This window comes from Ochlerotatus camptorhynchus, unplaced genomic scaffold, assembly GCF_037179485.1.
Source record: "Ochlerotatus camptorhynchus isolate MF236.1 unplaced genomic scaffold, CSIRO-AGI_Acam_v1.1 ptg000277l, whole genome shotgun sequence".
NCBI classification, from domain to species: domain Eukaryota; kingdom Metazoa; phylum Arthropoda; class Insecta; order Diptera; family Culicidae; genus Ochlerotatus; species Ochlerotatus camptorhynchus.
The window spans coordinates 3,877,029-4,021,207 of NW_027040766.1; the positions used below are offsets into that span (position 1 = coordinate 3,877,029).

Sequence of the window (144,179 nt, forward strand, 5' to 3'; positions counted from 1 at the left end):
ATCGAGCTAGCCATCAAAAGAGGTCATTGAATGACCCACCCTCATTGGTAGGCCGTTGCTTAACCAAGCCCGCCGAGGTGTTTGTCCTGGTAGCCCTCCAGGTACCCCACCCTAACAGTAACAACGTCGATGCCGAAGAACGTCCCCTCAACGCACCGAGTAGACCGTTATCAACGAGCACGCCGATACGCATGTCAAGTTGGCCAAATAAAGGTATTCCACCATCCCGATACCCTGAAACCAGCAGTTTGGCAAGCCAAGAAACGTTCGAGCCGAGAACACTAGCAGAAGCGCTAGCAAGTCCAGAACTGAAACATTGGAAAATCGCGATGGATGAAAAATATGATGCCCTGCAAGAAAACTCCACCTGGGATATCGTCAGTCTCCCCTCCAACAGCAAACCAGTAGGATGTCGGTGGATTTTCAAAAAGAAACTGGATGATACAAGGCCCGACTCGTCGCACAGGGATGCAGCCAGAAAATTGGTACCGACTACTACGATGTCTACGCGCCGGTTGCAAAGCACACTACGTTCAGGGCACTCTTGTCGGTAGCAGCACGTCGGAAGATGCATGTGAAGCATGTCGACATCAAAACGGCATATTTGCATGGAGACATTTCGGAGACCATCTATATGCGTCAGCCGCCTAAGTACGAATCCAGAAATTCGGCATACGTTTCCCTTTTGAGGAGGAGCTTGTATGGCTTGAAGCAAGCAGGCAAGGTCTGGAACCGGACCATCACCGACGTTCTGAAACAGCTGGGGGTACGAAGCTCCGGATGCAGACAGCTGTCTTTTCGTGAAGACCGATGAGGGATTGTCCTTCATTCTACGTAGATGACATATTGATTGTCATCAAGGGCATCAAAGAGTATGAACAAGTACGAAAGCACCTGGAGAAGAAACCCCAATTTTTTAGCGAAGTTTGGGATGGAGCACGCGAAGCCATTATCGATCCCAAAAATCTCACTGCAGAGCAAAAGAAGGAGGTGTTGGTCACCGCGAAGAAGTATGTACACGGCCTGACAATTACGGCATCCATCATTGGCCGTAAAGTCAGCAAACCTACCAATAGCGACTGGATGGAAGCGACTGGACGGAAGCGAAACGAGCATTGCGGTATTTGAAGGGCACCGCTGGACTGAAGTTTAAACTAGGCGGAAATGGTAGTCTGGGTGGCTTCGCTGATGCTTATTGGACAGGCGATCGCGTGAACAGGAAGTCCAATTCCAGATTTCTGTTAAAGCTTGGCGAAGGAACAATTAGTTGGACAGCCCGGAAGCAGGAATGTGTAACCTTGTCTTCGACCGAAGCGGAATATGTTGCACTCGCTGAAGCAAGCAAAGAGCTACTCCGGCTACTCCATTCAAGAGGACAACTAGAGCTGTATCAGTATGCTGAGCGTTTTTTTTCTCCATGATTTGTTTTCCGTCGATCTTGGTTTCCGTGCTGAGCACCAATGCTACCGACGCCAGGGAGGCAGTTCCCAAACCTGGGACCCTGCCTATCGACCCATCAACGAAAGAAGGCGTGATCAGAGATTTTATGCCGCAGAACATCCCGGCGGTGCCGACTGGGATTGAACCCAGGCCTGCTGGGGTGAGAGGTAATCACGCTTACCACTACACCACCGGCGCCGTTTATGCTGAGCGTTGAAGGTGATAAATACCAGACGAACGAAGCACATCGATAGCAGGTAGAAATTTGGTCCGGGATTTTGCCAGGTCAGGAGTTCTTCATGTTAGGTATTGTCCGACGGAGCGTATGTTGGCGGACGTACTGACAAAACCACTTGGTCAGATCAAACTAACAAAGATGACGGAGATGATTGGCCTGCAGAACATCGACCTTGAGGAGGAGTGTTGGAAGTAGGAAAACAAGAACAATGAATAGCATGCCATGATTATATTGATGTAGATGTTTAAATAGAAATACAAATCTCGATTACATTTTCGAAGGGACGTATCAGCTTTTGTAAACAATGCATTTGATCGTCGATTTGGCGTAACACGCATACTAACACCACTATCAGGTAGGGTAAAGTTTCTCCTATCTGAATGTATTGTTAGTATGCGTGGACGAGCTACCAGTTACGCCAAATTGACGATCAAATGCATTGTTTACAAAAGCTGATACGTCCCTTCGAAAAAGTAATCGAGAAATATCGTTAATAGCGGTGCCGGTGGTGTAGTGCTAAGTGTGATTACCTTTCATTCCAGCAGGCCTGGGTTCAATCCCAGTCGGCGCCACCGGGATGTTCTGAGGCATAACATCTCTGATCACGCCTTCCTTCGGAAGGGAAGTAAAGCCATTGGTCCCCGGTTCATGATTTGATAGGTCGATAGGTAGTGTCCAGGTGTGGGAGTCAGTGACGAACATGTGTAGATTTTTATATTTACTAAATTTGTAACGAAAATAAACGACTTGAGAAACACAATTTCATGGAGCCGTTAAAGTGAACTAGCATCTACGCCCTGAACTATTTGTATAGCAATAATGTACGATAACAGAATGTACTAAATTTCACTTATTGTTAACAGGTGAATCTTTGTCATTGACAAAAAAAATGAATGAGATTCTAACGAATGTTTTTTGAGGATCAAGTCTGTTAGTGACTATGTGACGAACAATTTTGTCAATATCGCGCCTAAGTCTGTCAATGATAATGATAAATCTCAGCACTGGTTGCAAAATAATTTGAATTAAGGGTACTAAAGTTCTGTCCAGTTAGATCCGGAATCACTTATTGTGTTGCAGCGGCACGGAAAGTGACCGCACGGAAGGTAACTCTAAGACTAGTAGGTCCCGAAGAAACGTGCTCAACTCTTTGGCTCAGCTCGGGTACTATCTTCGGTCCCAAGCTAATCGATTCACCCCTCGAAAAATAGGAAAAACCAATAACCCCTCATTTTATCTGTCAAACTTTCATAGCGAATCAAAACAAACATTGCGTAGTACTAGAATTTCGACTAGAATGGGATACGTTAATCGTTTGCTTGGGACCAATAGGCTAGTCAAGTTTCGTATTGATTGTTGGTTTAAGTTTGCTTTTATGGACAAATTTGCCAAAAAAAACTGATGATTTGGCAAGGGATATGCAGCTACGGAGCAAAGACCAAAGTGTTCGTGACGAATAAGACAATGGACTCGAAGCTGTACAAGGAAAAATGCCTCAAAAACTGCGTACTACCTTTCATTAAAGCCCATAAAGGTCTCGTGAAGTTTTGGCGAGTTGCCACTACATCCGGGAAGTCATCCAGTGGTACCGCGATAATAACGTAGATTTCATCGATAAAAACATAAATCCACCCAACTGCCCGCAGTTCCGGCCCATCGAGAGATTTTGGGCAATAATGAAGTGGAAGCATAAGAAAGGTGGAAAAACGGCTCAGGACGCGATTCAGATGACCAAAATGTGGAACAAATGTGCCAAGGAAGTTGACTCCGGAGGTGTGAAGCGTTTGATGGGAGGAATAAAGAAGAAAGTTACCGAGATACAGATGATTTTATTATTCCGGATTCTAAATGGACATAGCTTTAATGCGGTCTGATTACCTGCCTCTTTCTCTTGAACCCACTCCAGAACCTACATTTCGTATTTAGAACTATATATGAACCGAGAAGTGAACTGCTGGTCTGAGCTCCTCTCAATTAGAGGATGTTCCTGAATATACAGTCAAACAGCACGTAATGTTGTGAAAAATATCAGTATTGTCTCAGATGTCATTTCGATTAGATGAATTTGGTATGATCCATCCATTTAATAACAATAAATTTATGTACTATAACATAAAATGCATTTATAAATGCAACAATATTCAAACTCTAAATACGTCAGGGCATCTTGTGCTGACTGTTGCCGCGGGTCTTATGGGTTTCCCAAGTACCCGGTTCAAGCTTCAATTGGCTGCGGTGGCTCTTCTTTTCCTAATATCCTTGAATAGATAGTGCGAATAAGTGCGTCTATGTGATGTGTTGCTGCAATTGTTGTGGTCAAAAGTTATCCTTTTTAAAGTACTGACCTTAACAACATAAAGGGCACCATTACGGAGCATTAAATTTAATCAAATTATTCACAGTTCTATTTGTCCAGCTCTCCAAGCTGGGTGAGGGGTAGAGAATGACATACACACCACATACACACGGCGGAGATAGAGAATAGGAAAAATGTCACAGCCCATTATTTTTCAAACAGTTTATAATAATTAAATTTAAGCTGCTAACTTGCGTGTGACAGTAAATTATCAACTCCCTTTTACACGCATAATTATAACAGCTATGCTTATGAGTGATTAGTATTCATTCGTATCTTTTAATTCCATTCAATAACTATCAAATAAATGTAGTAATTAGCCAGAAATCAGCAACTTACCTACATTTATGTCACGCGCCCCACTGGTCTTGTCTGTTTCTTCGTGCGAAAATGTTCTGTCACTGGGACAAAACAGTTCAGATATTTCAAGACATTATTGCCGCTTGCAAGGTTGCAAATACTCATTTCAGCTAAAATAATGTTTTTCGGAATAATAAAACCAAAAGATGGCATGAAGGCATGTTTTGCTTGTAACTGACAAGAAGAGGTTACAAAGTATGCGTTTGAAACTAGGGGGGTCTCACTTTTGGAATGCCCATTGAATATGCATTTAATTTAAATCAAATGCATTTAATTTCCATCGTTTGGATCAACCATTCAGTGGGATGTGAACATCAAAACAAAGCATGCGCTTTTCCGGTGATAGCTATACATACATAGGGGAAATGACGGCTTCGGCATGACAGACTATTTTCGGCAACCCAAATTGAAACACTATTTTCAATGGATTTTCTTACGAAAACACTTCGCTGAATGCATGCAAACGATTCTTTATGCTTTCAGCTTCAATTTGACTATATTTTTACCACTGAGAAAAAGCAATCTAGCAAGGTTTTCTTAAAATGCTGATTGTAGCTGATTTCGAGTTGCCGATAATAGAACAGCAGATTTACATGCAGTTCAAATGGAACGGTTGCCGAAGAAAAACTGATTGCCGACAATACTCGCTCTCACTAGAGAAGATTGGAGCTTTGTAAAAGCGTTTCAAAACAGTTTTTGACAATTATTTTGACTGAAATTGTTAGAGCAGCTGGCAGCAAAAGATTGTAAACAAACCAATACTGCATATGTGTGCGTTCCTTAGAGAAAAAGGCTATTGAAAGAACGTCGCTGCTTAGGTTGCCGAGAATACGTAAATTCCCCTACATGCATCGAGGCGAAGATAAATAAACACAACAGGAAAAGATAACTCGGAGTAGAGAATTTACGAAAATCACCCTGCAACCTTCTCCGGCAGCAAATAAAATCTCCAACGAAGTCGTGCAGAAACTCCCTCCGGAATTTCCACTGCTAACATCAATATTACGTGAAACCTGCTCAGCCGAGAATGCGAGACAACTCCATCGAAATTCCATAGAACATGGTAGACCCTCCATTGACAGCATCGGAAATCTCCACCGGAATCATGCGGTAGCTCCTCCATCTAAAAAACCCGAGAAAATACCGTACAGATTTCCTCAAACTTCCATTGGCAGCACCGAAAATCACCACCGTAAATGCTAGAAAACTCCGACGAATCTGGCAGAATCAGAAACCTCCACAAAAATTGTGCAGAATCTCTTCCACTGAGAACGCGTGAGAACTCCGTTAAAGTTTCCTTAAACCTCCGCTGACAGCATCATAAATCTCCACCGAAATCGAATGGGACCATGGGACCTCATCCATCAAGATCGCAAGAAAACGCCATCGAAATTTCGCATCTTTTAATGGCCATACTTTATGTAATTGTAATTTATTTGTTTGCCAACATCAACAGACTCAATGTAGCCCCAAAGTAATGTATGTAGTCAAACGTAATCCTGGTGGAACCCTTTATCAACAAGACATAGTTCCTAGAACCTTCGTTGGCAGTCTTCGAAATCATGCAGAACCTCCTCCACCTAGAAGGCAAGAAAAATCCGTTTGAACTTCCAGAAATTCCCGCTGGCAGCTTCCAAAATCACTGAAATCACGCAGAACCTCGTCCATCGATAACGTAAGAAAACGCCGAACTTTCGTCTGCAGCATCCAATCTCTTCACTGATATCGTGCAAAACCTGTTTCACCGATAATGCGTGGAAACTTCGTCGAAAGTCTCTGAGCATCTAAATTTTCGAGGGGAATTTTTTTTTCGGGAACTTCGATAGCTTGTTGGTTTTGAAAATTTCAGCCACCTTCCCTTTTCCTGATGCGGTATAAAACTCCTGTCCCGGAAGCTGCTTGAAATCCGCCTTCACATAAGTTTCGTCGTCCATGACGACACAGTCGAACTTTGTGAGCAGATTCGTATACAGCTTTCAGGATCGCTGCTTTGCCGACGTGTTTTGTTTGTAATCTCGGTTCGCCATCTTCACCTTCTTAAACGTCAACAACCCGGCTTGTTTCTTGGCCCGCAGCACAGTATTATGGGAGACATTGAGCTTGCCAGTGACGTCCCGGATGGTGAGGTTAGGATTCTGGTTATATTTCAGCGCCACCTTCTTCATCGTCGCTGCCACGTACGGATTACGATTGCCGCCACTTCCAGGCTTCCTGGCGGTCGAAAGACGCTCCACGAACACTTTTAAAACGTTTGTCACGGTCGATTTGGCCACATCCAGCAATTTTGCCAACTTGGCGTGTGAGAACGTCGGATTCTCTTGCAGCGCGATCAAAATTTTGACACGCTGCTCCTCTTGCTTGGACGTCATTTTGAAAACCGGAGAGCAAACGATGAAAACTCATCATAGCAACTATTGTATATACATTCAACTTCCAAATGCAGCATTTCAGGTTTTTTATGCCTTTTTTTACAGAAATACACCAATTTGAAGTTGACCGATTTTTGTGCGTTCCAGACTTTAACGTTTAGGTCCCAACTTTATTCGTGTGCAAAAATCTGGCAATGGCAAATGGTTGTGACAAATCTAGTACTCTTTGCGTGACGCTTATACACAGACTCTACATGTGGCTCCCAGTTAGTGTCATGACCTACAGTGAATGAATACATTTTAAAAACCATACAGGCCGACATTACCGAATGTGGAAAGCTGGAATCAGTGCTGAGATTAGTCAATGTCATTGACAGACTTTCGCGCGATATTGACAATATAGTTTTTCACATATTCACTGACAGACTTGATCCTCAAAAAAACCTTCGTCAAAATCTCCTGCATTTTTTCGTGGTAGCAAGAAGTGTAATTTCGTGCATTCTGTGTTACATTTTTGATATCCAATCAGTTGAAGTGTGAGATAAGATGCGTCATAAGATGCTCGATCACTTCAACGGCTCCATGAAATTGGTTTGCTTAAGTCATTTAATTTCGTTAAAATTTAGTTAATAAAAAATCTACACATGTTTGTCACTGACAGCATTGTCACTGACAATTGAAATGGTTTGCCTTGACGAGGACTATTAGCTTAAATTAGTGATGCGCAAAACTGTGAATATCACCGTGTATTGTCAAGATTTTGCAGCACTGGCTGGAGGTACTTAATGACATCACGAACAGAAACACTTTTAACAATTGCATACCGAATACTATTCTTTTCTTCATTTCTCATGAGAACATAATCACCTAAAAATCAAATTTCACCAACGTTGGTAGAAGGTTTACAATGGTTTATTAACATGGTAATTTTTTTACCCTCCCACGAATTCTCATTTTTGCTTCCGACGCAATACTGTTTTTTTTTTTGAAACAATAGAACTTCATCCAGGGCAAAAAAAAACAAAACCGGCTTGAAATGGCTCGCAATTACTCCTTCAGATGTATTACTTTTTTACGACTTCTAAACTGGGAACAAATTAATTTCATCATTCAAAGAATACACTTACATTTCCGAGAAAGAATGACTTTGAAGCCCGGGGGTTATTTGTTCGTCTTGATTAAATTTTCTCTCACGAAGAACGTCTCCTTCCAAGCGGCATTAGCTCCAGAAGGGACCGGATCGCGTTAGAAAGCATATTTTTAAAAATCCGCGGCCGAAACCGTTTTTCGCACCTCCTTAATAGAGGAACGAACGAACGTCTCATCACATTAATTACCTTTTAATCAGCAAAAGTGTCATAAAATTAAAATTTTAATTACAATCGCCCACAGGAGACACTTTTCAGTGCACATTTCTTCGTGAAACCGCGATATCCACCAAGTGTTCAAAGTTGACGTGAGCGAGGCGGGGAGGTTAAATTTTATATTTATTTATTCAGAAACTTTCCCGAGAAGAAGACTTTTCCGAGAGGTCTTGAAGGCAGTGGAGGCTCACTCAAATTACAAACATGGTTTGCCCTTTGCTGAAATAAAAAGACGCAGTAGGCCACGACGACACGATCAGGGGTGGGAGGCGAAGGCCACTTTAATTTAACGAGCTGGCAAACAATCGCGGCTCTTACTGCTGCTGCTGCTGCGGCCGTCAGTTACTCCACAAGGCTTCGTTCTCATATAATCATTAGTTATGCATTAAAAATTTGTCGCATCGGGAGAAAGGTGGCTGACTTTTTCTTCGGCAGCCAGCGCCGACGAGGGGCACGCGAATACAATTTAAAATAATCACCAAACACAACGGCTACTATGGCGAACGCGTTGGAATGTTGACGCCAATACGAAGGGCAGCGGCCTGTCAAATCTCAAAGGAGAATTGTTTTTTATTGGCCGTATCGTTCAAACTTCTATCGGAGCAGGGAAATAGTAGATACAACAGTCCAGACAGCGTAGTCCAGTGTCGGGTATAGGAATATAAGATTTATAATTTTTAAATTGGATTACAGATGAGAAAAAATGAGAACATACCGGAGAACGAGAATGAAAAAAAAAAAACAATAAAATATGATCTCTTCATAAGGTTGGATTCGTACAAATTTGATACTATGCGGAACTGGAGAGCTTGAAGGAGGGTTTATAGTCTGAAAATGAGGGTGGAGTTTGAGGTTACGTCTTCATTATGCAACATCCTCCATCGCGGATTGCTAGGCTCATTTGCTACTGCAAGGCACGGTGGGTCGGCGCCGGTGGTGTAGTGGTAAGCGTGACTGCTTTCTCACCTCAATGGGTCTTGAACCCAGCCGAGGTCGGTGGATTTTTCTGAGGCATAAAAATCTCTTCCTTCGGAAGGGAAGTAAAGCCGTTGGTCCCAGCCCATGTGTGTAGAATGGGTGCTATATCCTACGCAGGTGCCCTCAATGGACTCAAATTACAAACACACAAACACGGCAATCGATGTCCGTCGGTGATTGGCACTAGATTTCGGAACAGAGACCGACGTTAAATAAAGGAAAGAAGAAGAAGAAGGCACGGTGTATAGTAACAGGGTCGGGAATGATTTTTTAAAGTTCACTGAAAATAAGTTGGATGAAGTAGATCTCACAAACTTGCAAATTACATGACTGTTCAACTATTTTATAAAACATGCGATTCAAGACAAATAAAAGCAGATCACCATCCCAACATCTTCATGACATCATATCCATCCATTCCGTATGATTCAACCTCATCAATCCTAGCGTGTAATGTAGATGGAAAATGGTAATGAAAATGATTTCCCACTCTCCAACAATAACCACCACCACCACCACCATTGCTTCCTCGTGGTTTTCCCAAACTTATCTTCCCGTTCGCACACGTAATCCAACCATACAAACATACCTTCGCATCCGTGTACGCCTTCACGAAGGCATCCCAACTCATCACGATCCGGGTGACTCCCGGTGGACCGACTTATCATAAAAACCAAGGATGGATACGGAGCTCCGGTGGACCCGCTTCAAGGTGTGGTAAACAAACGCATTCACCAGTACATTTTATGGATTAACGGCAAACTTTCCGACTCCGACCGGATGCGGAGGGTCTCGTCCGCCAACTTTTCACCACGCCAAAGTAACGCAAAGTAAGGATTTCGCAAGACGCTCCGTTGTCCTGCTGCTTCCCTCCGTCATACGTCACGAAGTTACGACATACGCGGTGCTGAAATATGCTCGAGGGGTGCAAATATTTCCATCCCTCATCTCGCTTGCCACCGCAGTCAGGCAACCAGATCGAGTACATGTTGACTTAATCAACCAAACAGGTCAAGTGAGACTTCACATAATTTTTCATCGCTTCGAGGCGATTCTTTTTCACGTTCGCCAGTTGTTAGATGAGAATTGCCGTTTTTTAAAAATTGTATCACAAAACTGCCCCCCTCCCATTTGGATTTCTCATGTGGAGAGGAATTGAATGGGATTGGATTAAACGGTCGTTATGGACATCAATTTATCAACTTTAACTTTTGACGTTTTGGGAGTTAGAGGGAAGCAGTATTTTAGGTTTTCTGCAGCAAAGCAGGCCAATCACCGGAACTGACAGTTGAGAAGACAGGTTTTTAAAATTAGAGAACGTCCGTAAATTGGTCCCTTGTCAATTATGATTGACTGGAGATGTGCAAAATAAATGGAATGTTTAAAGATTTATTTAATAAACTGCAAATTAAGAGCTGCTCCTTCTCATAAAGTGGATCCCTAAAAAAAATAAAGCAAACATATGAAAATGGCACGCCGTTATGCCAAAATAAATCAATTGAACATCGGACCGAGTATAGCATTGAAATTTGTTCTTCTAAAATTCATATATTTATGGAAGGCCTAGCCTAGAGTTCTAAAACAAATCAACCATCATTTTCCTTGATTTGTTTTCCGTGCTGAGCACCAATGCTACCGACGCCAGGGAGGCAGCTCTCACACTTGGACCCTACCTATCAACCCATCAACTCATGAACCGGGGACCAACGGATTTACTTTCCATCCGAAGAAAGGCGTGATCAGAGATGTTATGCCACAGAACATCCCGGCGGCACCGCGTTCATCTAAATAAAATTGATAAATAGCTAATTTTTAGCGAAGGGCCCAATCTTAGATCCATAGGCCTACCGCTAGTACAGCTCCTGAATAATAAAAGTCTAGAAGCTTCAGATCAAGGTTACGTGTTACGTCTACCGGGTGGAGACCTTAGCTCCCTCGGATCCGGACTGGAATACTGACTGCAAGCACTCCAGATTTACATCGCACAGATAGTACCGTCAGTGGCACGCGCTGTTTGTTTGAACAAATTCGTGCTTCTCGAAGTCCTTGTTGGACATGTGGATGCAGTTGACCTGCCGGGACAGGATCCAGCCGTTGATGATCCAGAGCCGTAGAGTAACGATAAAAGTATTTTATAAACTTCAAAGTGGAGCGTGATAAACTTACTATGCCCTGCAGCACGTCCTACTGCTTCTCTTCGGTGAAGCTCAAAAGCGCAAACTTAGTCCGTTCCTCAGTTTATTGTAGACGAACCGATAGCGCATAATGTTTCATTCCTGGGTGTTGTACGCGCACAGGACAAACCACAGAGTACCGTTTGGGGAGTCTTGCTTCTGGCCAGCCTTGAGTTTCTCGAACTCCCTCGTGTTTTCTATATGGGGGTACACTTTGTGAAAACCGAAAATGGAACAAGTAACAAAATTATGAAATATTTTGAACGTTAATAATTCAGCTGCCCCTAGACCAATTTCAATAATTTTATCACCAATCGATCAGATATATTTCTACGCATCTGTTAAATATAAGACTTTATCATTTTTCAAAATGTCACTATTGAAAATTGCACGAATGTGCAATTGTTGCTTTGATAATTAAAATTATCGATTACCGATTGCCTACGATTTCCCTCACACAGATTTCAAAGTTGAATTTCATGCAGTCTCAATCACCGCATCGTGAATGGTGGTGTTCACAACGAAAGGCTCCCCGCGCAAGCCTCAACCGCTGATCGGATTCAGTTCCAATCACCGTGTGTGGTGGTGTCTGGTCGTCGGCTTCAGCTGCAGCAGCAGCAGTTCTTTCGGCGCGATGCGTTGAACATTGTTCTCCAGTACACAACGAAAGGCAGCCTGCAAGCAGTGAGCTGCAGTCCACATGAGCATCCATAGAAGGAGGAAGAAGCCGCACCGCTATTGATCGGAATCAGTAACTCTTCGTGAGTCGCTGTGGGCCATCTATGCCAAGTGCGTCACCCTCATTCCAAACAACATATAGATCACCAGCCTCATCTGTGTTTAACACCCTAATAGCTCAGCATTACTCTACCATCACGACAAAACGGTCCTTTTCAGGACCACCATAACTTTGTGAAAGAGTATTTTATATCAAGATAGAGCTGGAATTAGGGCGTAACACCTTTTGTAAACAATGACTTATTTCGATGATGTCTTGAAAGTCAAAGCTCGCCCACGCAAATCAAAATCACCATCAGGAAGGGTAAGACTTTCCCTACCCGACGGTAGTGTTGGTTTGTGTGGGCGTGCCTTGAATTTCTAAAAATCATCGAGAGAAGTCATTGTTTACAAAAGCTGTTACGCCTAATTCTAGCTCTATCTAGATACGTTTAAATCTAATATACTATAAGGCAACCAAATAAACCAAAGTCGGTTGTGACATGCTAGTGGTCTGATTTTGATCCAGAGATGATGGATTTTAATTCTTAATACGCCAATCGATAGGAATTTTATTCTACGAATCTGTTAAAATTAAAACTTTATCATTGTTCAAAATGTCACTTTTGGAAATTGCAGGAATGTGTAATTGTTGCTATGATAATTAATCATTTTTTCAAGCTTCTGCATTAATGTTCCATCAGATATCAGTGCTGTTGTTTGCGGTGTCTCACAATCTGTTTCCGTTATTTATTCACAGAGGACACTGCAGTGCAAAACATGTTTGGTACCTATATATGCATTTAGATTAAGATTCGAAGTTTTTTTTTTACACATTCTGCACACGAGATACCTCACCCCTCACAGAATTTCCCGCCGATTTTTATTAATGGGGCGGGGCAGAAAGTATCTTTTGTGCAGAATATGTAAAAAAAAGAGGGACTTCAAACGTTAATCTAAATGCATATATAGAGGTACCAGAAATGTTTTGTAGTGTTAGGTACTCTATTTTGTAATCTGTGTGTTGAAATTGAGGTCATGGGAGCAAATTTTCTATCTCAAATTTGAATTTTGGGCTCTCTGGGGACTAGTAGTAAGGCAGGTAAAACTGTATGAGGAAAACTCATTTTTATTTAATTGTAGCTTGATTAACAATAATTTCCGGGAAAAAACTGAACGACAGAGTCCCTGACTAATTTATTTAGGTTGTCGTTCACTTTTTTGGATCTGAATATGTACCGAAAGTGCTCCCCCCTCTCAATTTCTATATGAGGATTTTTATCACTTCCTACCAGCGGAACAGCGCCATCTCTGTGGAAAATGACCAGACGATATGATTAATTAAAACTATCACCGATTGCCTGCGAAAAGTGATTTCCCTAACACAGATTTCAAAGTTGAATTCCATCCGGTCTCACCAAACAGTTCACTCACCGTGTGGTGAGGCCTGGGTGGTGTTCTCCAGTACACAACGAAAGGCTGTCTGCAAACAGCGAGCTGCAGCCCACATGAGCATCCATAGAAGAAGGAAGAAGCCGCACCGCTATTAATCGGAATCAGTAGCTCATCGTGAGTTGTTGTGGGCCATCTATGTCAAGCGTGTCATACTAAAGAGAAAACCCGCTCAAATTCCTATTCATACACAAAACACAAGCTTCTGCTGCAGGTAAAAAATAAGATTTATTGTGTAAGACCACGTAGTCCTACGTCACCATTGCGTACAACCTAATAAGGGTTGTAGTTTTTTTTTCTTTTCGGGGTATTGGGTTTTGGGTTTCAGCTAGCAAAACAAAACATACGAGGTGTCAAAATACCGGGTTTGCCAAACATGTAACTATTCACAAACATACAACGTCACCCCAATGACTTGCACTGTCGGCACTGCTGCTACAGAACGGCACACTTGAGGCACACTGAGTAAAAAGTTGGCGCAAAATCAAGACTTGGCTTTGTCTACCGAGAATGATCTTGAAACAAGGAAAAAATGAGTTAGTTGTCTTCATCTATGTGATTCCTAATCTTCTATTCGTTGTTCCCTAGTTTGAAGTGGTTAAGACTAGGGTTCTGATGCATGGTCATTATCGGTGTCATACCTTAATTTTGTTGCTAAGGAATCCAATTTTGACTGACAAAGGGGCGCGCCTTTGGAGGGTGTTACAACACTCCGAAGGGTATAAATAGCGGGACCTTTCAATTATAATCGATTCCTTGCGATGAAGGCAAGCATGACAACTGTATCAAAACCTAATACTTCATCATTTCTCAATAGTGATGGAGTAATACAACATGGACCAAACTATGGACACGGGATATACTACAATAGATCAATTTACTGGTCGCAGTAGTGTTAGGTCCCGAACAGAGGAAAAAAAATTGAATTGGCACCACTGCTTTCATCCATTGAATTTGATTAGTTCTGCTTTTGGAAGCAAATCCGGAGAACTACGAGATTAGGGTGTAATTGCTTTTGTTAACAAACACTTCATTTGACGATTTCTTGCGAATTTAAGATCAATCTCAAAAACTAACTCAATAGCATTTGCTTGCAGTATGAACAAGACAAAATATTTATTAAAATCCATATTCAGCAAACATGAAATCCAAAGATAAATTAGTTAATTTTAAAGTGATAGATTTTTAATACCAGTATGCTAGACATTTCGAGATCAAATCACGGCAAATCCAATACAATCAAAAATGAAGTGATTTGTCGTTGATTTCATCGTGCTTCGATATAATCTCTTCCAAGGGATTTGCACATCGATTTGCAATGTTTGGCAAGTAGTGCAAATTCAACGGCAAATCACTTCACATGAACATGATGTTTTTTAACCGTGCAACAATCAGCCAAATTGGTTAAGTTTTAGGGGTACCACAATGACGATGTCTACACTTGTATGAGCTAATATGAGCATGAGCATTATTTGTATAATAATTATGACCACTATACACAAACAATACAAGTGTGACCATGGATGTACTTATAATTTATTATACTAATAATGCTCATGCTCATAGTTTGTCATCCAAATGTGTCCGCGGCATATGTTCAAAAATTTCTACAAAAAACATCTAACCACACAACGAGTTCAATCTTCGTACACATACATTCTCACATACATTGTTATGAACATTTTTACCGAAAACGATCCGATCCTTTAATTTAAATAAAATTGTCATTACCAGGAAATAACCATCCGAAAAGCAAACACCAACCAACTCAGCCAGACATTTTCCATCAGCCATTCGTCGCCAATCAAAATGAGCCCACGTTGGACATCTGGGGACCCCACCATCATCGAGCAAGGACGTATACGAACGAGAAACGAACGTTTACTTTCCGAGATTGCTTTAATCGTTTCGACTTGTAAGCTGACTTGTATGAAAAAAAAAACTCAATCCTTCCGGGGATGGTTTCTTCGTTCCGAGAGCATTGGCGAGCTGATTGCAATTTACTTCCACGTCGTCGGTTAGATGAACTCACTCACTCACACGCTTCCTTGAACAAATCGTCTTGCCCGTTAGCAGCGTTGTTGCTACTGGTCGAAATCTCTGGAGAAAGGTTTCTCAGCTATCGCTAGAAATGGTGACTATTTCCAAAGCTGGAGCCGGACAAACCCGGAATAGCCATCTCCGTTCAGTCTGGTTAGTGGCAGGAATGTCATTTAATTTCCTTCCCCACAAGTGTGACCTTCCGACATGCAATCCCTTACGAGTGCTATTTTCAGATGGAGAAATGTGAACACACAAATTCCAAAAATACAATTTATTATAAACATCAGTGGGGAAGTTTTGGATGGCCTTTCGACAGCGATAGCGGAGCCAAATGTCCGAAGACCAAAGATAGACAAACAAGTTAATTTTATCTATGAATGATTTTCGTGTGGGCAAATTTGGAACATCTCGGCGTGCGTTGGAAGATGATGGGATGATATGGTTGACCTTCCGTATCGAATCGAAAAAAGAAGCCTATTTTGGTGGGTCGCTCCCTGGGGGGGCAGGACAGGACAGACCAAAAGAGTTTTTAGTCAAACCATCGAGCCCATCAGTAGCAACGTAAATAAGTATGGGAATGAGTGTGTGGGATACATTTACATCCTCCACTCTGGAGCACGTGTGGACCTATAAACGGATTCACTAAATTAAGATTTATGGGTGCCCTTTTCTTGTCACTCCCGTACACCGTAGAAGGAGTTTTTGTGGCGGACCAAAAAAGGATATAAAATTATTTATTATCCTTATTACTTTTATATGTCCACATGAGCAGCGAGGCACACACATATGGTCGGTCAAATTCTCCCACATGCTCGATACGGGTTCCCCGTCCAAGGCAAGTGGAATATGTTGTTTTATTTTAAAATACATCTAATGTTAAAGGGTTGTTCATTTCCCCCTTTCCAGAACTGGCTGACACGAGAAAATAAGGTCTGCTTTTTCTCCTAAATGTTCGGCAACTCTTCCTTAGATGAAGGCCGTTTATCGGGATGGGAGTGATGCCGTAAATGTATGTTATCTTCCCCTCAGTTGCAAATGGAGGATGTCGTGCTTTGTGGCATGGTAGCAATGAACCAGTTTTTATTGATGTGGTATATGACGGCCATTAACCTTTTCAAAATTAGCTCATTAGCTTATCAGACATGTTTTCGAAAAAAAGCCAGTCATCTTTCGCTATATTTGTATATTTTGTACAAAGAAAGTGGCACGGTACTGATGCCCGAATGTTATCTGAGAAAATATAATACTATAGGTAGGGGTATTCTGATAATACTGAAAGATGATTGTTTAATGGCTGAGCTATTGAATAATGGGCTTTTCGTCACATCCACTCGTTATTTTACGATAGCTAATGCATTCCAGTATATTTTACTTGTCACGGGAGCTGATAAATCTTAAAATATTAAAAAAAAAATTGAGCATTATTTCCTCTAGCGGCAAAGTGATGTAAATTTTAGTGTGCAATACCAAATATTGTAAAACACCAATACAGTAAAATGCTTGCAATATTGTTTAATATCCTTATCCTGGTTCATGTCGTGATTGATTATTGGAATAGGTAATTAATTTTTCATTTTTACGTTTGCAAATAGAGCTGTATTCGTAAATAGTTTACCAATGTGGATTGGGACAAGACGAACAATGCTAATAATATTCATAAGAAACACATTTTAATATACACATTTATGAGCATTTCCAGGCCTCAAAGCTAAAAAAATGTTTCAGAATGGACATCTTCATGATTTTACTCACACCGCCTTTTTGAATTTATTCAATATGCGTAATGTCCCACTTTCGTTAATTGTTTTAGATAAATATGTGGATGGAAGATAACTTTTACATATTACGTGAAATTTTCAAGAGTCAAGAGTTAACATTCACGAAATGTTTTAAATATCAGGCATAACATTTGATAACGGCACAAAATTTTTTGTAACAAACTTTTTAAGGCCCTAATCGAAGTACACTCACGCAAACCACACTGAAAATAAAATTTCATTTATTAAACGAATGCATTCGTTTGTTTGACGAATTCATTCGTTGTTATCTGCAACGAAATAGATTCGTAATATCTATGAAGCAGGTTTCGTTCAAATTCCCAAAATCATTTACTGCGTAATATTCTTATATTTTACGAAGCACTGCTACACGCGCTACGAATGTTTCATAAAATAAATACACTCAGGTCTTTTTTTACACGGGGGATACGGTCCGTGTAAAAAAAAACCGTGTAAAAAAAACCTACGAGATTTTGATTTTTCGCATGCTTAAATGTTTTTAAAAAATTGGATTTTGATGCCATTTGTAATTAAAGTATGATATGGTCCATATAGACATATTTTAAAAATTTCTGTATTTACACCAAAAATTGTGATTTTTTTTTTAATTATGCCATTCGATTACAAATAGCTTGAAACGGATAATGTGATTGGAATCAAGTCGATAGGTTGTATCGTTGTCGAGAAATCGTTAAAAACGTAACGTGTAAATCGTGGAAAACCGTGTAAAAAACCGTGTAAAAAAAACCGCGTGAAAAAAAAACCGTGTAAAAAAAGACTTCAGTGTACAAATTATTCGTGAGAAAACATCGATCGATTGAAAATAATAGGAAACATTCGTATACTCATAAAACAACGTGTATAGATTGTACGAAAATTTCGTTCATAAATAAAATAATCTTTTTTTGGAAATCAAAATGTATTTATAATTGTAAACTACATTCTCATATGCACTGATATTTATTTATTTATTTCTACTTGTCAACAGATAAAATAGTTACCCTAATGACAATTTTCTATATCTAAACATCAAAACTGCTTCAAACACAAAATTAACGCAAACATCTCTTAAAGCTACGCTTATTTTTCTCGCAGGACACATTAAAATCGAACACATAATAAAAACTATTGAAAACGCGGCACATACTCAACATTGGTTCGTGTACGCCATAGTTGGTCCTCGAACTCCGGTTGTTGAAGAACGCATGCAGCCGGAGGTCCCGTCGTTGAGTGTTGATGTCAAGAAGACTGAGAAGTGTGGAGCAGTCGACGTTCCCTTGCAGAAGATCCGCAACGAAACAAGCCTTCGCCACATTACGCCTTCCTTCCAAGAGCTCCAGGTCGATGAGGTTACAGCGACTTTCATAGCTCGGCAAGTTACGCGGGTCGCGCCAACGAAGGTGTCGCAACGCAAAGCGAATAAATTTTCGCTGAACAGCTTCAATTCTATGGATGGCATTCTGATAGACCAAACAACGGCAGAGTATTCCAGTATACGTCGAACCAGGTAACAGTATAAAGCCTTCAGGCAATACACGTCCTTGAAGCTTTTGGCGAAACGGAATAAAAATCCTAGCTGCGATGAAGCTTTAGATACAACATAAGCAATGTGATCCTTGAACGTTAATTTGGAATCGAGCATGACTCCCAAGCAAGGTTGCAAATACTCATTTCAGCTAAAATAATGTTTTTCGGAATAATAAAACCAAAAGATGGTATGATGGTAGATTTTACTTGTAACTTACAAGAAGAGGCTACAAAGTATGCGTTTGAAATATAAAACCTGTAAATTTTGCTTTCTATGAGGCACAATCAGCGATTTTCTGATCGCTGAGTGAGTGAGTGAGTGAGTTAGTGAGTTTGTGAAAAATCGCTGATTGTGATTCTCATGAAGTGAAATAAGCAGGTTTAATATGTCAAACACATTATTTGCAACCTCCTCTTGTATCCTACCAATTCAAAATATGATCATGACATCTAATTATTTCATAATTTAAAAAAACATTGTTTTATCTGAAATGAGTATTTGCAACCTTGCTCCCAAGTCCTTGACAGTCGATTCGCGTTTCAAGCTTATTCCTCTTAAGGTGTGATCGTGGAAATGCATCGCCCGTTTACGGCCAAAGGAGATGACCGAGCACTTGGACACATTTAAAGACATCCTGTTTATCCGGCACCAATCATCAAAGACTTCAAGTTCTTGGTGGAGGAAATGAGCATCTTGAGGCCCTTTTATTACGTAGTAGAGCTTCATGTCGTCGGCGTACGAGAGTTTAAGGCATTTGAGGATCAAGTTCACGTCGTTCATATACAACAGGAAAAGCAATGGCCCCAGGTGGCTGCCTTGAGGAACACCAGATGTAACAATGAAGGGTGGAGAAGCGTAGTCACCGATCTTAACAGACATAGATCTGCCAGTCAGATAGGAGCGAAGCCAGGTAAGTAGACTCCCATGAACACCCATTTTGTCATATTTAGAGATGGTAATTTCATGGTTTACTCTATCGAAAGCTGCAGAGAGGTCGGTGTATATGGCGTCAACTTGATGGCCACGTTCAATCTCACGAATAATGAACGATGTAAAAACAGTTAGATTAGTCGTCGTCGAGCGCTTAGGCATGAAGCCGTGTTGATCCTGAGAAATACTGTACGAGCAGTCTTGAACCAACTTTTCCAGGACAATTAGCTCGAATAGTTTGGAGATAGCACTCAATGCAGCTATTCCGCGGTAATTGGCGACAGTCTGCTTGCATCGTTTTTTGTGAACAGGGAAAACAAACGAATCCTTCCAACATTCTGGAAAAACTCCGGAGGTCATTGACAAGTTGAAGACCTTAGCTAAGGGCTCTGAAAGAGTGTCTAAGCAACGTTTCAGTACTAATGAGGGAATGCCATCTGGACCAGATCCTGTTGATGTTTTCATCTGTTTCCCGGCTGAAATCACCATGTCGCTGTGGATGGTGAATGGAGAACCAAACACCGACGTACGAGGGACATTACTCGTGGCAGCAGCAATTTCCTGAGCATCAAGCACTTCGTCTGAAAAAACGCTGCTGAATTGTGTGCGAAACATATTGGCGATATCTGCGACGGAGTTGGCATCAGTAACGCCATCAGTCATATTGGACGGCAATCCTGTTTCTTTCCGTTGCTCGTTCACATATCGCCAGAATTCCTTAGGATTAGCTTTGAGACGACTCTGCAAGTGAGACTGATGTGCGTTGTACAAGCTTGCATTGAGATCTCTGTACTCGTTGTTGGCGCGGACGTAATTAGCCTTCGTAGAATCTGTGTGATATTTACTGTGTTTCCTCAGTGCAGCCCTTTTCACCTTTTTCAGATGCTTAAGATCAGAGTTCGACCAGGCGGGTTTGGCAGGTTTACACCGTAGTTTTTTAGGCACAAACTGATCGATAGCGTAGAATATGATACCACACATGGCCGAGGCAGCCAGATTCGCATTCCCGGAGTCTAGTGTCGCATTCCAATCCACATTAGCGAAAAAGTTATTCATTCGCTCGAAGTCTCCTTTGTGAAAGTTGTAGAAGACGGTTTCGGCGTGGTCTTGGAAGCGTTTCTCAGGATCGATTGCAAGCGTCAACAGTAGAGGTGAATGATGTCTGCAGTTTTTGACGAGCGGTGCCGGAGCATGGGTAACAGAGCAGCTTTGTCCCAAATCCTCCCCGACAAAGCACAGATCGAGCAAACGGTTGTTTGCATTCAGAACGCCATTCACTTGCTGAAGCCTTGCGGTTGAATACGCGTCAAGCAAGGAGAGAGAAGCCGGTCTGAACGATGAACGGGAATTGTCATCTGAAAACAGCAGCGTAAATCAAAACCCATATCGAGCCCACCGATGAACAAGACCCACTTTGGTCGAGATACCTTGAACCTCTAGAAGAAAGTCGACCGGAAGCTCCTCGGCCGCAGACACGTCCTTGAAAAGTATCCCAAACCGATGACGCCGATGTAGGTTGACCTAGGCTCAAAATTCCGTCCAGGTTGGAGTCCGGGTATTCACTTCATAAAACACGCACCAAATCGGCCACCTTTTCATTTGGGAAGAAATCGCCATGCTGTGTATAAAATAAAATAAAATATTAGTTCCATAACGAATTTCAAAACGGAAGTTAATTACTTACCAACTCCTAGGACCGTAAACTACTCGTTCCTGCTATAGTTCTTGAACTCTTGGATGGCAACATAGTAGTAGTAGAACGCATCCGTCATGTCTCCAGCAAGTAAAACAAACCGTAGTCAGCGCCGCGGCCGATATCGTCAGCTCGTATACGACAAGATTCTCAGGTTGATGAATGTCTGCTCCTCCATGTTACGTATTTCCTTGTTGATTGGAAATCTGTTTATTTGGTAGCAGTTGCAGAGTATTATGGGCACTTGGACACTGGGAATCGGTCCAATAATATCAAACACCACACCGCCACAGTTCCACATGCTAATGCCAAACGAATCGAGTAACTTATCTCACTCTTCACTCACAAATATTATGTTTTATTCTGGCTGTCATTGTACGTAAACATTCACACCACAAACGAATACAATTAGTACAAGAACGAATGATTTCGTAATTGTCACGAATGACATGCGTGCATACTAGCTATGTGTACGAATGGTTTTCGTAGGTAAACGAATGGTTTCGTAATGTTCACGAATTCACGGATGATCCTCGTGTTTACTTCTATACGAAATTCAGTTCATGTATTTCACGAATAATGCGTTGTGATAGCATTGTACCTGACGCAATGTAATACGAATAATTCGCACAATTAGCGAAAAATATGTTTTATATACGAAACCCATTTTTACGAAAGGAGCGTGAGAAAATAAATGAAAAAATATTTTCAGTGCAACGACATCATCGGATAGGGGCAACTATCACCTTTCCGAAAGTGGTATTGGTTTGCGTTCGCGTGTAAAGGGCCTTAAAAAGTTTGTTTACAAATGCGTTTGTGCCGTTATCAAATGTTACGCCTGATATATTATTATTTCAATCTCCATCACATAGGTCATGAAAGGTCGGTTAATGTGTCTCAACAAAGACGAACTTACGAACTTAAATGAAACACGAATTATACTGTAAACTATCACTTTTTATTAAAAAACTTTGAATATTTTTTCAAACCACATGTTTGATACACATTCAAATACCTTTCAATAATTTCGAGTACAGGTATTTGGTGGTTTCGTAATGGATTGATTTAGTTTTTAAATTGCAAGTTATGTCTATTTTTGAATGCACATTTCCTATTTTGAGGTGAAGATTACCACGTCGGTTTTTAATACAATGTAATACAACACTTTCCCGTTTCTGCAGCACGTGCAGTGCACCAAAATGAATACCACAAGCACCAAAGCATTGTATTTTTTCATAGATTGCAATTTTGGATTCGCTCTACTAGTTCCGAAGATATAGAGCCATAACCCATCATGTGAAAATTAAAATCACATATCGATTGACAAACAACATCTGTCACTGGTTGCCTAAATATATCGTGTTTGCCTTGAGTAACTAGGTTGACCTTGAATCTAACCTTTAAAATATACGACGCAGCTTCAGTTCCATTGTTCGGTGTCGGTTTTCATTGCCTCGTAGTTCGGATGCTACACTTTCGGCGTGCAGTTCTATTGAGAGATCGGTCCGGTTAGTGAATTATTCCGGGAGTGTGTTGATAGTGTGTCCGTCGCGAGTTTTGGTGGTGATTTGGTGATCGACATTGCCTTGAATCAGCAAGTTTTCCGCTTGCAAAAGTGCTTGGCTGCTGGTCTTTCGCCGGTGTCGGCAATATGAAAGATGCCTCGCTAGATACGCCCAAAACTGGACGGGTGACAGTTAGTGGCCGCGAACTGTTCCTGGGGAAAGCACTAGACGCGAACCTCTTCCCAGATGATAATGGCAATGCAAGAAAAAATGTGTTCGTTAAAGGAAGTATTACGACAAAGGTGCGTCACGAAATGAGATGGATTTGGAGGATCAAATTAACATGGTGAGACCAGTCCAAATACATTTTACAATTAAAAAAAAAAACAAACTAAATACGTGCCAGGTTTGAAAAGAATATTTTTGAACCTGGAAGCGTGAATGTAATTACCAATATCCATTTGATAACATGAGGAGCTTATTGTATGTAAAAGTTACCTCGGAATGGGCGTGACTCTCCAGACGTTCGTAAATGGGATGCTGGATCTGTAATAGAGCTATTATTTTCTAACTCCCAGACTAAAGCTGTCTACAATGACCATAAATGCGACATTGTAGAGAGAGTTCTTCCATAATAACACTGCCGGCCAGTGGAGGTTAGATGGTATACACACACAAGTGTGCCAGATTATGGCCCTAGAAGTCCTTTAATTGGGCCTATCTTACATTTAACAGTTTTTCATTCTTTACACAATATTATAACTGGCACACTTTTTCTATCCCGGATATTATTTTATCAAGGTTAAATATTTCAAATTTATTGGTCTAGAGATAGAAAGTACATACCGTCAACTCTCCTTTAGGGATCATCCGTAAATAACGTTGCATATATTCGACCAATCTTAAAACCCACTCGCCCTCTTAACGTATTTTGCTTTACCAAATACATGGCCGATCTCAACTTCTGAAAGAAAACAATACCCCTCCAAAAGCTACGTCATGTATAAATGTTTATTTACTCGATATTCAGTAATAATTAGAGAGTTATCAAGCTCCAGAACATCAGAAAAAATCACAATTATTATCTTCAATAATAAATATATAATTGTCATTTTAGCTACGAGTTTGCTGTGAAATTGGAAATTATATTCAACGTTTTATTCGTTAAGTAAAATAAATCTACTCATGATTTTATCCTAAGCTCAATGTTGAATCTTAATGATCAATTGCACTACAACGGCTATGTTTAAAATCATCAAAAAAAATGCAAAATCAATTTAGGGAGGTTCGAATTCACGGAAAAATAATCAAAACGCATCGAGTTAAGGAGGTATCGATTTAGGTAGAAGGCATTGATTGTAGAAATGAAGGGATTTTGAATTTGATTAAGTTTGGGAAAATATCAAGTAAGGGAGAGTTGACTGACCTTAAAAAACAAAACCCTAAAAATCGAATTTTAAACAAACTGTATGAATTAGGATGTATTCCATTTTAAGTACACCCAACCCCATGTAAAAAAAAGCTTTCTCTACTGCTCTCCCATGCTTCGGAATATGAATAGACTAAAAGCAAATAAAAAGTGCTCGTTTCCTCTCATACTCGATTTCGTATGCTTTTTCTGCTGAACGGAGATTGGAGAGAATCGTGGCAAATGTATGCGTCGTTCGTCGTTCTAAAATGTTATAAAAATGCTTGCTCGTATAGTCGTATACTATAAAAAAACATTACATCGTCTGCAAGGTCAACTTATATCATTCGCTGCGGAGGATGAAAGGAAATGCAACTAACATTCCATGTTGTACATTTTTAGTTTGCGTGTAGGACTGTGGAACAACTGTGCTTCACTGACCAATTTTACTGTCCATAGCAATAGCATGATTATTCACCAGTTGCCCATCCCACTTCTCACTGGCTTTTACAATAATTGAAGGACAGAGTTCATAAACTATGATCTCTCGGAAGATATCTACTAATTCATCATGGAAAAGTCGTTAAAAGGCGTCAAGTCACTAAATTTTCCGCTGTCTAAAGGGTGTCACATTCTACGACTAAATTGCGTGCTTCAAATTCTGGCGGCATTTTCCTCGCTTAACATTCATTCCATTTCTCATAGTCGTCGCCGTGCAATTCTCGCCGCGCGCAATGAATGGCATTTTATGGTTTGTTTAACCCACCGTTGATTGATGAACTGATGGTATCAATTTATGTAAATTTTATTACGCCACATTATCACGTGCCTGCTGACACCATCGTTGCCAAGGCTCAGGTGAAAAATGAGGCGAATGACGACATCATCTGCATATATAAAGGTGTGACATTTCAATGTTTCCGTTTCTTAACACGAAAATGTTCCATCTAATGATTCAACACGTACGCTCTTGATGTTCAAAGCACAAATCCCTAATATTTGCCCTTTAATAAGTTGATTACTCCCCAGGAAAACCACTCAGTCGATAAATCGACCCACTGCATCTGACCGAAAATCCGACAACCCATCAGATTTAATTCGTAAATAATTAATCGAGTGATATGAATCCCAAATTAAGTGCAGAGCTGGCTGATTCCATCCCACCCCAAAAAACCCTACTCCTGCAGTAGCCAGTCTATTTATCTTTCCGTGAAAACTCACTCTCCTCCTCCGTCTAGAACTAGAGTTCCTCTCAAACCACGTGCATCATCATCATAATCGTAAACTTTGTCCGTCGGACCTGTGATGTTTGCCCGCCTCCCACCAGCAACCAACGAAAGAGCTTCATTAATCTCATACGGCATCCAAACATCGGGGTCATACAAATGAAACCCTCCGCCAACCACTTCTCCGTCCGTTCGGCCTCGGAGAGCCGCTAGAACCGGTGTGTGATGATAAATTATGAAATGAATTATATGCTGCTCAGTAGTACATGGTGAACGGTGGAAAACATACACGGTTAAATTGGTACGCACACGGCATAACTTCTTGGACGTGCTTCTGGAGCAGAAAACTCTTGGGGCTCGAACAGCGCGGATAAGAACGCAAAAAGTTCGTTTCTAGCTAACTTTCTTCGGGCTCCTAGACGAATCCGTAAGCGAAACCACGAAGACTTTGCCCCGAGAGCAGTTTGGCGAGGTTAGCGATGCGATGGGTGTAGGTTCCCCGTGGATACAGCACCGTACTCAGCAGGTGGCGAATGCGGCATTCGCGACCCAAAAATTCCTGAGGGACGGATAAATTGCTCGAATGTTCAAAGTTACAAAATTGCCTTATCTTTACTTCTTTAAAATTTTCTCAACTATTATGAAGATACATCAGTTCCATATTTATTTTTTTCCAAGTTACATCAATTCGACCAAAATCGCAGAACATCCATGTCCAACCATGTCCCAGAACCTTCTCTAAACTTCAGGAAAAACCTTGAACTTTTCTACGATTTTTTTCTAAACATCTAAATGCAACAAAGTTTCCAAGTATGGACAATTATCTGCGACCCCCCTGCTTAGACAATTGTCCAAGAATTCAAATGAACAGTCTCTAAGAAGCATGATGAACTTTTACAATACTCTCTGAGCTTCTAAAATTTCTGCTCCTATGCAGTTTCTCAAACTTTAAAAACAATATCAGCACTACTATGAAGTTTAACGCGTAATTTGCTTGATTTCTACAAAGTTCTCAGAATTTCTATGAAGTCCGCTGCACTTCTACAAAGTTTCCTAAACTTTTAAGAATTTTGTTAATATTCTACGATGTTCCCTGAAGTTCTACAAAGATTCCGCAATTTCTTCGGTATTGTATGATCTATTTTAAGTCCATTAAACTTTAGCGAAGGGCCCTGAAGCTACAAGAAGAACTTTTATTAAATTTCTTAAAATAAAACAAAGTTCGATTAGCTTCAACGAAGCTTCCCAAACTTGCATTAAGCTTTGAATTCTACGTCGTTTTCCTAATTTTTTACAAATCTTTCAGACATTCGGCTTCGAAATTCTCTGAAGCTCTACAAAGTTCCCCAAAATTTCCTAAATTTCTACGATGTCCCTGAACATCTACAAATTCCCTGAAGTTTTAAAAAGTCTAATGAAATTTAAGTAGCATCCTCGAGTTTCAACGAAGTTCTTGGAATTTACACAAAATTCACTAAATTTCTCTAAAGTTCGCTAATTTTCAGCAATATTTGATAAAGGTTCTCTGAACCTTTATAAAACTAGGTTAGCGCATGTCGTATTACTCCATCACTATTGAAAAATGATGAAGTATTCGGCTTTGATACAGTTGTCATTCTAGCCTTCATTGCAAGGAATCGATTCTAATTGAAAGGTTCCGCTATTTATACCTTTCGAAGAATGAGAGCACCCCCCAAAGGCGTGCCCTTTGTCAGTCAAAATTGGATTCTGTAGCATCAACATTAAGTAATGACACCGATAATATTCATGCGTCAGTACCCTAGTCTAAACCACTTCAAACTAGGGAACAACAAGTAGAAGACTAAGAAATTTGTGTGATTCTACTGAGACTAACTAAAAGTTTTCCTTGATCACCGCGGTGTACAAAGCCGAGTCTTGTCACTATCAACAAGGCATAAAAAGTAAGAAGGACAAAGATGTGTTCCTTTGATTACTGAAAAATCCTGAAGTAGTCACGACTAGGAATCGGTGGTAGATCTTACATCCCGTAACGTACCACGAAAAGGTGATCTACCCACGTTACGGGGTGGCTGCTGAAGTTCTTAAAAAAATCTCTGAAGTTCTATAAAGTTCATTGAGCTTCTACAAAGATTGTTAAATTTTAAGAACGTTAGCTGAACTTCTATAAAATTTTCTGAACTTCTACAAAGTTTCCAGAACTTCTACACATTTCAATGAAAGTTTTGTCTAGATGTCTAGAAAGTTTTCGAAATTTCCACGATGAATCTTGAAGATCTATGAAGTTCTTAGAAATTCTACAACGTTCTCTTTACTTTTAAGAAGCGAATAATGTTCTCTTAACTTTTACAAATTGCCCTTGACTTCTACGAAGGTCCCTGAACTTCTGGGAAGGCTCTGTTTTATAAATATGAAATATTGAACAACTTCTCTCGCTCACAAATTTTAAAAGTAGCGGTGAATAGACCTTGTCGATCTCGTTCAAGATTTTTTTTAAATACACCTGGTATTTCTGAGCTAAATAACACCCACTTCAAGTCAGAGGAAACAGGTATAATAGGCGAAATGGCTCTAATGTTGGCCTATGGATCTAAGATTGGGCCCATCGCTAAAAATCTGCTATTTATCAATTTTATCTAGATGAACGTGGGGACGGAACCAAGGGATATTTTTGGTCGCTATAGAAAATTTAGTCGATTGCTGAATTTATGTATGGGCCCAAATTAGGAGCATTCAGGCCGACATTACATCCATGGATTTTTTCTCTTTCTCTTTTACGCTACCCTTATGGAATGTTATTAGGGCATCGCTAAAGTGGACGAACCAGAAGGAGGGGCACAAAACTGAGAGTTCACCACCTAAACAGTAATCCTGAGTATGGCTCTGAGTGGATGTATCTCAAATCCTTGGATATCTGATGAGTAAGTAGAGTATTTCAAAAGCTATAAGTTTGGTGATCTTATCATATTTTTATCCACTTATAATTTAAAATCAATTAATCCTCATTGAGAGCTCATATACTGACAACAATTGCTAAACAACACAGCATTTACACACCAGCTGACGAATCGATCAGACGCAACATTTTATGATTTCCATGAAATTTTGAAAACTCCATGCTCAAATTTGACGATTGAGCAAATCCACGCCAAACAGCGAAAAAATAAAACGAAATTCAGAATTCACCTATCAAAATTCCATGCAGCATTGCATAATTGTTGGCTAGCGACAATAAATCGAATTTGTGCGGGAATTTGGCCATTTCGACTCGCGCCTAATTTTTAAAAATGGCACATTCGTTATTTATGACTAATCGAAATGACGTCTGAGACAATGTTCTAGAAAACTCGATTGCCTTTTCAGAAAAAAAAATTTTTTTGCGTAGAATATTTAATAAAAAACTGTTGAAAGCTTTATTAGCAAAAAAGCTCATTTTCAAGATTTTCACAAATGCTAACGTTTCTGATATTGAAAAATACACAGCGCATTGAAATTTGGATGGAATTTTTTGAACTTTGTACTTTGTCCAAAACCGTAAAACATCAACTTTTAAAAAAATGTTTGATTTTTTTTTTTTTGACGTAGGACTACGTCTGTAAATTCTATATAGAGGTACACTTTGTGAAAACCGAAAATAGAAACATGTAACAAAATTATGAAAGATTTTGAACGTTAATAACTCAGCAGCCCCTGGACCTATTTCAATAATTTTATCACCAATCGATCAGAAATATTCCTACGCATTTTTTATTTCAAGACTTTATTATTTTTCAAATGTCAATATTGTTGCTATCATAATTAAAATTATCACCAATTGCCTGCGAAAAGCGATTTCTCTAACACAGATTTCAAAGTTGAATTCTATTCGGTCTTATCGAACGGTGTTTATTCAATCAACGCGTGGTGAGTGGTGGTGTTCTCCAGTATACAACGAAAGGCTCCCCGCAAGCAGCTAGCTATCACGGCTGGTCTCAACTGCTGATCGGAGTCAGTTCCAATCACCGTGTGTGGTGATGTCCGGTCGTCGGTATCTTCAGCAGAAGCAGCAGCAGTGCTTTCGGCACGTGTCGTTGAACATTGTTCTCCAGTAAACAACGAAAGGCTACCTGCAAGCAGCGAGCTGCAGCCCACATGATCATCCATAGAAGGAGGAAGAAGCCGCACCGCTATTGATCGGAATCAGTAGCTCTTCGTGAGTCGCTGTGTGCCATGTATGTTAAGCGCGTCATACTAAAGAGTATAAACAGAGAGAACTCCGCTCAAATTCCTATTCCTACATAAAACACAAGCTCCTGCTGCAGTTAACAAATAAGATTTATTATATAAGACCACGTAGTCCAACGTCACCATTGCGTACAACCGGGTAGGGCTGTCCCTTGTAGTGTTTTTTTTCCCGAATTAATGTTAAGTATTATATTGAGAAAAAAATCTTAAGTGCAAAAAATTGTTTTCTAAGCACAAATTACATAAATTCTGTGCTAAAAAAACTTAAAATTTTGCCAAATTATGATGTTTTACGATTTTGGCTAATTCAAAAGTGTCCATATTGTGTCCAATATCAGAACCGCTGGCATAAAATAAAATAGCAAATAAACATCATTTCATAAATGTCAAAATGCACTATTTTTGCTAATGAAGATTTTAACAGTTATTTTTAATGTTTTGACCAAAATTTCCTATTTTTCTACAAGTGTGTATTTTTTATACTGAAAAAGTAATACAGTTTCCAACAATGTTGTATTAAACATCATTTCGATTAGATGCGCCGTTTTCGTGAGATGAATTATTAGAAAATAACGAATACGTCATTTTGAAAAATTAGGGGAGAGTCAAAACGGCCTAATTCTTACACAAACTTGATTTAGGTTACTTGGTGAATTTCCACTTAAATTCGACAGATGGAAATTTTTCCAATAAACCTGCTTTTGTACCAGACACATTTTGAAAAAAAAAAACCTTTTTCGAAAATCGGAAGAACAACAACAAAGGGATTTTCAATCATTATAATTTATTTTCTGTGTATCAAATTCAAGTAAAAATTCGCCAAATGGAACACAGCCTTAATACCCATAGCGAAAAATTATCGACCATGCACTTATTACGTAAGAATTTAAAAATACATTTTCTTACGTTTTCTTACAAGGGAGACAGGGAATCTCAGAAATACTTTACGAAATCATGAGGAATACAGAACATCTAAATGTTTGATGTTAGAGCTTACTAAGGGGCAGCTTGGATAGAAAAATCCCAAGAACAATCTTTCCGTAATAAGTGCAAAGCTATGCAAAGCTTCATGGCATTCGAAGAGGGTAAAGTTTTATCAATTCGTCAGTTTGCGTGGATTTGCTCTATTACTCTGTTGTCATGGATACAAAAATTTGTGGAATTAACCTTTTGTTTTTGCTGTTTCAAGGCATTCCACTAACAATTCAATTTCAATACTTCATTATCTGTTGAGCAGATTCAGGCCAAATACCAAAACAAAATTAATTTAAGACTCGACCTCCTCTGTGATCAGAGATCTCCAAATTCTTCTCAGGATGTTCTCATGTCTACAGGTTGATTTAGTATAATTCTGAAGTTCTCAACAATTGCGATACGAGGCTGCTCAGAGATTGTTTCAAATACCATCAGGTGATCAGTGATCTCCATAAAATAATCTCTATAAATAATCACACTTTCCTTACATTCTTTGACACCAGAATCGTCCGGGACCTCTTCTGGTGGTTCGAACTCTCATTACCTGATAATGGATTACGAATCACCGAATCAAACACAATTTTCATACGCACACATCTGTAGGGATGAATACCAAATACCGCTTAAAACTGTGCGTTCCACTGATCGTGTTGCAGATTCATTTTTTGACAGTTTCAAATTTTAGAACTGTCGTGTAGTTTAAAACAATTTAGAAATTCAGCATTGCAAACGTCCTTAGGTATGCTAAATTTTGCATTTTTCATAAGTTTTTTTTTAATAAAAAATAAAGAGGGAAAAATTGTATTTTAAACGTCAAAAAGTAATCTTACCTCGGAAGTCTATCTTACCCCATCTTACCATACCTTATAACTTTGTTTTTCCTTTTAATTCTACTACTATTGTATGACTTTCACTTTCACTAGTTCACTATTCACTTTCTCTATTCACTTTCACTATTTAGTGTCACTGTCACTTAAAAAAGAACTAAAACAGATACATATTTCGTTTACCTCTTACAAAGTTCTTCAGTGTCTAGTCATAGACTAGAAAAAGTTTGGAAGTAGTAAACGAGATACGTATCTGTTATAGTTTTTTTTAAATGTAATAGTGAAAGTAAATAGTGAAAATAAATAGTGAAAGAGAATAGTGCCGCTCATCGGAAGTCGGTCCCATTTGCGTTTTTTGTCAAAACTGATTTTTTCAATAGATATGTTAGCTAATCAAGTAAAGTTGGAAGGGTTGCCCGTATTGACATCCAACGACTTGGCCTTGTTGACGTTGATGGTGAGATCAGAGAGCCGTTGTGCTAGTAGAGCAACATCATCAGCCATATCGAAGTCGTTGAGATGCTCCATGGTGATAGGCTGCCAAAGTAGCCCACGATTCGGTCACCAATTGCGAGTGTACCCCATTAGGCATAAATACGTTAGGCATACGGACGATAGGCATACGGACGTTAGGCATAATGGACGATAGGCATAAATTCATTGGAATCCATTCCCAAGTAACATTTCAAGATTTATCGAGGTTTTAAAGCATGCTACAAGTCTAAATCATGGTCTCCAGAACCACCATAAAACCAAAATTGTTTCTTGGGATTATTTATTATATCATAAGTGACGTACCTACATATTTACTTAGATCCAAGATTAGTAGCGATAGCGGTTAAGTAATCTAGCAATGAAAACTCAGCATAGTTTTGAACTATATCTTGAAATCAATTGCATCTAGAAATAAAAAAAAATCACACATTTGTTGTAATATATTCTTACACACATATTGCAATTGTCAAAGATGAAAAGGTTTTCCTCAAAGAACAGCTCATGGAATAACAAATGGTGAATTCTGTGATCAATCGCATCAATAACAAACAAACAGCTAAGGTTAAATATAATATGATTCCAAAGAACAGCTTATGAAATGGAGAATGGTGAATTATGTGGTTTTTCATTCAATAACAAAAAAAAACATACCTGCTGCTTCCGCACTGTGACAAACGTACCATCTGTAACCCAATACTTTGCCTGACTTTGCAAGGTTTCATAAGTTTCAAAAATTAAGGCTCTTTCATTATTGTCACCGAGGTCAGCAATCAATAAACGGTCCCCATTATCATCCTTCTGGAATTCATCGGGTAGATTATGCCTAACGTCCATTATGCCTATCGTCCTTTATGCCCAACGTCCATTATGCCTATCGTACATTATGCCTAACGTCCGTATGCCAAACGACCGTATGCCTAACGTCGTGTACCCTGTTCGAAGTGCTCAAACCAGCGTTTCAGCTGGTCAGTGGGGTTGGTAAGCAACTGTCCAGTCGTGTCCTTCACTCGCATTCTCACGTTCATCCTTCCGCAGCTCGAGTCTCAAGTTCTTCAACAAAAGACCTTTTTACCGCTGGATCTTCATGTCGGCGTGTGTTGAACCACCGCCTGATTTTCTTGCCTGGCGGATCTCGTCAATTAGAAGGTGATGGTGTTTATTCCGGACATCAAGCAGGCCAAGAGGTCCATTTTTGGCTGATGCAGATGTGGTCGATCTGATTTTTGGTATGTCCATCACGGGATGGGGCCGATGGGGGAAGAGCAAACCTCCGATCACCATGTCGTTATTGCCACAAAATTCCGCAAACAGCTCACCGTTTTCGCTCATTTCGCCGAGACCATGGCGTCCCATGACACGCTCATAGTCCGTGTTGTCGGAGCCGATCTTTGCATTGAAGTTGCCAGTTTAGATCTTGATGTCACTCTTTGGTACCTTATTCACGACGGCATTCAGTTTACTGTAAAAATTCTCATTGTCCTGTAGCTCGGCAGCATCGGTTGGCGCATAACATTGGATTATGGTAAGGCTACGAACCCGCCCAAGTAACATTGCAAGCTTTATAGAGGTTTTATAACATTCTACAAGTCTAAATCATGTAGTAGCACAGCAAACAAGGAGTAGCAATTTCAAATTTGTATGTTTTGTGGAAGCTGTCATTTGTGCCTTTAAAGTTTCACGCTAAGGCTTCCTTAGAGTATCACCTTAATAGGCTCCCACTTGATGAACGCAGCACTTGCCTGGACGCTAAGTAGGAGACCAACTCCACAATGGCGGGTAGCGTTTTCACCTCGAATACCAGAGTATAGTAGTACCTGTCCCGATGGCAGTTTGTGTTCTCCAAAGTTTGGCCAACGAACTTCACTCAGTCCCAGGATTTCTAGCTTTATGAGTCGCGCCTCGTTGGTGAGTTGTGCTAGTTTACACTGCTGGGCTAACGTCAATACATTCCATGGTCCAATTCGTGTCCGTTGTTTTGCGGTAAAAGTCGTTGCCATTGAATTAGTTCGATGTCTTTCTCTGTTGGTTTCTTGAACAATTATAAAGGTTTCATAGACAGTAGGTGGTTGGCCTAAGGTCTCCTATCGGCCGTGATGGGGGCTGCCATCTTAGGTGTAGCTTCCGGGGAAAAGCATTTCTTATTCAGAAGCTGTTTGAGTCGCACCTCCATGGTGAAAAGACGCTCGGGCTGGCGAAGCATTTCCTCTATCGCCGTGCTATGGTTACCGCGCCAGTGTTCGGGACGCACCGCCTCACTCTGCTATTGTCGGATTGACAACATTGCCCAGCCCAAGTAACATTGCAAGTTTTATGGAGGTTTTAAAGCATACTACAAGACTGAATCATGGTATACAAAACCCTTATAAAACTGAAATTGTTACTTGGGAGGCTACGCCAACCAGTGAGGACCGGAGCTAGGTACATCGCTCCTTCCAGATTGTCACTCACCATTTTATAGCCCAATGTGAATCATTGCTCATTACAAACCATTATGCAAAGTTTCATGCAAATCGGAGAAGGTCGACTGCTTTATGGAACCTTTATAATATTTTATCAACAAAAAAGTGGTTCATAATTTAAATTAATTTCTCCATCGCAACTTTTATATTTATTGATTATTCTATTAGCTCCACCGGTGGTAAACAATTCTATCGCAATTTTTCAATAAATTAATTTGTTACCCTATTCAATAAATTTGTTACCCCTCAGCAAGCAGCTCTTTCGGTATTTTCTTTACTGGAATTACAGCCTTCCTTTAGTTTAGTCCATCGATTCCAGTTTTTTTTGAGAATTTAATGAATGTTGACTCTACGCAAGATAAAACTGACCAGACTGAATGTGCTATAAGACTATCTTGATGCGATTTTTCTTGCTGATTTTACTATAACATGCTATAAGTCTAAATTCAGCGCAAAACATAAGAGAAAGATACGGTTTTTACGAAAGTATTACATCCATAGGTTTCCAACTAGAAAGCAGCCAAAAAGTTGTATTGCGGTAACCTATGTTATCCAATCTAACATCACTTTATTGAATACAACATTTTGGAATATTTGACGTACTGTAATGGCAACGTGCAAAACATCCCCCGCTAAATTCACCCCTGCCCGAACATCACCTCCTCCTTCATATTCCACTCTTCCATATTCACAAATTCGCATGAAAAACTTATAATTAAGTTAGAGTGTCAGAATATGCCCCCGGAAAACTTATTGTGCTCACCTCTTACGATGCCACTACAAGTAGGTATGCCGAAACCTAATTGAATAAGCTTGTTTTCCGATTCCCATAACTTCCTTGCGGACGAGGGCCAACCATATCGTTTCATCTCGTGTAAATATGAATATGAGAAACCGTGCGCACACATTCCTCCGGACTCGAAAATCTTGTTGCAAAAGTGCTGCGGCTATTTGAATTTCTTCCCCCCAGCTTCCTTCGCAGTTACCTTTGTAAAGCTGAGTGTTTAAGTGTTAGACTGGCGGTCCACGTCGTCTCTTCCTGGCTATCACTGAAGTGCGGGCGCAAGAGGTTTGTTAGTTTGAGTCAGCTAACAACTACCAATAGTTTTACCGATAATTCTCCGGATGGATGTACCCATTAGCCGGGACATAGGAAGGGTGAGTAAAGTTGGACTTTGTAGTTGCGGAAGACCTGAGCTGGGATAAGATCTATTTAGTGTTTCAATTACAGTCAGTCTGGTGAAATTCGACTATGTGGCTATCAAGTACAGTTAAAATCTTTTCAATTATGCACACACTTTTGAGTTGTTAGTTTTGATTCAAGCTCTACATTTCAAATCAATTTACCTTCATTACCTTATACTTCTTCTTTGGCTTTATTTCATACCTACTGAGATTTTACGACGGGTATCAAATTTGAGTTCTAGATGCACTTTCATAGTTGTTGATTGAGAGATGTCTGAGCCTGTTCCATTTTTGCGTTAGTATAATTGTGTGGTAAGTAGTGATGCACCGAATATTCGGCCGCCGTAGTATTCATCAGTCATATCAAGTTATTGACTCTAGAAATTTTGCTGAAACACGTTGTCGGCCACTTTTTTGCTGAAAAAGGCCACCTGATCGAATAGCACTATTTTTGGTGCATCACTAGTGGCAAGTACAATCATACTCTATGACCAGGGAATTCGAGAAATTTTTCAAACCGATAAATTCCTAGACCGGTCCGGAAATCGAACCCAGCCTTCTCCAGCATGGTCTTGCTTTATAGCTGCGTCTTTACCAACTGAGCTAAGGGAGATTATTGCGGAGAGGTGCTGGTGGAAGCAGACATAGTCATTGAGTTAGCTACAAAGCTATAATAATACATTTATTAGCTTATACAAACATTATTCATTATTACCCTGTGCATTGGCATAACCTTGAGGTTTGCTTAACTGCAACCAGGTCCCAGAGCTTATCTGGATCTTTACATTTTTAAAGATGCACACTAGTGATGCCAGTTGTGTGAAACGGACCAAAAATTTGTTGGAATTTAACTGCTGGCCAAAATAAAATAATTGTGTAGTTTAGAATAATGGTTTTAACTATGAAATGTTTTTCTAAATAATTAAGTCTAACGACTGCAATTTTATTTTATTATTATTTGGTTCAAAACTTTTGGAATGCGACATCACACAGGTACTACATTTGAATATGGCTTGATCGATTGGTGATTTTCTTTTCTTTAGATCAAGGCGATGAAGTTTCGAAGGAGACAACGATATTAACTACCTGCACGCTGGATCAACATATAGCCATGATAGAGGGATATTATTTTTCATAAAAAACAGAACCATCATAACAAATTATCAGGAAAACCAGCGCAAGGCACGATGTAGAAGGAAGCAGTCGATCGGCGGATTATTGGCAAGTTTAAAACAGCCACAACAAGATGGTTCACTGAAATGGTGAAATCAGAATACGAAGACTCGGAAGATACTCTCAGTGATTCAAGTAGCGATGTTCAACTGAACAGCCCGGATTTCAAAGGTTTCTCTAACGACGAGGAAGATGCTTTCCCAGGATCCATCTAAACAGCATTATAATCATATACCATCGCGCCACTGTCAAACTCTGTGATGGTAAAATCAACGAACAACTTCCCTTACTTTCCACCAATATCGGTCATTATGAACAGGTAAATAGTAATTTTATTCAATTAGTATATTATATGTATACCATCATCAGTGTTTGTACTATCATTGCAACTAATTCATTTAGGCATATTCTATTGACCTGCATTGGGTTATTATGTTGCCTGCACTGATATGGGAAAAGGGGGGACTCACGATTCAGCATGGAGAGTATAAGGGAGCCGTTCTAGGGGTTGTGGTTGTGGTTCATTTTAGACACTATAGTTTGACGTGAGTACCATGATCCACTCACGTTCTGGAATGTGGCATCGAGACTTGAGATTTGGTCTTTATAAGACCTGTCTCGCAAAATCAAAATCAAAATCAAACAAACATTATACATTATAACTTACAAATTCGGTAAATCGTTATCGGAAAACAATTGATTCCAACCGACACGTCTTCACTGGAAAACCTTCACGATCGAACTCAGTATTTATTATAATATTTGGCGTTTAACAGATATTAGTGATGATGATTTTTTAAGTTGCTGAAATCTAAGAAGCGCAAATTTACGCAATAGAGGCCCCATTACTGTATAACAAGTATTTCATTGAGTTAATGTTGTTCCATCATATGATTTCACGTAAAAAAGAGTGTGAAAATTCAAACATGTAAAACATTGGTTCCAGAAAAATATCATATTTCTGAATAAACATAGGATATAGAGAAGCACCTTACAAATCTTCTAACAAACCTTTTCTGCTCAGCTTCTACCGTATTTCGGCATCCTACCCAAACGCAAAAATAAAATCCTTTTCTATAAACGAACCTCCAGTATATTTTAGCTTACAAGCAGCAATCTCTCGAGAACGCCTCTTCTTCTCCTTCCCCCCGCTAGTCTCTTTCCTTTTTTTCCCCCAATTCATTACTTCCCCTCAAAGCACTGAAACCTTCCAACGACCTGCAGCAGTGCTCTGAAGGTCTTCTTGGCATGGAGGCGCCCCAGCCAAGGAAACGAGCAGCCAGCCAGCAGTAGCATCAAAGCGACAGCGTGGACACAGAGCATGTATAAATAAGTAAAACGATGGGGCGTATTTCGGGAGCTCCTCCCACATTTCAACGCCCTGTGAGCGAGTCGTTTGCCCGGGCGATATATATGTAGCCACATTGTGGCAGAGTTGCATGTACCTACCCATCTAAAGCTGGCAGCCGGCTGTTGCTTTTACTACTGGTTTTATTTCTAAGAAGAAAAGATTTGAGCAGACTGGGCACAAGCTGGAAAAGTTTTCCAAGAATAATCGGAAAAATTGTCTTTGAAATCGGTGGAGCGTTATTGGCAACAGTATAATAAATGTACAAATCTATATCTATAAAAATGAATTTCTGTCTATCTGTCTGATCCTTATAGACTCGGAAACTACTGAACCGATCGGCGTGAAAATTTGTATGCAGGGTTTTTTAAGACCGGGAAAGGTTCTTATGATGGCTCGAGACCCCTACCCCCTCTGTAATAGAGAGGCTCCCATACAATAAAACAGAAAAATACAGCATGCTTTTTTGAATTGGCGCATAAACTCAAGCTAAATTGAATCCCGAGCAAGGCCGGACACACTCAGCTAGTATACATATAAATACCTATCATTGCAGGTTTTTAAATTTTCAGACTTGAATTTCAATATCACATATACTAATTTGAAATATTTAGTACCCTTTGGTTAACACAGATTGTTTCAATAAAGCAACATTAGGTCCATTGTAATAAAATATGGTAATTAATATTGTACAAATACTACTCAAAACAGTACTGAATTGCAACGAGAAAAGCGCCAGAGGTGGGGCCTATTTGCAACATGTTATCTTAGTTTCAAAAACTTCACAATAAAATTTGAAATTCGGTTTAGAAAAAATACTTGTTTTAAGTTAACTGAACATCATCATTATATATTTAACGTGTTTTAAATAAATACATAAAGACTGTACCCGAATAAATGTGAGACACATAAAAATGATCGCCAAAAATTTATTTTAAGTCGGATTTTCGGATTAGATATATGGTCACTTAAAATATGATAATTTTTGCACCAAATTATTAACAGATTTACATCTGGGATTTACATCTGGGATCGCCATGATCTCTCAGTCATGAATATTTCAACTTTATTAAAATATGAGTTACTTTTCCATTTTTTTTTTATTATAGTCACTTTAACACTCTTGGGTCATTTGTGACTTGTCCGGGGTGAGATTTGAACTCGTGACTTTGGCCTGAGAGGTATGGATGTTAACCACTACAGATGCTTATCATGTAATTCTACTAAACTCACACAAAAAACCCATAGAACTTTTTCGTATCTTGGAATTCTTTTCGAAATTTCTTTGAAACAGCCCATAAACGAACAATAACCCAAATAGTCGAACTTTTCCACAAAAGGTTTGGATGATACCCAAAACACGTCGTTAAGAAAAATAACCATAACAATTTTATTAGGGTTGATACTTTCCTTGGAACCCTCCATAGAATTTCCATCCGGAAATGAACCCGAGGGGGACGACTCTATCCACGATGCAGGAAAGATTATATTTTGCTGTGGCTAGCTGCGCGCATGCTGAGTAGATAAAATGAAGAATGATGGCGATTCTGAAGATTTCCTGCAAAAAGATGATGCACGATGCAAGTAGATGCGAGAAATTAAAGAAAAATTTTCGTAGATTGATTCACTAGTGTGAGATTTTTCGAGCATTTAGAATTGCGATTCAGCTGTCCCCTTCGAATGAACCAGCGTCTGGCGGAAAATCTTCTTAATAAAAACAACCAACCAACCAACCTTCATAGAATTCCTTTAACATTATCCTGAGATTTCAATATTAACAGAGTAGGGGGTGACCCTGGCGTAGTGGTTAGCATCCATACCTCTCACGCCAAAGTCACGAGTTCAAATCTCATCCCCGGACAAGTCACGAATGGCCCAAGAGCGTTAAAGTGACTTTAATATTTAAAGAAATGTAACGGTGATAGATCGATTTAAAGGTTTGGAAAATCCACCAGTCAACAAGTAAAGAATTTTGAAATATTTTATACTGGGAAATCCGGGAATACAAATTTCGACCATCTGAACACCCCCCAAATCGCGATTAGAGCCATATTTACGGAGATAAATCGATTTAAAGGTTTGGGAAATCCACCAGCCGACAAGTAAAGAATTTTGAAATATTTTATACTGGGAAATCCGGGAATACAAATTTCGACCATCTGAACACCCCTCCAAATCGCGATAAGAGCCATATTTACGGAGATAAATCAATTTAAAGGTTTGGGAATTCCACCAGCCGACAAGTAAAGAATTTTGAAATATTTTGTACTGGGAAATCCGGGAATAAAAATTTCGACCATCTGAACACCCCCCAAATCGCGATTAGAGCCATATTTACGGAGATAAATCGATTTAAAGGTTAGGAAAATCCACCAGCCGATAAGTAAAGAATTTTAAAATATTTTACACTGGGGAATCCGGGAGTAAAAATTTCGACCATCTGAACACCCCCCAAATTGCGATTAGAGCCATATTTACGGAGATAAATCGATTTAAAGGTTGGGGAATTCCACCAGCCGACAAGTAAAGAATTTTGATATATTTTATACTGGGAAATCCAGGAATAAAAAATTTCGACCATCTGAACACCCCCCAAATCGCGATTAGAGCCATATTTACGGAGATAAATCGATTTAAAGGTTTGGGAAATCCACCAGCCGACCAGTGAAGAATTTTGAAATATTTTATACTGGGAAATCCGGGAATAAAAATTTCGACCATCTGAACACCCCCCAAATCGCGATTAGAGCCATATTTACGGAGATAAATCGATTTAATGGTTTGGGAATTTTGAAATCTTTTATACTTTCCGGGAAATCCGGGAATAAAAATTTCGACCATCTGAACACCCCCCAAATCGCGATTAGAGCCATATTTACGGAGATAAATCGATTTAAAGGTTTGGGAAATCCACCAACCGACAAGTAAAGAATTTTGAAGTATTTTATACTGGGAAATCCGGGAATAAAAATTTCGACCATCTGAACACCCCCCAAATCGCGATTAGAGCCATATTTACGGAGATAAATCGATGTAAAGGTTTGGGAATTCCACCAGCCGATAAGTGAAGAATTTTGAAATATTTTATACTGGGAAATCCGGGAATAAAAATTTCGACCATCTGAACACCCCCCAAATCGCGATTAGAGCCATATTTACGGAGATAAATCGATTTAAAGATTTGGGAAATCCACCAACCGACAAGTAAAGAATTTTGAAGTATTTTATACTGGGAAATACGGGAATAAAAATTTCGACCATCTGAACGCCCCCCAAATCGCGATTAGAGCCATATTTACGGAGATAAAACGATTTGAAGGTTTGAGAAATCCACCAGCCGACAAGTGAAGAATTTTGAAATATTTTATACTGGGAAATCCGGGAATAAAAATTTCGACCTTCTGAACACCCCCCAAATCCCGATTAGAGCCATATTTACGGAGATAAATCGATTTAAAGGTTTGGGAAATCCACCAGCCGACAAGTAAAGAATTTTGAAATATTTTATATTGGAAAATCCGGGAATAAAAATTTCGACCTTCTGAACACCCCCCAAATCCCGATTAGAGCCATATTTACGGAGATAAGACGATTTAAAGGTTTGGGAAATCCACCAGCCGACAAGTGAAGAATTTTGAAATATTTTATACTGGGAAATCCGGGAATAAAAATTTCGACCATCTGAACACCCCCCAAATCGCGATTAGAGCCATATTTACGGAGATAAATCGATTTAAAGGTTTGGGAAATCCACCAGCCGATAAGTGAAGAATTTTGAAATATTTTATACTGGTAAATCCGGGAATAAAAATTTTTACCATCTGAACACCCCCCAATTCGCGATTAGAGCCATATTTACGGAGATAAATCGATTTAAAGGTTTGGGAAATCCACCAACCGACAAGTAAAGAATTTTGAAATATTTTATACTGGGAAATCCGGGAATAAAAATTTCGACCATCTGAACACCCCCCAAATCGCGATTAGAGCCATATTTCCGGAGATAAATCGATTTAAAGGTTTGGGAAATCCACCAGCCGATAAGTAAAGAATTTTGAAATATTTTGTACTGGGAAATCCGGGAATAAAAATTTCGACCATCTGAACACCCCCCAAATCGCGATTAGAGCCATATTTACGGAGATAAATCGATTTAAAGGTTTGGGAAATCCACCAGCAGACAAGTTAAGAATTTTAAAATGTGTTGTACTGGGAAATAATAAAAATTTCGACCATCTGAACACCCCCCAAATCGCGATTAGAGCCATATTTACGGAGATAAATCGATTTAAAGGTTTGGGAAATCCACCAGCCGATAAGTAAAGAATTTTGAAATATTTTGTACTGGGAAATCCGGGAATAAAAATTTCGACCATCTGAACACCCCCCAAATCGCGATTGGAGCCATATTTACGGAGATAAATCGATTTGAAGGTTTGGGAAATCCACCAGCCGATAAGTAAAGAACTTTGAAATATTTTGTACTGGGAAATCCGGGAATAAAAATTTCGACCATCTGAACACCCCCCAAATCGCGATTAGAGCCATATTTACGGAGATAAATCGATTTAAAGGTTTGGGAAATCCACCAGCCGACAAGTAAAGTATTTCGAAATATTTTATACTGGGAAATCCGAGAATGAAAATTTCGACCATCTGAACACCCCCCAAATCGCGATTAGAGCCATATTTACGGAGATAAATCGATTTAAAGGTTTGGAAAATCCACCAGCCGAAAAGTTAAAAAAGTTGAAATATGTTATACTGGGAAGTCCGGATATAAAAATTTCGACCATCTGAACACCCCCCAAATCGCGATTAGAGCCATATTTACGGAGATAAATCGATTTATAGGTTTGGGAAATCCACCAGCCGACAAGTAAAGTATTTCGAAATATTTTATACTGGGAAATCCGAGAATAAAAATTTCGACCATCTTAACACCCCCCAAATCGCGATTAGAGCCATATATAAGAAGATAAATCGATTTAAAGGTTTGGGAAATCCACCCGCCAACAAGTAAAGAATTTTGAAATATTTTATACTGGGAAATCCGGGAATAAAAATTTCGACCATCTGAGCACCCCCAAAATCGCGATTAGAGCTATATTTACGGAGATAAATCGATTTAAAGGTTTGGGAAATCCACCAGCCGACAAATGAAGAATTTTGAAACATTTTATACTGGGAAATCCGGGAATAAAAATTTCGACCTTCTGAACACCCCCCAAATCGCGATTAGAGCCATATTTACGGAGATAAATCGATTTAAAGGTTTGGGAAATCCACCAGCCGACAAGGGAAGAATTTTGAAATTTTTCTATACTGGGAAATCCGAGAACAAAAATTTCGACCATCTGCCCACCCTCCAAATCGCGATTAGAGCCATATTTACGGAGATAAATCGATTTAAAGGTTTGGGAAATCCACCAGCCGACAAGTAAAGAATTTTGAAATTTTTTTATACTGGGAAATCCGGGAATAAAAATTTCGACCTTCTGAACACCCCCCAAATCGCGATTAGAGCCATATTTACGGAGATAAATCGATTTAAAGGTTTGGGAAATCCACCAGCCGACAAGTAAAGAATTTTGAAATATTTTATAGTTGGAAATCCGGGAATAAAAATTTCGACCATCTGAACACCCCCCAAATCGCGATTAGAGCCATATTTACGGAGATAAATCGATTTAAAGGTTTAGGAAATCCACCAGCCGATAAGTAAAGAATTTTGAAATATTTTATACTGGGAAATCCGGGAATAAAAATTTCGACCATCTGAACACCCCCCAAATCGCAATTAGAGCCATATTTACGGAGATAAATCGATTTAAAGGTTTGAGAAATCCACCAGCCGATAAGTAAAGAATTTTGAAATATTTTACACTGGGAAATCCGGGAATAAAAATTTCGACCATCTGAACACCCCCCAAATCGCGATTAGAGCCATATTTTCGGAGATAAATCGATTTAAACGTTTGGGAATTCCACCAGCCGACAAGTAAAGAATTTTGAAATATTTTATACTGGGAAATCCGGGAATAAAAATTTCGACCATCTGAGCACCCCCCAAATCGTGATTAGAGCCATATTTACGGAGATAAATCGATTTAAAGGTTTGGGAAATCCACCAGCCGACAAGTAAAGAATTTTGAAATATTTTATACTGGGAAATCCAGGAATAAAAATTTCGACCTTCTGAACACCCCCCAAATCGCGATTAGAGCCATATTTATGGAGATAAATCGATTTAAAGGTTCGGGAATTCGACCAGCCGACAAGTAAAGAATTTTGAAATATTTTATACTGGGAAATCCGGGAATAAAAATTTCGACCATCTGAGCACCCCCCAAATCGTGATTAGAGCCATATTTACGGAGATAAATCGATTTAAAGGTTTGAGAAATCCACCAGCCAACAAGTAAAGAATTTTGAAATATTTTATACTGGGAAATCCAGGAATAAAAATTTCGACCATCTGAACAGCCCCCAAATCACGATTAGAGCCATATTTACGGAGATAAATCGATTTAAAGGTTTGGGAAATCCACCAGCCGACAAGTAAAGAATTTTGAAACATTTTATACTGGGAAATCCAGGAATAAAAATTTCGACCATCTGAACACCCCCCAAATCGCGATTAGAGCCATATTTACGGAGATAAATCGATTTAAAGGTTTGGGAAATCCACCAGCCGACCAGTGAACAATTTTGAAACATTTTATACTAAGAAATCCGGGAATAAAAATTTCGACCATCTGAACACCCCTCAAATCGCGATAAGAGCCATATTTACGGAGATAAATCGATTTAAAGGTTTGTGAAATCCACCAGCCGACAAGAAAAGAATTTAGAAATATTTTATACTGGGAAATCCGGGAATAAAAATTTCGACCATCTGAACACCCCCCAAATCGCGATTAGAGCCATATTTACGGAGATAAATCGATTTAAAGGTTTCGGAAATCCACCAGCCGACAAGTAAAGAATTTTGAAATATTTTATACTGTAAAATCCGGGAATAAAAATTTTGACCTTCTGAACACCCCCCAAATCCCGATTAGAGCCATATTTACGGAGATAAGACGATTTAAAGGTTTGGGAAATCCACCAGCCGACAAGTGAAGAATTTTGAAATATTTTATACTGGGAAATCCGGGAAATAAAAATTTCGACCATCTGAACATCCCCCAAATTGCGATTAGAGCCATATTTACGGAGATAAATCGATTTAAAGGTTTGAGAAATCCACCAGCCGACAAGTAAAGAATTTTGAAATATTTTATACTGGAAAATCCGGGAATAAAAATTTCGACCATCTGAACACCCCCCAAATCGCAATTAGAGCCATATTTACGGAGATAAATCAATTTAAAGGTTTGGGAAATCCACCAGCAGACAAGTAAAGAATTTTGAAATATTTTATACTGGGAAATCCGGGAATAAAAATTTCGACCATCTGAACACCCCCCAAATCGCGATTAGAGCCATATTTACGGAGATAAATCGATTTAAAGGTTTGGGAAATCCACCAGCCGACAAGTAAAGAATTTTGAATAATTTTATACTAGGAAATCCAGGAATAAAAATTTCGACCATCTGAACACCCCCCAAATCGCAATTAGAGCCATATTTACGGAGATAAATCGATTTAAAGGTTTGGGAAATCTACCAGCCGACAAGTAAAGAATTTTGAAATATATTATACTGGGAAATCCGGGAATAAAAATTTCGACCATCTGAACACCCCCCAAATCGCGATTAGAGCCATATTTACGGAGATAAATCGATTTAAAGGTTTGGGAAATCCACCAGCCGACAAGTAAAGAATTTTGAATTATTTTATACTAGGAAATCCGGGAATAAAAATTTCGACCATCTGAACACCCCCCAAATCGCAATTAGAGCCATATTTACGGAGATAAATCGATTTAAAGGTTTGGGAAATCCACCAGCCGACAAGTAAAGAATTTTGAAATATTTTGTACTGGGAAATCCGGGAATAAAAATTTCGAACATCTGAACACCCCCCAAATCGCGATTAGAGCCATATTTACGGAGATAAATCGATTTAAAGGTTTGGGAAATCCACCAGCCGAAAAGTTAAGAATTTTGAAATATTTTATACTGGGAAATCCGGGAATAAAAATTTCGACCATCTGAACACCCCCCAAATCGCAATTAGAGCCATATTTACGGAGATAAATCGATTTAAAGGTTTGGGAAATCCACCAGCCGACAAGTAAAGAATTTTGAATTATTTTATACTAGGAAATCCGGGAATAAAAATTTCGACCATCTGAACACCCCCCAAATCGCAATTAGAGCCATATTTACGGAGATAAATCGATTTAAAGGTTTGGGAAATCCACCAGCCGAAATTTAAAGAATTTTGAAATATTTTGTACTGGGAAATCCGGGAATAAAAATTTCGACCATCTGTACACCCCCCAAATCGCGATTAGAGCCATATTTACGGAGATAAATCGATTTAAAGGTTTGAGAAAGGTTTGAGAAAGGTTTGAGAAATCCACCAGCCGACAAGTAAAGAATTTTGAAGTATTTAATACTGGGAAATCCGGGAATAAAAATTTCGACCATCTGAACACCCCCCAAATCGCGATTAGAGCCATATTTACGGAGATAAATCGATTTAAAGGTTTGGGAAATCCACCAGCCGACAAGAAAATAATTTTGAAATATTTTATACTGGGAAATCCGGGAATAAAAATTTCGACCATCTGAACACCCTCCAAATCACGATTAGAGCCATATTTACGGAGATAAATCGATTTAAAGGTTTGAGAAATCCGGTAGCCGAAATGTCACCCCCCAAATCGCGATTAGAGCCATATTTACGGAGATAAATCGATTTAAAGGTTTAGGAATTCCACCAGCCGACAAGTAAAGAATTTTGAAATATTTTATACTGGAAAATCCGGGAATAAAAATTTCGACCATCTGAACACCCCCCAAATCGCGATTAGAGCCATAATTACGGAGATAAATCGATTTAAAGTTTGGGAAATCCACCAACCGACAAGTAAAGAATTTTGAAATATTTTATACTGGGAAATCCGGGAATAAAAATTTCGACCATCTGAACACCCCCCAAATCGCGATTAGAGCCATATTTACGGAGATAAATCGATTTAAAGGTTTGGGAAATCCACCAGCCGACAAGAAAAGAATTTTGAAATATTTTAAATAAATTATTGGTAAGTCGCCTGCTGAGTTCCCTGATTCCAGTTTTACCGTTTCGGCGCAGCATTTTCTATTGGTTTCTGTAACAAGTTGTTACATCAATTATTAATGTAATTTAATTCCAAAAATCCCTTAGAACATTCGTTACAGGTGAGTGGATCACAATGGAGAGAAGCCTTTTACATTTACCAAACCGAATCACCATATCCGGTGAGCTAATTTTGGTTGAAAAAAAAAACTCAGCTCAAACAGATTCACATTGTCCCGGTGTTGTACTTACTGCAGGTACCGCTCATTGTGGAGCAACCAACCGAGCAGTCCGGAACCGAGAGGAACCACTCAAAAAATGATCCAAATTTGCGTAAAATTGAAACGTGGGAGCGAATGCGACCCCACCTCACTTTTCGCCATTCACCTCAGCAAATATTCAATTATACGCTCGCTCGCAATTCCATCGAGCATCGCACAAGGAAGCCACAATTACATTATTCAGGATTCATTTTTTATTCACGAAAAAAAAATCGTGGCTCTACGTGGTGGGAGGAGTTGGCCAGGTGATGGAAATATTTACAGCATTTGAAATCGAGCTGGAATTATGTTCAACAAGAATAGCTTGAATATTTTAAACCTCTTGCCAAATCTAGAGCCTCATCCCGATCTCTTACGATTATCAACGGCTATAAAGTCTAGTCTGAGCGTACGGCGAAATAGATTACTTTTTGCCTCGCCCGCCTTAGCTCCGTCCCAAGAGTTGCAGAATTTTAATTTCTGATCCTTTCTTGTTTTCCGCCACAGTTGTGCAAGGGAACGATATTTTTACAGCTCAATCCATAATCCTGTCGCGCGAGATGCGAGCGAAAAAATATTGTTCGCGGCTCCATTGAGCATAACAACACACACACACAGTTCGTGGATCCATGTTTAATGCAAGTGTACACATAAATTTCTAATCTCAAGAGAAATGGTGTGCAGAATTGCAAACGGAGGAAAAAAAGGTGGTGGGATCCTGTGGATTTTCACGAGCTGCAAAACAGTCCATATTGCTGTAATTCTTTGTGGAAAAAAGAACGTGGAAAACCATCCATATAGTAGGTCTTGTTCCCGTGCAATGCTTCTACAACGCAGTGCAGCCGGGGAGGAAAGAATGGAAAACCATAAACAAATGTCGTCCTCCTCGTCGCCAAATGTTGCTAGTACCTAGGACTAAACTGAATGAGGTGTGCGAGTGTAAATTGATTTTTTTTCTGTGGTGATGTTTTTTTTTTTTGGCTTTTGAATTTTTCACGCCCTCGGAACGAGGGTTTGGTGTGTGTGGATGGAACCATGGTGGTTTGCTTCGTTTTTCCCTTCTTTTCTCTATACCAGGGCAATTCCTTTGATTGTGACTTATTGTGATTATTCAAATTATTGTAATTGCTCCGGAAAATGAATGCATGTGGGTATTATTCGATTTTTTTTTCAGGAAAGATGAACTAAAGTCATTCAAGAAACTTTTAACCATTTGTGCCAATCTCTCGTACTGTGAGCTGAGCTGACTGATGACGATACACTGGCGATTTTGTCACTGTTATGGTACGTATCTCCCAGTAGTTTTAAAATTCGAACGAATGAAATGGAGGCCCTCTGTCAGACACAATTTCTTTCGATAGTCAAGACTAGCAGCTTTTTAATTAATTGATTTGAACTTGAACCATTCATCAGTTTAGAATCAATGAACTTTTCAAATGGAACTACAAATATCAAACATGTTTTACCTTCGAACGCACAGAAACCATTGAGAATCCTTTCCAGAAGCAGTTGATTTTCGTCACTTTGATGTAACTTTCTGATTCCGCCTTTGATCACAAAGCACACGATTTATGAAAAAAATATTCCAAATCACTCGACATGTTCTGCATCAATTTCGGTTTTGCTACTCGATCACCGTAAAACAAATATCCATCCTGGGAACTCAGTTAATTCCGAAAAATGTTATAGTATTTCAAATGTTCTGGTGTTTGTTGCAAACCTAACATTCCGAACTCAGAAACCTGAGAAAAAATCTAGTCTTTAGTAGTAAAGCCTGCATTGTCGTTCTTTTTGAATGATAGATATGGATGACTTCCAGCCTATTAATCTATAACTCCTATTGTTAGTTCGACACCCGTTGATAATAGAAACCGAGAACACCTCTGCACCTCCACGGTTGTCACGGGAAGGACGGTTTGGTTAGTAGAAAGGGTTAATTAGATCGGGATTCACTTTGTAAAGTGATACGCGACCCTATCAACTTAGTAATGTGAAGGGATTTGAGTTCTTACCCACGACGATCGTTCAAGCTCGGGTACAAGTTGACTATGTTTTCCAAACCGGATAGCGTACGTAATATTTTTCTAAACATAGGGGAAATGGTTGTAATGTCGGCCTAAATGCCCCTAATTTGGGCCCATACATAAATACCATCCCAATGACGCGTTCATCTAGATAAAATTGATAAATAGCAGATTTTTAGCGATGGGCCCAATCTGATCCATAGGACAACATGAGAGCCATTTCCCCTATATATATATTTTTTTTTTCAATGAGCATCAAGTTTCAAAATAAACTAACGCTTAACTCATTGCACATTGCATTACATGTGATTTTTTTGTTTTCAATTGGGTTCTTTAAGGGTATTGAGGTAAATGCATATTCGTAATCTGCATTAAAAATGGAACCCAAACCCAAAATTTCATCAATTTTGGTATACTGGAACTATTTTAAATAAGAACGATTACATTCGCAAAAATCACCTTATTAGCGCCCCTCGGTGTCACTTTGTATGGGAGCGAGCTGTCAGTTTGTCAGTTTAGTGTCAAATAGTGAAGTTATTATTTTGCTTTAAATCTTGATTTAAAAATCGAGATGAAAGTGTGTGGTTTCGAAAAAAATATCGCTGTGCTCAGAAAGCGAAGCTCTTTCAGATGATATATAAAAACCGATATATTTTTCAAAATTAAAGAACCCAATTGTGTCTAATAAGTCTAATGGTGCGGATAGAAAAACAACGAATTAATAATCCTTCAGCTTTTCCTCCATTAGAACTAGAAACGACTAAAAAATAACAACTATTCTAACTCTTATTCAAGGTTGCAAAGACTCATTTCAGCTAAAACAATGTTTTTCTAAATCAAGTCCCCGGCAAGGTGACAGATAACCGTAGTTTCACGTACCCACTTGCAAATCAAGAGCAAATTTTCATTATGTCGTAAGTAACATTCGCACCAATCCGAGAAAAATAAAGTTTTGTTTTGATGACCGAAAAGTTATTCCTATTTCCAAGTAAACACATATAATCTCATAGTGATAGCAATGTTTAACATATTTAGCAGGGTTTTAATCATACAAATGCAAATCGCTAGCTTTCATGCTAAAAAATACTGGTTTTTGAGTCAAAAGTTATTATACGTCGTTTGGTGGCCCCTATTGTTACTTAAGTCAAAGTGTATTTACCAGGATATTCGGGAGAATTATCAACTACGTCTCCTTACGTGCAGCCCATTCATCATTTTAGGACTACCGAAATCATCTTAGCAACAAACAGTTCGATTTATTCACTTTAATAATGAGAAAGCGAAACGACGAACGTACACTTTTCACGGGTTTCTCAGCGCTGTTACTTAAGTCAAACGGCATCTCCATAGAAATTGGGTGACTTAAGTAACATCGAAAACTATTTTGATCGGAAGGTGATTACGTCAAAAAGCAATTTGACTGGCAAATAAATTTAAAAATGAGATTTGATCCTATATTCGGACAGTATATAGTGTAATAGCAGGAGAATCGATTGACACTGATAGCTCGACTTTGTTTACCTTTGTTACATTCGACGTAATGAAAATTTGCTCTTGAAATAATAGATGTCGCCACACAACGTAAACAAAAGGATTGTCCTTCACCGCCGTAATGATATTTTTCTATGGGAAATCTACTTTTTGTTTCCCCATGTGTGGATGTCAAATAACAGGCAAGCATGCTATATGAAAAGAGTGAATTTATGATTTTCGTGGTGAAATGAAATAAATCCAAATGAATTGAAACCGATTGATGGAGGTTCATTTTCTTACATAATCAAATGGCAATAAAAAATACAGCAAAAAGGTTTATCTTCCATTTAATTCCACTTAATTAATTTTGGTATCCATGACAGATACGTATTTCGACTACATCTACTTCATCAGTGTCATTCCCACTAAAGGAGATGAGTACTTAAGGGGGTTAGATTTTGATAAGTTCTTTAGTGGGAATGACACTGAGGCTACCAAGCCTTTGGGATTTTCCTTATTAGAGAGTTGTATAGATTTTTCTCCTTTACTTTACTTAAATCTTTGGTTTTTATTAGTTAGGTAGGTTCCGATTCAACACATTGTAGTTTCATTTTTATACCTGTGATCTTGACTTTTTTACCTAGGAGATGATTACTTAAGGGGATTAGATTTTGATAAGTTCTTTAGTGGGAATGACACTGATGAAGACTGCACATTGTAGTCGAAATACGTATCTGTCATGGATACAAAAATTAATTAAGTGGAATTAAATGGAAGATAACCCTTTTTACTGTTTTATTTAAGCATTCCGCTAATATCCCAATTTCATTACTTCACATTGAAAAATACGTTGCCTTGTATTTTATTTTGCTCTTGAATATAATCAGCCTTCAAATTATTTTTTTGATCATAGTTGTGCGATGATGAAGGCTTGCCCTAGGCCGTCTGTGTTCTTCTGATATGCAAAATGTCTGAAACTGAGCTGATAATACTCATTAATCACCACAAAAATTTCAACGTTGGGAAATACATATTACGAACGGCTTGAAAATAGAATCATAATGAGCATCTGCAACATTCATCAACATGCCTTTATGTAACAATCAGGACTTATTTTGGAGCAGGATGCAGTAAACAAACATCCATCCATTGTTCATAGACTTTTATTAAAAACGCTGGCTTGAGGAACATGCCAAAACTTTAGCTGAAATTGTTGAAATTTCCTTAAAATTGTAGGAATTTCCATGAAACTCGTTGGAAATTCTTTGAAATTCAAAGGAATTTCCTTGAAATTCGTAGGAATTTACTTGTACTATATACAAGATTTTTTTGAAATTCATAAGAATTTCATTGTAATTCGTAGGAATGTCCTTGAAATTCGTAGGAATTTTCTTGAGACTGTATTAATTTCCTAGAAATTTGTTCGTTGGAGTTGCCTAGAAATTCATAGAATCTCCTTGAAATTCGTTGGAATTCCCTAGAAATACGATGGAATTCCCAAAAAAAATTGATGGAATTTCCTTGACAATTGTTTTAATTTGCTTGAAATTCGTTGGAAATTGCTATGACATTTCATTAAAATTCTTATGAATTTCCTTAGAGTTTGTCGGAATTTCATTGAAATTTGATGGAACTTTGAATTTCTGGAAATTCTTAAGAATTTTCTATAAATTTTGTAGAATATTCTTGAAAATCGGTGGAATTTTCTAGAAATTCATATGAATTTTCTTGAAATTTTTGACATTTCCTTGAATTTGTTAGGATGCCCTTGAAATTGTTGGAATTTGGTTGGATATGTTAGAATTTCATTGAATGCATTGGGTTTTTTTTCTAAATTCGAAGGCTTCATAGAAATTTCCTTAAAATTCTTCGGACTTTCGTGAATTTCTTAGGAATTTCCTTGAAATTCTTTGGAAATCGTTAAAATTTCTTTGAAATTCAATGGAAATTCCTTAAATTTAATAGAATTTTCCTGAAATTCGTAGGAATTTGCATTAAATTTTGTGGAATATATATGAAATTCGGTTGAATTTTCATAAAAGTCGTATTAATTTTAATGCGATTAATGTAATTTCCTTTAAATTGTTGGGATTTCATTAAATTCGCTGGAATTGCATAGGAATTTCGTTGAATTCGTTGGAATTTTCTTTTTGATTTCCCTTAAATTCGTAAAAAAAAATCCATGAAGTTATTGTTCCTTGAAATTTGTTGGAATTTCCATTAAACTGCAGGAATTTCCTTGAAATTCATAAGAATGTCCTTGAAATTCATAGGAACCTCCTTGAAATTCGTTGGAATTTTACTTTAATTCTGAAAGAATTTCCTTTGAAATTGTTTGAATTTTCTTATAATTCGTTGGAAATTGCAAATCCATGAAATCTCCTTAAAATTCTGAAGCATTTCCTTGAGGTTCGTTGAAATTTCTTTGAAAAGTGATGGAACTTCCATAAAATTCGATTGAATTTTGTTAAAATTCTTAACTATTTTACATAAAGTTTGAGGAATTTCCTTGAAATTCAATGAAGTTTTCTTGAAATTCGTGTGAATTTTAGTGACATTCTTGAAATTTCCTTGCAATTGTTGCCATTTCCTTGAAATTGTTGGAATTTGGTTTAATACGTTAGAATTTCATTGAATTCATTGCAATTACCTTGAAATTCATTGGAAGTTCCTTGAATATCGTTTGAATTTTCTTGAAATTCGTTTGATTTTTTTTTTTTTAATTTTTGGCATTCCTTGAAATTTGTAGGATTTCTTGAAATTCGTATGAATTTCCTTGAAATTCGTCGGAATTTCCTTAAACTTCGTTGGAATTTCCTTGAAATGAATTGGAATTTCCTTGAACTTCGATTGAATTTCCTTGAAATGCGTTGAGATTTTCTTGAAATTCGTTGGAATTTCCTAAAATTTTTGGAACTTCCCTCAAGTTCCTGCCCTGAAGTGCTAAGAACTTTCCTAATACCGTATGATATTTTCTACAGATCTGTAAACTTATCAGAGCCTTTCTCGGAGTTCAGGTAATGTGCATAGACTTTTATTTAAAACGCTGGCTTGAGGAACATGCCAAAAACTTTGGAGGCATTAAGAATTCTATCCACAAAAACGTTACAAAATTGTTTTAAACGCCTTTTTTATAGAAACTTAGCGATCGATTTAATCACTCGTGGTGAATATGAGAACGTCGAAAAGAGTGTTGTGAGAAGAACTTTATGCCGTGAGACATAGGAAGCGAAAAAATTTGACGATGATTTGGGAGATTGCCGTAAAAGCTCGACGCAGATGTCGCCACTGCATGATGATGATAATGTTGACAGACTGCATATAAAATTCGAGAAAATTAGCATTAAATCATAATTTTCATCAAGCCTGTGTAAAATCCTTCCAATATAACATTCGAATTGAAGAAGAAAATGTTTTCACGATCGGACTGATGTGCATCTTTGACTTTTCCAGATGAACTTTTATAAGATATATTCATTTAATTTCACAGCTCCATCAATGTTGCATCGTACATATGATGTAAACAGAAGTAAATTGCTCAATTACTCAAAATAAAGATGATTTGTCATCTTGTTATCACTTTATAAACCATCGAGCGCAATTTTATAGTATGGTGCGTGTTGAGTAAATCAAGTTCCGTTGCGTTTTCTGTCGAAAATTGTGAGTATCAATATGTTTTCCCTTCAAAAGGCCAAAATGAACATTTATTGAATATTGGCGTCCTATACAACCATTTCTATATTACCACCAGCATGATACAATCTTTCCTAAGTAAATTCACTTAATTTCCACTTTCATCCTAGTGGAAATCGCACGTATTCACCATTTTCCGAAAAATGCAGCTGCGCTGGAGGTAACCTCTACCTGTGGGTCCAAACTTGTTATGCATAATTTTACATGGAAGCATCTCCGATCCATACCGAAATAATAACAGTTAATTTGAAACACGTTTTCTTACACGATTCAAGCAAAAGTTTCCACCGGAAATTATTAGTTTTTCTTTATGTGCCGATTTGCCCCAAAAATCGTCTGTTTTACTTGGAGAATTTGGAAACTATCCTCCTTCTAGTGGTTCTCACTTCGAAATGTAGGTGGCGAAAGCTTGGAAAAGTTTCACTGCAAGACGCCAATCATTCAATTTTGTTTTACAAATCATATGCTTCTGGTTCTGTACTGCTCAAATACATACGATACACCAAATAAAAAAAAAGTTTCATAAACTGATTATATTGTATTGTACATACTACTGAGAATCAAACCGATATCAGTCGCTTGGATCACTGGAGTTTCTATGCCGTTAATACTAGTTTTGTCGTCGGACGTCGCGTGTCCGGTTTGGCGGGCGGGCGACAATAAGATGCATTTTAAACTTTAATTTTATTTACAGTACATCATTTCCAAATTCGCCCTATTCAGATAACACTTCTGAAATTTGTGAGTTTGACAGAACCACCAGCACCAAATTTTCGGGGAACAATGGCAATATACTGGAGTTGTCAAGTTGCCACCGAGTTGTTCTAAATTATGAAATAATTAGATGCCATGATCAAATTTTGAATTGGTAGGATACAAGAAGAGGTTGCAAAGAATGTGTTTGACATATTAAACCTGTTTATTTCACTTCATGAGAGTCACAATCAGCGATTTTTCACAAACTTACTCACTCACTCACTCACTCACTCAGCGATCAGCAAATCACTGATTGTGACTCATAGAAAGCAAAATTTACAGGTTTTATGTTTCCAACGCATACTTTGTAACCTCTTCTTGTAAGTTACAAGTAAAACATGCCATCATACCATCTTTTGGTTTTATTATTCCGAAAAACATTATTTTAGCTGAATTGTTAGAGATGAACTAGCCTAAGGCTAAAAATCTCTAAAATAAAGAATTTAAAAAAAAAAATATTTTAGCTGAAATGAGTCTTTGCAACCTTGCTCTTATTACGCTTTCCTCAAATTCCGAATTATAGTTCAAAATGAGTAAAAACTAAACTTTTCACACGTACCTAACCGCGACAACCGAACAGTAGATCTCGCGCGATTGAGGCCGGGACGGGACTTGACAATCCAGCTTCTTACTCTTCTTAATGTTTTTGATGAATGCCCGTCGAAAATTAGTGCATGGTGTTTTGACGGAGTTGACCAATTTTGCCAGGATTGCAAAATCATTTTTCTATTGCAATTTTATTTATTTATTTATTTCGTCAATCAAAGTAGACTACATACTATGGTTACAATGTTGTACTTACATACTATGCATAATTTCTATTATGTTTTAGTTGGGTTTTAATTTCTTCTTTTGACATAGTGATGCTAATGACTTCACAGTGTAAATGATACTGTCGCATCATTCGATTAAAGGGGCCATTTTTTGCGTAATTTGTTCTGTGTGATTTTTCAGAGAATAATTTTCGTGTTCTTAGATGCCGACAGGGTGTGTAGAAGTTTAATTGTGAAAGTATTTCTGATGATTCTATGCGATGTGAAATAATGTCATTGATGAAGAAAAGCATTGCAAATTCGCGGCGCTCTTTGAGTGTTTGTAAGCTGATGAGCATACAGCGTGCTTCATATGATGGAAGGGCAATATAAAAAGAATTGTTTTTGGACGGATTCTATGCGTTCCTCGTGTATGGCAATGTACGGATTCCATACTAGGTTACAGTATTCCAGAATAGGTCTTACGTATGTAATATATAATAATTTGATAGTGTATGAGTCTTGAAAATTATAGCTGAACCTCTTAAAAAAGTCTAATTTGATTCGGAGTTTCTACCGCAGTTTAGCACCTTGTACATCATTTTTGCTTAACACAATAAAAAAACCATAAACAAACAAGAACATCCATCTCTTAAAGCACGCCGTGGACCCTATTTTCCAACTTTCTTTTCGCAAATATAAACAATTAACAACACCATTGACGTCAACATTAATTCCGGCATCACTGCCAGTCAGATTGATGTGATCCCTCTGTCCTTTTTATTCCACGATTGCTACTGTCAAATCGACCAATCAGCAACTGGCTCGGATTTGACAGCAAATTGGCTCGAAATCGCTACCCGATTGTCAAGTCTCAAGTCCCGTCCCAGGATTGAGGATATTCCGCCGGGTAACAAATGGAAATCAAGAACAACAGATGGCAGATGGACCCCGAATAATTGTTCGGTTATCGTGAATTGACAAACCGACAAGAATGATCATATGATCGCGCAACTCCAGCTGATTCTAGCCAAACAAAATGATATGATATGATTTACTTTTCTTCCATATCATTTTAATTTTGGATTGGCTGGCCCTTTCATCAGCAATCCCGGTCATTCACTACGCTCAACCAAAGCGCAAACACTGCATGATCGAACATGTTTGCGGTAGGGTTTTTGATCTAATTTCCGTCCTACTGAGCACAACCAGCCCTCTCTTTTCTGAACGGGTTTGAACAAAAAATGGAATATTTCTATCAAAGATGACTTGTAAATTTATTCACCTTTCCAGTCTCAACATATTGTTTAAAATCTAACACTGCTTCTTGATTCTAAATTCGTCTTATGAGTTTCAATTCCGTCCTAACGCATTGAAACGCCATTAGATTTTCTTCGTCCTTCGGATAAACGTAGAAAAGGGGAATTCGCTAGGAGCGCTTCTTTTGTTTTGAGAACAATGAGCGTAAATATTCATATAATGCGCTCTAATACGATTTATGATGTAGCTAATGAACTAACGCATCGGAACAAACCTATTTTTGATTTGTGCACGGTGAAATCATTGATATTATTGATCTTTTCTGATCGATAGAACGGAAATGGGCGATTACGACGAAGTAGTGCTCTACCCTATTTATTCTTTCTAAATCAAAAAAATGACAGCGATTTGCAAGGAGTAGGTAACTCCGCACACCAATCTGAGACTAGATGAGACTCACCCTATGTGGCTCAACCAAGACTCCCGGATATCTAGCTCAGTAGCATGAGACCCCTGAACTGTGTCATAGGGCCGGCATGCTACTTGGTAATTCGGAGGGGTACGCGGAACAAACTGTGCAGAAACTGTGGGATTTCTTAAGTGATAGTGAAATTAATTGGAAGCTAAAGTGTGGGTGGAAAAAGTCTAAAAGTTTATTAAAATGGAACTATGGTGTGGATGGTTTTATTGGGCTATTATGGGGTGTGTTCTATGGGTTTCTGCTTCCTTGGTACGTACCGGTGGTGTATGCTGGACGATGGCGAACGCTCGCTGGTGGTGATTATATTGGGCAGCTGTTGTTTGACCGCGATGGCGGTCCGTCACTCCGTCGACAATGGCGGATCGGTGTCTTAAACTGGTCTGGAAGATGGCGCCTGGTGACTGGAGCTGTGATCACTACAATGGCGGGTTTGAGGCTTGGGTTTGCGCGTTGCGATGGCGGTTCGCAACCAGGGAATATAGTAATCCCTGTGCAGCTACTGAAGTAGCCTTTTCGGTGTCAACGGCGTCTCCCTTCGTTGGCGAACATCAGCTGACCGTGACAAGGCCACCTTGGTCGAGCCGAGGATGCTCTCCTTTCTGGCAATTATTAAGCCGGAGAGTTGAAGGTCCTTGACATTTAGACCAAGACAGTCGAGACTGACTTGGTCGAAAAGTGCCGATCGTGAGGATATCCGTGGAATACCAAAAAAAAAGGTTCTAAAGGACAAATGGTTGTTTTAAACCAAGCCAAAATCATGTTTGGTCAAAATCAGTTACCTGAATGAACACCAGGAACATAAAATGGTCGTTCTCTGCACTTTGGTTCACTTTTGCACTCCACTCACGTCTTCTAGGCACAAACGCCGGTTTACTTCTGGGCAATGGTTGACCATCCCAGCTATCAAAAGCCCTCCTTTTCCCATCCAGTTTTTAATTCGTTCCTTATTATTTCCTCCATTTTGCTTCCTTGTAGCTTATCACCACCCATCCATATCATCTCCTTCGCCTATTGAGTTTTTCTACCACAGTTGATTATAACACCCTTTCGATCCTGTCACATCCAATTAAGCTTCTAAACAAATATCATTTTCAAACTACCTACTAAGACAAATTTATACATTTTTCAATAACAGCAATTTTACCTACAATCCTACTAATCATACTAACCCAACACTGACACTAAACAAACACTACAGTTTATTATTATTATTATTATTTAGCTTTATTTAGGAGGCTTTCAGCCTTAGGCTGGTTCGCCTCCAAATACTACAGTTTCCTAAAACAACATGCACAAATTAAAACCTAGGACATTGTAGCTAAACGGTTACAAATCTTGGATCATATTTTTGTCAGTGTGCCGCAGGTGTGCCGATTGTGCCGATCATAGAGCAAGCTGTGATAGTTTGTAAAATACCCATCCCGGCAACCTGGTATTTCTGACACTTTGAATGCTGTGGTTTGAAATCGCAAGGATAAATCGGATTGAGAATGACGCTGGGAGTGGCGGGTTTTTGAAATTTTTGTGTTTTGTGTTCATAGGACAATAAAAGTCCTGTGTTTTAGGGTTTTATAATGCCCTCAAAGTCAGACCAGAAACTTAGCCTTTCGTGATGTGAACGGTCTATCAGCGACCGGAAAGAGTTGGAACCGGTGGGGAGCATTGTTGGAGATCGATTATAGAGGATGATGAATAGACTTCTGTAGTTTGTTTTATGTGAGTTGCAGCATTATTTGAATTAAGGGTACTCTAATAGGAACTGATTAGCTGCCTCTTTCTCTTGAGCCCATTCTAGAACCTACATTTCGCATTTAGATCTATAAGTGAACTGCTGGGCTGAGTTCCTCTGGTATATTCAATTAGAGGATGTTCCTGAATATACAGTCAAACAGCACGTAATGTTGTGAACAACTTCAATGACAGTTGTCCAGCAGTACTCTCATTTTATTTACAACTGTCCAATGCCTACGAGATTGTGTGAACGTATGCCGATAGATGTTCCCAAGCTGTGCCGAATCTAATTTCGACACAATGTGCTGAGTGACTTACCCCTTGGCGATTTGTTATGTATTTTTCTCGGATTTTCACTAACACACTCACATATCGCAGCCTCCACGCTTCAATGGGGTTTTTTTCGACGTAATACATAGATATGCAATGTTTGCTTGTTTACATTCATCTGCTGCCTGCAGCTCTATCCATTCCAAATAATAGAATCGTCCAAAACTGTTTCATTCTACAACGCTCCAAACTTCTCAGGTTAGTGTGACTATTGTCGGCAACCTCATTTTCTTCGGCAACCTTTCCATTTCAACTGCGCGTTAAGCATTTTATAGTCCGTATGTTTAATTTCACGAAGAACCTGGCAAAATACGTTTACTTAGTCGTAAAAACCTAATCAGATTGAAGCTGAAACTCCAAGTAATCATTTGAATACATTGAGTGAATGATATTAGAGAAAAAATGCAGTGACATTGCCATCTAGGATTAGGTTGCCGAAAACAGTCAATGGTTTGCCGAAGTCGACATTTACCTTACTCGAACTCGTAATCGTACATTGATAAAATAAAGCAGTGGCAATGTCACTACAATTGTCATGCCTTTTCGCGGATGGTAAAAGCTCTTTTCACGCTACACAATCAGAAACTAGCTTGAACTTTTGACCGTAAATGTATTTGTGAAACTATTTCACCGCGAAAATGATCGTCAAAGCTTCCCGGGGAAGCAGCGAATAGTTATCCACCGACAAACCGACGTGAATGACGATACAAAGTACCATGAAATTTTTGATCAAGGCACAAAACTGACATCTGCCACCGTGTTCGCGGAAAATGTTTATCCTAGCCACGAACACGCGTACAAAATTTATGAGTTGGTTCATGTCCAATCTATTCCGGACAAATTTATTTTAAATAGATACAAAATTTCTATGGTTTTGACAGATGGGATCGGTGCAAATTTTAATCGGCCGTTACGGATTCTCGATCAAGAGTTAAGTTTAAGTTGCATGTTGGTTTGTCGGTGGTTTTTCTCCCCTGGAGACAAGAGGTCGTATGAATAAAAGCGTTTACTTTAGTTTTCCCGTAAGAAAAGCACGGGAAAGTAAAGTAAGCTCTTTTTATTCATACGGCCCAAAGTAAACGACGCAAATAGTAAGGGAAAATCGGTAAAGACGGACACAGCTGCAGGAAAGATGGATACTTACTGCTTTATCTTAGCCGTCAACGATGTCCGAAGAATCTTATTTCAAAAGAATTTAGATCAACGGCCATATATTTAGTTATTAGATCTATGTCTAAGTCAATGTCTACCGGATTTGTTGGACATCTGACAAAGTAAATTTCCTTCCAATTTCTATCTGTTCATTGTTCAAAATGCTACTTAGGTTTAAATAGGACATTTGATTTAGGTAGAACGATCATTTATTTTTTTCTAATATATGGTTGAAAATATATTAATTATAGATGGAAGTTCCACCATAATGTCAGCTACTGCCATGAACATGGAGCTTAAGCGGATCTCGATATTATCGAACGAACAAACATAACTGATTAATTATAACAGCCAGAAATCACTAGATGAGCCTCGTACCAGAGATATAGAACAACACAAAGCACAGACGAGTAAACACACAAATCAGAGACGTTGAATAGAGTCACGCTTAGACTGAAGCAAGAAGAACCAAATGAACCATCAAGTGGACCCTACACGATTGCTTTTATTGACAATATTCGTATTGTCAATACATTCTATATTGACGTCAATATATCGATATTGACAATATTTCTGTATTCACACCATCAATATTATTGTCAATAATTCCCCTTCGCTTCAATATATTGATACGTGTGGGGTTTGCTTCAAACGCTGAACCAAACGAGCAAAGTAAATAAACATTACCTTTCGCTCATTTCCCCAGAAAGGAGTATTGATGATGAAAAAAGTGTTTAATTATTTTCACGAAATAATTGATATCTGTTATTTATTTATTTATTGTTGATTCAATTAAATACAACATTTATTAGTGATAAAAAACAATTTCGAATCTGAACGATTCATTCAGTTTTATGGTAATAAAAATGATTGCGCTGCAAGCAAAACAGTAAAATATGACAAAAGTTATACTGTCATGGAGCGACTGTTACCTTTCGTCTTCGCTTTATTTTTGCAAAATTTTGTCAACAGCATTGCGGCACTGCATGGAAGCCATTTGAAGCCACTCGAAGAAACATGATTGCCAGTGACATTGCCAAAAGATCCCTCAAAAACCGTTCTGCTGTTTTGACGGAAATTTTCTTTGTGCGTCTCTATCAACGTCTCTGACACAAATCTGTGTGTTTGCACGTCAAAAATAAAGAGACATGCAATGGGCTTACACGCCATTTCAAAGCTACCAAAATTTGGGTAAAATTCACCCAGATCGGTCAAAACTGAACCTACCCAAAAATGGGTAAACTATATTGGGAGTGACAAGTTGACAAATGGACAACATCGACATGAATTCGATCGACTTTGTTAATTTGTCAACTTATCACTCTCAACATAGTTTACCCATTTATGGGTAGGTTCAGTTTTGACCGATCTGGGTGGATTCTACCCAAATTTGGGTAGTTTTGAAATAGCGTGAAAGCTATGAGCATTTGCTAAAGAAAAATGTGCGCTCATGCAAATTGTGCTTATATTCTAAAATTTAACATTTTTTAGAGTTTGAGGGAAGTAAAAATCCAAAATGTTGCTTGATTTTACATTGATTTTTTTTTCCTTGATTTGTTTTCCGTACTGAGTACCAATTCTACCGACGCCAGGGAGGCAGTTCCCACACCTGGACCCTACCTATCGACCCATTAACTCATGGACCGGGGAACAACGGCTTTACTTCCCATCGGAAGGAAGAAGTTCTAAGATATTTCGGAAATTTCTTTAAACTTTCGGGTCATTCTGCAAGCTTCATGAATGTTTTACGAGCTGCAAGGAAGTTCAATTTACTCCTGGTAGGTTCTACAAACTTCGAGAGAATTCTGTGAACTCTAGCAAAAATATATAAACTTCAATAAAGGTTGAATTCTAGAAAAAGGAAAACACTTCGTTCAGTTTTCCCATAGAACTTCATTGCAGTTCCAGGTTATAATCAAATGAACTGAAATTTTAGGAATAAGATCTGGAGCAAAATCGATCATTTGCACAGCTACCCTTAAAATTCACCCTACTACACTTAACGTTTAAAATAAATTCCTTATGTTTGCAGACAGCAACCTTTCATCTCCTTTATTAAAAATGTTTATTGAAACTTAAGATGCTTTCCAAGAAGCTTACTCACCTTAACTTGATTGAACAAGCAAAGGATATAACGGATGTCTTCGATTCGAGTATATCAAAATTTATGAACTACCTTTATACCCTCTTCCGAATCCACCCCAAAATTTACTTCAACTCCGCAGACCGTACGTTGAATTTCCATTTGCCATCGTGGGACGTGGGGGTTTCCAATTTTCCCATCATCGAACGCTTCCTCCCCTTATGGATTCTATCGTGTAGGAGTTTCCCGTAGTGCAAACAAAGCCAAACACCATTCATGCAAATCCATGTGTGTAGCCAAACAGACATGTTGCAAAACAAACATAAAAGAGTCACCCAGTCAGTCCGCAGTACGGGAGGTTGGACCATCCGATTTTTTTTATTCACTTAAAATACAGAAAATTTGGAGTTCCTCTGGGATATTTTCGTCCGCACACAGTCGGAGCAACAACAAAGCACACCACACACACACACGTCACGTGGGGAAGTACTACATACCTACGGGAGTGACTGCGGATGCGAATTATGGCTGGAATAAAATTTAATATGGTTACAAATTTGGTTGATATTCATTCGTATTCATAACCTCCGGTAGCCGGGTTCAAAATTTTCGGCGGCTGGAACGTCCCTTCCGTTTGTGTTTGGGGTTTCTTTTTTTTTTGCTTTCGGGCTGGGATGATTCTCCATATGAATAATGTAGTATCAACGAGGTATAAATCAAATATCAAACAGTATAATTGATTTGTTTGTGTTGCACACAGGACCCGGCCGCTCAGGCTATAGCTACCAATGCGAGTGCGTTGGATTTCGGTGGGAGAATTTTGTGAGTTTTGTTTTTTCGGTACCCCGCAGAGTAATTGTCGCTTGGAGAATTGGGTTGGAATGGTTGATGTTCGCACTGGCTCCAGGTTGAAATTGTGGTTGTTTAATGAATTGTGAATTTTGTTAAGATGAACGATTAAAGATTCTGGTTTCGGGAAATTCGAGATGAAAAATGCTTAATATAAAAAAGTCTAATTCATGACCCTAAATTAATAGTCTATGTGCATGTTGTATTAGGGTGTCCCGATGAAAATCGACCTTAGAAAATATATGATGCTTAACCCTAGAACGAAAGATACACTTATGTCAAGCATTTCTGTAGAACATACCTACTTTCTAAAAATTGATCTAGAGGTTCCAACAAGTCGCTCTCCCTGTTCCATTTCGAAGAAATTTACAGCTTAGAACTTGCTCTGTCGAATTTTGGCCTGTCACCACGACTGCCAGCAGCTCTCGTTTTCGTCTTTTGGAAACTAGTTGCTTTCCATCGAAATGAACAACCGTTCCGTTACATCTGTCGAATTTGTCCATGATTCCAGAGGCAATTTGCTTTCGAACCTGTAAAATATAATCTACTTTAAAGTATCCGCAAAATTAGAACATATTCTGAAACCTACATTTTTCGCTTCCTGTGAGTGGCAGATTTGCTCAGATTAATACGGTTCAAGTCAACGCCAAGATCATTGACCACAGACCCAAGAACAGCAAATCCAAACACATAAAGCTCTGTAACATAGCTAGATCATAGAAGGAGAATGAAATATTGGTTGCCTGCTTTGTTGCAATATACACGGATGAGGACATAGCTTGATCTGAATCGAGAAAAGACGTAACAAAAAAATCCCACGTGTATCATCTTCGGTTTTACTTCGTAAAGCGGCTTGCCAACCATTTGCTCGTTTCCTTCTACCGCGCCGAGTGAGCTGTGTCACACGGGCTACTTGTCATGAAAAAAAAGGAAGAAGATTATATCATTATTGCTTTCCACTTCTGACAGCGTTATTATTCGGTTCGTTGATCGCTTTTGATTTTGTCATTTGGAGATATTTTGATTCCTTGCCCAAGAATGCCAACAGTACCGCGATTGAGATTTTTGTCATGTCCAAATTTTCTGCAACACTATTGTTTATGACGTTCATGCACTTAATAGGTTTTTTTACCTTCTGGTATACTGTAATCCAGATCCTCAGAATCATCTCCTTTTTCCGATTCATGGTATTCATATTCCAAACAAGTGTCTTCATCCTTTATTTGTTGTTTATAACGGTCTTTGTCGTAGTCGTTCGGAGAGGTCTCTACGGAACTTGCCGGTCGATTTTGAAGCTTGTGGCCAGCTTCGTTTCTTCTCAACTCGTTGATTTTAATATCAAAAGTACAGTGTAATTCAGTCTTGAAGTTTTCGATTTTTCTAATTACCTTCTTCCATTCCATAACCAATTTTTGGAGCTTCCGAATCACGTTTTTCGTGGGCATCCGCTTCCTTCCACACGTTGACGAGATTTTTGACCATGGATTTGAAACTTCCCTGCTGTGTCTTTATTTATCTATTTGTCGTCAATCAGTGTAGACCGTTTTACAATTTTACTTAAACGCTAATTGTTACAATTTTACTTCAAGTACTTGCATAACATTTATGTTTTATTATTGATGCCTAGTTAACCTCGTGAAGAAAGTTTTTTTAAGCGTACTTTTATTCATTGTTATGTCAATATGTTCACAGTATGTATTATACCAAGACATCATTCTATTCAGTGTGCTGTTTTTGGCATAGTCTGTTCTTTGATTGTTGATGCTAAACAAATTTCTATTCCGCAGTGAGCGAGTGGGAGCATAAAAATTGATATTTTCTAAAATCTCTGGGCTGTTAACTCTTTGCGAAATCACATCGTTTATAAAAGCACTTATTGCGAACTCTCTTCGCTTTTTGAGGTCATCTAAATTAATTAGCATACAACGCGATTTCATAAGATGGAAGTGGAAGACTCGTCCAACCCAACTTTCTTAGAGCAAACAACAAGAACTGCTTTTGAACTGATTCAATGCGGTTTACATGTGTAACATGATATGGAGCCCAAATTATGCTACAATATTCGAGAAGAGGCCTCACATATGCTACGTAAAGTGTTTTGATTGTGTAGGGATCATTGAAGTGCAAACTAAATCTTTTAATGAACCCAAGCATGTTGCTTGCTTTGTAGATAATGTTATTGTAGTGATCAGCAAAAGTTAACTCTGTGTCGAGGATAACACCTAAGTCTCTGACTTAATAGGATCTTTGGATTGTTTTCTGGCCAAGAGTAATTGTGTTGTGTATTCCAGCGTGCTTTCTTGTGAACGATATAGAATTGCATTTATTAATATTTAGTTCTAACAAATTTTTCTTACACCATGTGTAAGAAACCTCAATTTCATGTTGAAATATTTGAAGATCAGGTGCTTTAGATATCTCCATGAAAAGTTTCATGTCATCAGCATATATAGAAACATGAAGAAATTTAAAAATATGTTCTTTATCGTTGACAAATAAAATAAACAGTAATGGACCAAGAGGTGAACCTTGCGGCACACCAGATGTTACATTAACTATGGTGGACAGATTTCCTTCAAATCTTACCTTTTGCGCCCGCCTTGATAAGAACGACTCGATCCATTTCAGTAGCCTAGGATTGAAGCCTAATTTGGAAAGCTTAAAAAGCAAGAGTGGTATATCAACTCTGTCAAATGCTTTACTAAAATCAGTGTATAGCGTTTCTACATAATTGCCTTTATCCAATGAGTTTAAACAATATGACACAAAATGTATCAAGTTGGTAGCTGTAGATCGTGCTTCAACAAATCCGTGCTGTTTGCTAGTAATTACCGACCTACTTACCTTACCAATCAGGCTAAGGCCTTGTTGTCCTCTGCTGTCCGAGGAAGTCGTCTCCACTCTACTCGATCCATGGCCACAGTTCGCCAGCCTCGTAGTCTGCGAAGGGTCCGCAGGTCACCTTCTACTTGGTCGATCCACCTTGCCCGCTGCGCGCCTCTTCTTCTTGTTCCTGTTGGGTCGCTTTCTAGAACCATTTTCACTGGGTCGTCGTGCGGCATTCTTACGACGTGCCCAGCCCACCGTAGTCGCCCAATTTTTGCAATGTGGACGATGGATGGTTCTCCCAGCAGCTGGTGCAATTCATGGTTCATTCGCCTTCTCCACGTTCCGTCATCCATCTGCTCTCCACCGTAGATGGTACGCAACACCTTCCGTTCGAAAACACCAAGGGCGCGTTGGTCCTCCACGAGCATAGTCCAGGTCTCGTGGCCGTAAAGGACCACCGGTCTAATCAGCGTCTTGTAGACAGTCAACTTCGTGCGGCGGCGAATTTTATTCGACTGGAGCGTCCTTCGGAGTCCAAAGTAGGCACGATTCCCTGCCATAATGCGTCTTTGAATTTCTCTGCTGGTATCATTTTCAGCGGTCACCAGTGAACCCAAATACACGAACTCATCGAGCACCTCGATTTCGTCACCGCCAATCTGAACTCGGGGTGGGAGGCTAACATTGTCTTCCCTAGAACCTCTTCCTTTCATGTATTTTGTCTTTGATGCGTTGATGGCAAGTCCAATCCGTCTAGCTTCAGCCTTCAGTCTAATGTACATTTCCGCCATCATCTCAAAGTTCCGTGCCATAATGACAATGTCATCGGCGAAGCCAAGGAGCTGGATGGACTTCCTGAATATCGTGCCACTCGTGTCTATCCCAGCTCTGCTGATCACACCTTCTAACGCGATGTTGAACAGCAGACACGAAAGTCCATCACCCTACCGTAACCCTCTTCGAGATTCAACGGGACTCGAGAGTGACCAATCGCGTCAGTTTATCTGGAAGTCCGTACTCGTGCATAATCTGCCATAGTTGATCTCGATCGATTGTGTCGTATGCGGATTTGAAATCGATGAAAAAATGATGTGTGGGCACGTTCTATTCGCGGCATTTCTGCAGAACCTGCCGAATCGCGAAAATTTGGTCCGTGGTAGCGCGGGCATCCATGAATCCCGCCTGGTATTGCCCCACGAACTCTCTTGCATATGGTGACAGACGGCGGCATAGAATTTGGAAGAGTACCTTGTAGGCGGCGGTAATATCTCCTCCTCCCAAATCTTGGCAATTACCCACTGCAGCGCTCTAGCCAGTGCTTCACCACGGTATTTTAATAGCTCACTTGGTAGTTGATCTACACCAGTTGTTTTGTTGTTCTTCAGCCGACCGATCTCCTCCTCAATTTCTTGAAGATCAGGGGCCGGTAGCCTGTCGTCTTCTGCGCGTGCTCCAAGGTATGTTGCCGTGCCACCTTCGTTTTCTGCTGATTCACCGTTGAGGTGCTCGTCGTAGTACTACTTCCACCTCTCAATCACCTCACACTCGTTCGTGAGAAAGTTACCGTCCAAGTCCTTGCATATATCGGCTTGCAGCACGTAGCCTTTGCGCGAACTATTTAGCTTCTCGTAGAACTTCCGTGTGTCGTTTACGCGACGTTTGCTGACGCTTCTTCCTTCGGAAAACCGAGTTTTGTCTGTTCCGCGCTTGTCTGTATCGCTTCACATTCAATCTCGCCCGTGCTGCATTCTTCTCCTCTACTAACAGTTTGCATTCGCCGTCAAACCAGTAATTTCTTCGGTCCGGGACTGCAGTACCTAGTGCCACTGCAGCAGTACTACCTATGGCTGAACGGATGTCCCTCCAGCCATCTTCAAGAGAAGCTGCGCCAAGCTGCTCTTCCGTGGGTAGTGCAGCTTCCAGCTGCTGCGCGTAGTCCCTGAGCAACTCCGGTGTCCCGTAGTTGCTCAATGTTGGGTCGCGGCGTGTGTTATGCACCGTCGAGAGTTTTGAGCGCATGCATACTGCAACTAGGTAGTGGTCCGAATCTATGTTCGCACTGCGGTACGTTTTGGTTTTCTGTGTGTTGGTCAGGTGATCTCCAGGTGGCTTTGTGGATATCCTTGCGGGGGGAAAAGGTACTTCGCACTACCATACCCCAGGAGGCTGCAAAGTTCACGCATCGTTGGCCATTGTCGTTCGATACGGCATGCAGGCTGTTTGGCCCGATTGCCGGTCTATACATTGCCTCCGGTCCTACCTGAGCGTTCATGTCACCGATGACGATTTTGAGGTCCCGTTGCGAACAGCCGTCGTACACCTGCTCCAGCTGCGCATAGAACGCTTCTTTCTCGTCGTCGGGTCTCCCTTCGTGTGGGCAGTGTACGTTGATGATGCTGTAGTTGAAGAAACGGCCCTTAATCCTCAACTTGCACATCCTCGCGTTGATCGGCTGCCAACGAATCACGCGTTGGCGCATCTTACCCAGCACTACAAAGCCGGTTCCCAGCTCGTTGGTGGTGCCACAGCTCTGGTAGAAAGTAGCCGCTCGATGCCCGCTTTTCCATACATTTTGTCCCGTCCAGCAAAGTTCCTGCAGTGCTACGACTTCGAAGTTGCGTGGTTGAAGTTCGTCATAGATTAACCTATCGCAACCCGGGAAGCCGAGCGATTTGCAGTTCCATGTTCCGAGTTTCCAATCGTAGTCCTTATTTCGTCGCGTAGGTCTGTGCCGATTGTTCCGATCCGTATTTCTTTCTTCGGTATTTGCAACTTTGTTTTTTTTTCGGGGCGGCTTGTTGGGCCTGCCCCAACCCCCTATCTCGCCGGGGGACCATCGTGCACAGCTCTGTTTAGAGTCCCACACTGGCACTAGGACGGTGATCAGCCGCTCCTAACATGGAGAACAGACGCCGTTTTGAGCCGCACCTCCATGGTGAACAGACGCTCGGGTTTGGTGAAGCATTTCCTCTATCACGTCGCACCTCTCGGAATTTTAAAAGCTAATTCCCCAAACCTGAATCTTGAATTTCTATGCCCGATGCCAGAGCAAATTTTCAATATCTGAATTACCAATGTAGATAATTTCTAAATTTCTAGAACCTAACACAGAGCAGCAAGCCGCAAAAAAAGCTTCTCAAGTTTGCATCGTCCAATGGATCAATGAAAATGCTGAGGTTTTGACAGAACTATGTTGTGGCTACCACAGTTTTAACATTTGATCGTCCATATACAGAAGCACCAAAAGCATGTTGTGGCGGGTTCAAAACTTGACCATCTAAATTGATTAATTGCGTCTTATGCAATTCTTTGGTACAAGAATGTAAATATTTACCTTATTTGACTAAACCCAGATAATCATGACAGCAGTAGGTCTCTTTTCTTCATTCAAATTGTTTTCAATAATCAAACGTCATAATTACCTGGGTTTTGTCAAATAAGGCAAATATTTATATTGCTTGTACCAAAGAATGTTACTGTTTTTCCAAACCTTTCCAGAACAAAGTTGTTGAGCTCATCCTACATTAGATACAACTTTTGTTAATAACTCAAATCTGTATCCCTTATGCATGATGAACCAGAGCAAACAGAACCCAGCATTGTTTTTCAGTGAATGTAAATTACATTCACTGAAAAATAATAACAAATTCTGCTCACTCTAGTTCGTCATGCATAAATGGAACAGATTTGAGTTATGCACAAAAGTTTTAGCAAATATCAAAATCTACAAAAATTTCATACATAACTTTACGGAATTCTGTTGATGGAAAAAGTTAGAGGCAAATAAATGTAAAAGAATGCACGAAATGAATTTAAATGATTTGCATGCCAGCCAGCGCCGGCTGCGTCCGAATGAAGGTCAAGAAAGGAATAAAGGGTGATACGGTCAAAATTTGGTCAATATCAACTTGACGTATTTCTTTCAATTTTGCATTTAAAAAACCTGAACACCCCTCATTTTGAAGGTGTGTGTGTGTAGAATGTTGCTCCTATTTTGATTTTGGAATTCACTCTTCAGTTGTCAAAATGCCGTCCAAGCAAGAAGAGCAGCGTATCAAAATTTTGCTCGCGCATCGCGAAAATCCGAGCTACTCGCACGCAAAGTTGGCAAAATCGCCAAAAGTTGCCAAATCAACCGTTACAAATGTAATTAAAGTGTTTGGGGAACGTTTGTCGACAGCCAGGAAGTCTGGATCGGGGGGAAATCGAAAACCGGAAGCCGCTGAGACGACAAAGAGAGTTGCCGGTAGTTTCAAGCGAAACCCTAACCTCTCTCTCCGAGATGCCGCAAATAAGCTGGGTGTATCGTCTACAACCGTGCATCGAGCCAAAAAACGAGCCGGACTATCGACTTACAAGAAGGTAGTGACTCCAAATCGCGATGATAAACAAAATACGACGGCCAAAGCGCGATCCCGGAGGCTGTACACGACGATGCTGACGAAGTTTGACTGCGTGGTAATGGACGACGAAACCTACGTCAAAGCCGACTACAAGCAGCTTCCGGGACAGGAGTTTTATACGGCAAAAGGAAGGGGAAAGGTAGCAGATGTTTTCAAGCACATGAAACTGTCAAAGTTCGCAAAGAAATATCTGGTTTGGCAAGCCATATGTACCTGTGGCTTGAAAAGCAGCATTTTCATAGCTTCCGGGACTGTCAACCAAGAAATTTACGTGAAAGAGTGTTTGAATAAACGTCTGCTGCCTTTCCTGAAGAAACACGGTTGTTCCGTACTGTTTTGGCCGGATTTGGCATCTTGCCATTACGGTAAAAAGGCCATGGAGTGGTACGCCGCCAACAACGTGCAGGTGGTTCCCAAGGACAAGAACCCTCCCAACACGCCAGAGCTCCGCCAAATTGAGAAATACTGGGCTATTGTCAAGCGGAACCTAAAGAAGACCAAAAAAAACAGCTAAGGGCGAGCAGCAGTTCAAGGCAAACTGGCTTTCTGCGGCGAAGAAGGTGGACAAGGTGGCTGTACAAAATCTGATGGCAGGGGTCAAGCGTAAGGCCCGGCAATTCGGATTTGGAAAAGTGGAAGCCTAACTGAATATTTTTCCTGAATTTTATACTAATTGAACTTGAAAAAGAAATTTAATTTGATTTTTTAAATAAACGATTTCACCGATTTACACGCGTTTTCCCTTGACCAAATTTTGACCGTATCACCCTTTAGGTGTGTTGACGTAACACTCGCATTTCTGAAAGCCGAGAAGTCCTCTGCACTTCCTCAAGGAATCACTGGGATGTTGGATATAAGAGTTGCAACAGGATTCGTTTTGGTAAACGATAAACTGAAATGATGTCCTAACAATCTTACTATAAAACACGAAGTAGCTTGGGATTGAATCCACGGTCTTATGCTCTGTATCAAATCAGCGATCAAACCTGCAACTACTCCGTGTAAAATCTCCCCGAAATATAATACAAATAAATAATTAAATAAAAAGGATAGATCTCACCCCAAAAATTCGTTACATCCTACACACTACACACTTAGATTTTTTCGCCGAGATGGGCACCACCGACCAGCTCGGCATTTTATTTTGATGGATCTCAGTGAAAAACTTGCCGAGATTCAGCTAACAAACGGGAATTTTGTCGAGATCTCAGCTAACAAAAATATTTTTTTGTTGAATTTCCAGCAAAATAAAATGCCGAGCTGCTCGGTGGTGCCCAATAACTAATTTTACATGTGACGGAATCCATCTTTGACATAAAAGATGAGACGTCAAGTTGACCTTCAGTTTGCCTTTCAACTTTTGCCACTGTTGTCCTTCAGAAACATATTCTTCAGCAAACTGCTCCCGGCAAATGCCGTGAAAAATATTCCTTTTCTTCTACTTTTTTAAACCGATAGCATCTTCCGAAATCCAAATCCGAAATCAGATCTTTTCACACAATCAATTTTTAACTTTTAATCGTTCAAATTTAATAAAATCCATAAAATCACGGAGACTTTTCTTTAGCTAAATCAAAACACGTCATTTCAATTGCGCAGTCTATTTTGATCATAATCTTAACCGAAAATGCTCATGAGCTTTAAAATATTACTTGTTTAAATTAAATTTCTAGGGGAAATAGCTCTAATGTTGGCCTATGGATCTAAGATTGGGTCCATCGCTAAAAATCTGCTATTTACCAATTTTATCTAGATGAACGCGTCATTGGGACGGTAAAAATTTAGTCGATTGCTGAATTTATGTATGGGCCCAAATTAGGGGCGTTTAGGCCGACATTACATCCATTTCCCCTATAAGTTATATTTGAAGTTGTTTCGTGCGACAAGATTATTGTATAAAGGCACATGATTTAGATTAAGATTTCAAATGTATAAGTCATAATTAAAAATTAAACATGCATTATTCAAGCTGGAGGATTCATGATTCCATTTTAATTATTTTTCTAAATGGATTTTATGATGATTTCTAGCTTGAAAGTTGAATCCAGTGTGCAATTTATAAAAAAAAAACTGTTTGAGACATAGGAAGCGGAACACTTTTTTACTTTTCCTGATAAATTGATGCATCTGAGATGCTCCAAAACTTATTCTACAGTTGAAAAATTTAATTATGTAACGTTTTGGAAAAGACCCTGCTGGTGTTCAGCAATATTTTTGTTGAGAAAAATGAAAAATTAGAAAAGTGGTTATGATCTTCCGGATTTCTTGTGTGTGAAAAGTTAAGGTACAAATCAGTTCAGATCTGTGGAAAATCGTACAATAAGCCAATTACTGATAGAAATTGGCAAGATGTTGAATCAAAAATGCTTTAGTTTGCGTTGTGAAAAATAGTTATTCTGATGTAAACAAACGGTTTGGTTGACGTTTCTTCTCGAACTCGCGTGGCGCACTCCACGTTGGTGGTGCATTAAAAAGGCGTTTTGCGTGCACTAGTTTATAAAGCATGGCCTACTTGGTTGTGAATTGAATACGAAAACAAAAACGCACGTGCAAAACGCAGGTTCGGTTTTCATATGGAATTTATCCTACGTAGAACGTAATTTTAACCATGGAATTGTTCGCAGTAAATAGATATGACGGAAATAAACTCAGTTAAGTGGACGAGCTTGAGCAGGAAGAGTTGATTCTGCAACGGCTTCAATCGCTTAAACACAAGGTCGAACACCAAAAGAAACCAAACACTCCGGAAAAAGATATCTTGGACGAAGAACAGGAGAAAGAATCAGACACTGTTGAGGACACAGGCCTAAACCAAGGGGATGAACCGGAAAGTGACGAAGAAAGTTTCATTCTGGAAGAAAATTTAACTGATGTTGCTGATATAGATAATGATTCTTCTAAACAGGATAAACCAGCAGATTTTGTGGTGCTCGGTGACGATCACTTCAGGAAGCTTAAAAAAGTCGATGAAGTGCTTCCTCCATGGCTATCACATCCAAGCATAATTGATAGTGATCTTAGCAAAAGGGGAAGTCCATCAAGAAACTGTCCTACCTTGAAGAACAGCTCAAGGCGAATTTAAAAGAAATGGGCTATAAGCGGTTTTCCAGTGCAAGACATGGTTATTCCCTGGATATTGGAAGCTCATCGGAAGCCGGCTCCTTTTTGGCCTCGAGACGTTTTTATATCTTCTCCGACAGGAAGTGGTAAAACGCTGGCATTTGCTTATCCGATTGTCCAACTACTGTTAAAGAGAATTTCTCCTGCTATTCGATCGTTGGTAATTTTGCCAGTGGAGCGGTTCCATATCATTAAAGCAACGAGTAATTTTCATCTTTTTTGATTTGCATGAAACCTTGCATACAAGTTTTTGGGGAAGAAAAACGCCGTTTTGCATACTTGGTTCGCCATTTTGAATCTAGCCTTACTTATGAGAAGGGCCTATGGAAAATGCACATGATATCTTCAAAAAATTGTATCTCGGAAACAGTTTGTCCGATTGGTTTGGTGTCTTGGGCGAAGTTTTAGACAATTGTTGGTGTTATATGGAGAAAATATGCACGGTAAAAAAAAAAGTTTGGTATTTATGTTTTGAACTAAAATATAAATTTTCCCTTTAAAGTGACATGTCAATAATTTTTTTATTATCCTTATGTTATAGCTGACTGAAAATGCTATCTAGTGCACAGTAGGTTGTTCTGGAGAAAAATAGGTCACGATGAAAAAAATTGTCAAAAAAGCTATTAAGAAAAGTCAAAAAAGTTTGTCACCCTAATTTTATGAAAGTACATCAAATTTGCAAACAAAAAGTACTTCAGTAACATTTTTCTAAGATGCACCGTTTAGAAGATATTACTGATTTAATATTGTTTTTTTTTTTTGATAACTTAATAAGTTTTGGCCCTTTTCGGATGTACTCCGTGTTTTTCCGGTTTCAAAAGTATTTTTTTCGGAAAGATTGGAAAATTTTGAGTTAAAATGACACTGACAGCTTAAAGATTCGAGTGAAATTCTCTGCCTTAAAAGTATTTTGAAAAACAAGTTACAAAATCCCACTATCAGGAACAATGATTTCTTCAAGTGATTTTTGGTGCGTTGTGCTGAAAATGTGCATTCAACTCTTGCATATCGCCTAACAGTTTAATCCATTTAAACTGGATGTGTTTATACTGTGCATATTTTCTCTCTATTGCCGAACATCGCCACAGACATCAAACCGATGAGACAACTCGATTTCGAGATACACCTTTTTGAGAACTGCAAATGTAAGCTCCTCAATTAGCAAGATTCAAAAGAGCGAATTAAGCTTATTTTTCAGGGTGTGTGATTGTGCGCAATAAAAAATAACATTATATGTTGGATATCAAGTTTATTTTTATTCCTGTATTTTTATAAAATTATTGTTTACACAACTTTCTTAACAATATTGAATATTTTGGCATCATTGTCAGGACAGTTTGAATAAAGCTTTGCCTTTATTGTATTTTCTGATAGAGGAAGAAATGAGTGGAATTTTAGAGTTCCTTGAATTGTTTTTGCATTATTATATTGATTATTTAGCTGCAAAGACATATTTTCGTATTCTTCTGTAGTAGAATAACAAAATGACAACTTTGTAAGTTCTTCTTCTTTTCGTTTGTTTGCCCAATTAAACAACTCTCTTGCAGTCTTTATCGGGTGTTCGCGTTCTTTGGCTAAACTTGCTCTGGTAGCCATGCGTTTTATCGTACCTCCAATAGCATCGCATGGACCTTTTCCGTGCGATGTTGCGAAGAAATGCCATTCAGCGTCAATACCATACTTTGACTTAAATTTACAAAGGCAAGAAAGTTTTTTTTTGGTTTTTATACTGTAAAGCAGCACCATCTGACATAAAATAAATTTTGTTTATGTTTTTATTTTGATCAATTTGTAAAAAGTTTATCATTTTATCAATAAACAACTTGACAGCGACTGAATCATGTCTTAGTTCTTCAGAAATTATAATGAAGCTAAAATGTTTAATTTGCATATTTTCAGTATAATATATTACGAAAGGATGGATTGTGGTCTGTTGCACGTTCCAATGGTGTGATTGAACTTCATCCTGCAAAACGAAGCTGTAATTTTCAGAAAAGTCACAAATAGCTAAAAATTCACCATCTTGCAAGTTTTGTTTTGTAGTTTTCAAAAAATTGGATTGTTCGGTTTTTACAAAATCATGCGGAATCAAACTTTCAAATTTTGAGCTGAAAAATGAAACAAACTCATCGGTTTGCTTTACAATAGTTTCTAAATCACATCTGTCAGTGGTAACCCATTGTTCGAATGAAAGCTTTTCAACAAAGTTTTCTTCCAGTTGTTTCAATAAACTGTCTTCTAAAACTGAGGTGTCTGGGCAGTTTTTACATCTTCGTAGATGGCAATGAGTTGTCTTATTTTCGCAAAGTAATCTATTCGTTAATGTTTTTAGATCATTCAAGACATTGTATTTTTTTAAGCTATGTAGAATTAAATTGACATTTTCATGCGTAGTGCAAACGCAAACATTATGTGTTCCTGTGATAGTCAATAGTTTACATTGCCTTGGCCGGAGGCTTGCAAATGATGAAAACCCTATTTTTACATTGACGTACATTTCATTAAAGCGATTGAAAGCTTCTCTCAAATCATAGAATGCTGGGTAAAGACTGTTGGAAGATAGGTAGAGTTGAACGCTCAGGTATCGTCGAACCTTCAGGTACGAGTTTGGAGAGTTGGAGCGAGGTAGATTTGCTGGCGTAGGTATATTGTTATTGAAGAAGATTGTAAATTGTATATACCTGGAATGAATAAAGAGTGCGGCGGTTGTTGATAGAGGTATCAGTCGGCAGCCCTCTAGTTTGATGGAAGGTGACTACTGCGTTCTTTTTATTTATTATTAAGGAACGGTCAACGACGGAGCTAGCCTCGTTATGGCCAGCGTGGCCATGGTGGACTAGTTCCAACAAAGACCATGTTTACAATCACCAAGCTAACTGGTATCTGATTACCTGTATCTAATACTTGTTAGCACGTTTTCAGCACAACGCACCAAAAATCATTTGAAGAAATCATTGTTCCTGATAGTGGGATTTTGTAACTTGTTTTTCAAAATACTTTTAAGGCAGAGAATTTCACTCGAATCTTTAAGCTGTCAGTGTCATTTTAACTCAAAATTTTCCAATCTTTCCGAAAAAAATACTTTTGAAACTGGAAAAATACGGAGTACATCCAAAAAGGGCCAAAACTTATTAAGTTATCAAAAAAAAAAAAACAATATTAAATCAGTAATATCTTCTAAACGGTGCATCTTAGAAAAATGTTACTGAAGTACTTTTTGTTTGCAAATTTGATGTACTTTCATAAAATTAGGGTGACAAACTTTTTTGACTTTTCTTAATAGCTTTTTTGAAAATTGTATTTTTTTAAAAAACAATTTTTTTCATCGTAACCTATTTTTCTCCAGAACAACCTACTGTGCACTAGATAGCATTTTCAATCAGTTATAACATAAGGATAATAAAAAAAATATTGACATGTCACTTTAAAGGAAAATTTATATTTTAGTTCAAAACACAAATACCAAACTTTTTTTTTTACCGTGCATATTTTCTCCATATAACACCAACAATTGTCTAAAACTTCGCGCAAGACACCAAACCAATCGGACAAACCGTTTCCGAGATACAATTTTTTGAAGATATCATGTGCATTTTTCATAGGCCCTTCTCATAAGTAAGGCTAGATTCAAAATGGCGAACCAAGTATGCAAAACGGCGTTTTTCTTCCCCAAAAACTTGTATGCAAGGTTTCATGCAAATCAAAAAATACAAAAAATAAAAACTGGAAAAATTTCCCACTTGTTCGTGGAACCGCTCAGTGAAGGAACTTGCGGAACAGGTCTTCGGGGTTTTCGACAAGCTTTGCAAAGGTACAAACAGGTGTTTAGTGTGGAACAAGCAAAGTTGGTAGATCAATTCAACGGCGAATATATCCCAAAAGTGGACATCGTTGACACAACAGCAGGTCGGTTGGTAGAACACTTGCATTCAACGAAAGGATTCACGCTAAAACATCTTCGTTTTTTGATTATTGATGAAGCCGATCGCGTAATGGATCAAATTCAGAATGATTGGTTGTATCACCTCAATAAGCATGTGAAGGAAGAATCGGATGAGTATTTGCTAGGAAGAGCAGCGGGGCAGCTGTCACAGACGGAGCTCTTCGATAAACCTCGACAATCGCACAAGTTACTGTTTTCCGCCACTCTGAGTCAAGATCCGGAAAAGCTTCAAACGTTTAAATTGTTCCACCCGAAGCTATTTACTGCTGTGTCGGATCCAGCGAAACGCATGGCAGCATTAACGAAACTGCATGTCAATGCTGAGGAAAAACGTGGCAAATTCGTTGGACAATATACAACACAACTCCTTTGGAATTGCGCGAATTGATATGTATGACTCAGTACAAGATCAAACCCTTGACTTTGTTTGCTTTGGTAAAGGAAAACAATTACAAATGATTCCTGTGCTTTACCAATCCAATCGATGCATCGCATAGGCTCTCGTTTGTGCTGCAGAAAATGTTTGGGAACGAATTGATTATCGAGGAATTGTCATCTTCGTTAAACCCTACTGCTAGAAAAAGTGTGCTGAACCGATTTGCGTTGGGAAAAGTTAATGGCATCATTTGTACGGACGCACTTGCTCGAGGTATCGATATAGACGACATCGATGTGGTAATTTCTTACGACATGCCCAGGCACATTAACACTTACATTCACCGGATTGGTCGTACGGGTCGAGCTGGTAATCGTGGCACTTCGATTACGATGTTGATCGACGAAGAACGGAAAAAGTTCAATTCGATCTTGACGGAAGCCGAAAAGGGCGGGCTTGAGATTGTGGAAATCAAATCTAATGCCGAGGAAGAGTATGCTATGCTGTATTCGAGTGCCTTGAATGATCTACGCGAAGCGCTCGATTTGGAGAAACAGACTATCAACAAAATACGCAACGGAATGTCGATCACCAATTTGACCAAAGTAAATCTGCTGAGCAAGCTGAAAGATCGTATCGATATCGAAACCACCAATACAACCGAGACAATTAAATCGTTGGTGCGTCTACCGAAAGCCTGGACAAACGAAGCTATCGAAAAACGTGCCAACGAATCGAGCGAGAAGAAACGAAAGCAAAAACAACAGGTTGAAAATTCGGGAGGCAGTATCGAGAAAGGCGGAAATGATTCTGCTAACGGTGTTTTGGCTAAAAAACGGAAGTTTTTTGGGAAAAATAACATTACCGGAAAAGGCCGGAAAATACCGAAGAAGGTTGAACAAGCTAATAGCAAGTAAACATTTATAATTCAACTAGTAATGGAAGAAAACATCATGTAAGTATATTTCGGAATTAACGGATTTGAAGACGGTGTTCACTCAAATGCATACTATTCCTCATATTTTAGGGAAAAAACGAACTTTTCCCTTAATACGACCCATCATTCATAACTGCCAGTAGTTTTCAATGGTTCTGAACTGGGTGGATTGAGGGTTTTCGGAACAAACTGGACTCTGTTGTCAGTACCATTGTTGCATTTTCCGGTTGTAGTGACAACTCCTAACATCCAGCCAAAATGTCACCGGACCACCATGTGACTGGATTAAGGGCAGAATTCGCTTCTGGAGACATTCAACTTTGTAAACCTCCGAGTTTATAATTTTCTAAGTGACGAAAACCTTTGTCGTCTGGCCGCAGCTGCAAATTCCCTGTCAGATCATACACTTGTGTTTGAATTTATCCGCAAAACCAAATTTGAATCGGCTGGGAACACCTCCTCGAGCTTGCACCTTGTAATATTTTGGTCCTGGAACCTGTCCGAAGTCGGCCTTTACTTAGGTTTCATCGTACATAAGTATGCACCCTCAATACTTCCTTAGCAGGTTATCATTGAGTGATCAATTTGGTTGCCTACTAGCGCGGTATACCTGTAAGCCTTCACAGTAGCGAATTCGCTGCACTGTAGTACGAGCGGCATCATACCATAGAGATAATTCTAAAACCAGAAGGTCCCGAAGAAACGTGCTCAACTTTTTGGCTCAGCTCTGGTACTCGCTTCGGTCTCAAGCTAATCGATGCACCCCTCGAAACAAAGGAAAATCCACAAACCCCTCATTTTATCTGTCAAATTTTCATAGCGAATCAAAACAAACATAGTTTAGTACTAGAATTTCGACTAGAATGGGGTACGTTAATCGATTTGCTTGGGACCAATAGGCTAGTCAAGTAGTGAGCCAATTTGAAATCGCTCATTTGACAAATCGAATTCCGGACAAACGAAACACTCCAGTGGCATGTCAATTCGTCGGTGATCATACTTTTTATTCAAATCGCGATCGAACATACCTGGGTTGCTTCTGATGGACCTCATGACCTTTCCATGGAGCTGACGGTTGGAAGTTCCACTCCGGCGTTTACTTTGAGGCTTCCGATTCGCCGTCAAGGTTGTTTCCCTGTACGTTTTGGGCACGCGCCATTCGGTTTTTCTAGGAAAATTCAACACTTTAGCCAGCTTGGACGCGGAACACAATAGATTTTCCAGGTGACACGATTTTTTTCTACGCTCCTCTTGCATGGTGACTGTCTCCAAAAGAAGGGCCTTTTATGATCTGAAAAAAATACACTGTTATTGTTATTGTTGTTGTCAACAAATAGACGTCAAAAGCTCCCGAAAACGTCCACTAGGAGCACTGTAATAAGCAAAAGAGTTTGTTCCAAGATTAAGTGGGTCATGGTTTAGCATGAAATCTTAAAACTGTTCGTCTCGGAATTTTAAAAGCTAGTTACCCAATCCTGAGCGTTGAATGTTTATGCCCGGAGCCAGAGTAAGTTTTCAATGTCTACCAAATTACCAATGTAGATAATTTCTAAATTTCTAGAACATAACTGCCGCTCATGGCAAGTCCGTTCCATAGCACAGAGCAGCAAGCCGCAAAAAAAGCTTCTCAAATTTGCATCGCCCAATGGATCAATGATAATGCTGAGGTTTTGACAGAACTATGCTGTGGCTACCACAGTATTTTTCATTTGATCGTCCATATACAGTAGCACCACAAGCATGTTGGGGTGGGTTCAAAACTTGACCATCTAAATTGATTAATTGCGTCTTATGCAATGGGAAAAAGTTGTTGAGCTCGCCCTACTGGTATAAGATACAACTTTAGTTAATAACTCAAATCTGTATCTCTTATGCATGATGTACAAGAGCAAACAGAACCCAGCATTGTTTTTCAGTGAATGTAAATTAGATTCACTGAAAAATAATAACATATGCTGCCCACTCTAGTTCGTCATGCATAAATGGTACAGATTGGAGTTATGGACAAAAGTTTTAGCAAATATCAAAATCTACAAAAAATTCCTACATCATTTTACGGAGTTCTGTTGATGGAAAAGGTTAGAGGCAAATGAATGTAAAATAATGCACGAAACGAATTTTTAATGATTTGCAATGCCTGCCAGCGCCGGCTGCGTCCGAATGCAGATCAAGAATAGGTGTATTGAAGTGACACTCGCATTTCTGAAAGCCGAGAAGTCCTCTGCACTTCCTCAAGGAATCACTGGGATGTTGGATAAAAGAGTTGCAACAGGATTCGTTTTGGTAAACGATAAACTGAAATGATGTCCTAACAATCTTACTATATAACACGAAGTAGCTTGGGATTGAATCCACGGTCTTATGCTCTGTATCAAATCAGCGATCAAACCTGCAACTACTCCGTGTAAAATCCCCCCGAAATATAATACAAATAAATAATTAAATAAAAATGATAGATCTCACCCCAAAAATCCGTTACATCCTATCTTTTCATGGTTCAACATCTTATGAATAACCACTTCCACTTCCCGGATGGCAGCCCGCTTGATTCACTCCATCACGATGACCTTCAGTTTGCCTATCAACTTCTGCCACTTTTGTCCTTCAGAAAGATACTCTTCAGCAAACTACTCCCGACGAATGCCGAGAAAAATATTCCTTTTCTTCTATTTTTTAAACCGATAGTATCTTCCGAAATCCAAATCCGAAATCAGATCTTTTCACACAATCAATTTTTAACTTTTAATCGTTCAAATTTAATAAAATCCATAAAATCACGGAGACTTTTCTTTAGCTAAATCAAAACACGTCATTTCAATTGCGCAGCCTACTTCGATCACCATCTTAAACGAAAATGCTCATGAGCTTTAAAATATTACATGTTTAAATTGAGTTTTTAGGGGGAATGGCTCTAATGTGAGCCTATGGATCTAAGATTGGGCCCATCGTTAGAAATCTGCTATTTATCAATTTAATCTAGATGAACGCGTCATTGGGACGGTGAAAATTTAGTCGATTGCTGAATTTATGTATGGGCCCAAATTAAGGGCATTTAGGCCGACATTCCATCCATTTCCCCTATAAGTTATATTTGAAGTTTCGTGCGACAAGATTATCGTATAAAGGCACATGATTCAGATTAAGATTTCAAGTGCATAAGTCATAATTAAGAATTAAACATGCATTATTCAAGCTGGAGGATTCATGATCCCATTTAAATTATTTTTCTATATGGAAGATTGATGATTTCTAGCTCCTGTTTGAAAGTTGAATCCAGTGTGCAATTAATAAAAAAAAAACGATGTTTTCCATACACGCTTTCAGTGTCAAAATTGTAACATAACATTTCAAGTTCATATGAATCTAAATTTCTTATATCAAGAATCATTGTTTAAAGCTCTTACCATGGACATTTGAGGACCAGTTTTCGGATCAAAATCGTACTGATACTAATTCATCCACTTTAATCAACCAACCAAAATGCTTCTCCATTATGTCTCATTTGGAATGCACACGAAACCCCCGCCACCAATATACACACCTCAGAGCACATTTCTGTACAATCTAACCCGAAAAAGATTGCCTGACTCGATTCGGTTTCCTACAAGCCGAGAATCCTCCAGCCAGCCAAAATCCACCGTTATTAGTATTCAGCAAGTGTTGAACTTGGTTTTGCACGTTGAAGGTACTAAATTATTCCTAGCATAATTCAACGCCGTGTATAATACACATCCAGAGTCTAGGATTCAACATCCGCAGCAGCAGCAAATGCATCAACTCGCTCATACATAATTTGGCAGCAACTTTAGATCGTGTTGCAGCACTAAACCGTCGTCGTCGTCGTCGTCGTCGTCGTCATCATCGCCTGTATGTATGCACCGATTCTAGTGTGCTACTCACGCACGCACGAACACTTTGCACCCGAGTTTCCAGTAGTGCCTGGGCTTGAGTTCATCACTCCACCCAACAACGCCCCAAACTCAACCGGCTCATTTGCATAATTAATAGACATTTAATTACAATAATAACAAAATTTATGGTAAATTTAAACCATTTTCACACCCTTTAATTCGTAATTTATTATCCAGCTGAGTGACAGCTCGGTTTCCGGAATTTATGGGCCTGCGGTGGCTTTTCTGAAGCAGTGCGTTCGTGTTGGGTGGGGAAAAGACACTCCAGTGAGTGGGAAGACCTTGTGGTATGCAACTGTGGCGTTTGACAGCGGGTGGCTGCTTCGCATATGAAGTCATTTGTCCTCGGAAACGAAATTATTTATACTATTGTATTGATAATTTATACCCATTGTCCGCTGGAATGGTCGCCATTCTGTGGTGGTTGACATTGCCTGCTGGGTTGAATATGAATGGTACTATTTCATGAAGCGAAAAATTTGGAAGGATGTTGGATGGCGTGTCTCGAAGCATCCCGTTTTCACAAAACACAACTGTTCAGATCTTAATGTTAAAAGTCATATGGGCGTAATATTATAATAAAATGGACACGAATATCCTATATTGTCAAAAATGTAATAGTCTAACTACCATTGCTCATGTTTACTGATTACACTAGTTTACAGCATTTTTGAACTCGGTAAGGTGATGATCATTTCCAATGCAAAATCCTACGCTGAATTCAATGCCGTGGTCAGAAAAAATTAAAGTAGAACCATTTTTGAGATATACAAAAATTTTGATTTTTTGAATTCAGGACAAAAGTACGATTACTAAAATGTCAATATCTTTGGAACTAGTGCACCAATTTCAAATCTTTTTTTTATGAAAATGAAGCTAAATAAATTTGCTATCGTTCACTGGAATATTATGTCTTAATTAAAAATTTAATTTTGAAGTCATTTAAAAATTTACAGCATTTTTTAAAAATCTTGTTTTAATCAACATTTTTAATGGGATAAAAAGATTCAAAAAATCATTCCATAATTTATTCTTAAATTCCATTCCAAACCGGAAAAAATGAGCCTATAATGGATGAAATCGGTTGGAAATTGTCGAAGTTATGAGCATTTTTGTAAAACACTTAAAAATGTTGCATAAATACAACAGCTTTAGAGTTCCTTTTCTAGGTGTCGTTGTAAGCATCCAAATCGCATGTAAAGTTTTCATGGGAGATTCTTTTCTCTACATACCAATTTGATTAAGGCATATCAGGATTTAAAACCGAGTTGATACAAAAGAAATTTATTTAGGTTTTATTAAAAATGATTGAGAATCGAATGACTTTGTCTTCGATGTTTTGAACTTGTTTCTCGAATCAGAAACCAACAATAGTCACCCATCATTGCTTCATCCCAAAACCCTTGGTAACGACGTTCCATCATCTTCATTTGTTGGTGAAAACGTTCGCCGTGCTCATCACTCTCGTCACCAAGATTTTCCGGGAAAAAATCCATGTGAGAATGTAGGAAATGTATCTTCAAAGACATATTCACACCTGTGTTCAGTGAAATAAAAGGATTTGAAATTAATTATATGTAACAAACACAATATTTTTGATTTATACCTATTTTCTCATAATTTTTGAGCAATTCATCGACGGCTTCCTCATAATCTGGGCTTCTGAAATTTCCTAAAAAGGTTGTGACAACACGCTGGAACGATTTCCATGCTTCTTCCTCATCTGGTGTTAAAACTGTATTGAATGCGGAATCATTGAGCAGTTTTTTGATCTGTGGGCCAACAAATACACCTTCCTTTATCTTTGCGTCAGATAAATTTGGAAATACTGATTTCAAGTACTGGAATGCCGGCCCTTCTTTTTGCAACGCTTTGACGAAATTTTTGAATAGCCTTAGTTTTATATGTAGTGGTGGAAGTATTATGCGTTCTTTTACCACAAGAGGATCATTTTTAACGTTGTCTTTACCAATTGTGAAATTATCCCGTTTTGGCCAATCTTTTCGGACGTAGTGTTCCTTACGAGCTCGACTGTCCCATTTACACAAAAAACACATATATTTTGTGTATCCCTGTTGCAATCCAGTCAACATGGCAACCACTTTAAGATCGGAACAAATTTTCCAATTGTGTTGGTTGTAATTTATCAAATTGAGCAATAGAGCCATTGATTCATACGTTTCCTTCATATTAACGGCATGAGCTAATGGAATAGAAGGTTTCTCATTCCCTTGATGCAGTAAAACGGCTTTCAAGCTCAACTTGCTGCTATCGATGAATAAACGCCATTCAGCTGGATCATATGGCTCACCAAACTCTTCAAACAAGCCGTTTACGTCATGGCAAAAACATGCCTTGTCCTTTGTAGAATAATATTTGTCAAATTTCTTGTGACGATTCCTGTGACAAGAAATTTTGACCTCCTTGCTCAGCATGTTGTGTTCTTTCAAGCGTGATGCCAGCAATTCGGATTTCTTCTTCGATAAGTCGAGATCTCGCACCAAATCATTAAATTCGGATTGTGTAAACAGTTTTGGGTTTCTTTCCAATTCCACCTCGAAGTCTTCCTCGCATTCCTCCTTGAATTCCTCCTCACTTTTTGTAACGGTCGATTCAACAGAGGGCGCTCGTTTCCGCTTTGGATAAACAGGATACGGGACCGAACTTGAATGTGGAACAGGTTTTGTCATAGAAGCCACTTGTGGATACTCAACTGTTTTGTGACGTCCTTGTTGCTTAACTTTTGTCAAGCAGAAATAACAATCCGTTGCATGACAAAACGGTCGACGCCATATGGTGGGCATGTCAAAGGACAAATAGCGACTGACAGATAACAAATAAGTGAATTAGTAAGTAAGACATTAACACTTATCAAAAATAGATGAAGTAAGATAATGTCGATCAGGAAAGAACAAAGCACTACCATGCTGTACATAAATTGTTTATATGAAAGTTATTCAAAAAATCAATTTACCTTGCGCCTGACATCCACCTAGCCAAGCACGTTTTGCACGAACTACATAATACTTTTGGAATCCACGGTTCGTCAAAGTCTCCAGGATCAATTTTAAAATAAAGCCTGTATGCAGTTTGCAACGAAGCAGTGAAATTGACCGATTTTGTAAATATATAGTTGCCACACGCGTAACAAAACTTTTGAGGATCCTTTTTACACTTGAATTCACGTTTTGTCGTATACATCGTTAAGCAATGTTAAAGAAAGAAAGCTGTCAAATTCAGTTGGTTGCGTTAGGTTCTCGCCGAGCGGTCTCACAAACACTAGCGTAAATTATATTGTTGAAAATATCCCATTTAATTTTGCGTGACAGCTGGTAGTGTTAGTAAAATGCACCGTATGCGTACACGTCCGCAGAAAGGCTTACTGGAAGTGGTGCATGAACCTAGGAGCGGGACAACGGCCAATCTTGGAACATTCAATTTCCATGATTTTACAAAAATGCTCATAACTTCGACAATTTCCAACCGATTTCATCCATTAAAGGCTCATTTTCTCCGGTTTTGAATGGACTTTAAGAATAAATTATGGAATGATTTTTTTAATCTTTTTATCCCATTAAAAATGTTGATTAAAACAAGATTTTTATGGAAAATTCGCAGGATAAATAAAAAAAAATGCTGTAAATTTTTAAATGACTTAAAAATTAAATTTTTAATTAAGACATAATATTCTAGTGAACGATAGCAAATTTATTTAGCTTCATTTTCATAAAAAAATATTTAAAATTGGTGCACTAGTTCCAAAGATATTGACATTTTAGTAATCGTACTTTTGTCCAAAATTCAAAAAATCAAAATTTTTGTATATCTCAACAATGGCTCTACTTTAATTTTTTCTGACCACGGCATTGAATTCAGCGTAAGATTTTGCATTAGAAACGTTGGTCAACCACTAAAGTTCACACTTTTTATGTTGTTTTGTAAACTAGTGTTATTTATTTGAGATTTATGAGCGATTCTCGTATTTTTAGAGACGGGACAGCTATGGTTTTATGGGCACTGTTCTATCTACGATTTGGTACAACTTGTTATGAATGATGATGGCAGAACTAATGACAAACAACTCGAATTGCAAGATCAAACATTAAATAGCTTTCTTTTCATATTGAAGATTGGTTCATAACTAAGGGGGACAGATTTAATCGATTTATGATTCTGCGCATCACATTGATAATTTAAGATAACATAGTCCGAGTTAAGGCAATGCAATAATTCATATAAAATTCATTAGCCATGATTGAATATTTGAGATTAACTATTCATAATGACAACTCTCAATCATAGTCTACGATGTGAATGGAGCAGTTAGCAGCTCTCGCAGTAACTCGGCCCCTATTTGTTCAAGGTTCTTTAAAAAATTATATTGTACTCAGTCGATAGCTCTAGTGTTATGTTAATATGTTAAACATAGGCAATGTTGGGAAAATATTAAATCTCACCAATGCCCAAGATCACGCTTGATTTTCGTAGACAAAAATCAACAAGCATAGAACTGCGGTTGATTTTGCAAGCTGTGATATCGCAGCTCGGAATATCAAGCTAACAAAACTCACCAGCTGCAAATCTCACCAAACTGTGGTGAGATTGAGTTTCATGATTTTTGCTTTAAGCTGGGTTTACTGAGTTGATCGCGAATTGAACGTGTAAACCATGCCATTCAACTGACTTGATCAACTCACTTGAATTGAAAAAAGTTGAACCAGTCTCAACTGAGTTGATCATTTGACTTGCCTAGTCTAAACCCAGCTTTACACCCGAACGCAACCGAAACTTCCATATTATGGAAGTTAATAAAGTTAAACGGCTGGCAGCCACTTCATTTCTGCCATCGGTGAAGACTAAAAAGAGATACCTAGTAAGCTATGCTTTGCCTTTCTAAGAAAACGATGTGCAACGGAATCATTTTTGTGTCGAGTCAACTCTCAACTTGATTTTTGCACGTTGTGAATAGTCTAGCAATCAAAGGAGCTTGTAAAATCAATATCAAGCATGATATTTTGTTCCAATATCACGCGTGATATTGAGAGCGTATGAGAGCAGAAAAATATCAATTGATTGATGATTTTGCCAACACTGAACGGAGGGGTCATTAACTAGGGGCTAAAACAGTTTTAGAAAAAGATTAATTTTAGGAAATTTTTGGATGGTTTAAATCATGCACATCGATGAATAAATGAATAGGGACTAGTCTATTGAAAAATTAAAATGTTTTCCGCTTCCTACTCTTCACGGCAAAAATTTCAGTCCTTCTGACTCTATCAGCAATCCTATCTGCTAGGAGGACTTTTTCTCTACACAATAATCCTGGTAGTTTACTTGAGCGAGTTTTCATTCTCGAGGAATTCACGGAAAATGTCATTGTTTACGTTTGTGACATTTGCCCTTATGAAAGAAAAGCAGATATATGGTTGCATGCTCAGTAAGCATTCACGTTGACTGGGACTCTATAATTCTTTACTCATATGGTAAAATTCGATAAGCATCTGTTAATATGTCTAGCGAAATTAAAACTTGCGGACTTTGCCTTATTGGCTTGTCTCATCAATCCTTCATGGTACCAGCGAGCCGCCGTCTCTTCACGCAACGATTGGCAGTATATTATGTAAAGGATTTTCATATGAGTGAAATGGGAAGGAAATCTAGATAAACATTTCAAAAGGTCCTATCTGCATTGATCGATTCTCTTTATCGACTTTCTCTTTCGTCAATAACTCAGCTGCAAAACCTTTTCCTGTTGTATTTGACGTTTTGGACGCTAGATAAGAACCTCCTTTATCAAACTATGTGGTAGAATTAGCGCGAAATCTGTTTGCATAGCAGTGGTTTTGAAAAGAGAAAGTTGATGAAGAGAATCGATCAAAGCAGATAGGACCATTAGAAATGTTCATCGAGAAATGTGCACCATGTTCCACGCACAGACTGACATTTGTTTATGGGGTTTTACCATAGGAGTACATAATTACAAAGTGGTCGACAAAGTGTTATTGAGATAAATGCATATTCGTAATCTGCATTAAAAATGTAACCCAAATCCAATATTTCATCAATTTTGGAGCACTGGAACTATTTGAAATAAGTGCGATTACATTTGCAAAAATCCCCACCTTAGCGCCCTTCGGTGGCAATTTGTATGAGAGTGAGCTGCCAGTTTGTTAGCTTAGTGTCAAACAGTGAAGTTAATATTTTGCTTTAAATTTTGATTGAGATGAAAGTATATGGGTTCGAAAAAAAATATCGCTGTGCTCAGAAAACGAAGCTCTTTCAGATGATGTCGAAAAACAGATACATTTATCAAAATTAAGGAACCCATTTGGGTTCTTTAATTTTGAAACAATTATCGGTTTTTATATATCATCTGAAAGAGCCTCATTTTCTGAGCAAAACTATATTTTTTCCGATCCCATTTACTTGCATCTCGATTTTAAAATCAAGATTTAAAGCAAAATAATCACTTCACTATTTGACACAAAACTAACAAATTGACAGCTCGCTCCCATACAAAGTACAACCGAGGGGCGCTAAGATGTTGATATTTGCTAATTCAAACACATTTATTTGAAATAGATCCAGTGCTTCAAAATTTATAAAATTTTGGATTTCGGTTCTATTTGACATGCAGATTACGAATATTCAATAACATCAATACCCCTAAAGAACCCAATTGGGTTCTTTAAGGGTATTGAGGTAAATACATATTCGTAATCTGCATTAAAAATGGAACCCAAATCCAATATTTCATCAATTTTGGCACACTGGAACTATTTTAAATAAGTACGATTACATTTGCAAAAATCACCTTATTAGCGCCCCTCGGTGTCACTTTGTATGGGAGCGAGCTGTCAGTTTGTCAGTTTAGTGTCAAACAGTGAAGTTGTTATTATGCTTTAAATCTTGATTTAAAAATCGAAATGAAAGTGTATGGGTTCGAAAAAAATATCGCTGTGCTCAGAAAACGAAGCTCTTTCAGATAATGTATAAAAAACGATACATTTTTCAAAGTTAAAGAACCCAATTGTCAAGGTAATGTAGCTATTATTTTTTCGACTAGCTCTACATGACACAGGGACCTTTTCTAAGGATTTTTAACTATATATACTATAGATTCCATACATAAGCGGAGGCACAAAAAGTTGTTTTGGCAACCATGAAAAATAAATGATCTTACTGACATCCGTAAAAAAAAGTTCATGTCATCATAGAGCTCTTCGTTGTACAGCTTTGTTTTGCTTCGTGCGTAAAAGTTCAAAATGCAGTGCAAAGCAACTCTTTGCAACAATGTATCGAGGAATGTTTAGCTTTATCTTTCCTTCTTCCGTTGTCCGCGAAATAAATCGGAATGTGGAGTGTGGAAAGCGTTTTGTGCTCATAATACTACAATACTTCTCCCTCGAACAACACCATGATGACGTCATGCTCGTTTGGCTACACTAACTGACAGTTCGTTGGCTACATTATACTTTTCCTCCACTTATCTATGGAATCTATAGTATCTATATTTTTAACTAGTATTTTCAAGTCGGTCAGAAGCCAATCAAGGGCGTTATTAACCAGATACAATATTGTTTCGTTTCTCCGACCTGGTGGATGTGCCGAGGGGGGCGACACATCTAAATCTCAAGTCTAGATGCTCAACAAATCTCACACTACCGAATCAATCTTCGAAAAATCTTCTTTCATTTCTCGCATCTACTTGCATCGCGAATCATCTTTTTGCAGTAAATGTTCAGAATCGTCATAAATCTTCTTCAGCAAAACACAATCTTTTCTGCATCGTAGATAGAGTCGTCCCTCTCGGGATGTGCAATAGATTCATTACGGAAATTATGCCAATTGAATGTTATTGAATGCAAATAATTCGTAGATTTGAGGTTGAGATTTGGTCTGTGGTCAGGGTTGTCATCTGATCACTCAGGCTGTGAACCATTTGCTGAGTTTATTTAACTCTTGGTTAAAAGTGACATTTCAAAAGCTATTCTCTATGTTCCAAAATCCCCGTTTTGTCGATCGACCGGTTTTTGAGCCACGGTTGTCAAAATTTAATTTATTGTCTGTCATAAATAACCATGATCGGATAGCAGGGTTAATCGATAACTTCGCATCTGTCAAATTTTACCCGAAAAATAAAAAAATCGCAAAATGGTTCAGAGCCTCAATGTATTGCGCACTGATTTTCTGAAAAAAAAAAACAAAGTGAGACACACACCCAGAAATAACGAAAGCTCAATGTGTAGCCATCGTCCGACGGCTCCGACGAAAAGAGCACCACTCAGTGCAGGGTTGCAAATGGGAAACACAGTAAATAGACAAAACTCTTCTTTGTTATGCCCTTCTTCATCTCCTATGCATGCAGTCGTGGTAAGCAAAGTCTGCAAAGAATTCAAAGAAGACATTAGCGCTTGTTGTATTACATTCGCTCCCTGTGCCGCACGAAGTGTACCACTCATTGTGTGGATCGCTTTCTCACATATTAGTTGGAAGGGAGTGTGCGAAGTAAATGGGAGAACCACACACTCTTTGTCGAGTGTTGTGAGATGCATGCACAAAGTTGCTTTGCTAACGCTCTGAGGTGCTTTCCAGCCCTGTACTCTGGTATTGGAATATTGTTCACTGGGCTTTTAGTGACTCAACTTATGATTACATCACGAAATATTCCGTTGATGGGTATTATAGTTTGCATAATAATAAAGCACACATTTTTTCTAAAAAAAAAATAGAGAAAATCTACGTAAAATAAAACCAAACGATTACATTCACTTGTAAAAAGCGTCTATTGTTGCTTGACAAAAATAGTTCAAGCCGATTCTGGTAACTTTGCAACAGCTAACTGGGAGTCCCAGCCTGGGAGCTTAGCCATACTGATCGAAAAAAAATTGTTCGGATCGTTTTTACCACCTACTATGAATTTTTTGGTCAATCTTTTCCCAGAGGTGGGAAGAAATGCTATACGTATATCAACATGAAGCTTTAGTGCGATAACTTATTAGCTAGAGAAAGTTCTGAAGAGGATAGATTGATAGCTGTGCTAGAGTACGGCAGTGTGAAAATTTAATAGAAGTTGTAATTGAGCGAAGAGACATTCATGTGACAATACCAATCAAACGCACACTCCTTTACCTGCACACTTAACTTTTTCTACCGAGCTCGGCTTTGCAAATCTCGGCAAAAATAAGATTCACTGAGATCTCAGCAAAATTTACATTTGATTGCTGAGTCTCGGATAATGCTTAGCTGAATCTCAGCAATCAAATTAAATGTTTGCTGAGATCTCAGTAAAACTTTTTGTTTTGCCGAGATTTGCACAGCCGATCTCGGTAGAAAAAAAACCAAGGGGGGCGACACATCTAAGTCTCAATTCTTGATTCTTAAAAAATCTCACAGTAGCGAATAAATCTTCGGAAAATCATCTTTAATTTCTCGCATCTTCTCGCATCTACTTGCATCGCGCATCATCTTTTTCCGGGAAATCTTCAGAATCATCATCAATCTTCTTTCTATCTACTTAGTGTGCGCGCAGCTAGCCACAGCAAAACACAATCTTTCCTGCATCGGAGATAGAGTCGCTCCCCTCGGAAAAAAAACTAAGTGTGTAAACACATCAAACACATAGTTTGATGATTGAAGGGATTTGAGGTATGTCCTCAAATTCACAGGGAAAAGAGTGCGTGTTTGACTTGCCCATGTACTGTCTGCGACTGTGGAATAGTTCTAGCGACGTTTATCACTACCTAAAGCCCCACGTTACAGAAAGCATTTCCAGCCGATGGTGTGTTATAATCATAGAGGTAACTATGAAAGTTTGACAGATAAAATGAGGGGTTCGTGGATTTTCCTATGTTTCGAGGGATACATCGATTAGCTAGGGATCGAAGATAGTACCAGAGCTGAGCTTAAAAGTTGAGCACCTTTCTGCGGGACCTTCTAGTCTTAGAGCTACCTCTATGGTAGGGTCATAGTTCAAGAGGAAACGTCAAGCAAATCGTTTGTTTACATCAGACTAAGGATTTTTCATTTTTCTCAACAGAAATATTCCTTAGCACCAGCAGGATCCTTGCAAAACAATACAGAATTTTTTTTTTTTTTTTTTTTTTCTTTATTAGAGTGACTTTCAGCCACTGGCTGGTTCGTCACTTAAAAAATACAGAATTAAATTTTTCAACTGTAAATCAAGTTTTGGAGCATCTCAGATGAATCAATTTATCAGGAAAAGTGAAAAAGTGTTCTGCTTCTTATTTCTCACAACACTCTGTTTGACGTTCCCCTATTGACCACTAGAGGTTAAATCTATCGTTTAGTTTCCATTAAAAAGGCAAGTAAAGTCGGTTAACAAAATGAAAGCAAATCAATATTAAAGTTTGCATTTTGTTTTCATTTGTCGCGGTTTAAGTCTGATATCATATTGTGCTTTCATTATGCAGTCAAGAGTTCTTTAATTGAAAGCAACTTAACTTCAAGTTCTGCTAATAACGTCTTGTTGAAAATTTAAATTCAGTTTATCTGTCGTTGAACTAACGATTATTGTTTATTTGTTTTGTTTAATACATTTTAGTTCATTCGTGACTTGTGCGGGGTGAAATTTGAACTCAACCCGAGCAAAGCTGGAGATCAAATTGAAATCAAAATTTGCTGTTATGATTTAACTTATTTTGAATACTCCTGTCGCGGCCAAAAGCTACTTTCTTCTCCGGTTAGGGAGAGTCTTTCGCTTACTAGGCCAGACACTGTTTTTTTGATTCTTCCTTGGCCTTGGTATCGACATCAGCTAAGACTTATGCAACTATACGAGTTGGCTTATAGATTTGATCCTAAATTAATTGCCTCCACGGTAACAACTTCAGTTGATCTCATTTTTGTTGACTTAACGATTAACACTGCAAAAATGAGAGCAAACTTTTACACTGTTGAATCAACCGGAAAACTAATCTTGCTTTCAATGAAATCAATTTGATTTCTGATTTCACATTCATAACGTTAAACTGAATACGGGCCTGGCGTAAATCGTTAGCATCCATGCTTCTCACGCTGAAAGACTTGAGCTCAAATCTCACCCCAGGCAAGTAACGAATGATCTAAAATGTGTTAAACAAAACAAATAAACAATAATAGTTAGTTCAACGACATATGAGCTTAAATTCAATTTTAAACAAGACGTTAACAGTAGTACTTCAAGTTAAGTCGCTTTACTTTAAAAAGTGTTGACTGTATAATGAAAGCACAATATGATATCTGACTAATGTCGTGACAATTGAAATCAAAATGAGATTGCATTGTGATAGGAACTACAAACTTTAATATCGATTTGCTTTCATTTTGTTATCCAACTTTGCTTAAGTCTTTCAGCGTGAGAAGCATGAATACTAACCATTTACGCCAGGCCCGTATTCAGTTCAAAATTATGAATGCAAGTTCAGTAATCAAATTGATTTTTATTGAAAGCAGAATTAGTTTTCCGTTTGATTCAACAGTTTAAAATTTTGCTCTCATTTTTGCTGTGTTAACCGTTAAGTCAATCAAAATGAGATTTTCAATTTGATCTCCAGCTTTGCTCGGGCAGCCGCAGCCACGCCAGTTTGCTGGTGGCTTTATTTCAAATTCTTGATTTCTAAGACCACAATTGTGAGACATTGAAAACTTTTTTAAGGGGGTAGTACACTTTGAACGTCCAAAAAGTAAGGCATTTTCGTTATTTTTTTTAAGCAATAAAACACTCAGGGAGGGCAAATATGTTATAACCCATTTATTAGTCATCCTTCGAACTACAATTTGTATTTTTTTGAACTCGATTGGCATCTCCCCGTGGCCGGTGCACCAGGTCGCGCGGGCGTCCTCGCGCGGAAGTCGGAAAACGGCGTAGGAAAATACTCCTTTCCATGTGATCCTGGAACATAAATCGAACAAAAATCCTGATTAATAATGAAATTTGGGTTAGATATACGTATTCCGATTTTTTTTAAATTAATTTTTTCAAAAGTTGTGGTCTTAGGAAAAAAAAAGTTCATTTTTTCATTTTTTGTTTAAAGATAAAAATGCTCTCTCAGCGCGCCGGTACATGTTTTAGGAAATCGCTTTGGAAATCGACTTGGAGTCTTTTCTAAATTAAAGTTTACATCCCAAGGTACATTTTAAGTCAAACAAAAAAATGCATTTTTTTTTTAAATTCAAAGTGTACTCCTCCCTTAAATGAATCCTGATGAATGTGGGCGTCTTAGTGGAATACCTGTATAATGAGAGAAAGAAGGATTAGTAATTTCCATTTGATTCCACTACCTTATTTGCTTATCCTTGAAAAAAACGCGTATTTCGTCTACAATGTGCAGACTTCTTCAGTGGCTTGTACTAATACTCGACTAAATGTACCAAAATTAGCTTAATTTTACGACGGAAAAAATAATTAGAGATCGCACTTTGGAAATTTAGATTTAATCTTTTGAAAATGTTCAGAATCGTGGACTAAAAAAAAAGTTATATAAATTCTGAAGCTTGGAAACATGATTAGAATGAACTACAATTCATCAGAGATAGGACCCCCTTTTCGTCAAGTTAGCCGCTAAAGTTAACTGGACATGCCAAATATCGGATAGTTCTCGATGTCTAGAATCTATAAACTTTCGTATATTTAGTTTTGAAAAATGTGTTAGTTTGCACACGTTTTTTTTTTTTTAATCTAGAATTCAAACTGGAATCTATTCCAGTATATTTGATTTGGCATCTTGTCTTCATAATGTATGTTACCAATTTGCATGGATTGAATATTCACCGCTATCACTATGGCAAGCAAACGAAGTGCATCAATTTCTTACCGAACGCACCCATAAATACATTGCTTTCTTACGAATGCAGCAGAACTGATGTACATCCATGTATAATAAATGTTCCGTAAGTGTACGTCCATAATTTTACCGGAAGCCATACCGCATGTCTAAGGAAAATTCCTTTTCCCCTCCAACAAAGACGTCTTGCGAGAGATACCTACCGAATTGCGAAAGCACCTCTCCGTACCAGTACATTCGCCTGATAAAATATTCAAATGCAGTAAAAGACACTTTTATACCTATCATACATTGCGGAAATTTATGTTTATTTGATTTCAATACATTTCCCAGCGAGTTATCGGATCGCCATGTATTCGAAACCGACGACGACGACGACGACGAAATCCCAACACAGTTTGACATCTTTGAAATTACCGCATTTCCGCTGAATAAATAAAGCCGCTGGCTGCTGGTTGGTTCCTTAAGGTGAAGTTGAAAAGAATTCGCGAATGGGTGCTGCGTCCTTTCGAATCAGCATCATCATCACACGAGCACGGCGAAGAACATGTGTCGAGCAAGTCGGAAAAAGTGATAAAATTGAAATTGGATCAACACGATAAAAGTGTCTTTATGGGCTCCCATCAAGACGGGAGGTGGGAACTGGGAGGGAAAAGGTATTATCACGTGTCAGCGTGGCGAATGTTGGGAAGAACTTTTCCCGCAATTGCTTGTTGTCGGTGCGAATGCAGCATCAGCATAAACCCGAAAAGTATGCGGCGAAGAAATAAAAGGATTCCGGAATGTCAGTTTGATTGGCTGTCGAATGAAGCTTTTATCGTGCTTGAATTGACGATAGAATGAGATCATCGCAATTGGGTGGTTTATTGTACCGGAAATTGCTCGGTAAATGCAATTCGAGGGAGCTGATTTTGAGTGTGTTTTAGGGTTCAATTTGCACTAAACAATCAATTTTTCATGAATTCAAACATTTCAATTCTGATTCAAACGGATCCATTACTGAACGTGCTTGTGTTTACTCTGGTTCGCAACAACTTTTGCTTATATATGTAGCTACTGGAAATCAGCTGAAAAAGTTGTAAAAGCTAACATTACCACCCACCAAACAGGTCAACAGGAACCTTCTAGGACATCTCTTCCTCTTTCTCGCATATGACTGCCACCCGGACAAGCAAGCAAAACTTTTATTTTAAATGTATCATACGGCAAAAAGGACATTTTTCAAAACTCCCGTGAGGGGCATTTATTTGCTTATAATGTAAGTAAATGTCGTTTCCCGGATCACCGACGGAAACTCTTTTCCTCGCTGCTCACTCGCTTTCTAAGCTGAGGAAAAGGGATCCGTTTCGCAAAAAGGACCAAGTTTAGAGAGATGTCGTGTGAATATTTCAGTGTTTGTGTTATCAGTCGCCGACTGGTGGACCTAGGTGGTATGGGGTGGATGTTTGTTTGCAGGGAATCCTTCTTTTTTCGTCCTAATTTTACAGTAAACAGAACATATCACTTTTCAACCACCCTCCCTTTTTGATGCCGCCCGTGGCGAAAGGTAGCCCCTTTTTTACACGGTAAGTTGGTAATTTACCACATGACGCATGGCTTTGTGGGTGAAAAGTTTTCGACACAACGAATATTTGTTTCTGCCAGCTAAAGTTTGTCCTTTTTCAAGAAGGTAAACCCACTTTGAAATCACATGTTATTTATTTGGAAAACTGTGTGTGCCTCACTAGTGGGCTTTTCTTAGCACAGTTGGGAAAGGTGCAGATACAAAACAGGATCATGCTGGATATGGCGTTTCAAATCATGGTCCGGTCCAGACGTCTCTGGGCTACTCAATATAATCATGCAAAAAAGGTATTGTTCTGATATTACTTGGTACATGGGAGGTATTCATAAATCTACTTTTTCACGGTATATTAGAACGAATTCTAATGACACGAGCTTAGAGCTTGAGCTGGAGTTTAGATGACCGCATGTTTCGTTGTTGCTACTCCTTGATTGACAAGAGCCAGCAAAATTGCACGTAGTTCCTTTGAAGTCAGGGGCCTGAGATAAGGGTTGTTAATCGATATCCGTCGTTGGCGTCTGCGTAAACGTCTGCAATGCAAATTCACCATTGTAGACGTTAACACTGACGTTATCAACGGTTATCGATTAACAACCCTGTCTGGGATAGAATCCACACGGTAAGAAAAAAGTACCCAAAATTGAGTTCCTTTCACTCAACACGTGGCTTCCTGTGACTAGGTAAAATTAAGTTAAAGAAGAAATTCAATTTTGAGAAATCCGGATCAAGAATCCATGGAGTGAAAATTACATAACGGTCGATCGAATGGAATAGGTAAAATTTACCCAACGTTGGAAGAAACTTAGTATAATTTAGAATGCAAATCAACGAATACATGGCAACCAACGTTTAATAGAATTTACTTATATCAATTGAAATTAATACATATCATTTGAACACATGTCGGTTTGGAAACATTACGATGACATCGATCACGCAGTTTGGCAAAGTACGGATAATGAAACCGCAAGAGAGCAACTTTTGAATACCCTTCGAGGCCCAAGGAAGACAACCCTATATCCCTATCAGAGACGTGTTGGGAACCCGCGATCTCGGCTATATGCAGTCGATTTATGTGTTTCTGCACATGTCTAGTATAAGAATTTAATTCCATTATCTTTTGTCTCTGTTTGTTAGTTATTGTTTGTCTTCCCCATCCCCCGTCTCGATGAGTCGCATCGTCGCCCACTGGTCACCATAGTCGGTCGAACTCCAGACGCATCTAGAACCGCACTACCGTTCATACTGGTAACACCGCTTTGATGAGGCTACGTAGCCCATGCTCCTCCCCTGAACCTAGCCATGGACAATGTACCGCTATAACCTCGGGTAAGCCGCGAGTTTTCGGCCCAACTTCTACTAGATAGTGATTTTTGCTAGAGGGGAAGTACAACTTGATCTGAAGTAATATTTAGTGTAAAAATTGCTCAAATTGGTAGGTTTTATGGTTTTAGTATAAATATTAATTATATTTACTGTCTATTTAGCGGAAAGCTACAAAGTAAAAAAAATACAGTGTAACTTTAACGCATACACTGATGTTTCACCGTTGTTGTTTATGTTAACTGCAGCTTTCTGTTTGTCATCACTTTTGCCTAGAATTTCGTTTTCGATAGCTCTGATCGATTTCGGCTTCGGCTTTTGATGATAAAAACGGCACTGGACGTTCCCCCAGCAGACAATTTCTCCAAGTTGCAGGCTCATTACGAATCAAGCGTAATACGACGACAGACCCGAGCAAAGCTGAAGATCAAATTGAAATCAAAATTTACTGTTATGATGTAACTTATTTTGAATACTCCAGTTGATCTCATTTTGGTTGTCTTAACGGTTAACACAGCAAAAATGAGAGCACAATGTTACACTGTTGAATCAAACGGAAAATTAATCCTGCTATCAATTAAATCAATTTGATTACTGATTTTGCATTCATGTTGTTAAACTGAATACGGGCCTGATGTTAATGGTTAGCATCCATGCTTCTCACGCTGAAAGACTTGAGCTCAAATCTCATCCCGGGCAAAACACTAACGACCTAAAATGTGTTATACAAAACAAATAAACAATAATCGTTAGTTCAACAACAGATGAACTTAAATTAAATTTTAAACAAGACGTTAACAGCAGAACTTCAAGTTAAGTTGTTTTTATTTAAAAAGTCTTGACTTTATAATGAAAGCACAATATGCTATCAGACTTCTGTCGCGACTTTGCTCGGGGAGCCATCACTCTGAGACTCCATTTACAGGGTTGGCGTAGTCAGTCGATTCCCGTTCCATCGGAGGACCGCACATTGGTTCGCAGATGAAGAAGAATTCGTGGATATGACTATTTCCTGGGAACGAAAGTGCGGCCGATTATGTGCACTGAGATCAGCTACCAAAGAATGACGAATTTATGAGAAAAAGGAGCGGATTTCGGTGGAAGTGGCCAGCAAGATCACCAAGGAATCACTTGCCTCTCGTGTGAAATCCATTTTTGATTAAACGAATGTCAAATGTACACTTAAAACAAAAATAGTCAAAAACAAAAAAAAACAAAAACTGTAAGATTCGCAAATATCACACATATTAAAATATTTAATATTTCCACCATCGATATTGATGCAGATACTTGGAGCTGTCCTTCCCCTAAGAATTTTGTTAAAAAGCATGAACAATGAATTATCGGCTCCGTAAAGCTAACACGATTGAGCCTTCCAAATAAACGAACTAAATAAAAAATACATAGTATTTAATAATCACTTCCGCAACCACTCGTCCAGAGCAGAACAAATCCTAATCGTCTGTATACCAAGTTCAGCTTTTCTGGGTGCTCAAGGTCGATGTAAACCTGCAGTAGAAGATACAAATTAAGATTTCTTTAAACAATGGAACTTAAAACACTCACAATTTACCAGCATCCAACCGGTTTTCGTTACAAATTTTCTTGTCACTATGTACCAAACACTAACGAAGACTAATGCGAGGACTAATGGAGCACAAAAAAATGACAGCATCGACGGCTGCCAGGTTGATATGATTTTCATCATTTAACCCTTCGTTACTCGCGCTGTTAAGGTAACTCTAAGACCGGATGGTCCCGAAGAAACGTGCTCAACTTTTTGGCCCAGCTCTGGTACTATCTTCGGTCCCAAGCTAATCGATGCACCCCTCGAAACATAGGAAAATCCACGAGCCCCTCATTTTATCTGTCAAACTTTCAAAGCGAATCAAAACAAACATTGCGTAGTACTAGAATTTCGACTTGAATGGGGTACGTTAATCTATTTGCTTGGGACCAAGAGACTAGTCAAGTAGTGAGCCAATTTTGAATCGTTAGTTTCCATCCGGTGGTTGTACTTTGTACAACACACATGAGTTTTCGATTGCCATTTTGTTGCTGAGGTACCAATCGATCTCAAACCAACGAGTATTCCTCAAAAAACTTGTCTTGATCTAAACAAGCTAAACTTTGATTACAGTAAACAACTATAAAATGCGGATAATAGGAAAATGTAAATGGAAACCGCGTAAACTGTGACCATACTACGTGAGGTTTGACTTATCGAGATCCTGACCAGATAGAAAGTTACTGTCTCCAACAAAGTTGTTCAAGAGATCATAGCCTTGTCGCTGGCGAACAGTAGTTCAGAATTTTCTCACTACGTAGCGTTAGTATACATGTGAAATTCTCGCATATGATATATCTCGAGATCTTTCTATCTGTACAGGATCTCGAAACAAACCACATGCGAGTGTATTCTAGCGATACGTAGTGAGAAAATTTTGAACTACTGTCCACTAGCGAAATCTATCTGATCAGAATATCGAGATATTTTACATGCAAGAATTTTGCGTGCATACTAACACCACGTAAAAATTCTGAACTATTGTGCACCAAGCAATAGGCATTGGCCTCATGAACAACTTTTTCGAAGACAGTAATTTTCATCCTGTTCAGAATCTCGAGCTTAGCATACGCGAGAATTGTACACGTTTACTAGCGCCACGTGGTGAGAAAATTCTGGGCTACTGTCCACCAGCCAAAAAGTCTTGACCCCCTGAACAAGTTTGCCCAAAACAGTAACTTTTCATCTGCTCAGGATCTCGAGCTATTGTATATGCGAGAATTGCATGTGTATACTAGCACCGAGTAGTAAGAAAATTCTGAACAACTGTCCACCAACGAAAAGATCTTGACTTCCTGAACAACTTTGCCAAAGACATTTACTCTCTATCTGGTCAGGGTCTATTGATGTATCACATGCGAGAACTTAACATGTATACGAGCACTTAGTGAGAAGATTCTGAACTACTGTTAAACGCTGTCCAGACTGGAGAGTTATAACATCTTATAACGGTTGTCAACTAATTGCAACACAGAAACCACCATCAAGATAGCGCTATAACATGTTATAACTCTGTAGTCTGAACGTACTATTAACATAGAGGTAACTCTAAGACCACTGGGTCCCGAAGAAAATCATTATTCCCCCTTATTCTGCGAGTCACGTGACTCTCTGTCACCGGTGAGGTGACAATTGTCACCTCACCAGTGAGAGAGAGTCACGTGACTCGCAGAATAAGGGGGATTATTTTTGGCTCACTCAGTACCAGAACAACGGTCCCAAGCAGCCCCAAGCTATTTCACTCACCCCTGCATGTTCTGCATGAATCCACACACCCCTGATGTTATCTGTCAAACTTTCATAGCGAATCAAAACAAACATAGTGTAGTAATAGAATTTCAACTAGAATAGGGTACGTTAATCGTTTGCTTGGGACCAATAGGCTACTAAAGTGGTGAGCCAATTTAAAATCGTTAGTTTCGTATTGATTGTTGCTATTAACCAGCAAAAACGCTATGATCTCCTGAACAGCTTTGCGTAAGACAGTAACTTTCTATCTGGTCAGGATCTCGAGATATTTTATATGAGAATTTCACGTGTATACCTGAGTACTGCGAACTCAGTCGATTTTATTTTTCAAGTGAGCTAGAAAACATCTTGAAAATCTTCCGAAGTTTTAAATTGTTTTGCTGAAACAACTCACAAAATTGTATATACATGCTGTCAAATGAACTCTTGGCTCCTCCTCCTCTGCTCCAGAAATAACGTATACATGGTGATGGGAGTGCACCTGCCCACAAAGCTCACATTACTCTTATTAAGTAAAATTAAGTAAATATCAAAAAAAAATTGAATGTGGTCCTGGACATTTTATGAACCACATTGGATTGGGTCTGATGGTAAAGGGTGTCCACGATGAAATTGCCACACTATGAAATTGCTCTAACTTTTTAACCGTTGGGTAGAATTTAATGAAAATTTGGGTGGATTTAGTTCATAGTGCATTATTTACATCCTGCAAGTTTTAAATTCCTGTGATCAAAACTCGCAGAAATGGAGTCGAAAGAACAGCTCGTGCGTGATAAAATCTTGCGCATTCATCACGAGAACAAGGATCTCTCGCATCGTTCCATCGCTAAAACGTTGGGAATCGCGAATTCCACGGTGTCGCGAGTGATTAAGCGGTTCGAGGAATGGTTGACCACCGATCGGAAGCCCAGAAGTGAAGGAAAAAGTATTCCGTACAACACCAAAAAACACAACCGCGTAGTTGGGGCCTTCAACCGAAATCCGAACACCTCCGTTAGGGATGTGGCTAAGAAGCTGCACCTAAGCCGAAGTTTTGTCCAGAAGGCCAAAACTAAGGCTGGGCTTCGAACGTTCAAGGTACAAAAGGCCCCTAATCGCGACGAGAAGCAGAACAAGTCCGCCAAAACCCGTGCCAGGAAGTTGTACCTCAACATGCTGACGAAAGTTGAATGCTGCATCATGGACGACGAAACATATGTGAAGGCCGACTTCAAACAGATCCCCGGCAACCTGTTTTTCACGGCCAAGGATAAGTTCAGCGTTCCGGAGCATGTCCGCACTCAGAAGATGTCCAAATTTGCAAAGAAATTCCTGGTTTGGCAAGCCATCTGCACTTGCGGGAAGCGGAGTGCACCTTTCGTGACCCAGGACACGATGAACGGACAGGTGTACATAAAAGAGTGCCTCCAGAAGGGGCTGCTTCCTCTCCTGAAGGCCCACAACGTCCCAACAATCTTCTGGCCGGATTTGGCCTCATGCCACTACTCCAAGGACGTGCTGAAGTGGTATGCGGACAATAAGGTCAATTTCGTGCCGAAAATGTTCAACACTCCGGAGCTCCGCCCCATCGAGAAGTACTGGGCGATTATGAAGCAGCACCTTCTTAAACGACCTAAAGTAGTGAAGACAGTCGAGGAACTGAAGAAAGTATGGGTTTACATGCAAAAAACGGTTGATTCACAGGTTGTGCAGAATCTTATGGCTGGGGTTAAGGCCAAGGTGTGGGCATTTGCGTATGGACTGTAAATAAAATACGAGTAAAATGGTAAAATGAAGTTTAATAGTTATTTCTCAATCCCTGAAAATTTGATGGCAATCGGATGAAAACTCGAATTTTGCGAATCAATTTTGTGTGTGGCAATTTCATCGTGGACACCCTTTATCAATGGCGATGGTTATACTATCAGACCCAAATAGCATTACTTTCGTCTCGTCTGATCAGATCACCTTATTCCAGTCATCACTGATCCATGAAATGTGATCTTGGGCCCACTTCAATATTTTTTGATATTTTTTTGCGTACAACCATGGCTTCTTAAGAGCTACTCTGTCCTAAGACCTTTCTTATGAAGACGATTTCGTACGGATTGTGATGTCAGTTGAATGTAAAACTCGTTTTCAATCTGTTTCGCAATTTTCGGAGCAGATAGTCCCCGGTCCAACTCCGCCTTCTTCACGATAGTTCTGTCAATTCGGCCAGTTGTCTTTGAAGGACGCCCCGATCGCTTAGCTGGTGAGATAGAACCACGCTTTTTGTACATCTGCACAATTCTAGCGACTGTATCTTTGTGAAGCTGGACAATATCGGCAATATCACGGTAGCTTTTGCGAGTTTTGTGATGTTCAATAATCAAATTTCAGGTACTGATCGAAATTTGTACTCTTTTGGGCATTTTGCAACAAATAGCTTCCAATTTTGAACACGAAACTGAAATTTTGAGCACGAAAACTTCAAGAGCACTACCCAACAAACAATAGCCTATTGAAGAAACGACTTCTTGACGATTTTATTCCACTTCATGCTTAATAATAATTGTACTATTTTTAATAATAACTTCTGTTCAGGCTTTGTTCACACAAATCTGGAGAATTTATTCAACCACAACATCGAAATATTTGGTGTTGAATAAGGTATGTCGAGAAGCTTTTATTCGACTAAAAAGAGTTGTAACAGAGCTTATTCGATCAAATTTTTGATTATTCAGCGTTTATTAGACATCATTTACTTCCTTAAACAGTGATGGTATAAAGGTGTATATAGACGCTTGATTCTCATGTGAAATAATGTTTAATAAGACACTATTATACATTTAATATTAAACGATTATTCAACTACGGAATAATTAATCCGAAAATAAGAACGACACAGAAGAGCAGGGTTGTGTTCTCGTCAGTGATTGTTGTGTCATTTTATTTCGGTCGAAGCACGCGCACCCACCATACAAGATCTAGAAAATCTATTACATAGGGAACATGCATAAATGACGTAGCATTTGAGGGGAGAGGTGGGGGTTTCAGAATTTGTGACCGGCCATGTATTGGATATAGTCAAATACGCTACGAAGGGGGGAGGAGGGGTCTACAATTGATCAAAAATATGCTACGTCATTTATGGATGCTCCCATACATACATACACACACATTTCGTTATATGGGATTCGAACCATGACCTTCCGATCACCAGCCGCTTGCCTTGCCATCTGAGCTATCCTAGATTACATGATATGGGCAGCTAAATAAGCAATAAAAGCTTGCATCTGAAAACCTATCAGCACTTCCAGCCGTAACTCTAGCTAATTCAAGGAGATGTGAGAATGATTAATTCATTCATAGTTGTTTAACATTAGACCAACGTTATCTCTCCATCTCTCTAATTTCGATGCAAAGGATGCTATTATTTTAGATAGATCTATGAATTGGTTGTCCTGAGTGATACGATTTATGATTACGATTTAAATTAATTAGGCGTAGAAAATAAATAAAAAAAAGGGTTGAGGCTGGGATTGAACTCGCGACCTTCTACTTGGAAAGCGGAAACGGTAACCACTATGCTACCAATTTCGTTTTGTTGTTAGCCTGGAGCAGTGTTGTGCAATAATGAATGAATACGCCGTTTGTAAAGCATTTACAAAGCATGCAATTAAAACATGGACGCATAGTGGTATAAGAGCTATTATGCTGACTGTTTTCACCTTTATTCAGCAATATTGTTAAGCAATGCAATGGAATCTAGTAATAAAGCTAGAAAACAATTATTGGACGTTTAATAAAGCATGTTATTAAATCAATTGAAACAGTCGGATTAAAGCGTCAATGTATGTGCAAATTACACTTATTCAGTATGGTATTAGATCAAACTTCTGGTGTTGAATCAGGAAGACAGTCATCGTTTGTAAAGATTTTAATAAGTATATTAATCAAATCAGAGCAATGAGCGGAATAAAGGCGCATCATCGATCTCAATGAGGTTTTCTGAGCACATAATTTGACAACCTGTTTTATTCAGCATTGTACACTGTTATAAAGCATTTATTCAATCTATATGCTTATTTGTTACTCTGAATTGTTTTTTGGGCAGTGTTGTGGAATAATGAATCCAATACGTCGTTTATAAAGCATTTGCAAAGCATTCAACTAAAACATGGACGCATAGTGGTATAAGAGCTATTTTGCTGACTGTATTCACCTTTAGACAGCAATATTGTAAAGCAACGCAATGAAATCTAATAATGGAACTAGAAAACATTTATAAGACGTCTAATAAAGCATTTTATTAAAGCAATTGAAAACAGTCAAATTAAAGCGACAATGTATGTGCAAATTACACTTATTCAGTTTGTTATTAGATCAAACTTCTGGTTCTGAATCAAGAAGACAGTCAACGTTTATAAAGCTTTTAATAAGTAAATTAATCATATCAGAGCAAACGGCGGAATAAAGGCGCATCTATCGATCTCAATGAACTTTTTTCAGCACATAATTCGACATACTGTTTTATTCAGCATTGTACACTGTTATACAGCATTTATTCAATGTGTATGCTTATTTGTGACTGTGAATTGTTTGTTGGGTAAATGACAGCTAGACACCTGCAATGCGGATTTTAAGTTCTGGTTCTGCAGTTGACTGTATTCCAAAAAAGTACTGGACTACTCTGCGAAATGCTTCCAGACGGAACCGGGCCGGTTGAATTATTTTCAACGGGGGGAAAGCACATCAACGCTACAAATATATATTCCTTAATCGAACTTACTGCAAGTTTTCTTTCCACAGGTAAAAGAGTTGTACTAGACATTTATCACAAAATGTAATCACCGAAACCTTTTCAATGCCATAAGTAGCATTAAAACAAGTTATTCGATGTCATGTATAAATATAAATCTAAAATTGATTACTTTTTAATCATAGGGATGGGTATACGAAGCTTAATAAACAAAAGCATAAATTTTATTCTATTTCCGATTAGTTATATTTTCGAGTTTACAGAAATACAATACGTATCGCTTTCAAAATTGGGCTGTAAACAGTTAGCATATGGTAGCTTACAATGACAATTCAGGATTAATCCTTGGGAGGCACGAGGCTGCCTCCCTGGCGTCGGTAGCATTGGTACTCAGTACGGAAAACAAGATAGACGGTAAACAAATCGAGAGCTATATAGTTATAAATAAAGGACGAAAATAGTTGTGGGATGCAATTGTTTAAACTGTCAACGTTCGAAGGTGCGTCATATTACGTCTCCTCTGGGTGAATTTGATCTACCAAAGGCTCCATTTAGGCACGTTCATATCGACCTTGTTGGACCTCTGCCACCATCACAAGGACATCTTCTCACGATGATCGATCGTTTTTTCACGCTGGCCAGAAGCAGTCCCGCTAACCGACATGACAGCACCAACAGTAGCACAAGCATTGTACTCGACGTGGATTGCAAGGTTTGGTGTTCCTGTAAGTATAATAACAGACCAAGGACGTCAATTGGAGTCGGAACTATTCAACGAACTGACCACTAGACTGATGCAAAATTTGACTTTTTCGCTCCACAGTGCTTAAATGGTTTCAAATCGGGTCGTAATTAGCCTCCCAAAGTTACAACTCATTTGGTTAGAAACAGACTTCGCACAAACCATTTGAAGTTTACATGTAAATTACTATGGGAAATCTCAACTTTTTGTTTATTGCCTTCTAGTCTTTTTCCATATTGAGCTGCAAAACAGCTCGATAGTTATTCTTATAGAAAATTTTCTCAGCTTCAACTTTGCTAGAGATCGTTTCTATGTAAAACGAGACAGGAAATAGTTATTAATTATTTAAGAGATTGGTAAACTTATGACATGATCAAGCAGCTGCTCTGTAGGCAACACTGTATTTTGCAGTGTGACATAGTAGCCATGATTTTTGTGTCCTATTCAACGCCCCAGAAACACCAATGTTGCCTGCTGAGCAGTTGATTGAGCATGATCATAAGACATCAGTGCATTGAACCATTGATTACTTTCGATCCTAGCATTTAATCAAAAAGTGGTCTTGAGCAAAGTTGTAGCTGGGAAAATTTCCTACAAGCACAGTTGAAAGCTTTTGAAGCAGACCGATATGGTGAATTATTAGATAGACATGAACAAAAATCTTGGTTTTACCATAGTAATTCCCATACAAACTTCAAATGGTTTGTGCCATCTCAGTTTCTCACCAAATGGGTTCAAATTTTGAGAGGTTAGTCAGGATCCGATTTGGAATCGTTTAAGTATTGTGGAGCGAAAATTTCAAATTTTGCATCACTCTACTGACCACCGTCCACAAGCGAATGGAATTGTGGAAAGATTCCATAGGACGTTGAAAGCTTCTATTATGTGCGTCAACCCGAAGGATTGGTACATCGAGCTTCCGATGATCTTGCTTGGACTGTGTGTTTCATACAGAGAAGATTTGAAATGCTCAGCTGCAGCGGTCGCACCAGTATTCCTGGTGAATTTTTTGATTCGCCGGCATCAACTGTTGATCGAACAGATTTTTGTAAGTTGTTGCATCACTCCTTTGAGAACGTAAAATCACCCAAGCCCAGTCGTCATGGTCATCGAAAAATATTCGTCAACGCAGAGTTGAGTTCTTGTATGCACGTTTTCATTAGAGTGGACTCCGTGAAACGATCGCTCCAGCATCCATATGAGGGACCATATGAGGTAGTACATCGAACTGATAAATACATGGATGTCATCATATCTGGGAAGACTCAGCGCATTTCGATCGACCGGATTAAACCTGCTTTTATATGCAACCCTGACTTGAAACATCATCCTTCGGACGATCACCGAACTAAAGTTACACCAACTGGACACCGGATTAGATTTTTTATGTAACTGGGGGAAGCCTGTGGGATGCAACTGATGAAATGAATACCACCCTGGAATTTGCAGCCGTGGACGGAGCTGTGCGCGAAGAGAGAGAAATGACGCTGAGAAGGAGGGGAAAGAAAAAGAAGGATTATTCTTGTAACGCCGAGTTTGCAATTGCGTGTAATTTACCAAGAATAAAGAGTTTGATATTATCCGTAATACACGTCTTCGATCATTGAAATCGGTTCGAAACACCACATAGTTAACGGTAAACAATCTCAGAAGTGCTAAGAAGTCCTAGAATTATAAGCCAGGTTATTATTATTTTAATATAATCGACTACCTCCTTGATTCCACTTCTCATTTTACAGCTGGTGTAATCAATTTGACAGATCGATGTCTTTCTATACAACTTGAAATCACTGAAATCGTCAATTGAAGTGATTTGTTTTTTTTTTTAAATCAGGTAGGGTAAATGTCGGCTTCGGCACCCATTGACTGTTTTCGGCAACCAAAATTTAAACGTTAATTTCACTATGTTTTACCATCAACACACTTCCCTGAATGTATCCAAATGATTATTTAGTCTTTCAGCTTCAATCTGATTATATTTGTAGGACCGAGCAATCCTGTTATGCCAGATTTTTCTTCAAATGAAGCATACGTACTACAAAATGGGGCTGATTTCGAGTTGCCGATAATAGAACAGCTGGTTAACACGCAGTTCTAATGGGAAGGTTGCCGAAGAAAAAGAGGCTGCCGACAATAGTCACACTCACATGAGAAGTTTAGAGCGTTGTAAAAACGCTTTCAAACAGTTTTGAAGAATTCTGTCGATTGGAATGGATAGAGAAGCAAGCAGCAGATGAATTGAAATAAACAGACACGTCATATATGTGCGTGACGCTGTGAAAATGCTAATAGAAGTGCGGACGCTGCTTAGATTGACGAGAATACGTAAATTCCCCTACGTCGATTTGGAAAATAACGCTTGATTTAGTTCCTTGATTTCTGAACGTACACACTTAGATTTTTTCGCCTAGTCCGGCAAAAAAAAGTGCCGAGAATCCAACAGCCGAGCCTTCGGCAAACATTTCGGTAAAACATTCAATTACCGTTAGATCGGCAAAGCACAATTTACCACAACTGTCAAATTTTGCCAATCCTTCGGAAAAATTGTTTACCGTTTATCGGTATTTTTTTTTTTTTTTTTTGTTAATCCTGGCTGTTTTTCATTTTTTTTTAATTTGTTTGCTTGATTACGGTTGCGATTTTAAAAGAAAATAAAAATAGTAGGATACAATTTTATAACATTGTTTTTTTTTTATTCCACGAAAAATAAAACACTATCAATCTAGCAGAACTTACCGTGCATCGTCGGCGAAGGTTGGACCAACGTGACCAATGAGAGTGGCAAATTTGATCCGGTGCTTGGTGCTTGCGTAGTTTTTCCTCTTCGGTTCGGACTGAACTCGTTTCGAGCCATGGCTCGTTGGATCAGATCAGTTGCTTTGACTTTGCACAGATCGGACCGGACAAGGCCGTTGAACAGGGAGTTCTTGCCAACGTTGATACATCCGACCAGATGAATGTCACCCCGTGTTCCCCAGAGTTGTGGATTTTAGTGATCAGCTGTTCTATTCCGTAACCGGTGGTGACCGAGAGGAGCGACACGTGTTTGATGTCATTTCTGATGAAGCCAGCATCCAGGAAAGTTGTTCCGAGTGTTGTTCAGATAGCCGGGGCAGTCCCTTAGAAGAAGGTCGACTTTGTTCGCGACGACGATTATCGATCCTTTGGGTCCAAGAATTTCCGACAGACCCGGCCAGATGGAGCACGGGAGATCGAGGAGATCCACCTGAAAGAGATTACTAAAGAAATTAATAACATTTTTTTACTAAACAGAAGTCTGATAAAATGGTACCAACCATCAACAGGACGAGTGACTTCATATCCTTGATAGAGGATATAATCTCGATGAAATCTGGCATCTCTGGCACCTCTCACAGATGGTGGTCATTAGCTGCTGCTTGGATTTATTCAATTGCAGCAATGCACCACAGCCACTGCAAGGAATTTTAGAAACTGATTGCTTCGCATCTAGCGTTCCGTAGAAGGTAGTTCGATCGTCGTCTTCATCCTCTTCGTAGTACTCGTTATCGGACATCTGATCTCCGATTGTCGGTGCTGCTTCTTCCGTCGAGGAAGACTCCTCCCGGGGCAATCATCCTCACTGATTTTTCTGAACTACGACGCTACTACTTTTAAATTTTCATTCGCACCTAACCTAATTTAATCCTGACAGTTATTTATGTGTCCGTCTTCGTTGACAGATATTTTAAGTATTTTCGGCTAAGCAAAATGTGAATGCCGTATAGTTCGTTATATTATTTTGCTGATTTCGGCAGTTTGAATTTTTTCCGATTAGATCAGTGATTACAATTGACGAAGCTTGGTAAATGATTGTTTTTACCGAAATTTGGCTAAAACCAGATACGAATTTCAGTGAACTATTATATGTTTAACAAAACTTCGGCAAATGTTCAGTTTACTGGACTGTTACGGCAATATATTCCACCGAGGACAGATTTTTATTTTAAGTGTGCAACCGGTACCCTGATTTTACGCTATCGAGCGCAAAATTATTCAAGTTCGACCTTTGATATCTCCAGAACAATGTCATTTAAATTGGGACTCAAAATTGATTGCACTCAACTGCCTCCGCATCCAACTGAGCTATCAATTTCCTTCCTAATCTCTTCCATAGACTAACCAGAACGTGAAAAAGACAATAGAACATTAGTAGTGGTTAAACTCACCAGCATCTAAACTGTCTGGCCGCCTGTCAGTCTCATGATTCTTCCATTCGTCTAGCGGTAAGCGAGAATTATACAGCGCATAAATATAATGTGTCCTCTATAATAAGACCGGCGGCGCGGTGGCGTCAAGGAATAAACAGATTAGTTCAAGCAGATGGTACGAGGCCTTACCTACAAGTGAACCCAGAGCACATTTACTATTTACAGATTGTCCATTTGAATAGAACAAGCGATCACGCTTCTTCAGCTCATCCACCCAAACAAGAAGCGTTGCCAGCTTGGCCATGTGGATGGTAATCATTTCTTTCTTATTTTTAAAATCGCCACTGTAATTCATTAACATTTCGGCGCTTTGAAAACCATTACAGATAACGCCGTTTTTTTTACGTCACATACATGAAAACAATCAAAATGAATTATAGTAGGTATCATCGCTTTAATTGTAGCGCTTTACGCGCTCTCGCGCAAGCCACTATCTGCCGGGGACTGAACTTGGTTGATTTGCGTCCAGCTTCTGCTCTCAGTCGTTGATAAGATCCAGGTCAGTCAGTCCGAGTGTGACTGAGTAGAAACGTAGTAGAGTCAGATGCTTGATCCCGCAGTCCAGTAGTGAGATCCGAGCTGATCACAAATCCTGGCTCGCTGCGCATAGATCCATCTGGTTCGGTGTGACAAGCAGAGGATGATAGCGAAGTGACTTGATTAGTGGCTGTAGCTTACGAGTGTTGGCAATCAATCGAATCGTATTTGCCCAATCAATCGGGACGAAGCGGTGTTCAAAATGGGTAACGAACCGGGCGTTAGTGCGCGCACAGTATTATGGTACTTAGTGTTTGTTGGTTTTGCGGTTAACTATATGGTGCGAATCAATGCCAATATCACAATAGTAGCGATGGTCAGATCGGGCGGTGCGAAAAATGCGCAGCTCGATCAGGAGACGGAACTGGGATCAACAGTTGGCTTGTCAGAACAGCAACAGCCGAGGATGTATGCTTGCTACGTGGAGAGGAACGAGTCGGATCTCAGCGCTGAAAATGCACCGAGCGGGGGTGGATCAGCCGGCAGAACACAAAACGAACCGAAGCTTGTCTCACTGGAGAAATTACTGCTGAGGGCGTTGCAGGTACCTATTATTGAAATTATGTTAGTACCGGGCGCCTTCATTTGGTGGGCGTTAGCAACGCGGCTGGTAGAACATACTATTCACGCGTCCTTAAACTATTCGTGAGGTTGTCGTGGGCAGTTATAGGTTGCTGAAGAAAAAGAGGTTGCCGACAGTAGTCACACTTGAGTAGTTTGGAGCGTTGTTAAAGCGTTTTAAATCGGTTTTGAACAATGCTATCGATTATTCGAATGGATAGAGCAGCAGACAGCAGGTGAATGTAAACAAACAAACACTACATATGTGTGCGTTACGTCGAGAAAAAGCCCATAGAAGCGCGGACGCTGCTTAGATTTACGAGAATACGTAAATTGGGTTCTTTAAGGGTATTAAGGTATATGCATATTCGTTATCTGCATTGAAAGTGGAACCCAAACCCAAAATTTAATCAATTTTATAACACTGGTACAATAGTTCATTTTAAATAAGTACGATTACATTTGCAAAAATCATGTTACTAGCGGTGTCACTTTATATGGGAGCGAGCTGTCAGTTTGTTAGTTTAGTGTCAACAGTGAAATCAAGATGAAGTGCTCAGAAAACGAAGCTCTTTCTGATGATGTATAAAAACCGATACATTTTTCAAAATTAAAGGACCCAATTGGGTTCTTTAATTTAGAAAAAAAAAATATCGGTATTTATAGATGATCTGAAAAAGCTTCGTTTTCTGAGCACAACGATATTTTTTCCTACCCCATTTACATCCATGTCGATTTTTAAATCAAAAAAAGCAAAATAATCATTTCACTGTTTGACACAAGCCTAACAAAATGACAGCTCGCTCCTATACAAAGTACTTTCAAGGGGCGCTACGGTGGTGATTTTTCTTAATGTAATCACACTTATTTAAAATAGTTCCAGTGCTCCAAAAGTGATGAAATTTTGGATTTCGTTTCCATTTGTAATGCAGATTACGAAAATGCAATAACCTCATAACCCCTAAAGAACCCAGTTCCCCTCCATAATTTAGTTTTGTTTGATTCAAACAATGTGAATAAAGTTGAGATCCCTATCTTAGCTCAGTCGGTAACGCCACAGCTGTAAAAGAACTATGCTGGAGGTAGCGGGTTCGATACCCGGTTTATATCTCTAATGGTTCACTGATTTGTAATAAGTGACTTAAGGTGGCGCCAAAACATCGGGATTTCAGTAACTTTTTATACATTAATTTCACGTAGTCTAAAACAGAACAGGTCAGGCTGACAGCCTCCTGACCTAGCTCCTGACTATGATTTGATTGTTATATAATATGCAAGGAATCAAAAATATCCCAAAATGACATTATGACAAGCGATTAACGAACCGAACGATAACGCTATGTCCATTTTTGTTATGAAAAACTGCCTTTGAAATTTAGTTCGCTCGGGCCGGTAGAAGGAAACGACCAAATTGTTGGCAAGCTGCTTCACGAAGTAACGCCGAAGATGATACACGTGTGTTAATGGGATTTTTGACGTAGGAGTACGTGGATGGCCAGTGACTTTTCATTTTGAAATTCCCGGCTTTTTCCCGGTTCAAATCTTAAAAAATTTCCCGGTTGTTGATATTCAACGAAAAACGAAATTGTACGCTTTTTTTAAAACGTGGCAAACTGTAAATTTTCAGTGGTTACTTGTATGAAAGCCAAATTACAGAAAGTATTTTCTTAAGCTATGGGAAAAATTCAACTATATGAGTCACTTAATGTATTCAAAACAATTTATTGATCTTTCGAGATACTTTGATAATCGAATTCTACCATTTTTTATGCTTGATACATCTTATGATTTCAAAGCCCTAGAATTTATTGAGTAACTGAAATTAAGGTCACTGGGCCAAAGTCTATCTGCATAAATAGGTTATAAGACAGAATTGAGAAGAATAAGAGATTAAATTTAAAAAAAAAAATCAGAAAAATGAACTTGATACAAAAAAGAATAAGAGCAAATTGATAGTGATATCGGATAAAGAAAGTGTGTCTTCACTCCATCGTCTATACTAACATTAAAAAAATATGTGAAACCTATTGACGTTTGAGCCCGCTCAACGTGAAACTAAACATGGTTCATGAAATTTAATGCCCACTTGAAAAAAAATTCCCACATAGTTTTCGAAGGAGAAGTTCTGAGCAGAATTCCAGCCAGCCAATTTATAAGCGTTTAAAACCTGACACTATTTCGTTACACATTTTTTTTTTCAATTTAAAAAGTAACCGGGAAAACCGGGAAAATCTCGGAATTAGATGAGAGAACCGGGAAAAATAAATTAACCAAACCATAGGAATAAATTTTCACACCACAATTTCAGAATAAACCATTAAAACAGAGTGATTTTTTACCAAATGAATGTCTTTCTCTATTTGCTGCATAATTTTCTTCAGATTTCCAATAATAATTTTTTAGAATTTAATCAGTCAGCAATATTTCAAATTGATTTTTGCGATTCAATTTCAGATGTAAAGTGCATGGGCCTTAAAACAAAATATTGAAGATGCTGGACTTAAGAAACAAATATTTGTAAAAATTGAAACTGAACTATTCTTTTCCGGGGTTTTAACATAGAGGTAACTCTAAGACCAGAAGGTCCCGAAATAACGTGCTCAACTTTTTGGCTCAGCTCTGGTACTCTCTTCGGTCCCAAGCTAATCGATTCACCCCTCGAAACATAGGAAAATCCAATAACCCCTCATTTTATCTGTCAAACTTTCATAGCGAATCAAAACAAACATTGTGTAGTACTAGAATTTTGACTAGAATGGGGTACGTTAATGGATTTGCTTGGGACCAATAGGCTAGTCAAGTAGTGAGCCAATTTAAAATCGTTAGTTTCGTATTGATTGTTGGTTTTACTCAGAATTGAGTCGAATTCAACTCAAAATTACAAAAAGTAAGGTAACTTAGATGAGTAAAATTTTCCTCGATGTTCCTCAAAAATCGGCTCGAATGTTCAGAAATTCCATGAATATTTACTCAAGTTACGAGTATACTCATAGACTGAGAATTTTTTTTATCGATTTTCCTGATATTCGAGCCGATTTTTGAGGACAATCGAGGAAAATTTTACTTGTCCACTGAGTAAAGGGTGTTACGATCAAAAAAAAACTTTAACACCCCTCATGTTGTAGGTATGTGCGTGCAGAATTAGAAATACTCAGAGGGAGAGATAGGCGGAGAAAACAAAATACAATTCGGCAGCAGGGATTTGTACCTTAATTATCTTGCAACCCTTGGTAGAAGCCAGCATTTCAGATGACTTTTATTTTTGATTCGATTTACGTGCAAAATAATAATTGATTGCATCGCAGTATTTTGCACATTTCTTGGTGCCATTTATTAACCAACTAAGATCAATTAATCAATAGAGTTAGAATATTGTTTTGACGTAGGATTACGTCTTTCGACCGCGTTACGAAAAGTGGTATTGGAAGGTTTTGACCACTTATAACTCTGTCAATAGCTGATGGATTTTCAATTCTAAACAAGCCAATCGATTGGCTAAAATTAATACTTTATCAATTTTTAATAGGTCACCATTGAAAATTACATAAAAATGACAAACATATCACCGATTGCCTGCAAATAGTGATTTGCCTAACATAGTCGCCAAATATTGATACCAAGCACGCAATCCTACGTCAAATCTACGGTCGAGTCTTGGATACAACCTCTTACTTTTTGATTCCAAAAACTAGTTGAATTTGAGAAGCACACGAAACATAAAGGAGATTGAATTTCTGTTCGATTGCAATACTCTCAAATGTAATCTAGTAAGAATAAGAAAACCTAGGACAAATTCTAATGGGAATGTTCGATTGGCTCAGATTTTGGCAGTTTATTTGGTTAAAAACATTCTCTCCGCCCATCTCTCCCTCTGAGTATTTCTACGCAGAATGATGCCTCTATTTTGATTTTGACACTTCAAGCTGAACATTGCATTAGGTGCTAAGTAACATTGACAGACAGATTCTCTTCGTCGACTTTCTCTTTGTATCCCCACGGCTATGTAAAGACATTCCCTGATATTTGCAGCACACAGATCGATAAAAGAAGCTTTTATCTAGCATTTAATACGACGAACACACCAAGAATCGGTTATGTGCTCAAGTTATTAACGAAAGGGAAAGTCGATCAATGTTACTTAGGGCATAATGCAATGTTCAGCTTGATTTGCTCTTCAGTCCTCAAAGTTGGTCCATGGAATTCAGATTCTGAAGTTTCCAATAACCGGCGAATGATACCGACCCAAATTTGAGTTTACTTCACTCATAATCGCCAAAAGTGCTCAGCGATGAGTAAATTTGCCTCATGGTTTCCTGTGCAAAACCACAAAAATCTGCCGGAAAATAAGGAAATTGACGAAAATTTCTCTCTAGAAGTTGAGGTTCTAGAAGTCTAGAAGAAGTACCAATAGATTGAGTGAATCCAATATTTACTTTTTTCATAGTCGGGAATTTTTTCATGGAAAAACCTGGGAAAACATAAGGCAAATTTGTTCATCGCTGAGTTTCTACACTTTATGTGATTTATGAGTTAACTAAACTGGATGGAGAAAACCTCCAAGCAGCGTTGCCAGATATAACGATTTATTGGTATTTATACCGATTTTAAAACTTGATACCGATATACAGATAAGGTATCTCAGAATACCGATTTTTGAGTTTTAAAACCCATTTATACCGTTTTTTTTAACAATCAAAATGATTAATGCCTGCCTGCGCTGAACTGTCCGAGGAAACTACTGTCTCTCACTTTTATCTTTTAGAACATTCAAATTTTTGAGCCAGCTCTAAAAAAGTTCCTTATTTAAAAATATCTTATACTTGAAACTCTTTCGACTGATGCTTCCATTTTCTCGCCGTTTTTGGTTACCAAGGAGCCAGTCGAGAAACAGCTGATGGCTCATCCCAGTAATTCCTCGAAATCGGGAAATACTTGTATTCAGTGAACAAATAGGTTAATTTTTCAACTTCCTGAAATTTCTTTGATCCCTTTGAACTTTCTTCCAACTTCCCTAGGAATTTTCGCCCACCTTACCCTGTAAGTTATTTTCCGAGTCCTTCCGGAAAGCTATTTAGACATCCCTTGGAATTTTCTTCTGGCTTTGCTCGAAAGGTTCTTCCGTCTTCTCCCGTCAGTTTTTTTTTTTTTGCAACTTCCCTGGAACTGCAGGAATGCTTCAAGAATTTTATCGCGGTTCCATTAGCATCAGGAAATATGCAGGAGTTCTGAAAATTCAGAATATTTCGGACTTTTGGGTAAGTTTAAAGATCTACCCTTGCAGTTCCGATAAATTAAAGACAGTTTCATTAACTGCCATGAAAATTCCAGTGTACTTAAGGAACATCTGACATATTTCGGAAACTTCACAAGTCCAAAGATCTTCATGGAAATTTAATGGTTTTCAGGACAGTTCCATTTGCTTCAGGAGAATTGAGATAACTTTAGGGAAGCTCTGAGAACATCAGGGCACATCAATTCCAGAAAAATACTGAAACTTTTAAAGGAGTTCGGAGAAACTCAAGGAATTTACGAAAACTTTAGCAAAGTTTTGAAAAGTTCATGAAAACTTTGTAAACTTCAAAACATCCCCATTAACTTCAGGAAAATTGCAAGAACTTTCAAGGAGTTCAGAGGAATTGAGGGACATTTCGAAGTGCATTTCAGGAATGTTCTGAAAACTTCAGGGACATTGTGGGGTTTTCAGGGATGTTTTATGAATATCAGGAATGTTGCTGAATCATTTGGAACATGTAAGGAACTTTAAGGAATGTTGTGCCAACCAGAAATCTATTTCTTCCAGTTGTTTTCCCAACTTCTCCTTGAAGTACTCGTGCGACTGTTCCGTAAGCCCTTTGGCTTCCAACTTTTTCCAGAAGTTTCTTCCAATCTATCATAAGAAGTTTCTGCTAGCGTCTCCAGGAAGTTCAATAAAAGTTTCACCGGATGTATCTATCGAGTTCTCCCAGAAGTTTTTTTCGTCCTCTGGAAGCTTCTCCATAAGTCCTTCTCCGTAGGTTTTTCCGACTTGTATTCGAAGGTTTTTCCGAGCTTCTTCTGACTTCCTCTGGCTTCGGATTTTCAAAACTTTTCTGGTTTCCTCTGGGTATGTCATCCAATTTTTTTAGAAATTTTCTTAAGTTTTTGCCAGAAGTTTCTTAATATTTGTCTTGGAAGATCCGACATTTTTTCCGACATTTCTTAGAATGTCCTGCAAACTTCCTCCACAAGATCTTTTTCATTCTTTCTCCGGAAGTTTTTTCGGTATCATTAAAAGACTAATTCAAATATTCCCCGGAAATTTCTTCGAACATACCTGGAAAGCACATTTTTCGTTCTTAGTTTGTATTTTCACCTTCAAAAAGGCAAAAATATAATGACTATTAAATTTAATTAATTAAAATAATGAATACCGATAAACCGATACCGATTTTTTAAACATTTGATACCGATAAGCTAGAAAACAATCTGGCAACGCTGCCTCCAAGTAAACAGACCTTGAACTGGACGACGATCCATATGACCCCCTCTTCACACGCAGCTATTTACGTCTGTTGCGCAAGTTACGTCTGTTTACATGTCACTCACATGCCCCAAACCTTTACCTTAGTAGCCATGAGTGGAAATAGGTTGTTTACCCCAGCAGAGCGAAACAACGCTGCTTAAAATCTTACAACCATATTTCTTGTTTGAAATGCATACTGCTGCTGCTCCTTGACCAAATTTACCAACGGCCTAAAGGCAAAAACCCCCCCGGGAAACAAATCGCAGCACAAACACAAAGCATGGCTCAGATCGTTCCCAGTGCCAAGCTCCGAGAGCGAAAAACAGCCACCAATCCGCGTCTCGTTATCTAAGTTGATGATGGACAAGCCTCGCATACCTTATCATAATGTGACTTTCAGTCGTGATTTATTTTCCATTGCCTTCTAGTGTAGTAGGTTGCAGGCAAGTATGGAAGAAAATAAACGGGACAGATGTCAGCGAGTAGCCAAATTATTATTATTAATGAGGGCCATAAAATTCTCACTCTTCAATTAGACGCCTCATAATTTAATGGACCAATTATATTTGTTTACCGGCGGTCGTAAGATTATTAAATGTGTTGATATTTTTTAAAGCCAGTTCAACAATCATATGTGTGTGCGATTGATATTTAAAAAAAATACACTTCTCTCTTCTACAGCTCGACACCCAAGAAGAAGGCTTCGAATGGGACGAATACGACCAAGGCTTGGTGTTGGGGTCATTCTTCTGGCTGCACTGGTTGACCCAAGTGCCGGGAGGTGTGTTGGCCCGGAAATACGGCACCAAAATGGTATTCGGCTTGGCCAATGCCATCGGATGCTGGTTGTGCTTCCTAATGCCATTGGCATCGTACCTGGACTATCGGATACTGATTTTCCTGCGAGTTCTTCAGGGATTTATATGCGTAAGTTCATTTGGAAACAGGTCGAATCAGCAATGATTGTAGATTATTTTTAGGGAGTATCATGGCCTGCAATGCACCACATGGCCGGACAATGGATCCCACCGAACGAGCGCAGTAATTTCGTAACAGCCTACCTGGGAAGTTCCGTTGGAGTTGCGCTCTTCTTCCCACTCTTCGGTTATATCATCTCCTGGACTTCGTGGGAGTATGTTTTCCACTTTTGTGGTATCTTCGGCACCGTCTGGTACGTCGCATGGCTCTACTTCGTGTATGACTCACCGGCAGATCATCCTCGAATTCATCCCAAAGAGCGTGAATACATTGAAAGCTCACTGGGAATTACCGAAAAGTCTAAAGAACAGGAACGCCAAGAACGAACGCCCTGGATGAAGATGATCCTCTCGAAAGCCATGTGGATGACGGTCATTGCTCAATGGGCTGGTATCTGGGGGTTATTTACCGTGATGACCCAGGCTCCAAGCTACTTCAACTACATCCATGGGTGGGATGTGAAAATGGTAATGTTTTGATTAAGTTACGCTTCTCAACGTTTCTATTAAACGTCGATTGTTTCAGACGGGGATCCTATCCGGCATTCCACATCTCTGCCGAATGATATTCGCGTACATCTTTTCCATGATCGGAGACTATCTCCTTCAGCGGAACCTCATGTCCCGAACAAATGTACGGAAAATGGGTGGAACGTTCTGTTGTATAGTGAATGGGTTCTTCGTACTAGCACTGGCCTACAGCGGTTGCAACTCGCTGTCTGCCATCTTATTCCTCACGCTTGCCACGATGGTACATGGATCCGTATCGACTGGACCGCTGGCCAACATAATCGATATGAGCCCCAAGTATGCCGGCATTCTGTTGGGAATCAGTGGAATGATAACAGTCGTTCCAGGATTCGTTTCACCGATCTTGGTTGGAATCCTCACCTTGGGAAATGTAGGTCAACGTCTGTAAAAAAAATCCTACCGTAGCATTAATCAAGAACTGCCTTATCCTCAGCAAACGGTCAAACAGTGGGAATATGTGTTCCTTATCAGCGCCTGGATGCTCATAGTAGGCGGAATTCTTTACATCCTCTTTGCGGATTCATCCTTGCAGCCGTGGAACTCCGCGGACCACCAAGGTGATGCAATCGATGGGCGGGAGCTGGTCAGCTTGAAGCTGGACGTGGAACAGGCTATACTCGCGAAGGAGAAGGAAGCCACCGAGGCAGGCCAGGAAGCGGTTACGGCGGAAGTGACTGACGATAGATACGGCGATGATGACTATCCCAATAGTACAGTATTAGCGCGATAAACTTGGTTGCATAAAGATGAGGTTGAATTTTAAGTGGACATTGTTGGTATGGCTTTGATCCGAAAATCGAAAGAAATGTTCGTGGGTAAAATTCCGTTATGAACATATTACGAGTTTTTTTTTTGAGTTGAACAATTTCCAAATTTTCCTGGGTATCGTTGTGCACACAAAAAATAGGGGAAATGGATGTAATGTCTGCCTAAAGTCCCCTAATTTGGGCCCATACAAAAATTCAGCAATCGACTAAATTTTCAACAGCGACCAAAAATATCCATTAGTACCGTCCCAATGACAATGGATAAATACGGTATTTTTAGCGATGGGCCCAATCTTAGATCCATAGGCCAACGTTATATCCATTTCCCTTATATAGTTAAATTAGAAATTGTTGACTCATTATTATTATTATTATTTGTTAACATCAACAGACTCAATGTAGCCCCAATTATGGATAACATAAAATTAAAAGTGAAGGTCATAAATTAAAAAAAAACAAAATTAAACACTGATACACATCATTCTCGGTTGACATAGCCAGAAAAAAAATTAAGAGAAACGTCTCCTTAGCATCTGCCGTGGCAGGTTCAAATCAAATATCGAAGAGACTCGATTCGCTGCAGCCCACCCATACTGCCGCTATTCGCATAACAGCAATCCACAAGCTTTCTCCGGAGAACATACGGTATTAGTAGCCGGTCGTTCCTAAAGATCAAACCGTCCTGGGTAGACAGTTCGTTGCGGCAATTGTAGTAAATCTTGACGTTATCTGGCACACGATCAACCGATCTAGGCCAACCCTGGTGAATGTACTTGACGATGATCTGCATTGAATGATCCTTTCCAGTTTCTTCCATTATCTCAGTGCCCAACAAACAATTTTAGCTGCAGCTCAGCTTGTACAGCCAAAAACTAGCTGCATAAGGCAAATTTTGGATGTATAAGCTAGTCTGCAGCTAAAATTGTTAGTTGGGTGAGCCTTGTGTCCGAAATGCTGAGAAAGTTACCGTGGAAGCACCATATTTGACGCGGGTCCAAACTTGACGCACTTTCCAATCAATTCGATCATAACTCCTGTTTTGGTTTGAATTGCACCGAAATTGTCCTTTGTTTACACTCATGCCACCCATTCATAACAAAAAACATACTTTGTTTATTGCTAATAAGAGCAATCAAAATCAAAACGAAAAAGCCATCTGTCAAATGCGTCATTTTTTTCTCATCGTAGCAACAACGCTAAGGAGCAAGTTTAATGTTTATTGTTAGTTTTCACGCAGAAAATCAGTTGTTGTGTAATAATACGTTACTAACTATTAAACTGTAAGTATTTTTAACGTTTAACAGCTGATTCAGCAATATATAGTATGTTTAGAGCACATTATTTAACGAAAATGTTTTGCGTCAATTTAGGCTCACAGTGGCCCTTATTATTTTCTATGTGAAACATGGAGCCCAAAACAAAGTACATGACCTACAGCAAGACTGCACTCGGTAAAGCCGTGGACATGGCACGAATTGGTACATCAGTTCGGAAATCTGCTGCCTCGTTTGGTATTCCGGAGGCCACCGTTCGTAGGAAGATGAATCTACAAACGCAGCGGTCACCGGGAAAACCTACCGTTTTGACCATGGAGGAGGAGAAATCAATTATCGATTGGATTTGTTTGGCGGCACAATCGGGCTTTCCGGTTGATGCACAACGTTTAAAGACATCAGTTGCGTACTTCCTTCGATTGTCCGGCAAACCTAATCGATTCACAGCAGGTATTCCCGGCCGTAAGTGGCTGAAGTTATTTCTCCGGCGCCATCCTGAAATCTCTCGCCGCATACCAAGTGCTCTCTCCAAGCAACGCACTGCAGTTACGGAAAACAAGATCAGGATCTGGTTCAACGAAGTAGGTTCTTTTATTACCAAACAAAAACTACAGCAGACTCTCGAGAAACCTGAGTGCGTGTTCAATATGGATGAATCAGCGGTTAGAATGGTTCCGACGAAAGAACAGGTCTTCGCAAAAACGGGTGAAAAATATGTGCATACGAAAAATGGAAACTCTGAAAAAGAAAGCTACACTGTCCTGTTTGCAGCCAACGCTGCCGGCACTCTGGCACCACCTTTGATTCTCTTCCCGTACAAACAACGGCTCCCGGCAGAAATCGCGCGAAGTGCACCCTCCGATTGGGCAGTTGGACGGAACCAATCAGGATGGATGACACAAGAAACATTCTTGGATTATTTGAGGAAGGTATTTGTTCCTTGGGTAACAAAGTCCGGAATACCACTGCCGATAATTATTTTTGTTGATGGACACACATCACATGTGTCGTACGAGACTCTACAATTTTGCCGTTCGAACCAGATCACCCTGATTTCCTTGTTCCCCAACGCAACTCATATACTCCAGCCATTGGACGTGTCCTTTTTTCGACCCTTGAAAGTCCAGTGGAACAAACGTTTAATTGAATATCGGACTTTTCACGCCGGGGAATCATTGCCGAAGCATGAAATCGCACCGCTATTGAAAAAAGCGGTTGATGACATGAAGAATCAGAAAACCGTAATAGCAAATGGTTTCCGTAAATGCGGAATCGTACCGTGGAATCCAAGTGCGGTTAACTACGGTATGCTTTTGCAAGGGCAAGATAAGTCGAACGGGGAAACCAATACGAGTACTGAATCGGATGGATAAGAACAGCGAAGACACCGAGGCGAAAATTAGCTTAAAATGTCTTGAATCTAGACTCACGGTTGGGCAGCTGAAAATGTTTGAGAAACATGAATCTGATGTGATGTGGCCGGATCCAATAGGTGACACCAACCTGTTCTACATTTGGAAGGGAATTAAAAAAGAGGTAGTCCAGGCTCCGAATCCCCCCGTAGCGGTCGTAGATGGATTTTGTGGATACGATATTGATGATATTGAGGGTGAGTATACTGAAGCGCATTGGAAGAAAATCAAATTATAAAATTTACTTTGAATCAATTCACAGAAAAACGGAACCAAACCAGGCTGGCGTGGGATACATATGAAAATTTACTGAACCAAACTGTTTTAACAACGCCTAAAGATGGAAGCTCAGCGAAAGTACATCCGGAAACACTTCCGGCAGAACGTCCAGAAGAGCCTGTAAACGTTGAAATCCTGAAAGAGCAACCGGAAAAGCAAGTCAGTGCAACAGTGCGCGGCACATCTCGCTCAATCTTGACAGAGCGAAAGAAAAACTTATTCAATGATGCATTTACGTTGCCTAAGGCTACGCCCAAGATGCCGAAAGCTTCACGTAGACGAGCTAATCCTCCTGCTGTCGCTACAAGCGACGAGTATAGAGCGTGGTTTGAAAGGATGGAAGCAGACAAACAGAAGGAAGAACAAATTCGAGCGGAGAAAAAGGCAGCCAGAGAAGATTCTATGCGTCAAGTTAGGAACCCAAAGTACCAAACAGAAATTTATTATAACATCAAGAAATTAACAGATATTTACGTTTTATTTATTTTTCCTACATTCTGTATTTACTGAACTATTACTGTGTAAAATATTGATTGAATTGGTAAGACTCTCATTTTTTAGAACATGTTTGAATTTGAAATTGTCTTAACTGCGTCAAGTATGGTGCTTCCACGGTACTAAGTTTCACCTCTGATATTTCATCAAACACGCTGAATATATTAAGTTTTTTAATTTTTTCCACAGCATTTTCGTTTACCAATGGAGATCGAGACAAAGCATCTGCCACAACGTTTTCCTTACCCGTAACAAACTCGATTGTCAAGTTGTAACGTTGAAGATTCAACAACATATGTTGAAGACGTCGTGGCGTTGATGAGAGTGATTTTTTGAATATACTGATTAACGGTTTGTGGTCCGTTTTCACTGTAACCTTCGGATTAACAACAACCAACTGATCGAAGCGAACACAAGCAAACACAATAGCGAGTAGCTCCTTCTCAATTTGAGCGTAGTTCTTCTCAGTGCTCGTCAACGTTCGTGACGCATATCCAATCACTCCGTTGTGCTGGAAAACTGCAACACCCAAACCATAGCAACTAGCATCGCACTCTATCACTAACGGTTGGGTCATAGAGGTAACTCTAAGACCACTGGGTCCCGAAGAAAATCATTATTATTTTTGGCTCACTCAGTACCAGAACAACGGTCCCAAGCAGTCCCAAGCTATTTCACTCACCCCTGCATGTTCTGCATGAATCCACACACCCCTGATGTTATCTGTCAAACTTTCATAGCGAATCAAAACAAACATAGTGTAGTAATAGAATTTCAACTAGAATAGGGTACGTTAATCGTTTGCTTGGGACCAATAGGCTACTAAAGTGGTGAGCCAATTTAAAATCGTTAGTTTCGTATTGATTGTTGGTTGGGTCACGTCATAGTACTTCAGCGTCTTGATGTACGATACCAAGGATTTCACTACTTTAAACTCATTTTCTTCGGTTGCTGTCCACTGCCACATAGCAGACTCGGAGATTAGTTTGCGCAGATTCGTCAGGTTAACACTGAGGTTCGGAATGTAACGGCTCAGGTAGTTGACCATCGCAACAAAACGATGAACCTCCTTTCTGTTGCATGGCGTCGCAAAGTTCTTGATAGACGATATCTTCGCATCATCGGGTCGCAAACCGTGATCTGTCAGCATATGAGCATAAAATTTTACGGAAGTTTGACAGAGGTTCATCTTTGATCGATTCAACTTTACGTTGTTTTCTTGTAGACGAATAACGAGCTGTTGCAAGCATTTGTTGTGATTGATTGGCGCTTCTTCCATTGTATCACCTACACCGTAGATGAGCAAATCGTCAGCTAAGCATTCAACGCCTTTTAGTTCCTGAATGACTTCCTGCAGCTTAAGTTGAAAAATCTCTGGAGCTGGAGAAATTCCAAACGGCAGACGAGTCCATCGGTACCTACCGAATGGTGTCCAGAAAGTAGTCATCTTGCTGCTGGGTTTGTCCAGAACGACGTGCCAAAAACCCTTTTTGGTATCTACCGTGGAAAACACCTTAGCTTTTTCTTATTCTGGAAGGATTTCATCCAGCGTGGTGAACTGAAGATGCGGTCGTTTCAAAGCTTTGTTCAGATGGACAGGATCTAAGCAAATACGAATCCCTGAACCAAGTCCACCTCGTTGCACGATGACCAAATTACTGACCCAGTTGGTATTATGCTTCTCTTTCACAATGATTCCGTCCCTCTCCAGTGATTCCAATTCTTACTTGAGCTTACCTCGCATTGCTATAGGAACCCTCCGGGGTGGTTGAATCGATGATTGAACACTGTTGTCTATCTCCAGCGCTACTGTGCCTGGAAACTTGCCGTAACCAGCGAACAGGTCCGGATGCTCTTCCATGATCTTCAGGGCTTCAACTCTATGTACGTTCAGGCACTTATCGGATGACATTGATGTTCTTGGACACAGATCCGATTCACCAAAGCTGACTGTCTCACAAAATTTCACTAAGCCAAGCTCACGGGAAGCACTGGCCGAAAGCAAAGGTCGATGGTGGACGTCCACAACCTGCAGAACCAGACGATACTTCCGTCCCGATCGTCGGCATTGCACCTTTACTTGACCCAGCACATTGATGGGGTTTCCACCAAAGCTTTGTAAGCGGAATGATGACGGTTGTAGTGCTGTATTTAGATTACCAGTTAGCTCAATCAGGCTGGCGTACCCGATTACACTGGTGTTTGCACCGGTATCAACATCACAGAGTACTGGCTTCCACTTTTTTCCAAATTTCAGTTCCAGTTCTGCGACAACGTTGCCTCGGAGTAATCAAAAATTTTCCCGATTTCGTAATGCTCCTCACTTTCTTCCGATGTAGCATCCGTTCCTGAAGACGATTCCTCTTGTGAAGTATTCTCTTCCTTCACCTCCTTGATCCGGCGATTCGGTTTCCGGATCTTTGATTTCTCTCCAGCTCGACACACCTTTTCGAAGTGATTTTTTCCTTTGCAACGATGACATCTCTTGCCGATTGCAGGGCACACACCTTTAACAAACTCGTGGTTGTCCCCGCAGAACTTGCAGCGTTGTGCTTTCAATGGCTTCGAACGATTCTTCATTTTCTTTACTTTGTTGACTTCCGTTCCGGGTCCCAGAACACCTAGCTCCTGCGAGCGCCTAGCTGTTATCTCCTCCGCACGACACAAATCGACAGCCTTCATCAAAGTGATATCAGCAATCGTCAACATCAGATGCTGCCACTTGTTCGACGTTACCACCTTGTACGTAATCAGGTCCGTCTAAAACGTTCCTAGCTTGGCCGACTTAGCCATGACCTTGAGTCGTGTAACAAAATCGTCGATGGCCTCACGACTTGCTTGCGTTGCCGAGAAAAAATCCAACCGATCAACGATCACGTTGCGCTTTGAGACCACTTTCTCTTTGATGGCAAGCAGAGCTGCTTGAGGATTTGCCTTCTCCTCCATATCCCCCACCAAGGCCAATGGTGAGGGTTGCGGCCGGCACCTGCACACTGGCAGCGCACAGTTGTTGCACTTGCTGCTGCTGACGCTGCTGCGGTTGCAAAGCACCTGACGATGCATGCACTTCCTGCAACATCTGACGCATCACGTTGGTCAGATGCTCCAGGAACATCTTGAACTGGCTGGCATCCATTTTGATGAGGACTACCAACAATTTTCACTTATAAAGCAAAATGGCCGCTGAAACCAAGCGACTCACCAAAACGATTGCTTTTCAACGAAATGTTTGATTTTTTCTGCGATTTAACTTCACCGTCACAGAAAACCCGATTTGAAGCTCGCGATAGCTTCTGACACCATGTTTTGGTGTTAATAAAACGCGTAACTAACTTTCCATGAAAGGTGGGGCCTCAGAAGGAGGACCCCCAACAGAGTAGTTTTTTTACATTGTTTACTTCAGCCGAAAATTGGTTCCTGGCTCGATTATACATATTAAAGACACAACATTAAACTCTGAATAAGACAGAGCTCCACACCGGGGGAACCAGGAGGACCCACCCCCCCAGGCAGAGATGTCCCAACAGTCGAAGGGAATTAAAAAAAAATACTAAACTTTAAAATACAATGCAGCATCCTTTAAAAAGCACATTACTGCTGCCAGCATGTCGCGTATGCTATTTAGAAGACCGTGGAATTCCCGCAGATTCTGATACTGGGGGCATACGCATAGAATGTGCTCGATTGAGGCTGGAGTTCTACAACAGACGCAAGTCCTGTGGAACGGCGTTCCACCGAAATTGTACGAGATCTTGGTATGACTGGTCCTCAAACGCGAAGCTATCTTCTGATCCCGCTGGTTCCTCGTCGTCCCTTTCATCCGTCTGATGAAAAGGGAGCGGTTTTGGGCCCACTCTGCATTCCAAGCTTCGCGTACTTTGCTCACGATCTTCGTTGGTATAGCGAGGGGCAGATGATCCTGCCCCAGCCAGAAAGTCAGCTTCAGAGTTGCCTGGTATTCCGCAGTGCCCCGAAACCCAGCAGAATACCATGGTGTTTGCCAGCATTTGTTTCCATGCCAGTGGACCCTGGCCACTGGGGGGAGATCTACGTTGGCAGCCGTGCGGAGGAGTCTGTTCCCCTCGTCGAGGAGGAAGATCCCTTGATTTCCGGATGCCTTCGAGATGAAAGCAGCGGTTTTGGTTGCGATAGGTGCGGTTATACCATAGAGGTAACTCTAAGACCAGAAGGTCCCGAAGAAACGTGCTCAACTTTTTGGCTCTGCTCTAGTACTCTCTTCGGTCCCAAGCTAATCGATGCACCCCTCGAAACATAGGAAAATCCACTAACCCCTCGTTTCATCTGTCAAACTTTCATACACGGAAACCGCAAAATACGCAAAAATGACTATTAAGGACTCAATTTTGACTATAAAGTATGCATATTCGGCTAAAACGGGACTACACCTAAAATGTGTGTATTTTTTACACATTTTATGAGTATCTGGAACTCATAAATGCATAAAATTTATTCATTTTTGTACTAGTAATTACTCATAAATGTGTAAAATTTTACTCATTTTGTGGGTAGTCCCGTTTTCATTCAAATATGTGTACTTTATAGTCATAAAAGAGTTTTTTGCGATTACCGTGTAGTGAATCAAAACAAACATTGTGTAGTACTAGAATTTTGACTAGAATGGGGTACGTTAATCGATTTGCTTGGGACCAATAGGCTAGTCAAGTAGTGACCCAATTTAAAATCGTTAGTTTCGTTGTTTCGTATTGATTGTTGGTTATACGGAAGCGGAAAGGCAAGATGACTGCGTCGATGCAAAACAGCGTCAGCGGGCGTGGATGGGAGCAGGCCAGAGACAATTCGGACGTAGGTGTTGTAAACTGGTGCTAACGTAGCTAACAGCTTATCCGTTGCGATGCAGGTCATCTCCAACCCGTATAGAAGGCGACTGTCAATAATTGCACTCGCCACGTGAAAACGGATGCTGCGGTTGTTCGATCTGTTGTAGTATTCCAGAATGGATCGCCAGGGTAGTTGAGAACCTAGAATGACTTTCAGATCTTTTACATGACTACTGGGTTGGGTTAACCGTCATTCGGTTCAAATTGCACCAACTGACAAAAGCTTCAATTGACATTGAAACTGTAACATTCTTGGTTACATTCGTTTCAGTGTCAGAAGCAAGTGAACATAGCCGGCGGCGGCGCCGATCGAATTATGAATATATTGTGGTGATAGTATATAGGTAAACAAAGAACAGATGATTATTGAATGTTGTTTATTGTTATGATCTGCTATAAATAGTTCCTGAAATAAAGACCACTGAGTTCAGTTGGATACCAGTGACAACCGTAAACAGTCCTGTTTCAAGTTATTTAAACAAGTAGTGATCACAACAGAAACAAGTGACAGTTTTAAGATCATCTGTATACGGTAGTCGTGGAGTTTCGATTGAAGTAGAGTAGGAGGATCATGGGTCCCAGATGACTATTCCTGGCGTGACTAGAAAAATATCAGACCGGAAGTCACCAATAGCCACCACCAACTGTCGATTAGTGAGATAAGAGCGAAACCATTTCAAGAGGTTACCGCAAACCCCAAGTCTATGCAACTTGGCAATCGCGATGACATGATTTAGCTAATCGCAACGGTGCTGACAAGAAGTCGCTGTTAATGACCTCTGTTTGAGCCTTATCAAACATGCTATCCGTGACATAAGATGTCAGACACAGCAGATTAGTGGTAGTAGAACAACCAGAAATGAAGCCGTTTCGATAACCTCTTAGGTACTGCTTACAATGGGAGAGTAGAGGCTCCATGATGACTAACTCTTTTAAAATCGATATTGCACACAATGATGTGATTCCAACGTGTTCGACGGTTAATATCTCATCACCGAATACTTCCATCATTTCTCAATAGTGATGGAGTAATACGACATGAACTAAACTAAGGACACGGGATATACTACAATAGATCACATTACTGGTCGAAGTGAGATTGGGAATAATGAAACTCAACGGAGCGAACTACAGCGTCTGGAAAACCAAGGTTGAGTTCCTGCTAATTAGAGAATACCTGTGGCAGTACATTACCGGTGACGGACCGGTGGACACCACGGCCAATCCGACCACTGACAAACCAACTACCAGGGCAGCGTGGAACAGCGGTGACCTGAAGGCGCGGGCGACGATCGGCCTCCTGCTAGAGGATAACCAGCTGAACCTAATCAAGGACTGCAAAACGGCGAAAGTGACCTGGGAGAAGCTGCGGGGACATTACGAGAAGGCAACACTGACGTCCAAAGTGTCGATTCTTAAACGAATCACGACGTTGGAAAGCAGGTCCGACGACGAGTTAACGCTGGAGCTGGTCAAATCCAAGGTGGTCGACGAGGTGGCAAAACGGTGCTCGAGCGGCGGACTGGACTCGGTGCTCAAGACCCACGTGAAGCGGAAGCAACTTTTGTGTCATTTTTGCCAACAACCGGGGCACAAGCAGAAGGATTGTCCATCTCTGGCCGAGAAGCGGACAAGCGAACGGAAATCATCAGATGGCCAGCGTGATAAGCGAAACCAACCACCGGTGCGAGCAGCTCGCGAAGAAACCCCGAAAAAGGAGTATTCGTTCGCGAAGATAGGAACTGCAACGGTATCAAATTCATGGATCGTTGATTCCGGCGCAACGTCGCACATGTGTGTGGATCGGGCAATTTTTGTTGAGCTGAATGAGAGTCATAAGCTGGATGTGATTTTGGCCGATGGTACTGCGACGAAGGCGGAAGGCATCGGTTCATGCCAGGTAACTATGCTGTCTCCGGATAGAAACCGTCAAGGAGGTGCTGCTGGAACCGAATTTCGAATCGAGCTTGGTTTCCGTGAAGAAGCTGATGGCAAACGGAGCTACGGTCATTTTCGACGTCAACGGATGTCGGATCTTGAAGGACAAGAAGGTGATTGCGGCAGCAACGATTTCTGGGCGACTGTACTCCCTGAAGTACTGACCGTGAAGCACCATACGTCAAACTGTCAGCACACTTGGCACCCTGTGTTGGGGCATCGTGACCATGAAGCCGTCCGTGAGCTGGTGACCAAGGGTATGGCAACTGGAATTGAGATGGAAGAGTGCGGCTGCCGAGTCGTCTGTGAATGCTGTCTTGAGGACAAGCTGACACGTCTTCCGATCCCCAAGAAGTCGAAGCTAAAGTCCAAGCAACCATTGGACCTTATTCACACCGATGGGTCCAGCGAACCGTGACACCCGGTGGGTGTCGTTATTTTCTCACCATGATTGACGACTTCACCCGGTTTACCGTTGTATATTTCCTGAAGCAGAAGTTCGAGGTTTCCCAGCGTATTCAAGAGTACGTCAAGTTCGCCCAGACGGAATTTGGAAAAGCCCCGAAGATCATCCGTTCCGACCAGGGAGGTGAATTTCGGAGTGACGTGTTGGATGCGTTCTGCCGAGCGCAGTGCATACGTCAGCAATTTACCACCGCCTACGCTCCGCAGCAGAACGGGGTTGCGGAGCGGTAGAATCGCTCACTGGTGGAAATGGTGCGATGCATGCTACTGGACTCCCGAATGCCGTTGAAATACTGGGCGGAAGCGGTTAACACTGCGAACTATCTACAAAACCGTTTGCCGACGAAGCCGTTGAAGAAAACGCCGTACGAGCTGTGGTATGGCACGGAGCCGGACATGAGCCACCTCCAGATGTTCGGTTCACCGGCGTACGTGTGGATCCCCGGAGAGAAGAGAAGCAAATCTCGGAAGTTGCTGCTCGTTGCTTATTCCTCCCAACACAAGGCGTACCGATTCATGGACCCGAACAACGACAAGTTGACCGTCAGTCGGGACTGCAGGTTCCTGCCATTGGACGAGGTTCGGAGTGCCAAACCTCAGAACGGAAGTATCGTTGATTATCCATTTAGACTCCTAGAGCAACTGAAAGCTGAGGTCCCCGTTATTCCAGCAAACGTGGACGAGAGCGATGACCAATCGGATGAGTTCGATCTACTCGGGTTCGACGAGGACGAGAGCGTGGACGTATCGAATGAGTCCGATCTACTCGGGTTTGAGACCAGCTACGACGATGCCAATGAGGAGACGTTTGTGGAAACAGAAGCGCGGGTAGAGCTTGAGACATCCGACTATCAGGAGGAGCAAGACGTCGTCGGCGAAGTTGATGTACCAGTAGTCCGACGATCGGAGCGTAGCACGAAGGGCATCCCGCCTAAACGGTACCAAGACACCGTGCGCATAGCAGCGCAATATGTCGTCGAGCCACGCACATTCGAAGAAGCAATGGCTAGCCCCGAGCGCAACATGTGGGAGGCAGCCATGGAGGAAGAGATGAAGGCGCATGAAGAGAATTCCACATGGGATGTCGTCCGTTTGCCACCAAACAAGAAGGCTATTGGCAGCAAATGGGTATTCACGAAGAAGATGGACGAGGGTGGAAACCTGATCCGCTATAAGGCCAGGCTGGTAGCGCAAGGATTCAATCAAAAATACGGAACCGACTACCATGAGGTCTTTGCGCCAGTCGCCAAGCAAACCACTTTTCGGACCCCGTTGAGTGTCGCCGCCAGACGAGGAATGCTGGTGAAGCACGTCGACGTGAAGACGGCGTACTGCATCTACGAAAAAGTCTCTACGGTCTGAAGCAGGCTGGAAGGGTGTGGAATGAAAAAAATCACCGAAGTCTTGAAGCAGCTAGGCTACGTGCCATCTGAAGTAGACCCATGCCTGTTCGTAAAAGACGATCATATTACTATATGTGGACGACATACTGATTGTCACTAACACAAAAGCGGAATACGAAGCGTACGACACTATTTGGGAATCCGAGTGACAAGATCCGGCGGACAGTTTTTCCTGAACCAACAAACCTACATCCAGAAGGTAGCCGAACGGTTCGGACAATCAAAAGCGAAGCGCTCGCCGATACCGATGGATCCCGGTATCCGGTCAACAGTGGATTGGAGCTTACGTCTAGGTTCATCCGGACCGCTGGAAGCATACGTCGATGCAGACTGGGCTGGTGACAAGACAGACCGAAAATCCAACACCGGACCAATCAGTTGGGCAGCCCGAAAACAACCATGCGTAACTCTTTCGTCTACCGAAGCGGAGTACGTGGCGCTTTCCGAAGCCAGCCGCGAGCTGATGTGACTGATGAAGCTACTGAAGGACGTCGGAGAACCAATTCTGGCTCCTGTAGTTGTACACGACGACAACCAAAGCTGTATTGCAATGCTGAAATCTGCCGGTGGTAGCAACCGAACAAAGCGCATCGACAATCGCTATAATTTTGTAAAGGAGTTTATTTGTTCATTTGTTTATTTGTTATGGTTGCATCAACAGACTAGAAATAGTCCCAATGATGTGTTGTAAAAAAAAGTACAGATTATACAGACGACAAACATATACTACAGTTACAAACGAAAATAACTAGGAAAGCATTGTCAAGTTACTAAAAATGTATAAGTCTTAAATTTTACACTTAGCTGTTGGGCATCAAGCGCCTTCGGTCAGCAAAAAAGGCAGAGAATCTTCGGCAAAGCATATTCCGTGTCAAGTGGAAATCGAACATCGACGCTACTCGGTTGAACACTAGCTGCAAGCCGTAAATAGCGCTCCCTATGCTATAATTAGTTCGAAGAAGTGGAAGTCTCAGCATAAGACTGTTGCGTAGTGATCGAGGTTGAACATTAATGTTCACTTGTTGCAGAATTGCTTCGCAGTCGATTCTTCCTTGCAGAGTATCGGCGACGGTTAAGGCTCTGAAAACATCTCTTCGGATACGTAAGGGCTCGATATTGATCAATTGGCAGCGATTCTCGTAGCTTGGAAGACGAAGTGGGTATCTCCAAGGCAGCTTACGGAGCGCGAAGCGAAGAAAACGTCGTTGAACAGATTCAATTCGCTCGGCCCCATTATTGTAGTTCGGGCTCCAGACGGCAGAGCAGTATTCCAACGTAGATCGTACGAGAGAGCAATAGAGCGATTTCAAGCAGTAAATGTCCGTGAAGTTCTTAGTAATCTTGAAGACAAAGCCAAGCGTTCTGGACGCTTTGTCGACGACATACGATATATGGTGTGAGTATGTCAGCTTTGAGTCTAGAAAAACGCCTAAGTCTTTCACGCAGTGCACCCGTTCGATAGTCGTGCCTAGTAGTTTGTAGTTGAAAATAATCGGTTGTTTCTTGCGTGAGAAAGTAATAACTGTACACTTAGATGGGTTGACCACCAGTCGGTTTAGACTACACCAGTCAGCAAAGATGTCAATCTGATTTTGGAGAGAACGGCAGTCGGCGAGTGAGCGGATGCGCAGAAAAACTTTCAGATCGTCTGCAAACGATAATCGTGGCTCTGTGATAACATGGTGAACGTCGTCGAAGTAGAGGAGAAATACCAATGGTCCAAGATGGCTGCCCTGAGGTATACCGGACTTAGCGCAGAAGCTAGCTGAGCGACAAGTACCCAAAGTTACTGTCAATTGGCGCTCCGTGAGGTATGAACGAAACCATCTCAAAAGATTTCCACCGATTCCTAGCCTATCAAGCTTAGCGATCGATATTTCGTGGTTCAGCTTATCGAAGGCTGCCGTAAGATCTGTGTAGATAACGTCCGTTTGGGTCCGAGCAATCAAACTGTCTGTGATGTAAGACGTTAGGCACAGCAGGTTCGTAGTTGTGGCACGCCCAGTTATGAATCCGTGTTGATCTGTACTTAGATATTGCCTGCAATGCGCATTTAGGGAGTCTATGACAACCAAAAGTTTTGGTACAGCACTCAGCGACGTGATTCCCCGGTAGTTGTTTACGTCGCGTTTGCTTCCCTTTTTATGAACAGGAAACATATCCGCAGTCTTCCAGCAAGACGGAAAGATGCCGCTGGAAAGAGAGAGCTGGAATATGCGGCGCAGTGGATCTAAAAGTCATGTGATGTTCTTTTTAAGAATAATCGACGGAACACCATCGGGTTGAAGTCTTAAGTTTAGATGCTGCTCTAGAAATCGTATCTGTAGTGGCTTCGACCATGCTGAGCGTTTGGTTGATCAAAAGAACATTACTGGCCGCGGAAGTAATGATATTAGCGGAGAGTTGCTCGGCTTCAAACACACTAGCAAATTTGGCTGAGAACAGGTTGCAAATGTCTTGTTGATTTCCAGCAGTTTCACCATTAAAAATCATGGAAGAGGGTAAGCCGACTTCCCTGCGTTGCTCATTTACGAAGTTCCAGAAGGATTTCGGGTGTGATTTTAGCCGCCGTTGAATCCTCCTTTGATAGCGTTGAAAACAGAGACGACTTAACCGCTTATACTCGTGGTTGAGTCTGACATAGTAGCATTTCAGTGGCAGTGTGCGGAGTTTAGTAAATCTTCTGAGAGCAGCCTTCTTAGTTCTTTTCAACGAGCGAAGATCTTTCGTCATCCACGGGACGCGAGAGTCGATATGGATGATCTTTTTGGAAACGTGTCTGTCAATGACATATGCCAAGACGTGAGAAAAGGTTTGTGCAGCAATGTTGACGTCTACAGGATCTAGAATATGCTCCCAATCTAGATTAGACAGCACATGGACGATACTGCAATGGTCAGCTCTACGGAAGTCATATGACACAGCGTTTGGAGTGCTGGTGAAATCATGGACAATATTATTTTCGATCACGATAACTAAAGCAGGGTGATGATGCACTACCTTGACTAAAGGTTCGGGTGCCGTGGAGAGGAAAGGAGCTGTATCACGAGCACTCACAAAGCAGAGATCCAGGGTGCGATTGTTTTCATTCAACAGGCCATTGATTTGTGACAGAATTGCGGTACTATAACCACAGACAAACAGACATAACACTGGCAATTTGCTCATCGAACACGCATTTAACGGTCAATTTAAATGTTTTTAGTTGGTAATACCGCCACCTGTGGCGCGCCTAGTCAATAACCCTTGCGTTTGACGTTTACACACTACCGCCATCTGTTCAGCGTACTACCCATCACAGTATGCTCAACAGATGGCGGTAGTGTTTTAGCAACGATGTTTTAAATTGAAAAGTATTCAATGTGTTATGTCTGTTTGTCTGTGCTATAACTGTCCAGGAGCTGGATGGTTCCTACGTGGAAAGATGAACGCTCGTGATCAGGACAAAAGAAACCACTATGGGTTGGAGTCCATGCAATGTCCGGTAGGTTAAAATCGCCAAGAACAATAACTTCGTCGGAAGGGCCTGCTTTGTCTGAAGCGGCCAAGACGGATCGACAATGTGCGTCAGTAAGCTCCAAGTCACGGGTTCGATCTGGAGGAATGTACACTGCACATGTACATCACACTGGTCAACAATAGTGTGATGGCCGTTCGCTATTGCCCCAGTGAACAAATGGTTGCCGATGGTCTAACAAAACCATTGGCTCGCGTCAAGATGGAGAAGATGCGCCTGAAAATTGGTCTACAGCCCGCCGAGCTTGAGTAGGAGTAATCGAAGCAACTCACCGAGCTTGAGGAGGAGTGAAGGAGATCGAAGCAACTCGATGAAATTATAATAATCCTAGTATGCTATAAATGTCAGTACTGCATCAATTAAGACTTTATTTAGTTTAGTTTAGTCTCATGTTTCAACCCAACCGGTCGTATTAACTCCCTCCTCTTAGGCTGCGGCCAGGGTAGACGCGACACGCGACGCGACGCGATGCGACTCACGCAAGGAATAATAATAAATAATAAGATTCTTTTGAATTGGTCGCGTCGCATCGCGAATCGCGTCTACCCTGGCCGTACCCTAAGAGTTTCATAGTCCAAACGGGTAAAAAACTGTGCAGGTACCTGGAACTGACATTTGATCCAAGAATATGAATATGAAAATCAATCGATTACCATGCAAATCCCCAAAAAGGGAAGTTCTTTCTACAATTCTATGAATCTGGAAACGACCTAGTGCTTCTCGTACTCTATTTGGAACTATTTTCTCAAACTTACCGTACTGAACACTCATACTTTGTACCTCTTATCAAACCCAATCATCCGCCTGACCGCAATCACCTATCCGCAGCTTTCGCCTTCGCGTGAGCCAGATTGACGGTCCGCGTCACACCGGACATCCCATCGATAAACTTAGTTCGGAACAGCACATTCGCATTGTTGAACATACCATCCTTGAGAGACACGATGACGAACTGGGAATTGGTGAAATGTGCCTTCAGCATGTTGCCAATGTTCTGAGTGTGGGAAAGATCCAGCGCGGCATCCACCTCGTCCAGGATGTACAACGGGGCCGGTTTGTACTTCAGCATTGCCAAGATCAGCGATAAGGCCACCAGCGAGCGCTGTCCACCGCTCAGTTCCGTAAGAGATTCCTTCCACATACCGTTGAAGCCGACCTTCACTTCGAGACCCTTCATGAAGTTGACTCCGTCCGGTGGTACCAACTGGGCTTGTGTTCCCGGAAGGAGTGTACTGAAAATGCTGCCAAAATTTTCGTTCACCTCCGTCCATGCGACTTTCAGTTGTTTCTTCTTCTCCTCGTCCAAATCGGTGATAATCTTTTGAATCTTCTTCTTATCTTCCTCCACGACATGCTTGCGACGCATGACCTCCTTGTATTGTTCCTCCTCTCGCTCCAGCAAAACCATCGCCTTCTGATTGATGTTCCTTCCCATCTTTTCCTTCGAATCCTGCAATTTATTGAGCTTTCTTCCCGCTTCCTGTGGATCTTCCTTATTGTAATCGTACCGCGTATTCTTAACCCCAAAGAATTCCTTGTCCTCGCCGATCCAAGGGTACTTCTCCTCCAGTGCGCTTATCTTGTTATACCCATCCTTATTGTCGTTTCTAACCTTCTGGATATCGTTTTCCTTTTTCTTGATATCCAACTCCAACTCGTCGTTCTGCTTCAACAACTTATCCCTATGATGATACTTTGCCTTGAGTTCCTTATTCTGGTTGTTGATCGTTTCCTTATGTTGCTTAATTTTCTCCTTCACCGCTGCAACTCCCTTCGTCAACGCCGAGCTGTTTTCGCTGGCTGACTGCAGGGTCTGCTGCAACTCCTCTATCGTCTCTTCCAGCTTAGTAGCTTGCTCCTTGGCCGCTGCTATGCTCTTTTGCAGTTCTTCGATTTCCAGTTTTAGCGTTTCGAAACCTTGTTCATGTTTCTTCCAATTTTTCCGACTGTCCTCGCTTCTCTTCTTCGCTCGTTTCAAGTCGTCCTCGGCGGCCTTCAGCTCCCTTTCCCGGTGACCTTTGCTGTCGGCGATCATCGCAGTTAGATCCTTCACCTTGGCGTTTGCCTGCGTTTGTGCCTGGCGGGCTTCCACCATGGTCAGCTTCAGAGTTTCTGTTGGTTGGAAGGTGGAAAATGTACGATAAAAGGGACATGACTAGCGGGGGGAAATTTTCTGAAATGTTTACCCATTTTTTGCTTCAGCTCTTCGATTTCTGCCTGCGCTTGCTGGTAGCTGGTCTGGGCCAAACGCTGCTGCAACGTTTTTAGCTCGTAGTTCATCATATCCAGCTGCTCCTTCAGTTGGTTGTAACGATGGGCAATGCGTTCCAGTTTGCTGTAGTGCGGAAGATTGGAAATAGTTTTCAGTCAAGAATATGCTAGGAACTGCAAGTGCTACTAATTTTAATTGTATTCTGTTGTGCTTGAATTGCGTGCATTTGTTTTTGGTGGATACAGTAGTCATACATCATTATGATAATACATATCAGGAATAGACACTTAAACATACACTGAAGTGTATTAAGACGATTTTTTACGATTTTATAAATTCCCGAATTTTTACGAACTTCTCTGAAGCACTACAATGGGGTACATTGTATTTTTCCCTGAAGTTTTACGATGCTTCAAATCAATCGGTAAACACGTAGCTATAGAGCAAGAGTAGCAAGACCACAATATATGAAAGCAAAAATGGATACGAGCTTTGAGAGCTATCAATTACCAAGTACTATGAAAGTACTAAACACTAAACTTAAGTTGGAACGTAATACGGTAATACTATACGGTGCCTCCACGGTACTATATCAAGCTTAATCGAATCAACTCACCTAATCTCGTCGCAAACATGCTGATACTCGGTCTCCTTCTGCGCCAGCAGCTTCTGGATCTGATTGATCTCTTCCACCTCGAGCAACACGGTTCCACCCTTGGGCTTGGCACCGCCGGACAACGTTCCGCTGGGATCCACCACATCGCCATCCAGCGTCACCGACCGGCACATGATCTGCCGGTGATAGGTCACCCGCTTGGCCACATTCATGTCATCCGCCAGGAACGAATGACCAAAGACAAACTTCATAGCCGGTTCCAGCTGACGATCGTAGTCCACACAGGACAGGGCCGTCACAGCGCATCCCTTGCCCACCAAGTTTTCGGCCACCCGAACGGTATTGTTGTCGATCGAACGGCTGGTGATCTTATTCAGCGGGATCATGGTTGTACGGCTCTGCAGTTGACCCTTCTGCAAGAGCTTCTTGCCGGTGGTATCCGAATCGACAATCACACTGTACAAACTTCCTCCGGCTGCCGTACCCAAACTGAGGGCGTATTTCTTGTCCCGAACCGTCACCAGCTTGGCAACCATTCCCTTTACCGTCGAACGGTCGAAGTTCGGTTCCGGATCGCGATACTGAAACTCCCAACGATAGGCATTTTTCCTATCAAGCTCCCCGCGAAGATTACGAATTTCATGCGATAAAACTTGCTTCCGTTCGTGCAGCTTCTCGATGGATCCTTCTTCGTAGTCAATCTTTTGCAGTTCTGTCGTGATGGATTGGATTTGCCCTTCAGTTTTGGTCAGTTTCTTTTTGTCCTCCAAATAAGCCGCATCACTGGTGTTCATATCCCCTTGCTTCTCCTTCAGTAGCTGCTGACAGTGCTTCAGTTCCATCTCACTTTGTTTGATGGCCGTTGCCGATTCAGCCGTTTTCTGCTTCGCGGCCATCAACTGATCCTGTAAGGTAGCAGCTTCCCCATCTTCGTTGGTGGACAACCCCGCACTGACGGCCTCAAAACGCTTCTGGGCATCAGCAAAGGCCTTGGTATCCGCCTCATCAGCATCTTTCAGACTTTGAAACATGTCCCCTGTCCGCTGCATTTCCGCTTCCTTCTTCTGCAAGGCATCCTCGTCATCCTTGGTACTCTTCTGTAAATTTTTAAGCTTTCTCTGTTCAACCGCAATGCTTTCCTTGGTGCTATCCCGATTAGCAGAAGCCGTTGCCTCTTTCTTACTCTCGGCATTCAGCTCCGCTTCCAGTTTGGTCAGCACGCCACCGCCCTCGGTGTCGATCGTTTCCTGCAATGCTTTAGCACTTGCCTCGATTTCTTTGCTTTCGATCACGTTGGTTTCAATTGTCTTCCGATTACTATCGATCACGCCGTTCAAAGCGGCAATTGCCTTCTCCGAATTTTCCACGGCTTTTACGTGCTGAAGGTACTTGAAGGAAATGTACAGCCTTGTAAGATATTCGATGTCACGACAGATCTTTTGATATTCAACGTAGTGAGCTCGCTCTTTGCGGAGTTTATCCAATTTTGGCTCAATTTCCTCCCGAAGCACCGTATACAACTCATTCAGCTTGGCATCCTTCTTCTCAATCAACTTTATCGAATGTTCCCGCTTGGCCTCGTACACGCTGGTCCCCGCCGCTTCCTCAATCATGGACAGAATTTCCTGCGGTTTCATGTTCAATACCTTCGTGATGCGACCCTGCATGATCAGAAAATTAGGATTGTTCACGTTCAGCTGAACCGAGCAGAACAGATCCTGCACTTTCTTATTCTGGACCGTCTTGCCATTGATCAGATACTTGTTTTTCCCGCCCACGACGATTTGACGCGTGATGGAAATTTCGTTGCACTTCTCGTAGCCCAGCGGACACTGGTCCTTGTCTGTGTTGTCGAACACGAGCGTAACCGTTGCCTTTGTCACACCCGCTTGACCACTTTTGTACACCAGTTCCTGGAGGGACGTTGCTCGGACCTGAAACAAACGACGAACCGATTGTCTTGAACGTTTCACTACAGAAAAACAAATGAAAACTTACGTGAACCAGATTGGAAATGCCCAGCACAAAGCAGATCGAGTCCAGAATGTTGCTCTTACCGGTTCCGTTCAGACCGGTGATGGCATTGAACTCCGGATCAAATCCATGGATCTCCGTACGTTTGCCGTACGACTTGAAGCCGTCTATTATGATGGATTTAATAAACATTCTCGCACACTGGCTCACTCACTGGTCATTGTTTTACAAACTGTCGTCAAAATCACCTACTGTTAAATTAGTTTTGCGCAAAATTCCTATAATGGAAGCGAATGCAGCGTCCTTCTCTCGTCGATCTTATTGTTTGATTGCTAATTCGGTGGTAGCTTTGACAGCAACGACGGTTAGAAAAACAACGAATTTGCGTGTGTGTTGGTGTGGCGTTTCAAAACGGTTCGGGTCAGATGAAGTATTGGGCGATACCGCGTGGTGGAATTAGGGGTGTCCGAATTCCATGCACTAAATCGATTAATCGATTACCATTACCAATAATTGGGTTCTTTAAACCCTAATAAAAAATTTATGATTAATTTGCTTAACGACGTCTTCTGGGTATCATCCAAACCATTTGTGGAATAGTTCAATGATTTGAGTTATCGTTCATTTATGGTTATTTTTTATTAGGGAATGTATTGAGGTAAATCGCTACACGGATATAAATCTCCTTAAACCTTTTGGCAAATAAATATTGCTGATTATTCATAAAATGTATAAGTCAACTAATAAGCGGTCACACATACCCTCTATGCATTCTCATAGGACCTATCTGGTTTATCTTGTGGAATGTATAGGCACAAACGAAGTGACAGACGGCTATAGTTATAACTGGCAAAGAAATCAATTAAAATAATGTGGTTCGCTGTAATAGAATTTTCTTAGAAGCTTGTGCCATCAGCCATCAGATGCCCGAAAAAAAATAATTATAATATAACAATGAAATTACAATGATTTTTACTGTTGAATTTTGAGTACATTAAAATTTATTGTTAAATTATTGTATGGGAGAAAAAATAGATTTCGATTTTGAACGATACAATGCTCTAACAACGAAAATTAGTGTGATGAGATCAAATTTGTTCGCGAAAAATCACTTTTTTATATTGTTAAGATGCTTAACAACCCCCCTTTTTTACTGTAAATTTCTCAAATACCATGATTTTCATTGTTGTGAACCATGAATTTCGTTGTGATTTTATGGTAATGGACAAAAATGTCCAATGTTTTGACAGTAAATATCATGGTTATAATGACAATGAAAATCATTGTATTTTTATTGGTTTTTTTTTTACGGGTGGGCTAGTATTTTTGTTTTGATTTGAATATAGTTGATTTTGTGTG

General features: G+C 39.9%; 2 protein-coding genes and 2 pseudogenes across 2 annotated transcripts; 3 read left to right on the forward strand and 1 right to left on the reverse strand.

The window, feature by feature from the left end:
- The first annotated feature begins 9,784 nt into the window (after positions 1-9,784).
- LOC135706379 (probable ATP-dependent RNA helicase Dbp73D) lies at positions 9,785-79,888 on the forward strand (annotated as a pseudogene).
- Positions 79,889-112,928: 33,040 nt separating this feature from the next.
- On the forward strand, positions 112,929-122,372 carry NaPi-T (Na[+]-dependent inorganic phosphate cotransporter). Its single transcript, XM_065227933.1, has 5 exons — positions 112,929-113,582; positions 120,783-121,028; positions 121,082-121,546; positions 121,605-121,979; positions 122,043-122,372. The coding sequence occupies exons 1-5, from the start codon at positions 113,241-113,243 to the stop codon at positions 122,337-122,339; spliced, it is 1,725 nt and encodes a 574-aa protein (XP_065084005.1). The 5' UTR covers positions 112,929-113,240; the 3' UTR covers positions 122,340-122,372.
- A 1,718-nt stretch (positions 122,373-124,090) lies between these two features.
- Positions 124,091-127,154, forward strand: LOC135706381 (uncharacterized; annotated as a pseudogene).
- An 11,594-nt stretch (positions 127,155-138,748) lies between these two features.
- SMC2 (structural maintenance of chromosomes 2) lies at positions 138,749-143,121 on the reverse strand. Its single transcript, XM_065227858.1, has 4 exons — positions 142,845-143,121; positions 140,847-142,780; positions 140,205-140,353; positions 138,749-140,130 (listed from the first exon to the last, which is right to left on the reverse strand). Exons 1-4 carry the CDS (start codon positions 143,010-143,012, stop codon positions 138,833-138,835), a joined length of 3,549 nt encoding a protein of 1,182 aa, XP_065083930.1. The 5' UTR covers positions 143,013-143,121; the 3' UTR covers positions 138,749-138,832.
- Between the last annotated feature and the right edge of the window lie 1,058 nt (positions 143,122-144,179).

What these genes read in the sequence shown, in the direction of transcription:
- NaPi-T (XM_065227933.1), top strand. Translation starts at nt 113,241, where the DNA reads ATGGGTAACGAACCGGGCGTTAGTGCGCGCACAGTATTATGGTACTTA. An exon ending in TACTGCTGAGGGCGTTGCAG is followed by an intron (nt 113,583 to 120,782) that starts GTACCTATTATT and finishes TCTCTTCTACAG; the next exon opens with CTCGACACCCAAGAAGAAGG. An exon ending in TTCTTCAGGGATTTATATGC is followed by an intron (nt 121,029 to 121,081) that starts GTAAGTTCATTT and finishes GATTATTTTTAG; the next exon opens with GGAGTATCATGGCCTGCAAT.
- SMC2 (XM_065227858.1), bottom strand. Translation starts at nt 143,012, where the DNA reads ATGTTTATTAAATCCATCATAATAGACGGCTTCAAGTCGTACGGCAAA. An exon ending in GCATTTCCAATCTGGTTCAC is followed by an intron (nt 142,781 to 142,844) that starts GTAAGTTTTCAT and finishes CGTTTGTTTCAG; the next exon opens with GTCCGAGCAACGTCCCTCCA. An exon ending in AGAGCTGAAGCAAAAAATGG is followed by an intron (nt 140,131 to 140,204) that starts GTAAACATTTCA and finishes TCCAACCAACAG; the next exon opens with AAACTCTGAAGCTGACCATG.